We start from the raw sequence: 144,179 nt of genomic DNA on the forward strand, positions 1-144,179 counted from the left end.
TATCACATCAGTGTAAATCCAAAACACTGATGAAACAGGGACTTAGTCTTTTGAATCATATAATCACAATCACATTCTACTGTGTTGACAATACTGTAATTGTGAATAAATATATGTTTTGGACTTAATAGATTTTGTGCATATATATTAAACATATTAAACCATAAGCATGAAAAATTCATGCAAACACAAATCACTTCTAATTTCTTAGATTGATAACTAATCAGATTGTAATGAGTTTTATTTAGGGCACAAAAACCAACATATACTTGTAAAATTTAAAACTACAAAAATATATTTTTCTAGTAAAAATTACGAAAACAACTAAAAAAATAATGAAAAATTAATGTCACGATAACTTTATATAACTATAAATAAACTATAAAAATATATTTTTTTTAAGCAAAAATTAAGAAAATATTTAAAAAATAATGAGAAATTAATCTTATAAACTATAAAATAATAAAAAATAATTAAAAAAATAATTTTACGACAATTATAAATAAATTATAAAATAAACAGTTCAAAGTATAAAAATAATTTTTGTCTGTATTGATGTATTTTCATACATATTTTTTTTTTAATTTTTGTTTTATTATATAAATCTTTCTTTAAACAATGTAAAACAATAATATATAACTCATTCAATGTTGGTAAAACGATCCAAAAATATCCAAACCCCTTTTCTCTGAGAGTGAAAACCAAGAAGCCTGGTAAAGTATTCCATTATTAAGACAAATAGGAGAGGAGACAGGATCCCCTTGTCGAAGTCTTTTTTTCCCTTTAAAATTGCCTTGAATTCTACCATTCAGCATAAGGTGGTAGTTCATTCCCTTCAGACAGGTCATTATCCAATTAATAAACCGAGAAGGAAAGCATAGAAGCCTTAGCAAATCTTCCACAAACTACAAATTAACAATGTCAGAAGCCTTACTGAGGTCAATTTTCATGATGTATGTTGCAGAGATGTTCTTCCTTGTGTAACCCTTTAGGAGATCTTGAAAGATCGTGATATTGTGAGCAAGAAGCCTATTTTTGACAAAAGCACCTTGATTGCTTTAGACAATAGTAGGAAGCACTTCAGAGAGAGCCAAACCTTGGTTTTTAGTTACAATGAATTTGATATATTATTGTGAAAATTGATATGTATTATTCATACTAGATAGATTTTACGTGCCAAGTCACGTATGTTAATTTTATTTTAGTTTTTAGTTTTTTTTAATATCATAATTTTAAAATTAATAATATTCAATGTAGTGATAATCATTGAAATTTAAAAGCATAGTAGTGATTTAAATAAAAACAAAAATTACTATTATACTTTGTAATAGTAATTAAAAAAAAATATTATTCGTCCTAAATTTATCTTCGCAATTAATGAAAATGCTCATCTGGTTAAACTATCAAAACATTTAAATTTAATTTAAAATAATATTTAAAATTTAACTAATTCTAAATATCAAAATTTAAAAATAATTTTTAATAAAAAAATAAACAATATGAACAAATTTATTATTAATTGCAACACTTTAGATTAATTATATTTAGGTTTAACTATCTACATGATGTTGACCCTTTACGTGGCAACATCTAATCATTTGTTATTTATTTTTTATTTAAAAAAAATCACCCAATAATTTTTCATAAACCAAGAATTCTTTATATAGCATATTTTATATAGAATAAATATTAAATATATTTTATGATGACTGAAAGAAATGTTTGGATTTAAGATTATCTTCTTGTAGAGTAATTTTATTTTCACACTAATAATATTTCTAAATTTGAAGAAAAAAAATTATAGAACGTAAAAAGCTATTATTCAATACCCTAACATAAGATAGTCACATAAGGAGTATATTGAAGTGACAATGGCAAAATTAGTAAAGTATTTTAAAAAAGATAAAAATAATAGACTTTAAAAAAGATAGTAAAATAAAAGAGGACAATATTAAAAGGGCATAGAGTCTAATTTCTTATACCCAAATGCTCTATTAATATATTTTGGGGCTTTTATGGTATATCCCACAAAAATGAGTGAGCTCCAATAATGCTGAGTACCTTGTTAGCGATATTTTTTAATTTTTTTTTTTAAAAATTATACAAGACTCAATATTTAATTATACCAATATAATATCGAACATAGTGGTACACACTAATAATATATTTTTTAGTAATTTTGTATAATACAGTTCTTTAAAATATTTTGTAAATTTTCAAAAAATTAGAGAAGAAGATGAGATGTTTTTTCTTTGGAAAAGAACATGTTTTGTTGCTATTATTTTAAGAAAATAGAAAAGATTTTCTTTCCCCTTACCAACCACACTTTAAACTTAAATAATTAATTTCTTTTGCCACTACTACTCTTGTGGTCTTTCCCCATAATAAATTTACACCCAAACCCATTTTTTCTACCTAAACACTAAAACCCCTCTTTTCTCTTCTTTCTTTCTCCTTACAACCTCCGCCTCTTTCTTCAACAATGGCTTCTTCCGCCTTAGCTACATTCTCTTCTTCTTCCCTATTCCGTACCAATTCCATACCTTTCACCTCCTCAAAACCCCTTTCCTCTTCTCCCCACCTCCATTTTCCCATCCTAAAGCTCACTGCTTCTTCTTCTGTTCAATCCTCACCCCAAAACCCCATTGCCAAAACCCTCAAAAGCTTCGCCAAAGCTGCCATACTCATCGGAGCAACAGCTTCCATGTTCGGCTGCAAGTCTACGCATTTTCACGCCAGAGCAGAAACTCCGGCCACAGTCACCGAACAAACAGATGAATCGGATACTGTTCCGGAATCGTCTTCTCCGCTTTCTGAGTTTCTCGACTCTAATTTGGAAGCCATTGATGCTCTCAAGTCTCTTCTACAGGAGAAACTCGAGGCAGGTGAGGATGATGAGGCTTTGAGGATTTTGGAACGGTTGGTTTCGGCTCAGCCTGGGGAGAATGAGTGGAAGTTTTTGATGGCGAGGTTGCTTGGCGAAATGGGTAAAATTGATAGTGCCCGCCAAGTGTTCGAGGAAATTCTTGCTACGAATCCTTTGTCTTTTGAGGCATTGTTTGAGAATGCTCTGTTGATGGACAAAAATGGTGAAGGTGATGCGGTGATTAGGCGATTGGGGGAAGCTTTGAGGATTGCTGAGGAGGAGAACAAACCCAAGGAAGCGCGGGATGTGAAATTGATAATGGCGCAAATACAATTCTTGCAGAAGAAATTGGATGAAGCTTTGGAGCTTTACCAGGAATTGACTAACGAGGACCCTAATGATTTTAGGCCATATTTTTGCAGAGGCATGATTTACAGCTTGCTCGATAGGAATTCAGAGGCGAAAGAGCAATTCGCCAAGTACCGCGAACTTTCTCCAAAGAAATTCGAAGTGGAAGGCTACTTGAGGTCTCCATTGTCAAGGATGAAGCTATTTGGAACAGATGAGAATTAAGAGTTTGAAAATTTTCAGCAGAATAAGGTTCTTTTTGCCTAAAGCTCCTATTTTTTTATAGTTCTAAATGAATTGAACTCAAAAAATGTGGGGCAGCATTGTTTTTATCATATTGGTAATTAGATTACTAGAAATACAGAGGAATCACAGAAATTTTGTTCAATAAGATGAGAAATTTTGTCTAAGTTTATGTCAATAATTCTATGTGTAAGAGTTGCAGACTGCTGATATTCTTGTCTCTGTAATTTTCCTTACTCATAGACACATTATGTTATTTTTATGTTTTTTGGCTTTGGACTTGAATAGAAAGCAATTTACTGAAGCTCATTCACCAAAAGTTTAGTACTCTCCAGTTTCTAATTATGATTGATAAAAGGAATGAGGGAAGCTCCAATAGAAAAATATTGGAAGGAAAATGATTCCAGTTAGTAAGAGGGATCTTGAACTAAGAAATAGGTTTAGAAACAACTAAAAAAGGCCATCATGAGCAATTTCAATAATCGAGTTCATTCATATTCCTGGTAAAGTAGATGCTAATGCTATCACACATATACAATTCGATAATTTTGCAAGTGAGGGGTTGTTTTTTGGTTTTATCCTGCCATTAACAATTTAACTATTTTTAGAAATATAGGCCTACTTATGAAGTTTTATGAGACAACCTACTAATGCAGGAAGACCTAAAAAAAAAAGATCTTTTGTGTATCATCTTGCATAATCGCGAATGATATTAGTTCGGTACTTATTTTATAAATTATAGTTCATATAAACTACTCTTGACTTGTATCAGGGAATGTAGCAGCAAAACGATTCCTTAGGTGCTTCATTAGGTTCAGAAACTTTTGACTTACCTATTCCTAGAATTGTTAATTTTCGATGTTGTGGTGCTAAGAATGATGATGATCATTACCATCCTCAGAATTGGTTTGGTCTCTAGATTCAACAATCGCATTTAAGGACATTTGCCAAAATAGATAATTCAAGACACATTCCATTCTTGAATGTTGATAGTGATTGGATATTGAATGTTGTACAATTGAGATTGTTAAAGAAAGAAAAATGTATTTTTTTGTTTTTTTGTCTTTGTATAGCCAAAGGAGGCGATGTACTTGCACATATATTTTAACTTCATTTAACTAGAGGACAAATGCTCAACCTTTAAAATTATTTTGAGGAAATCACAGTTTATGATCTTAAAGATTGGAATTGTCACATAAGATTAAGAGATTTGAAGCACACTTGAGGATTACATAATAATTTGAAGGTTCATACATTTAATTTCTTAATTTATACAATCTCCACAACCAGATCAAAAAAAAGACAAAAGGTACTAATATCTTTTCATTATGTATGTTCCACTACTTGGATTCTGAGTTCTAAGTTAGCTTCAGCTGAGATTCAAAAAAAGATCAGCAAGACCCTCAAACTCTCTTCAAAAGAGAACCCCATCCACACAATTTATTTCCCATTTTGTTTAACCAAGTAGAGATATTACAAAAGTTCATATATATTTATAGATAGATACTCAACATGTATCATGCATCAGAGAATGTAACAACCTTCCTTTTCTTTTGCTTTGTTTTCCGGTGCCTTAATAGGTTCAGAAACCTCTGAAGTTGTACTAGCTTTAGAAATCAGTGACTCAACCTCATCCGAGTAGCTAATTTTCTCAGACGAGGCTTTACTGCGTTCTTCATCATCGCCCTGGTTCCCGGTTTTGACAGCACCCTGAAAGGTTGTGTTGCCAGAATCTGTGGTATGCTGGTGAAAAATCTGATTCAAGACGCCTTCCATTCTTGGTTTTCTTGATTGTATCCTCTTAGAAAATTCTTTCACTAGAAATTCCAACCTGAAGTAGAAATAACCCGACAAAGGAAATAATACATTACAGAAAATGAAAGCTTAACTAATTAGTGATCACAACCACAAATGTATGAATCAAAACTAACCTTGCGTCCAATGCAGCAGAAAGTCGCTTCAGTTCATACAACATGTAACCCATTTCGGTAGGTAAGATCTTTTCGACCTGGCCAAGAGGTTTCTTAAGAATTCTATTCACTGCTGTAATTAATAGGTGAATGTATTTGTCCAAATCCACCTGAAAATGATGGAAGAAAATAAGAAAGAAATATTGGTATTATCATTTAATAATTTTTCTACATGTTCATGTGAAAACTAGTGAAGGTTTTACCTTAATTGTTTGAGCATTTGATGTAAGCTTCCCTTGCTCTTCTCCATTTCCTTCAGAGTTAATGGCTTCAAATATTTCCCAAAAGCGTAAATTCTTTGGTGGGCTCGGCTCATCTTTGTTCTGGATGCTGTTGTTTTGCAACTTCTGCTCTCTCACCATGTTAAGCTCAGAACTCGTCCCTGCTGTGGAACCGCTTGTTGAAACTATTTCTGTCTTAGAATTACAGGCTTCTGTCGCAGAAGCTTGACTCCAACCTTTTGAAGCTTCTAAGCTTTTCGGAAACAATGCTCTTATTATGTCATTCTTGCAAGGATTATCTCTGAGATCCACAAGTATAGCATCCGGAAACAAAGGCTTTGAGACAATGGTACCAAAACTGACAATGACCAAAGAATTGTCAATCTGCTTAAATGCTTTAGCGAGCACATTGGGATTTAAACTAAGAAAATGTGACTGGAGAGTATCACAAAAATTTGATGGTAAGTGAGAAGTGATTCCAGGCCTTGCCAGCAAATCAAAGAGTAAATCTGAACACATCCCGAAATTCGCATGAAGCAAACAAATTATCAAAACCATCCTAGACACAAGTAATGAATAGGCCTTCTTCTCTCTTGAGGGAGATCTGTTGATCCAATCAATCATGTACTGTTCGTTGTAAAGGCATTCCTTAATAACATCGATCACAAATCGAAGTACTTCTAGAAGAGAGAGTTGAAAACCAACTGAGTTATCAGAACTTGACTTGGTGGCCTTGGGATGAATCTCTTCATAGCTGAGCCACTCAACAAATGCTGACTTTGTTGTATAGAAATAGCCCCTATACGAAGATGACCAAATCACAAGGCGGTCAACAAGATACAAGAAAAAACCAGGAGATATGGGGTCACATTCTTTTCTGATATTTGAGTATGCATCTACCAAAACTTTATGAAACCGACCGATAAGAGATGAGTTTGAAAAGTATGATCCTCTAGACCTATGCAGAAGCTCAAAGAATGCCTTCCATGGGAGGTTCTGCTCCATCCTTTTGATAATCTTCTCAAATAGTTCATCACTAAGCTTACTAGACCCGAGTATAAATACAGCTACAGCTCCAATTTGCTTGTAAGACAGATTATTCCTCGAGTTGCAATGCTCAGCAATCACTATTTTCAGAAAATTCTCACAAATGTCTGTTCCTCTGAATGAAACAAGGTCCTCTACCAATGATATCTTCCAATCTAAAGGGAAAATGTTTCCCGAAAAATCAGTTGATAGTCTTATCAATTTATTCAGATCATCTGAATTTTCACATGTTCTCTTACTCTTTAGATTTTTGGACTCCAAAAGAAATTGTGCAACATCATAGATAAGGGTAAGAGTCCTGCATTTCCTCGAAAGAGAATCGGGTTTATCAGTCACAAAGGTACAAATGGCTTCGAGTTTGTTCAGAACCTTAAAACCAACAGAGAGTACTTCTGAAGACCAATAAATCTCAGCAGCAGATACAAACTGCCCAACATCAACAGAAAGTACTAACTTTCCATTACTCTTTACATATATTTGCTCCACATTTTTAGCCCATTCAGCATCAGAGTGGAGCAATACATAGTTTGTGACCAAATTGTTAGACAGCCTCAAAACACCTAAATAGTCCAAACAGAATTCTCCATAACTCGTGAATTCATCGACGTCCTGTGTCTGCAGACGTCCAAGATATTCAAAAATTCTAAGAATTCTATCCTTCCAAAAATTCCAGAAATAAACTAGTGACTCAACTGAAACCTGAGTCTCAGAAATCATGTCTTCTGAATGCATCAGATGATCATGCACTATATGTCCTTCCCAGAAATAGTTTGTGACCTTTGAATCAAGATGAGCATCAAGAACTCTCCGAGCAGATAGGATTTCGCCCCTAACACTCTTATGTCTCTGAGAAGCAATCATTTGATTTTTTCTCATTGTCAAGTCACTCTTCATATTTGTCATAATATCAGCTTCTGTGCAAACAAAATCATAGAAGTCTTGAGTCTCATTCTTGGCAAATGATTTGGCTTTCGATAAAAGACAATCCTTTTGTTTAAACAACAGTAAAGGCCAGCCTTTTTTACCAGAAGACCAGAGTGAGTTGGAAAGAACATAGGAAAGAATAAGTGTTGCAGCTTCTTTAAATTTCCCAGCCTTTTCAAGAAGATCTATTACAATTAGTATATCTCCTCTTAGCTTTGCAATTTCTGAAGCCTCCACAAAATTTCCTGATTTTTCTTCCAACGACATAAGCTCGTCAAAACAACCCCATTGGCACAAAAACTTACGAATTGAACTCATGGAATTAAAAGCTTCAACAAATCTCATCATAGAGTTTTTGTTTTCAAGCTTATAATAATGTTGAGCACAACTCTCCAAGAATTCCTGGCCAAATTTTTCTATTTCTTTGCTTCTACTAGTCAAATCAGAATCTTGTTTAGCTTGCTGTTTCCAGGATTGTATGTATGCCAAACCCTTGTCAAATAAGAGTCCTTTGGCACATACATTCAGACACTCTGAGAACAAATTCCCTCTGGCATAGGCATCAGCAGCTTGCTTGTAATGACATCCCAGGGAGAAGCATTCCCCAGCTCTCTTCAACCTTGACTCACCAAATTTTTCCAAATAAATCATACCTGCAGCAATGATAGGTGATTTAGATAAATTGTTGGAGATGAAACATGTTGAACAATGTTTTGATATAGTGGAAAAGCTATACTCTTACATTTTCATGTAGAATAAGCATGGAAAGGAGATCACAATTTCGTACCTGCTTGTTCGTAGTCTCCCGAGTTTATAAAACAACTTGCTGCAGATTCAAACTTCCCCATAGTTTTGAAAATCTTGGCAGCTTCTCTATGGAAAGAATTGATTACTTCAGGATTGGAAGTATCCATTTGGTTAGCCATAGCTTGAATGCCAGCAACTTTAGATTTCCTTTGCCAAAGTGTGTCATGAGCTTTTTCAAAGCAAATTGTGGCCATTTCATAGTTGTGCACATGATAGAGCTGTTCAAAATCAAATTCAATTTTTCAATTTGAATGATAGATGATGATGGTGATGATATGATAAGAATAACAATCAAAGAGAAGCATATCATCAGAAACACAATTTAGCATCATTGTTCATTTTAGAATCTTCACCATCATTTTGGCATTGCGATACACACTTGTGCACAATTATTCTTGAAAGCAATGTAGTTTATTGATAAGAGCAAGAGTAGAAACAAAATCCCAAGTTATTCGAGAAACTTGGTAAACTCCATGAGTAATATTTTACTCTAACTATTTCACACGAAATTCCTCCCTTCTCACAAGACTAACTCTCAGTATTTATAGGCTTTGTTTACTTAGTTCATTGAAGTACTCTTTTATCTGATTATTATTCTATCATTATGATTTTCATACCAAGTTGTTTGATATTTTATTACTTGTATGTGATTGTGTATACTTGCACATCAAAGAAGATTCGCAAACACTATTCTTGATGTGTGACAATAAAAATGCAGGAAAGAAAAAAAAGAAATAAGAATGAAACAAACAAACAAACAAACCTCAACACCCCTCGATTTCCACTCTTGCGGACTGCTTGAGACTTGCATTGACTGAGCGAGTGAATCATCGAGTTGTTGAGTTTGCACAAGACACTTCTTCATCCAATAGTCAAACATAGGTTTGGAGAATTCAGTGTTATCACAAATCCACAACCTCTTCTTTGAACATCCAATGGCAACATATAATTCTTTCAGCTCAGCCAACAAAATCCCATGTTTGCACTCGTTGAAATGAGGAAATTGCAGTGATGTTGATTCAATCAGATCTTGCTCATTCATGTATTTATACATAAGCCTCCATTGCTTTCTCAAAGGGGAGGATCCAAAAAAGTTGTACAGCAATACATCCTACAAAACAACACATTAACAATTACATAAATTTAGACTAAAGCATCTCACAAGAAATTTCTGTTAGGGAATGCAGAAAAAACAAGAGAAAATAGTGCTGGAAAATCGAAACTTTTGAGAGATTATACACGGACATTATACATTGCAGTTACCTGAAACTCCAAGTCCTTGCACTCGAGTATAGTTATGATAAGAGCTTGCTTTCCAACAATGTCCTTTATACTTTGTCGGGTTTTTTCATCTCTTACCAAAATTACTTGCTCGGCACCAAAACCATTGGCGTTTCTGCTTGTGCTGTTACCCTTCCCAAAAAGTTTTATGATTGCATTTTCATTCGTCTCACACTGAAGTAAAATTGGAGCTTCACCAGGGACCATACAGGTTTCGGGTTCAATAATATCGATAGATTGAGGGAAGAAATGATAGATCAGTTCAATGATACTTTTGGATAATTTTAGAATACCAGCATTGGTACAAAAGTTTTCAGTCAAAGTGAACATGTTGGTGATATGTCCCCCTACTCCATTCTTGTTCTTCATAGGTTTCAGAACAAACTTCTTATCGAAAACAGATCGAATATCTTGGATCCTGCAATCAATGCCCCCAGCAGTTGGTTTCACAACATCTCCAGAGAAAATAAAACCCTCTTCCAAGTTGCTGCATACATGCTTAAACAATGCAACTTGACTCATTGTGAGGTCTTGCACCTCATCTACATACACAAAATTCATTTTGTCACCGAGATATCTTTCTTGTCTGAGTCGAAAATGAAGATCATTTACAAAGTCAGCCAAATCAAATGCATCATTTTCCAACTTCAGTTTTTCATAAGCCTGAAATATGTCATATATCATCTCTCTTTTCTTCCCCCTTAAAGTTGAGCCACATTCCTTTGACAGCATAACATAGTTCTTCCTTGTGAGTTTACCATCATTTGTTTCCAAAGCTTGTAGGCTGCCTTTGATGTGAGAAACTATCTGAGTAAAGACACAAGAAGGATCAAGCTTTTTCGTTAACTGGGAATCAAAACGAGGCCAATATTGTGAACAAAATCTCTTAAAATCAACTTCCTTGGTCCTTAAGAAGGAATGAAACATATGTGATCTTGAACTGGGCATTTGATTTTGGGAAACTTCATCCATACCAAGAAATCTTTGGAAATAAGATTTACTCAGTGTTCCATCAAGCATCATCAAGAACTTATGGAATGTTATGACAAGAGGGTATGAACTAACGGGAATGTCACGAAAAGAATCTGGAATGTTCTTAATTCCCGAATCTTCATCATCGATATTATCCTTATCAATCATATTGTCTTCAGCTGATTTACTACTACCACTGCAAGGAAATTTGTGGAAATGTTAAATGACTATGATTTTAATCATACAATTGGAGACATAGAAAAGTGATACTAGTTAGTTCATCATACCAAGATTTTGCATAAATTCATACTTCTTAGGCATGAGTCAAGACAAGGTTATGTAAATTGATAAGTTCATTCCCAATTAAAATTAGCTAATATTCTGCTTTTCAGGTAAATATGGATATCAATTTCATTTGGAGGCAAGTAACTACCTTACCACAAAGAATCAAAAGCCAACTTCTATTCCATTCACACAAATATAATACTAAAAACTAGCTTCTTCATGAATGTTTTTACACACCTTCTCAAGCATGAAATGCACTGCTTGACAGAATCGCATAGCTTAGGAGTTGCTGTTACAAAAAGCTGGCGTAAAGCCTTTCCTGGGGTCTTTCTTGAGTTCCTTGTAACAGCATTTCTTTTGTTAAATTTTCCATTCCCATTTCGGTTGGCTCCATAAAGTCCTTCTAAAGTCAAGTGGTGCACATACTCTTTTTGGAACAACTTAATGGATAAGACAGTAGTTTTTCCAGTACCCGACCGTCCCAATACAAATGTATTTCCATGGAAAAGGATGATCTCTCTTTCTCGTTCTGGTACTTCGAAAGGGAGATCGAGTTCTCTACCATCACGGTCAGACAACAAGTGATTCACTACACAGTTGGAAAGGGAGTAGAATTTCATCACCAATGAGCTCTCATTGATCCTTAAATTCTGAAAATGAGCTATAAAGTCATTCCCAGCTTGGTTCATGGAAAGATCCTCAAAACATGCAATGTTAGAAGAGAGTGGCCATTTCTTTGGTACTTCAAATTTTCTAGGGACAAAAAATCAGAATCATGTTAGGAAAGCTCTACAAGAGGTTGCCAAAATCATGCTTGTATATTTGAGCAAATTTAGACTATGGAAACTATTTACTTATACACAAAACAAACATTACCCTTCCAAGCATTTTTCATTGCAATTGTTGATGAATTCTTCTGTGCACTTCTCGAAAATAACATCAAGCTTGTTTTTGAACCTTGGAATTTCTTCATGAGGCAACAAATCCCAAATCCTCAAAACTTGTATGTATTCTTCATGCTCTTTTACTATGTCAACAGTGCAGATGACACAAAGACCTTCAACCATAAAACTCATAATTCGCAACGAGTTTTCACAAAGCAATACGCTAGTCTTCCTCGGTCTCCAGCCATCAGAAAGCTTAAGTAAAAGTTCAATAACTGGTCTCTTTGCTTCAACTATTTCAAGTTTCATTAATGACTTGAGAAAGTTTTCACTGAAAAAAACCTACAATATTTGGAGTACAAAAGAACCAGATTAGCAGTAAATATGATAACACACTAATGTCTAATCCTTAAAAATTTTCACTACTGAAAACTGTACCTTCCACTTAGAACGCTTGAAAAGTATACTATCTTTATCAATCATATCATCAAATTGACCAGACTCTTTCTTGACCTCTATGATAGCCTTGGCTAAATCTTCATCACTGTCAGCATTAGAGAAACATCTTCTATTTTTTGCATCAGTGATTATAGGATTCCAAACAGTTTGATCATTAACAAGAGTTCTTTCCTCACCCAAAATCCAAAGACAGTGCCTGAAGACATGAAAAAATAGTCAGTTGTTATTTTCCAAACTTAATGGAAACCATTGAAGAATTTACTCAACATAGTTTGATCATATTCATACCTAGCCCTTGTTAGAGCAACATTAATTCTTTGTGGTTTGGATATGAAATCCAGTGAATGGCGACTATTGCAGCGTACGGTGGACATTATTATTATGTCCTCTTCCCCACCCTGGAAGCCGTCGACTGTCTTCACCTTTACTTGGAAGCCATCATTTCCACTGTACTTGTTCCCAAGTTGGTCTTGAATTGCAACCACTTGAGCAGCATATGGAGACACAATACCAATACTGAGCTCACATTTCGACTTAACCCGGGCTGAATAATATACAAAGCAAACAAGTAATTATGTTCATTCCATGTACAGAAAACTAAAATTCACAGTGATTACAAAAAATGCATAATGAGTTTGCAGATACCTTTGTATAACTTCTGTAGTATTCTCATGATAACAGCTACTTCAACCATATTTTGTCGACTGCGTCCATCTCCATCCTTCTGCTCTCTTCCACCAATTATATTAATAAATGAATATGTACCAAACATTGGACCTGGAAGATACTTCTTTCTATAGCTGTTCATTTTCACAATGGCAGCATCCAGTAACTGATTACGATAGAATTGTGAATTCGGGAAAATGCTTATCGATGGATGCATCCTGTATTGCACATTAAGGAGATGTTTTGGATGATTTTGTGAACTCATCCTTTCAAACAAACTTCTTCCAAAGCCAGCATTCTCGGAAACCTATAAAACAGACAAAGAACAGTCCCAAGATTAACAACAGAAGACTAGGATTTGTGCAAGTGAAAAAATAGTTTCTTGACATACTTTGCTTTTGACAGTTGCTGGTAATTGCCACTCATCACCAACAAGAATAGCATGCTCTACACCCGGAAGTTGAAGAGGTATGGTTGATTCACACTCTTTAAGTTGTGCAGCTTCATCTATAATCAAAATGGTTGGCCTAATTTTCAATCTATGAAGCTTATAAGAAGTTGATACAGTACAAAGAATCAATGAAGCATTTTTCCAACAGAACTCCTTCATTGCTTCTTGGCTTTTAATCCAAGAAAAGTCAAGCATGTCAAGGGAATTGCGAAGGGATCTCATACTCGAAACACATTCCTTTCTCCTCAAATCGAGCCTCAAGGATACATCATCTACAAATGAATTAGAAAGATATTGATTTACTTCAGCACAAGAAAATATCCTTTCAAGTACTTCAGAAACCACATTCTTGTTGTTGCATAGCAATGACTTAAACGAAACAAGTGAGGCAGTAAGGGACACCATATCTTGAAATATTTTCCCCGAAATGAAACTTTTCGCTGTATGCATACAGATGATAGAGATGTATTCTCTAAGTTCTGAGAAAATCATGTTAAATTTCTCTCTGACATACTCAAGAAATGTTGGAAGTTTTTTCTTGCCAACTTTTCTCTTCTCTTGATTTTTACTTTTAGTACTGCTTGCTTCTTCTTCCTCTTTGGTTGACTCAATCTCCAGCATGTTTTTGTAATTAGAAACAGAATTTTCGAGAAGATCTATCATGGAATTTAAGCTATGTCTCCAACCATATGATCTGAAGCACTTTTCGAGCTGTTCAACTCGATCATCCAGATATATGTCTTTAAGATCTGCACCAATGTTGAGTCTCTCCTTAGTGCCAAAAAGAAGAATATTCCCCAATGGACAGACCGAACCATCATCACCATGTGAACCTAACACCATCTTCAGGACACGAGAAGCCACTTCAGTAATTGCAACATTCGTTGGAGCACAAACAAGAGTTTTATAGTTCATTCTCAACAGGGTGACAAGAAGAGTACTTGTAGTTTTTGTTTTTCCTGTTCCTGGAGGACCCCATATAAGTTCCAAAGAAGATTTTCTCTTGCATTCCATCATATGAAGACATGAAAGAACAGCTTTGGTCTGAGACACATTCAGTTCAGAAGACAAGTTCTTCACCGAATTTCCATCCCATATTCCATTACTTATTTTGAAACAGCCATCACACCATCTATCAACCTGTTATGATAAAGGGTATAGAAAATTCAGTCACAAAAGTATAATATTCTATCTCTAATGAAAAATATATTAAGGGGCTGTTCGGTATGATGTAATATTTCCATGGTAAATCCTCCACATTCCCTTGTTTGGTATACTCCATGGGAGGGAGCTCTTGAATCCTTTGAAAATGGTGAGTTTTAAACATTTCCTTCGATCATGATACAATGAATTTTTCATAACAATTTATCAGATTCTTGTGTTCAACCAAACAATGTAATTCAATTAACAATAATCTAACTAAATATTCGCATGCACAACCAAACACAGTTATATAAGTTTACAGACAATCATATTCACTGCTTTCCTAAATCTTACCTCAGAATCAATGCACAGAACTTTATTTAGAAACTCCAGATTGGATGACATATGCAATGCTTCCCATATTCTTCTGAGAGGGACTAAATTCGACAAGAAAACGATGAACAGCGACGTCTGTCCCTTCTGAAAGTCATGTTGAAGCTCCTTTGATGCCTTGACTGTGAAAGTAGTACCACCATCTCCAATGAGTTTAACAAGTGATAGAAAAGCCCAAGACCTGCCTACCCTTTGAAGATCATCAACCGATTCTGGTTTACCATTAGTCAAAATAAAAACATCTCCAGGCAAAGTTTTGTAAGGCTCCTTGCCACCTTTACTGTGTTTGTTTCTCCAATTATTAACTCGAAATCTATAGTTTCTTTTCCCATTCGGTTTAGCTTCTTCGAAAGTGGTTACCTCAGCAAAAGGCGCTCCATATAGGATCTCCATACTCGAGTTTAATTCAGCTCGAGTTTCTTCCAATAAAGGGTTGATATAAGACCCCAAATACTGCCCAGCTGATTGAAATGAGTTGGGAATCTTTTCAATCTACAAAAAATAAATACAACCAAAATGAAATAAATGTTTTATGAATCAAAAGGTTTATTGGAAGTGTATAACTATGATGATAAATCATACTAATCATATGGCAGATGAACACACAAAAATCAGAAAAAGGAGTTGACTGAACAAAAGTTTTGAAATGCAGTAGTGATATAACTTGGTTAAGAAATTACTCAAGAAAAATGAATAAAAGAAACAATGGCTTAATTTAATGGTAGTTTAAGCAAACACTTTTCTTTAAAGTGACTGAAAATTGCATACAAAAAAATATTTATACAAAAATACAAGAAAACATATAGATCATCATCACTTAGATAATAATAATCATAATCATGATCATAGAAATGCAAGTGATTAAAACAAGAAAAAGCAAAGTAATTACCTTGTTGATGAAAAGATTTTCATTTGTAACATCTTCAAGAGACCAAGAAAAGATAGTATGAGTAAAAAGATCAGCAACAGATGAATTCCTCCTCATCCTCATCATCAATATCAGAACTTTCTGAAACCTTAATTCTCCATCACATAATTTAATTCAACATATTCATTCATTGAGTTACCCACTAGAGTTGGTTTTCTTTTTAAAAGAAAGGAATAAAAGAAAAGAGAGAAGTTAAGAGGACATAACAACATAGATACATAGATAGTACAATAAAAGCTCTTGTTTGCATGCTTTTATATTAAAAATAACATATAGGCTTTGCTTTTTGGTGGAATAGGGAAATCAATAATCATAATAGTCAATTCAATTCAATTTCAATGTATATTATATTTCCAAGGAAGAAGTTAAAGGTCATAAGAGTAGTGTTATAGTAGTCAGTACAGCAAGTCTCGTGTGTACAAACAATACATCACATCAACCACTTCTTTGGACATCTTTTACAGTCCTTTCATTTACCCTAAACTAAGTGTATTGCTATATGTCGACTTTTGATCTACTAATAATATTTTTTAAAAATTATTATGATATTTAGTTAGACTAATAACAATATTAATATATAAAAAAGTGTTAAATACTACACGTATCTGTTAACATTTATTACTTGTATTATGATGTGGGATCAATATATATTAATTTAGAGACAATTTAATAATTATTATAAAAAATCGCTAATTATTTATAAGAGCAATCTCTAATAATGAGATATTTTAAAAGTGTTAAAAAAATTTATATCAATTAAAAATATAATTTTATATTTTATTTCTCTTTCATATTACAATTAGTATTTTTTATTGTAAAATATTATTACAGTAAATTCTTTTGAAAATAATTAAAATAATATCATATTATTATTTAATATATATATTAAATAATTATTTTTTTTAATTTATGACAAAAAAAATAAAACAAAAATAACAAGGATGTTATTTTTGAGCATTCTTACTTGATTTTTTAATTTGTTCCAATATAAGCATCTATATAAATATGTCAAAAATATTTTTATTGAAGATGCTTCAAAATAAGACCTCAGCTCACAATAATACTAATAACAAATACTAATAATTTGTTTAATATTTTTTCCACCAACTTTACTATTTGCTTTTAATTTTCTCATATTGTTAAAGAAAGACCAAAAAAGTTTGAGGACAAAAAACTGAGATTATTATATATATAATCCGTACTTAGGCATAGACTAGTTAGTTTTACTCATGTGTATGTATCAACTTGCTTCACATTTTATTTTACATATAGTACAAAGATATCTTAACACTTAAGCTCTCTATTTCCCACCTTTTCTTTTTGTCTTAATATTTAAGAAACTTTATTAAAATATTAAGTTAGAGAAATAACTAGGTACTAAACTGAGGAGACTCACTGTAGATCTAAAGAGCTCAAATTAAAGTCATGAAATAAAATAAGGGATCTGAATAGTTAAAGCCATGAAATAAATAACTAATAGAGTAATGCATATAAATAAATTATAGTAAAAAAAAATTGTATTTATTTTAGGAAAAATTATATTACACTTATTTTTGGTAGAATTTTTTACAATTTTAAGTTAATTTTTTTTCACATATTTTTACATTGTTCTATAAAAATACAAAAAAACTACATAATAGTAACAGAAAAATATTATATAAATAACAAAAATTTAACAATAAAATAATAAGAATGCAACATAATAATACATCAAAAAATTATATTTTTTTGTAAATAAAATCTTAAAAAAATTCAGTATAAGTGTACTTTATATTTTTTTTTTATTATTTTTGTGTATTTATGAAATTATCCATTTATGTAAGATGGTTGCTTTATTTTATAGCACCCCTCGTATATTTTGATTTTGATTATAGTTTTTCATTTAAAATTTCTTCTTATGTATTGGAAAATAAAATTAAAAAAAAATTGAGTAAAAAAAAAAGAAAGTTAAATGTAAGAGTTGATTATATCATCAAATATGTCATATGATGACGTAGGTTAAATATATAGTATTATATTGTGAAGTAATAATGGTAGTGTAGTGAGTAGTGACCACATACTATTGGTCCTAAGATTCTTTCTTATATGTGTTGTTATCATTTTAAAGCATTAATTAATAAATTAGATAAAGGAAAAGGAAAGCCTTCTTCCACAAACACACTTTCTCCCCTATTTCCCGTATCACTTTCTTCACTAATTAATTATTGAGCATTGCTATTAGGTACTAATGGTGATTAGTACTTTCTCGACATATCACATTGCGATTGGCTAGTGATACTTCTTAAAAACTATTATATTAAATTATATGGGATTTAATATTTAGTTAGACCAATAGTGATATTAACACATAAGAGAGTGCTAAGCACCACTAGTGCCCTTTAGCATTTCTCTTAATTATTTCATATTTTTATATAGTTTTTGCCAAGTATGTAGAAAAAAAAAATCCAAATATCATAAAAACAAGCGTTAGAATTTTTTGATAAAAAAAGTGTTAGAATATATTAAAAGAATAAAGAACAACCTTAACAGAATTTTTTTGATTTTTTTGTTGATAAAAGAATTTATACTCTTCCTCAATAATTACCTTTTTCTTTTTTTTAAAAAAAAAAATAGGATAATTGAAGCAATTGTTTACTATATTTAGGGGTGTATATCAATTGATTTGATAATGAATGATCTAATTAAAATTGATCACCGAACATTAAATATCCAATTGTGATCAAATTAGATTAGATATTATTTTTGAATATGCAATTAGATTGCGTTGAATATTAGATGGGGTGTCCAAAAATTTAAGTAGAAATTATACAATATATGAAAAAAATTATAAGAGTTAACTTTTTATGGTATAAATAAATAACACTTTAAGATTATAAGCTTTTTGGAGTAAGTTTTTGTTGGGTTTTATGCCCTAAATAAAACTCATTTCAATATAATCAGATTTACTTATTAATATAGATCAGAAATAACATTTAATGTTGCATGGTTCACATGATTTATTTCATGATTATATGTACATTATGTATGAATTCATCTGAAACCTTTTCACATACTTGATCCTGTTTATTGTGTTGTCAACACATTGGAAAGTAAACATAACTATGTGAATAAAGTTTCCTAGATTTATCAGACATAGGGTTTTACTGATATGATAATCTACAACAGAGTTTACTTGCATTTGGAGAAATGCTATGTTCTTTCCAGAGCATTAGTTAAAGTAAAGCTCAGGTTGGATGCATGGAGTATGCATCGGAAGGGACCGATATTGAACTTTGACTTAGATTTATTAAACTTACCGTAATATCTATTCAAGTCAATATCGCCTAGTTGATCCTAGATCAAATGATCTTAATCCTGTTATGATTAGGCTCAATCTCAAGAGGCTATTCGTGTTCTTTGATTTGTTAGTTAAGCCTACTTTTAGGTCAGGGTGATACGTACATTTTGGGAACACGGTAGTGCAATTGAGTGGGAGCGCTAACATAAACATGGAATCTATAGCTTCTATCTGGCGAATAGTAAGTAAAGGATGATCTCCTTCGAGCTTGACCAAACGAACATAAATGGTGGAGTACTCATTTCACATAAGCTGAAATATCATTTATACGGGATTAAGTGTTTTAAGGATTAAATATATTGTAGGGTGTAACGGTAATCTAATCCCTTTACAGTGTAGATCATTCATATAGAGAATCATTGATCAAATTAGGATTATAACAATGGATAACTAATGATGTGTCTATATGGTGGAACATATAGACCATTCTATATACTGAGAGTGCAATTCTAAGTTCTATGCGTGGATTCAACGAAGAATTAATAAGTTAGTGAATTTTAGTGATAAATTCTTGATCTACTTATTGGAAGCTCGGTTATATAGACCCATGTAGGGGTGTTCATTAGATCACATCCAATATTTTTAGACCTATCCAAATCCGATCCAATCATATATTGGATGTTAGATTTTACCATCCGATCCGATCCAATTAATTTCATCATCCAATCGATCCAACATCCATTGGATGTTGGATTGGATCGGTTCTATCCATTGGATGTATTTCATATATATTTATTTGTTTAATTTGGGTTAATCTAATATTTTAGACCTAGTATTTTTTGGATCGGATCAGATCCATCCAATATTTTAGATCCAGTATGTATTGGATTGGACTGGATCCATCCAATCCAAGAAAAAAAAGGTAAAACTTTAATGTTAATTTTCATATATACATATAGATTTGATGTATAACAATATAAAATCTAATTACTCATCCAAACTAAATGAAAATACTAATTAGTTCGATTGGATGTTGGATGTATTGGATTTTTAGACACCCCATCCACCATCCGATCCGATCCAATTGGATATTTAAAAATAACATCCAATTGGATATCCAATGTTTGGCGGTCGGTTGTAATTGGATCGGTCGGTTCTCATTGGATTGGATCGATTTATGCACACCCCTAGACCCATGGTCCCCGCACTAGTTGAGATAATATTGCTTGTAAGACTCATATAATTGGTTTTGATTAATCAAGTATAATTCTCAAATTAGACTATGTCTATTTGTGAATTTTTCACTAAGTAAGGGCGAAATTGTAAAGAAAGAGTTTTAGGGGCATATTTGTTAATTATGATACTTTGTATGGTTCAATTAATAAATATGATAAATGACAATATTATTTAATAATTATTTATAGTTATTAAATAGTTAGAATTGTCATTTAAATGGTTGAATTAGAAAATTGGCATTTTTGAGAAAATCAGATGCAGAAAAGATAAAACTGCAAAATTGTAAAAAGTGAGGCCCAAATCCACTATGCATGGCCGGCCACTTTTGTAGGGAATTTAAACTGATATTTTCATTATTTTAATGCCAAATAATTCAAACCTAACCCTAGTGGAATGCTATAAATAGATAGTGAAGGCTTCAGGAAATTTACACTAAATTTTCTACTTTTTCATTCAGAAAAAACAGAGCCTCTCTCTCTCCCTATCTTTGGCCGAACCCACACTCTCTCTCTCTTGTTCATTGAAATTTCGAAATTCTTAGTGTGAGAGTAGTGCCCGCACACAGCAAGTGATACCTGAATCATAGTGAGGAAGATCGTGAAGAAAGACTTTCAGCTAGAAGGAGTTTCAGCACTAAAGAATTAGAGAAAGAGATCCAGGTTCAGATATTGATAATGCTCTGCTACAGAAAGGAATCAAGGGCTAGATATTTGAACGGAAGAAGTCATTATATTCCGCTGCACCCAATGTAAGGTTTCCTAAACTTTATATGTGTTTATTTCATCGTTTTAGAAAGTTCATATTTAGGGTGTTAATCAACATACTTGTGAGTAGATTTAAGATCCTGGTAAAATAATTTCCAACAGTTTTTCCTTTAGTTCCTTTTATATTATACTAAATAAATTTAAAAATTTATAAAAAAGAAAAGAAGGTAGAAATTTGTTCTCTTTCTTTCTCTTTTCCTGTTATCTCTATTTGGGTTCTACTTGCGCAGCGCTAGAGTATAGACCGACGTCGAAGTACTAACAGATCTTGCAAAAGTGCATCTGAAGAAATTTCGAGAAGGAATGGTCTAATGGGTTTTCTGGGTAAAGCTTGAAGATTCTTCAAGCCATGGCTTGAGCGAAGAGAGTGGCTACTTTTCCCAACTTTCCTCCCTCAAGCTCGTGGTTCAATCCTAGTTTACATTTACAATGCATTCAATTGCCACGGTACTCGCCCCACCCATAGAGAGAGTTCACCATGCCTACTATCAGTGTAGGAAGGGATTGTCTATTTTTAGCTCTAGTGTAATGCCCTAATATTTAGGCACACTATAATGATTTTCTAATTACAGTGCACGTCTTTGCTAATCACATAGTTTTCTTGAAAACCGTGACAAATTTAAACTTTTGATCTAACATTACTTTTTATATATATACATATCCAAACAAAAAGTTAGGATCCCGCTTTTAAATCTTATATTTTTTTTTTCAAAATAAACATTGCAACATGTCGCACAGCAAGAACAAAATGAAGTCCAAGTCGTCCCGAGATTGAACTCTCCAAGTCACACTATCTTGACATGTTTTAGTTTTGAGTTTAGGTCCCCAAGAAGGATTTTAGCAAGTTATTTACCCATTTATATATTATAAGTCATTGATACAGACAAGTTCATCCAAGCGTAAAAATAATTATATTTTTAGTGTAAGATTATATGCTCAAATATAGGGCAACACTGAAAGTGTATCTTAATCACGAAGTAAAATAACTTTTCAGATCTAATGTAATATAAATAATGATCCTAACATTTCAAGCTATACTTATTTATTTATATAGTAACATCATCAATAATTGAAGACTAATACCAATTTTTATAATTTATTTCTCTGAAAAAGATTAAATATATTGAAAGTATTTTTAATAAATTGTCAACTAAGTGTTGGATACTGTTATAGTGAGATTTCTCTCACCTAGAAACTCGAGACCAGACTCCTCGTTAAAAGGACACGTGTATTCAAATTCCCAATGAAAGCTGAAATGTCCGTAAGAGCCTTCTCGAAGTTTAGACCTCGCCCAGGATAAAACCAGCGAGATATTGCGGGTGCGATCTAATTCACACCGCATAACCATAATCCTCATCATGCAGGGTAGACCCAACTCGCATATGTCAGAACATGTGCGAGTGTCTTCCTCTATACCTCCGCGACGAGTATGGAGACCGATGCCCTATGAGACAGTTTTGGTCCCAGCGACTCAACAGCCCTAACAGACCAATATAAGTTCGCATGTCCAGATGTTACCAGTTTTAACATGCGACGTCTATAACGGGCGATTACTTAAGGACGCAGACGTTCCAAACGTATGTGCGATCCTACGAGCTCAACAGACGGAACATGAACGGTCAACTCGCAGATGCGAAAGATGCATACGTTGATGAATTCAGTAACTGTCATACATTTATTAATGTTAACGTTGTTTGAGTTTAGTCATTGCAATTCAATGTGTAAATAATGGATTAACAATAAATGTGATCCTCATGTAACCGATTGGGCACCTGCTTTGTATATAAAGGGGTGATCCACCGTGAAAATGCACCTACGAATCCCTTGCTACAGTGGACTAAGCGTAACAAAATGCGGATCGAACCACTATAATTCACCGTCTCATTTATTTTTCCAGCTTTGTTGTTTTACTCTCGCATTCCTATTCGAGTACTCGCCATTCTAGGTTGAATACTCGCATTTGTCATCTCTCAAATAATTCTCTCTTTTACCAGTTAAATTGTACTTTTTGGTGTTGCGAAATATCAGTAACAACATTTGGCGCCGTCTGTGGGAATTTCGACTGTAAGATTCTATTCACCTCAAAGAACATCACTCAACATGGCTGGAAATCACGCTAACGGAGCTAACAATGAATCCATCAACATTGGAACGATGAGCGTACCATTGCCTGGAACCGGAGTGCCACCTGTAGACGTCATCAACGGCGGGGTAGGGAGGAGCAACATCAGACCACTCAACCTATTTCCAGAAACAACTGGTCCTCAAGTCGGAGGCACGTCCACACCACCAGCAACCATGCATTTTCCCCCGTCACCCGGCGGTCGTGTCCGAAGGAGTGGTCCGGCCTCACGGCGATCAATACGCCGCAATCCGGGATCGGTGCGAGCACTACAAGCCGAGGTGGATGGACAGAGCCGAGCTCGACGCCCTCCTCGGGTCCCTGCCGTTCGTAACGAAAACCCTCAGGTAACGGTTTCTCGACGTCAAACTAACCATGCACGCAGGGAACGAAGAACTGATCCTGAAATCTTGGACTTGAATCACCCGACGTCAAGAGACCAATACGCAAGGTTGCCTAACCAGAGCGCACAAACCGACGAGGATCCTGAGCGCCGCAACCCTCGCAGTCGTCACCCTCGAGATAACGACGCAGAGTCAGCCTCTTCATCCTCGCATGACCGTACTCCCAGCAGGTATACGAGGTCTGGCTCTGTGCAAACACAGCAAGGAGGACGCTACCGTGTACACCGAGGTGATCTGCGTGATCATCTCAATGCAGTCTTTAGGGCGCGCTCCCGCGGCCCGCATAACACGGAGACGCTCCATGATCCCCATACGGGCGATCAGGGTGTCAACACAGTTAACAACCCGCCCATCGCGCCGATCGCGACCACTGGGATTAATATCCCTTCGAACCTTGCCGCAGTGGCTGCGAGCCCCACTGTTGTAGCAACTCCACCTTCTGCGACAGGAGGAATCGACCAAAGTATGCTTCTGCAAGCTTTGAAGATGCTCGAGCGACGGCGTAAGCCCATATACAAGCTGCACGGCACCTCGCCTTTTACCGCAGAAGTGCGGCAGGCCCAACTTCCAAAGGGGTTCCGTTTATCCGAATCCCTCAAATATAAAGGTACTTCTAACCCGTTAGACTACCTAGAAAAATTTAACACCATAATGGAAGTGGACCAGGTGCCGCAACTCGCGAAGTGTCGCATTCTCGCGGCCACACTCGAGGAGAATGCCCATGATTGGTTCACCCAATTACCAGAGGCGTCGATATCGACATGGGAGAACTTCGTCGATCTATTTCTCACACATTTCCAGGCCACGATGACGTATAGGCCACCCTATACGACTTTGGCGAACATCAAGCAAGAACCTGGTGAGTCTTTGCAGAATTATTTCAAGCGTTTTAACGCTGAAGTAACAAAAGTTGAGAAGGCCCCCGAGTCTTCGCTTGTTTGCATGTTAATAACAGGTGTCTTGCCAAGAACCGACTTTTGGAAAGAGCTACAGGCCCGAAGGCCAGAATCCTTGGTAGAATTCTTCGCCATGGCCGAACCTCATAAGAGAATCGAGAACTCCTTGGCGGAATTGGAGAAGGGCAAGAACAAGCGGCGATCGCCCATAACGCGGTCGCGGTCCCGCAGTCCGCGAGGAAAGAATTCCAGGGGCCGAAGCCCCAGAAGACGCAGCCCACGCAAACCGCGGAGCCCGAAGTTGGCTAAGTCGCCTCCAAAAAAGGAGTCCTCACCCAAAAGAAAAGGAGGACTTCGCTTCGTCAACTATACCGAACTTGCCGTACCTCGAGACCACATCTATGCGGTTGAGGAAAGGAACGGCGTCTTTAAGAAGCCGCCCCCCATCAGGGGAAATCGCGACCGAAGAGACCCCAAAAAATTCTGTAAGTACCACAAGGATATCGGTCACACTACCCTTGAGTGTTGGGTCTTGCAGGACGAAATTGAAGAATTGATCAGAAGGGGAAAATTCGACAAGTATAAAAGGAGCGAGGAAAGTCACCCCCGAGCGGATGACAAAGGAGAAAACCAGAATGCGAGTGGCTCCAGAACACCTCGCAATATCCTGACTATAATCGGAGGACCACACATCGCAGGCGACTCTCGCAAATCACAAGAACGATATGCCAGAGAAGCCAAAGAGAAGCCGCTTACCAATGTGAACAATCTTGGTGAACGGCCAGAGAAGCTCTTCAAAAGAGAAAGCGAGGACATTGTCTTTATGGAGAGCGATGCGAGATGGGTCCACCACCCGCATTCTGACGCGCTTGTGATAGTCGCCAATATAGGTGGAGACAACGTCCATCGCATACTGGTCGACAATGGAAGTTCGGTGAATTTACTGAACTTCCAAGCCTTCAAGCAAATGGGGCTACAAGAAAAAGATTTGCGGCCAATGACATCGAGCATCTATGGTTTCACAGGAGATGTCATAGCTATCAAAGGGATGATCAAACTCCCAATCACTTTGGGAACTGCCCCAATAACTGCCAAGTCGATGGCCGACTTCGCAGTAATCGATCAATACTCAGCATATAACGCCGTAATTGGACGGCCAATTCTGAAGGAGATGAAGATCGTAACTTCGATCTATCATCTAACAATGAAGTTCCCTACTCCCTCTGGAGTAGGATCAGTGAGGGGAGTCCAATCTGACTCTCGAGAATGTTACAATGCGCCCGTCAAGCTCGCGAGAAAAAGGACAGTGAATGTTATCCACCTTTTGGACGCACCACCACCTCGCCAGGAGATCCTCAGGATCGAGGAGGTACCGCACATAGACAAACCAGACTTGGATCCGAGAATCCTTGATCACACCGCCGCAGCCCAAGCCGCGGAAGACACAATCGAGGTACCTATAGATCCTGTAGATAATAACAAGGTTTTAAAAATTGGCTCTAGATTAAACATACAGATGCGAGAACAATTAACAACTTTTCTGAAACAAAATCTTGATATCTTTGCCTGGAAACATTCAGATATGGTCGGGATATCTCCACAGGTCATGTGTCATCGCTTGAACATTGACCCCGAAGTGCGAGGTGTCCGACAAAAGCGCCGCAAAATGGACCCCGCGAGGTACCAAGCGAAGGAAGAAGTTGACCGCCTCCTTGCCTGCGGCTTTATACGGAGTCATTTTACCCCGGCCCAGTTAGCCAATCCGGTACTCGTGCCAAAGCCCAATGGCTCATGGCGTACATGCGTTGACTTTACAGATTTGAACAAAGCCTGTCCCAAAGACAGCTTTCCTCTTCCTAGCATCGACCAGCTTGTCGATGCCACTGCAGGACACGCACTTTTAAGCTTCATGGATGCATACTCGGGATACAATCAAATCCCGATGTACGAACTGGATCAGAACATACCTCGTTCATTACTGATCGAGGATTATACTGTTACAAGGTCATGCCTTTTGGTTTAATAAACGCAGGTGCGACTTACCAAAGGCTAGTGAATATGATGTTCGCAGACCTGATTGGAAAGACAATGGAGGTATATGTTGACGATATGCTCGTATAGTCGCAACATGCGGAGGATCATATCACACACTTGCAGGCCATGTTCGACATATTGCGACGATATAAGATGCGTCTAAACCCCTTAAAATGCGTCTTTGGGGTGGGTTCCGGAAAATTCCTCGGTTTTATGGTAAATCAGCGAGGAATAGAAGCCAATCCTGCGAAGATTAGAGCGTTGGTAGAAATGCCGTCTCCGACTAAGCCAAAGGAGGTTCAGAGCCTCACAGGCAAAGTCGCGGCCTTAAACCGCTTCATATCCAGATCCTCTGACAAGTGTAAAGAGTTTTTTCAGATCCTGAAGGGTAACAAGAGGTTTCAATGGGATGAGAAATGCGAACAGGCTTTTCAAGCGTTAAAAACGCATCTGGGGCAACCTCCAATTCTATCAAAACCGTTGCCCGGAGAGGTTTTGTCTATTTATTTAGCAGTCTCCGAGTATGCGATCAGTTCAGTACTTATTCGCGAGGACCAAGGACGTCAGCACCCGGTGTACTACGTCAGTAAGCGATTATTGGACGCCGAGACGCGTTACCCTCAGATGGAGAAACTAGCTTTTGCCTTGATAATATCCTCAAGAAAATTGCGACCTTATTTCCAGGCTCACAGCATTGAAGTTTTGACAAACTTCCCCTTAAGACAGGTTTTGGCAAAGCCAGAGGCATCGGGAAGATTATTAAAGTGGGCTATGGAGTTGAGTCAGTTCGACATCAAGTATAAACCAAGCTCCGCGATCAAGGGGCAAGCCCTAGCAGATTTTATACTAGAGTTCCCGAGCACAGAGGTAGCGGTTGTAGAGGGTGGAAATGACATCGCCATGATAGACAAAGAGGTATGGACATTGTATGTTGATGGGGCCTCAAATAATGAAGGTTACGCAAAGTGGGATATTGTTAATCGATCCCAATAATTTCAAGGTACACGCTGCTCTACGTTTCGAATTCTCTGCATCTAACAATGAAGCCGAATATGAGGCTTTAATCGCAGGTCTGAAATTGGCTCTCGAGATGAAAGTCGAATACCTACAAGCATTTAGCGACTCTCAAATTGTGGTATGTCAGGTAAGTGGAGAATACCTAGCGAGAGGCGGAAGATTGGTTAAATACTTAGCCATCGTTCGCGAAATCATGCAGAAGTTCAAACATGTAGTTGTGTCTCGAGTACCGCGTACTCAAAATGCCCATGCAGACGCCTTGGCCCGACTGGCCTCCACTAGAGAAGCCGAATTACTCGATGTAATTCCGGTAGACGTATTGTCTCATCCAACCATAGATCGAGAAACAATCATGGAGATCGATGACGTTCAGGAGATTACCTGGATGACTCCTATCCTCGCATACCTTGACAAGGGGCTCTTACCTAATGATAAAATAGAAGCAAGAAAATTGCGACAACGAGCAGCCCGCTATGTGATATATGACCAGAGCTTGTATCGCAGAAGTTTTAGTCAACCACTTCTCAAATGTATCAGTGGAGAAGACTGCGGTTACATACTGCGTGAAGTACACGAGGGAATTTGCGGCAATCATACTGGAGGTAATTCCCTTGCCTTAAAAATTATGCGGCAAGGGTATTACTGGCCAACATTGCGACAAGATGCCCTCGCATTTGCAAAAAGGTGTGACAGATGCCAGCGAATAGCCACTTACACACACCAGCCCCCGAGTAACCTCCATTTTATCACGAGTCCCTGGCCCTTTGCAATATGGGGAATTGATTTAATTGGCGAGTTACCCAAGGGAAAAGGCGGAGTCAAATATGCTGTAGTCGCGGTTGACTATTTCACAAAGTGGGCTGAAGCGAAAGCACTCGCGGCCATCACAGCAACGAAGTTGCGCGAGTTCGTCTACACTTCCATCATCTGTCGCTTTGGCATTCCGCACAAGCTCATTTCAGATAATGGGAAACAGTTGTTGTAAAGAGATGCGACGACTATGCGATGATTTAGGAATTAAAAAGCCTTTTCTGCGGTCGCTTACCGCAGAGCAATGGGCGGACGAAGCGATCAACAAAATAATTAAGCACACCATAAAGGGAAAATTAGAAGACCGCAAAGGGGCATGGCCAGATGAATTACCGCAAGTCCTATGGTCTTACAATACAACCCCTCGATCTACAACTGGCGAAACACCCTTCTCACTTTCTTATGGGTGCGAGGCCATGTTACCAGTAGAAGTTGGGGCAGGATCCTTGCGCAGAGATGCTTTCGATATCTCGCAGAACAGCGAGAATCAGTTGTTTTGCCTTGATCTTTTAGAAGAAAAGCGTGATAAAGCGCAACTACAAAACGCGGCTTATCAACAACGAACAGCAAGATACTTTAACTCGAAAGTAAAGATAAAACCTCTGCGAGTAGGAGACTTGGTCCTTAAAAAAGTAATGCCAAATACCAAAGTCCCAGCCCACGGAGTCTTTGGAGACAATTGGGAGGGACCATACAAAATCGCAGATCAAATTGGTGATGCCACTTATCGACTCGCAACACTCGATGGAACCGCGATTCCACGAGCATGGAATAGCGAGAGCTTGAAATTTTATTATCAGTAATATTCACGTTATTCAGTTATGATAATTCGAGTACTTATACTTAGATGTTTTTTGTTCAAAATACTTCCTAAGTATAGGGGCATGGTACCCGCATGTATCACTGATTGCTTGAATAAAATCACTTATTAAGTTTTTCGAGTAATTTAATTTACCGAGTTTTTCCTACTTTATTACACCAAGCTGTAATTAAAAGTCGCATATATATATATAATTGCATTCACACCAAGCTGTGATCAAAGTTAAATATATATAAAATCGCAAGTACCCGTGTACTGCGTAAATATTAAAATGCAAGCTATCCCTGCGAGGATAGAAATTTGTCCAAAAAGTAAGATAAATTTCTTTAAGTACAGAAATGCGAGTACCCGTGTACCGCAGATAAAAAAAAAAGTAAGATAGAAAATAATCAAGCAACAGGAGTAGTCTCATCAGGAGCAGCCTCGTCTGCAATCTTGCTCACGACTTCATTCTCGACCTCTTCAGCCTGTACTCCCTCGATTTCATCCGGAAGGTTACCTTGAGTCTGGGTAGGAGACATCGCGCGAAAGGCTTCAGCCATTTCAGCAGCTTCAGCTCCAAGCAGCGAGAAGTCGAAGTCAGGGACCTTGGAAAGAGTAGTGTAAATGTAGTCAGACACAGCCTGATCGTACTGTTTCTTCCCTGTCTCTTTCTCAGCCTCCAAGTCGCGAGCCATCTCAGCGATCGTGTCCTGCGACTTCTTGAGCTCGAGCTCCACCTGTTCTTTTGCCCTGTTGACTTCCTCGAGCTCCTTCTCCTTGGCCTTGTTAAGCTCCTCCATCCTCGCCACCTCCTGCTTCAGCTTCTTTATGTTCTCTTGAAAATGGACGTTCTGCCTCTTCAGCGAATCAGTTTCCTTCGAAGGAGTAGCCGCGGCTTTCATGAACAAAGCCATGGATTGCACGGCCAGTTCAGTAGATCGAGAAGCAAGATCCTCGTAAGGAATCTCAGCCAGTAATTTTTCCTGCATGGCCAGAAAGTCGCGAGCACGAACAGGAGAGTCGATGACGACTTTCTTCCCCTTGTCCTGAGTAGTTTTAGCCAACTTCTTGGAGGAATCTGCAGCAAGCGAAGTCATCACATCGCTCTTCCTCTTCTGGGCAACGACCGGCGAAGTCGCCGGTGTTCCACCCTTTTGCTTGATCTTCAGGACAGGGGCAGACTTCAAGAAAGTCATGTCTACAAACACAAAGAACAGATAAGTAAAAATCACAATCCTACCCGTCAATTTATAGCAAAAGGACGAGTTACCTGAAGTTTGTCGAGGAGTTTGCTTAGAAAGACGCTTATCTATCCGCTCCTGCTGTTTCTCAGATGGTTCTTTATATACTGGCTCCCGCTGAAGACTCGCGTTCTCAGGGATCAGTTTGTGTTCTCGTAATTTGGCAGTCGTACACAGTAATCGCCAGTCGCGATCTTGTACCGGAAGACTCCCAAGAATTTCAGCTACCCCCTTCTTATTCGCGTCAAGCGTTGGTCGAGCTGGTCTATCTGCGATGACAACAAAAAACGAGTTAGCAAAAGATCTCGAAAAAACGAAGTAACAGATTTTATCTAAGTCAACAAATATGCGACATACTGGGTCTGCGATTAAAGTCGGTCCTGATCCCAGGAACCTTAAAAACATAAAACCATTTCGACTTCCAGTCGCCCATGTTCGAGACCATCCCCTCAACACCGTTTATTTCAGAAGTCGCCCATTTACTAAAGCAAAAGAAGCCATTATGAAGACCCACGCTCTTTATGTCATAGAAGTAACTAAACTCCTCTACTGACGGAGCCCTATGGGCGTACTCCATGTACATCGCATAGAATGCTAGAACAGTGCGATAACTGTTGGGTGTTAGCTGAAAAGGCGATACGTCATAACGTCTGAGAATGGCTGCGACGAAAGGATGAAACGGGACCGATACACCACATCGAAGAATGGGTATTGAGATGACCACGTCTTCTGTAGGGATGATCGCAGGGTTGGTGAACGGAAGGTGCGCTCTCTGAGAGGGTTTGGGACTTTGAAACGCAAGTCGCAACAAATTCAACCTCACGAAGGTGGTGAAGTCAGATTTGACGACTCTCGAGACTAGGTCTTCGCATGAGAAAGGTTCGTTCAATTGGGAGTCGTCGACCGAGTCCGTCCCACTCCCTTCCGCTTCCTCTTCTTCCCCATCTGATTCGCGGACCGGAGTAGTCCATTCCTCCTCCACCTCCTCGACCTCGATGTCGGGAGCGTGTCTCGTATGGATGAGGTAGTCGCGCGCTGACACTGTGGATTCGCTATCTCGGATATCGATTGTCCCAGGTTCAGCGAGCTCCTGTACCATCCTCTCGATGTCTACGGAAGACATCGGACCTAACTCTATCTCCGCAGCCTCCATTTCGGAGATGTCCGTAGGAAGAAAACTGTCTCTCTCTTGTGACGACTCCCCGTCAAAAGCGCGACCTCCTGAGCCGAGCTGCTGGCTGTCCGATAGATCGCTCATCTGAAAGATAGAAGATCTTTTCAGCGTGATGGATGTGTGAAAAAATAAAGGTAAGTGATCTCACCCGCAGTAGAGTATAAAAGTCGCATTCGACAAGAAAGTCAGGCTCCATGCGAACACTGACCCTCCTATCAGCATGCGAGAAGAAATGTAACTATCTTTGGGCGAGTAATTCACGCATCCTCGGTTGTGCGGTATACCTCCAGAAACGGCTGGGCGTATCCCAGTGACTCAAGAAGTATGCATTTTCGAGCATAACCCTGAAGTTACTGGGAGACACCCACCGTTTCGAGACAACCTACCAACCAAAGAGTACGATCATTCGAGTATTAACGCACGTCAACAAATGGCTGGGTGTATCTCAGTATCTCAAGGGACATATATTCGCATATATAGCCATTAGAATACTGTGACACACCCACCATTTGGAATGGCAATTAATACTCTCACCACTCAGCCCGCGACATGTAAAGATCCTAAAAGGTCTAGTCAACAGTTAAGCGGAAATAAGTCTTGGAAATATGCGATTATTCAAGTTGTTCAACCGAATACCCGCGAACATTCAAATTGTTCATCCGAATGTCCGCGAGCATTCGAGACGTGGATCAGTGCCTATGAATTGTATACGGTTATGTCAGTTTACAGGTCCTACACTATGAATATTACCCAGTTTCATTGACCCAAAACACATAAATACCCACTAGCATACACTCCTAAAAGTTTTCAAAAACATCCAAACCCAGAAAACAAAGCACATTATCTCCAAAAACAGAAAGCGAAAATGCAGTGATTTAGAAGCTAACCTTTAGTTTTGATTCCTGCGGTTATTCTCGATCACTTCTGAGAATGAAAATGTTGTGGAAAGTGGCAGAAAATCTGGGAGTGGATTTTGTCTGAAGTGTATGCACTGGAGGGAAGTTAAGAGAAAAGAGGGAAAAATGGGAAATTTGATTCGTATCAAAGCGTTTAAATACCCATATCCCTTATTTATTGGGATCGTGACACGTGGCAGTCAGAATGCCTAAGGTCGCCCAATCTAACGGCCAATTATGGCCACGCCTACACGAAAACCGAAGGGTTTTGTGACGTGGCATCCTAGAGATAATGAAAATTAATCATTACAGCCGTCATTTTTCGAAACCCTCGATGGGACAACCAAAAGGTCACCTCCTCGTGACAACCTTTCACCTGTCTCTCGAGCAATAGTTTCCCTCAGTGACCGCTCTAGTCACGTCGCGAAACTAGGGGCATGTGTTATAGTGAGATTTCTCTCACCTAGAAACTCGAGACCAGACTCCTCGTTAAAAGGACACGTGTATTCAAATTCCCAATGAAAGCTGAAATGTCCGTAAGAGCCTTCTCGAAGTTTAGACCTCGCCCAGGATAAAACCAGCGAGATATTGCGGGTGCGATCTAATTCACACCGCATAACCATAATCCTCATCATGCAGGGTAGACCCAACTCGCATATGTCAGAACATGTGCGAGTGTCTTCCTCTATACCTCCGCGACGAGTATGGAGACCGATGCCCTATGAGACAGTTTTGGTCCCAGCGACTCAACAGCCCTAACAGACCAATATAAGTTCGCATGTCCAGATGTTACCAGTTTTAACATGCGACGTCTATAACGAGCGATTACTTAAGGACGCAGACGTTCCAAACGTATGTGCGATCCTACGAGCTCAACAGACGGAACATGAACGGTCAACTTGCAGATGCGAAAGACGCATACGTTGATGAATTCAGTAACTGTCATACATTTATTAATTTTAACGTTGTTTGAGTTTAGTCATTGCAATTCAATGTGTAAATAATGGATTAACAATAAATGTGATCCTCATGTAACCGATTGGGCACCTGCTTTGTATATAAAGGGGTGATCCACCGTGAAAATGCACCTACGAATCCCTTGCTACAGTGGACTAAGCAGAACAAAATCTGACTGAACCACTATAATTCACCGTCTCATTTATTTTTCCAGCTTTGTTGTTTTACTCTCGCATTCCTATTCGAGTACTCGCCATTCTAGGTTGAATACTCGCATTTGTCATCTCTCAAATAATTCTCTCTTTTACCAGTTAAATTGTACTTTTTGGTGTTGCGAAATATCAGTAACAATAGATACTACAAATTTATGTTGATCAAAAGAAGATGAAAGACTCAAAGATCTATATAAGAATTTTAATATATATTCTAGTGAAGAAACAAAACAAGAAGAAATTGCTAAATTTTTATCTTAAATTATAAATTACATATAATTAATATTTTAAAAATTATAATAAAAAATTTATCCTATGTAATATTTTTTAAATGGGTAAACATCTTATCTTCTAATTTTTTCAATAAAATTTAAATAATATTTCTATTATTAAATTAAATATTTTAGATAAAAAAATTACAAAAAAAAAAAAAAACTAAAAAGAAAATACAACGTGCCTTTGCACGTAGTTGCCGCCTAATATAATCATAGAAATATTTAAAATTTTGTACTAACGTATTTTTATATTTTTTTAATATTATTTTTGTGTGTTTTTTTTTTTAACAAATTATCTCATTTAAAAAAAAAAAATCCTAAAATGAAATTATAATATCTTTCTTTACAAAAATAAAATTATAATTTCTTTATTCTCCATATCCCATCGTCTCCGCCACTACGTTAACCCTTCTCACCTCACAAGATCAACTCCTTCGTCTCTTCCCTGTCCTCGCCGCCGCCGCCGTTGTGGATGCTCTAATCTCGACACTGTAACTGCTGACCTACTCACCTCTCATCTTGTCTTCTTTCCATCAACCTTAAGGTATTATCAATGAAACTTTGTTCTAAGAGCTAAATTTAAAGCATAGGGTGGTTTCCGACTCTGTATGTGTAACTAAGCCTCTTTAATATTAGATTTCTAGAATTATGAACTCAAAATGTCAAAATTATTCAATGTTTTTGTTCTATTTAAGAATGGCTACCATATGTTTGATAAAACACCTCAATGAGTTAATTATGCAAATAGATATCATGTTCTTTCTTATGCCAGATTTTTTGTTTTTATTTATGCCTTAAGATTAAGTAAAAAAAATTAATTATATCATGTTTATCACAACACATTAAAGTATTTGTACTCTGTTTCTCTTAAAGGACTTGAGATTCATTTGCATATTTTCAATTATGTTGCTTTGTTAATTAGAATTTTTGCCCGGATCTTAACATGTACTAAATTATACCTCCTGAATTTTTAAGGCTGTTAAAAATTCCCCCTAAACTATTGACATTGTTGGATTTAAAGAATTTTGTCTAATTTTGATAAGAAAATTCTAACAAGGATGAAAGTTGAGTGAATATGATTTGGTATATGTCAAAATTTGAGCAGCATGATTTATTACATAAACAATTACCGAATTAGTAAAATTGAATGAAATTAGACAAAAGTCCTTAAATTGGAGAAATTTTAACGGCTAGAAAAGTTTAAAAAACATAATTTAGTACATGTCAAAGTTTAGAGGGCAAAAAATTTAATCAGCCTTTTGTTTTGCAAGGTTGTGCTTTTGTATATTGAATTGTTCTTGGCTTGAGTCTTGTCATGAACATTGGACATTAGGTATTTGATAAAATGCCTCATGGAGTGAAATGAATTTATAATGTACATAAAATATTTTAATGATAATGGAGGTAATTGAAGTGGGATTATTGGATTGATTATTGTGCAGCATATAATGGAGGTTCAAGTCAAAGATACAGTTCTAACACCTGCACCTCTGGTTAAGGTTTCATTCTCACTTGGCTCGGAAATTTATTCTGCCAATGCAAATAATGGAACCCTTTCTGAGCAACTGGTTTCATTGAAAGAGGCAAGCATGAGCATATTGAAAGAATACATCACCAAACATAATGTTCCCAATGATGTCCCTGACGAACCGCTTGACGGGAGTTCATCGGAAAATGATGATGCGCTTGAGAAGCCGCCAGTCAAGTCTAAGAAAACAAAGATAAATTGATGCCACCATTTTCTTTATTTTTAATGAAAAGCTTATTTCTGGTGTTGGATTATGACTGCTTGAAGTTCTAACACCTGCACCTCTGGTATTGTGAAAGCTAAGTGTAGTTGGACCTAATAATTCTTGTGTTGTTGTATTTTTGTAGTTACAATTAATTTCTTGTCATCGGTGTTGGTTTAGTTTTTCTGAGATGAATGGCCATGAAAAGAAAAACAGAAAATAATATGAATAGATGAATCTCTTATTACAGCTTTTCCCATAATAATCATAAACTGGAGAAAAAAGATTTATAAATGAGGAATAAATGTTTTGAGTTCGTATGAAGGCCTGTTTGGAAAGCTAAAAGAGAATTAGAATTGAGTGTAATTAAAAGTAATTATACAGTTTTATAAATTTGTCTGATTACGTAATTAGATTGTATTTGTGTAATTGGAGATAATTTGAGAGGTTCAAACTACACTCTCAAATTTGTATACTCTCATAAGAATTATGTGTAATTATATTATATAATTACTAAAAAAAAATTTGTTTTAAATATTAAGTACGATTTTTTTTTTTTTTTAATAATTACTAATTATTTTATCTTATATCTAAATGTATTTTTTGTATTTTAAAATAGAGTGTAATTAGTATGTTTATTATATTTATCTAATTAATTTGACTTTAAATAAAGTAATGAATATTTTTATATTACTGCTAATAACAAAAATCATGGGAATCATTATTTGATTTTTTTTTTTACTACATTAGTTAAAAACAAAGAATAGAATCAAAATTTGATGTGTGACCTATTGATGTGTGTGTGAATGCAGAATATAAAAAGATCTAGATTTATTCACATAAAAAATATTTATAAAATAAGAAAATATCAAGAAAGAATGTGGAAAATTATGCACCATCATAAATTTGTGTGTAATAATTAGGTGTAATTAATATTAATAACTAGTTTTTATAGAATAAATTAGCAAAAATTTATTATTCACACCTTATATAGAATGATGAGAACTGGGTTTTCAGTATTTTGGAAAATAAATTACATGATTTGCACAATTTAATTTACAGGTATATTCTTTATAAATTTGCACCCTGTCCTATATAATTTACAACATTATTTTATATAATTTTTTTTCAAAAAAACTGCATCTCAAATTATAAATTATGTATAAAATTTTTGTGTATCTATTATAATCTATGTTTATATTTCAAAATTAAAGAAGTTTATTATTATAACTTATAAACATATATAGAAGAAGAAGAAAAGAATGAAATCTGTGGGATTTGGCCAAATCAACAAATACAGATAGAAAATAAAAGTATCAATAAATTACATACTAATAATTAGAATGAAACTTTATAAGGGAAATTAAGATACAAATCTCTTACTTCCATACATATATTTAACTTTAACACAACCTTTTTAAATTTTGTGAAGTATTATAGATAAATCTAGCCTTTCTCATCTAATTCTTCTTCCCAAATTCTATACTAGAAAAAAAAAGAACTCCATCTATGTTCTCTTATCATAGTGATTGAGCAACAAGATTTTACAAGTAAGTTCTGTTTTTTTTTAAAAAAAAATTATAATTAGATTTTTGATTGTTACTATGGTTTATGTGTTTTTTTTTTCTCTCTTCTTTATTGGATTATGGGATTTGGTTAAGTTCAAATTGACCCTATTCACTATTGGCTAAGAGATTGGAATTTTGTTTCCTAAAATTTAACTTTCTAGTTTAGTTTTTCTTAGATTGTGTCTATTTTTTTTTTTTTTTGTATTCTATCCCTTTGATTTATTCTTTTTATTTTGTCATTGGTAAGCTCATTGTTTGTTTTAGTTGCTCAGAAATAAAATAATTTAGTCGAGTTAAACTTGATTTAATATTTAGATAATATATTATTCTTTTTAGTTTGAAATTTTGTAGGTTTTTTTTTTTTTTTTTTTTTTTTTTTTTTTTTTCACATTCAATCTACTCTTTTATATATAAAAATGGAGAAACTATGTATACCATGGAATCATTGTGCTGATTTTGACTTGAAAATTTTTCAACCTTAGTTCCTCATTTTATTTTGACATGTGAAAGTGAAACATTGTAGTGAAATGTTAAACTATGAAAATAGTGTAGAAACTTATTAGCAATTTATTAGTAATGGTATGTGGTGTATAGAACTTATAAATATATAATTACATAGAGAACGCTAGATATGGAATGAGAAAATAAAACTTTAGTTTATTTCGAAAAATTTATCTTGTTTAGAAGATGACCCGTTAACTATCATTGGTACTTTCATTGAAAGTGATTTGAGTAATTTCAAGCACGAAAGATAAGGGACAGTTAGAATCTTCAAAATCATGGAGTCTCTTTTCACAAAAAGTGTAAATGGATTTTCACAATTTGAGAAATAAACTCTGGTTGTAGAATAAATTCAAATATTTTCAATCACTAATCTATATAATGGTAATGAAAATGATTAATGAAACATATATTAGTACATAATTGTCAAAACAACATTTAATTTAGGGGTGTTCTCCGAATTTTTAATTTTTTTCAAACCAAATCAATAATACTAGTTTTTAAAAATTCAAAACTGAATTAGATTAATTAATCTCAAACTAAATCATCCACTTATTGCATGTTTTTTTTTTTTTTTTTTTTTTTTTTGATTTAAGCGTTTTATATATTACATCATGTTTTACCTGGGACTCGAACCTAGACCTCCCACTTATTGCATGTTTACTTAAAGGGAATGAGAATGAATAATATAGTATTGATTCACATACAATTATTTACTAAATTTTAGAAAGGAAGAAATTAGTGGACCCACACAAATTAGGGAGAAAACAGGGAAAAGATTCTCCCCCATTTTTATAGGGAATGCATTTCCTTACTTAATTTATTTTAATTTTAATTTTATTAATTAAAAATAAGAAAGACAAATATATTCCTTAAAAATCTATAAACAGAAAATAATTACATGTTCTAATAATGACAATTTTGTCAAATTAAATTACCTTTCTTAGTTATGTAAACAAAATAATATGATTGTAGTTTTCTTTCTGGATAGTTTAGTAAACTTCATAATAAAATATTGTTTTCGATTATTTTTTATTTTAAACTAATACATTTCTCCCATTGATTATTCTGATTTTAATTACAGTTTAATAAACGCGCCATTAAAAAAGAATTGATTTGTTTCGAAGTTTTAGTTTGTATATTACTAAATGTTATATTTTTTTTACTGAATTCTTTTACTTTTTAAAGTTTATAAGATGTAATTAATAAATAACAATGAAAATAGTTATTCTTAAAATAATATTAAATTATTATTAATATTATGCTAAGATTGTTTTTAAATATTAATTTTTAATAAAAAAAAATTATATTAAGTTTATAGAAAAGATTAAGGAATTTGGTTTGGTTTGAACTTTGAACCACATGCGAGAATTTCAAAACCACCGAACCATAGAATTATAAATGGCACAAAGTGACTAAATTATTGACACCGAATTCATTTGGTCTCATTTTAAATGGTTTAGTCCAAATTAGTTAAGGTATAGTATTACATATTACAAATTATATGATGAACCTAATTTAATTGATTGGTTGGTATTTTAATATATTTATATATTAGCACATTTCCTCAAGTATTGTAGTTAGTCACAGCATTACTCCAATCAATTTGGAACACAAACATAAATATCTATATCTATTTGAAAAGAGTAGAAAATTAAAGGTAATTGATTGTGTATCAAATCAAATCTGATCATATATCTATATACATATATACATATATACATATATTTATAGAGTATATATATTTATAGAATATATACGTATATGGCAATATATATTTATAGAATATATATTAGTACCTTATATATAAACATATATTTGGAGGTCTTTTTTTTTCTTTCAAATAATCCAAGGATTTCCTCTCACTTTTTTTGCTTATTCTATTTTGATTCACACAAAAGGTTGTTCTACACAAGTTATATTGGTTAGTCATGTCTATTAACATTCATATATTATTTTTATATTAGTTTAATTCTTTCTTTCTCTTTTCTATTAAAACTTCAATTAGTTGGATTGTGCTCTTTTATGTTTTTGTTTTTTCTTGTGAACGAGGGATCTGAATTTTTGTTATGTATATTGCTAGTTTTGTAAAAATAATAAGAACGTTATCATTGACTTCTTTCTTTCTTGGTTCTAATTTTATTTTAGTAATTAAATGATTTAGGTGTTTTTAATATTTTGAGTCGATAATAGGATGATGATTGATAATGAAGGGTTACTTTGTTTTTATTTCTGTAGATTGTTTTGTCTATGAACTAAGAAGCTATTTTTTTCTTTTTTTTTTCTAAAAAAATCAATAAAAAAAAATATATTTTTAAAAGAAGAATATCACCTATATAGTGTTTTGGTATAATAAGTGAAAGAAGAAGTTTTTTTTTTTCTTTTCGTTTTGATATTCATTTCATAGGTTAATATATAAAATTAGTACCTATTAAAGTTAGTCCCACATTGCTAATTTGTGAAAATAAATTGTGATATATAAGATGAATGAGCTACTCCTCCTATTGCCAATTAATTTTTGGATGGAACCTCATTCATCTTATTCCTCAAATTCTAACACTACCTTTGATATTAATTGGTCTTTTTTCTTTTCTTTTCTAGTATCAATTCAAATCTCAACATATTATTGTGCAATGAAGTATTATAACTAATTAAAACACTATGTAAAATGTTTATACACATTTCTTTTCTTTGGTATATTTAGTGTGGTGTGTGTATATCACTTTTCAATGGCATGAATTACTGAATTTAGCTTATGACCTTCAATATTTTTAATGCTAATAATAATATTTTTAATAATTATTAATATCTTTTTTCTCAATTGCAATAACTTGAAGATCCCCATGATGAAGCTATCACCCATAGTAGTGCGGAGACTTTTTGTGGTCACACTATTGGTATATTTATTTCTAAACTTAATTATCAAGATAATATTATATTTATTGTATTTTTTTTCTTATTTATTTTAGTTTAGAGAATTATAATTAATGTATTGTCAAATAAATAAATAAATAAATGCAGGCAAGTGTATTGTTGGTACTTGTGGGTTTACTATTACCATGTTGGTATGAGATGGTTGAAGGTTTAAAAGATGATATAAATTCAAGTTCCAACAATTTACATTCAAGACTCAAATCCCAAATTGAGAGGATTACAAGGATTTTTAGTCAAACAACTTCTTCTACACCTAATTTGGCTACATTTCTCAATAACACACTCATTAAGTCTAATATCTCATTTTCGGACATTGAGAATAAGGTTAGTATTTATATATAAATTTTCATCTAATTCATACTTATTTTATTAAAAATAGTGATATGTACACTTAAAATATGCATCAAAACTTAATCTAGTGATATGACACTATTTTTTAAAACAACAGTTTCAATTTAAATAAATATAATTAGTTAAAATAATTGTTACATCGAATATAATATTTTGATACATATTTTGAATGCACATATCATTATAATTTATCGATTCGTAATTTCTTTTACAAAATATATAAATATTTAATTAAGTACTCAATTACAAACAGAATTGACCTAAGCTAAGGCGTGTTAGACCCGCGTTTAGGACCCACTCCTATTAGGGGTCCAAATAAATTTTTATTTATTAAATATACATATATTTTTTAATAATTTTTAAAAATACTATTTATTTTTATAAAAAAAGCCCCAAAAATTGTTTTTTCTAAAACTCAAATTAACTCAGAGCCAACCTTGATTACAATAGTTCCATTTTATTTTGCTATGTAAGATTTTTGTGTTTATATATATATATGTGTATATATATATTTTCAGGTGGCTCCAATTTTGTTTCAAACACTAGTGATGACCCCACACTTGAGTCAAATCTCATACATAGGATTGGAAGGTCAACTCATTTTCTCCTATGGCAAGGACCAACTCAACAATCAAACATTTGCATTGCACTCCAATTCTTCTTCTTCATCATCCAAGACTAATAATAATACTTGGTACAAACAAAGTGTGGATCATAGCACTGGAAAGCTACTTGGAGATGTAGTCAAATTCAACCCAAATATCACCACTAATGCAACTTGGTTTAGAGAATTAGCCTTCAAGAGCATGAATGGCTCTTATGCTTATTTGGGTACTAAATGGGACAATGGTCATGATCTCTTACTCCTTAAATCAGCCACTATTAATAATGTTAATAAAGGGGTTATCATTTTGGGATTTTTGGTGAAGGAATTGGTAGATGAGTACTATGATGAGGTTAATCTTGTTGGTGGGAGTTTGTATTTGACTACCAAAGATGGTCAAATGATTGTTAATGATGAAATTAAAGGGACTCAGTTGAAGTTTAATGTTGTTGTGGATGATCATGATGACAATACTGGTAATAGTAATGTTTTGGTTTCTTTTGAATTGGTTAAACCAAATACTCATATTGGAAATGTTACTTGTCATCCTTATATTGGTACTTCATCAACAACAAGAGCTACGGTTATCAACATTCAAGGAGCAAGTTACAACTTTTATTGTTCTTCACTTGATTTGATTGGGGTTCAATCTGTAAGTACAGTATTAATATTTTGATAGTACTTTATTGGTAATGAATGAAATTATAATCTTATGTTTTATTTTGATTCATTTTGGGATAAATGTACTAATAATCTAACTTTGATGTCTCTTTCTTAAATTTGATCAGGTTTATGTATTAGCACTCCCACAAAGTGGATTAATCAAGTTTATTCATAAACACATTAAGGGACAACTCATTCTCCTCATATCAATAATGGTTCTAACCATATTCCTCATTTTCTACTTTGTTTTGAAAAACTTTAGAGATGCCATAGTAGAGAACTATTTGAGAGCAACTCTTATAAAACAAATGGAGGCAACTAAACTAGCTCAAAAGAAGAATGAAGATCAAAATCTAGCTTTTGCTAGAGCTAGCCATGATATTCGAGCTCCGTTGGCTGGCATTAGTGGTCTCATAGATTTTTCTTATAAGGAAGTTGCTCCTGGTTCTGATCTCGAAACAAATTTAAGACACATTGATAAGTGTACTGATGATCTTATAGGTAAATGTATTCATTCATATCTTTATTTATCTATCTTTACTATCTATATGAGAGTAAACATAGTAGAATTTTATTTAGGCGGGCCGACCCTGAAAATTGATGGGTCTAAGGTAAATTTTGTTTATCTGCTTGGGTAAAGTCATAGGTAGGCAAGTTTGGATATTATTGGGCTTAATGGATAATATTTTTTTACTACAAATTGCATATATGTGTAAGATTTTTGAGTTCTGAGTTTGAGTAGGTCCTAAACACAGGTTTAGCTCGCCTTAGCTCAAGTTCAAGCCTAAATATACTCTACATATAGAGTATGAATAGCTTCATGTGTAAGGTATCTGATCATCGATGAATGGTTAGGACCGTACCCTACATGTAAGGTACCTTACCACAACTAATATAGGATGAAGCCCTTAAGAAACTTATCTCTTTGCATATTATAAACAATTTCATTCACATTTTGCATGTATTGTGTTGTAAAAATATTGTATTAAGTATTCTATTCATATTGTGAAAGAGTAAATTGTATCTTAATTCTGCATTTTATATACTAGCATTGGAGTAATTGGTAAAAATAGATTTTTATGTCTTTATATTACATTGCAAAAGAACATTTCACAAATGATTATAAATTATTGTGCAAAATGATTAAATGTTTCTTGTGTGACATTACCAACATTTTCTTATGCCTTTTTAGGTATAGTGAACACCATTCTTGACACAAGCAAAATTGAAGCTGGAATGATGCAGTTAGAAGAGGTTGAATTTCAAATGGCTCAACTTTTGGAAGAGGTAGTTGATCTTTACCACTCTTCTGGAGCTAAAAGAAAAGTTGATTTGATTTTGGATCCATGTGATGCTTCTGTGATCAAGTTTTCACATGTCAAAGGTGATAGAATAAAGCTTAAACAAATTCTAGGCAATTTCTACACTCTCAGCCAAATTGGGGTCCATTAGATTGGCTTGTGGCGCCATTATACACCATTGCCGAGCCAAATACCTGACCCCTTTGGCCGGAACCAAATTCTTTCCATTACCCATATCGAGATTGTATTTTACTGTCCCATCAAAATTGAAAATACCCCAGTGTCTCTCAAAGTTCCCTGGGTCGATACTCTTGGCATCTTCATCGATTAGAGCGAAGATATAGACATCAGGCAGAGTAGACCGTTTTGGGGTCCCCTGTCCTTGAACAATTCGCTTAATGAGACCTTGGTTGAATCGTTTAGCGTTTTCGTAATTCGCGTTTGGGTCACCGTCAGTGGGCCAACCCATTTCGCCGATTATGATTGGCATGGAGGGGAACCCATTTTTCTCTAGAGCTGTGACGAGGGTGTCGAAATTAGCTTCCATTACGTTGTTGTAAGTGATGGAACCGTCGACGATTGGGTTGGAAGTGCTGCCGAAGAAAGCGTACTCTTTGGGGAAGTGAGGGTCAGCTTGGACTCAGGAATGGGTAGATGTTGATGGTGAGAGGTCCGCCATTGTCGCTTAAACCACACACTTTAAACCACACACTTTCTCCCCTATTTCTCCTATCACTTTCTTCACTAATTAATTATTGAGCATTGCTATTACGTACTAACGGTGATTAGTACTTTCTCGACATATCACATTGCGATTGGCTAGCGATACTTTTTAAAAACTATTATATTAAATTATATGGGATCTAATATTTAGTTAGACCAATAGTGATATTAACACATAAGAGAGTGCTAAGCACCACTAGTGCCCTTTAGCATTTCTCTTAATTATTTCATATTTTTATGTAGTTTTTGCCAAGTATGTAGAAAAAAAAATCCAAATATCATAAAAACAAGCGTTAGAATTTTTTGATAAAAAAAGTGTTAGAATATATTAAAAGAATAAAGAACAACCTTAACAGAATTTTTTTGATTTTTTTGTTGATAAAAGAATTTATACTCTTCCTCAATAATTACCTTTTTCTTTTTTTTTAAAAAAAAATAGGATAATTGAAGCAATTGTTTACTATATTTAGGGGTGTATATAAATTGATTTGATAATGAATGATCTAATTAAAATTGATCACCGAACATTAAATATCCAATTGTGATCAAATTAGATTAGATATTATTTTTGAATATGCAATTAGATTGCATTGAATATTAGATGGGGTGTCCAAAAATTTAAGTAGAAATTATACAATATATGAAAAAAATTATAAGAGTTAACTTTTTATGGTATAAATAAATAACACTTTAAGATTATAAGCTTTTTGGAGTAAGTTTTTGTTGGGTTTTATGCCCTAAATAAAACTCATTTCAATATAATCAGATTTACTTATTAATATAGATCAGAAATAACATTTAATGTTGCATGGTTCACATGCTTTATTTCATGATTATATGTACATTATGTATGAATTTATCTGAAACCTTTTCACATACTTGATCCTGTTTATTGTGTTGTCAACACATTGGAAAGTAAACATGACTATGTGAATAAAGTTTCCTAGATTTATCAGACATAGGGTTTTACTGATATGATAATCTACAACAGAGTTTACTTGCATTTGGAGAAATGCTATGTTCTTTCCAGAGCATTGGTTAAAGTAAAGCTCAGGTTGGATGCATGGAGTATGCATCGGAAGGGACCGATATTGAACTTTGACTTAGATTTATTAAACTTACCGTAATATCTATTCAAGTCAATATCGCCTAGTTGATCCTAGATCAAATGATCTTAATCCTGTTATGATTAGGCTCAATCTCAAGAGGCTATTCGTGTTCTTTGATTTGTTAGTTAAGCCTACTTTTAGGTCAGGGTGATACGTACATTTTGGGAACACGGTAGTGCAGTTGAGTGGGAGCGCTAACATAAACATGGAATCTATAGCTTCTATCTGGCGAATAGTAAGTAAAGGATGATCTCCTTCGAGCTTGACCAAACGAACATAAATGGTGGAGTACTCATTTCACATAAGTTGAAATATCATTTATACGGGGTTAAGTGTTTTAAGGATTAAATACATTGTAGGGTGTAACGGTAATCTAATCCCTTTACAGTGTAGATCATTCATATAGAGAATCATTGATCAAATTAGGATTATAACAATGGATAACTAATGATGTGTCTATATGGTGGAACATATAGACCATTCTATATACTGAGAGTGCAATTCTAAGTTCTATGCGTGGATTCAACGAAGAATTAATAAGTTAGTGAATTTTAGTGATAAATTCTTGATCTACTTATTGGAAGCTCGGTTATATAGACCCATGGTCCCCGCACTAGTTGAGATAATATTGCTTGTAAGACTCATATAATTGGTTTTGATTAATCAATTATAATTCTCAAATTAGACTATGTCTATTTGTGAATTTTTCACTAATTAAGGGCGAAATTGTAAAGAAAGAGTTTTAGGGGCATATTTGTTAATTATGATACTTTGTATGATTCAATTAATAAATATGATAAATGACAATATTATTTAATAATTATTTATAGTTATTAAATAGTTAGAATTGTCATTTAAATGGTTGAATTAGAAAATTGGCGTTTTTGAGAAAATCAGATGCAGAAAAGATAAAACTGCAAAATTGTAAAAAGTGAGTCCCAAATCCACTATGCATGGCCGGCCACTTTTGTAGGGAATTTAAACTGATATTTTCATTATTTTAATGCCAAATAATTCAAACCTAACCCTAGTGGAATGCTATAAATAGATAGTGAAGGCTTCAGGAAATTTACACTAAATTTTCTACTTTTTCATTCAGAAAAAACAGAGCCTCTCTCTCTCCCTATCTTTGGCCGAACCCACTCTCTCTCTCTCTCTCTCTCTCTCTCTTGTTCATTGAAATTTCGAAATTCTTAGTGTGAGAGTAGTGCCCGCACACAGCAAGTGATACCTGAATCATAGTGAGGAAGATCGTGAAGAAAGACTTTCAGCTAGAAGGAGTTTCAGCACTAAAGAATTAGAGAAAGAGATCCAGGTTCAGATATTGATAATGCTCTGCTACATAAAGGAATCAAGGGCTAGATATCTGAACGGAAGAAGTCATTATATTCCGCTGCACCCAATGTAAGGTTTCCTAAACTTTATATGTGTTTATTTCATCGTTTTAGAAAGTTCATATTTAGGGTGTTAATCAACATACTTGTGAGTAGATCTAAGATCCTGGTAAAATAATTTCCAACAGTTTTTCCTTTAGTTCCTTTTATATTATACTAAATAAATTTAAAAATTTATAAAAAAGAAAAGAAGGTAGAAATTTGTTCTCTTTCTTTCTCTTTTCCTATTATCTCTATTTGGGTTCTACTTGCGCAGCGCCAGAGTATAGACCGACGTCGAAGTACTAACAGGTCTTGCAAAAGTGCATCTGAAGAAATTTCGAGAAGGAATGGTCTAATGGGTTTTCTGGGTAAAGCTTGAAGATTCTTCAAGCCATGGCTTGAGCGAAGAGAGTGGCTACTTTTCCCAACTTTCCTCCCTCAAGCTCGTGGTTCAATCCTAGTTTACATTTACAATGCATTCAATTGCCACGGTACTCGCCCCACCCATAGAGAGAGTTCACCATGCCTACTATCAGTGTAGGAAGGGATTGTCTATTTTTAGCTCTAGTGTAATGCCCTAATATTTAGGCACACTATAATGATTTTCTAATTACAGTGCACATCTTTGCTAATCACATAGTTTTCTTGAAAACCGTGACAAATTTAAACTTTTGATCTAACGTTACTTTATAAATATATACATATCCAAACAAAAAGTTAGGATCCCGCTTTTAAATCTCATATTTTTTTTTTTCAAAATAAACTTTGCAACATGTCGCACAGCAAGAACAAAATGAAGTCCAAGTCGTCCCGAGACTGAACTCTCCAAGTCACACTATCTTGACATGTTTTAGTTTTGAGTTTAGTCCCAAGAAGGATTTTAGCAAGTTATTTACCCATTTATATATTATAAGTCATTGATACAGACAAGTTCATCCAAGCGTAAAAATAATTATATTTTTAGTGTAAGATTATATGCTCAAATAAAGGGCAACACTGAAAGTGTATCTTAATCACGAAGTAAAATAACTTTTCAGATCTAATGTAATATAAATAATGATCCTAACATTTCAAGCTATACTTATTTATTTATATAGTAACATCATCAATAATTGAAGACTAATACCAATTTTTATAATTTATTTCTCTGAAAAGATTAAATATATTGAAAGTATTTTTAATAAATTGTCAACTAAGTGTTGGATACTACAAATTTATGTTGATCAAAAGAAGATGAAAGACTCAAAGATCTATATAAGAATTTTAATATATATTCTATTGAAGAGACAAAACAAGAAGAAATTGCTAAATTTTTATCTTAAATTATAAATTACATATAATTAATATTTTAAAAATTATAATAAAAAATTTATCCTATGTAATATTTTTTAAATGGGTAAACATCTTATCTTCTAATTTTTTTAATAAAATTTAAATAATATTTCTATTATTAAATTAAATATTTTACATAAAAAAATTATAAAAAAAAAACTAAAAAGAAAATACAACGTGCCTTACACGTAGTTGCCGCCTAATATAATCATAGAAATATTTAAAATTTTGTACTAACGTATTTTTATATTTTTTTAATATTATTTTTGTGTGTGTTTTTTTTTTTAACAAATTATCTCATGTAAAAAAAAAATCCTAAAATGAAATTATAATATCTTTCTTTACAAAAATAAAATTATAATTTCTTTATTCTCCATATCCCATCGTCTCCGCCACTACGGTAACCCTTCTCACCTCACAAGATCAACTCCTTCGTCTCTTCCCTGTCCTCGCCGCCGCCGCCGCCGTTGTGGATGCTCTAATCTCGACACTGTAACTGCTGACCTACTCACCTCTCATCTTGTCTTCTTTCCATCAACCTTAAGGTATTATCAATGAAACTTTGTTCTAAGAGCTAAATTTAAAGCATAGGGTGGTTTCCGACTCTGTATGTGTAACTAAGCCTCTTTAATGTTAGATTTCTAGTATTATGAACTAAAAATATCAAAATTATTCAATGTTTTTGTTCTATTTAAGAATGGCTACCATATGTTTGATAAAACACCTCAATGAGTTAATTATGCTATGAGTAATAGATATCATGTTCTTTCTTATGCCAGGTTTTTTGTTTTTATTTATGCCTTAAGATCAAGTTAAAAAAAATTAATTATATCATGTTTATCTCAACACATTAAAGTATTTGTACTCTGTTTCTCTTAAAGGACTTGAGATTCATTTGCATATTTTCAATTATGTTGCTTTGTTAATTAGAATTTTTGCCCGGATTTTAACATGTACTAAATTATACCTCCTGAATTTTTAAGGCTGTTAAAAATTCCCCCTAAACTATTGACATTGTTGGATTTAAAGAATTTTGTCTAATTTTGATAAGAAAATTCTAACAAGGATGAAAGTTGAGTGAATATGATTTGGTATATGTCAAAATTTGAGCAGCATGATTTATTACATAAACAATCTCCGAATTAGTAAAATTGAATGAAATTAGACAAAAGTCCTTAAATTGGAGAATTTTTAACGGCTAGAAAAGTTTAGAAAACATAATTTAGTACATGTCAAAGTTTAGAGGGCAAAAAATTTAATCAGCCTTTTGTTTTGCAAGGTTGTGGTTTTGTATATTGAATTGTTCTTGGCTTGAGTCTTGTCATGAACATTGGACATTAGGTATTTGATAAAATGCCTCATGGAGTGAAATGAATTTATAATGTACATAAAATATTTTAATGATAATGGAGGTAATTGAAGTGGGATTATTGGATTGATTATTGTGCAGCATATAATGGAGGTTCAAGTCAAAGATACAGTTCTAACACCTACACCTCTGGTTAAGGTTTCATTCTCACTTGGCTCAGAAACATATTCTGCCAATGCAAATAATGGAACCCTTTCTGAGCAACTGGTTTCATTGAAAGAGGCAAGCATGAGCATACTGAAAGAATACATCACCAAACATAATGTTCCCAATGATGTCCCCGACGAACCGCTTGACGGGAGTTCATCGGAAAATGATGATGTGCTTGAGAAGCTGCCAGTCAAGTCTAAGAAAACAAAGATAAATTGATGCCACCATTTTCTTTTCTTTTTTTTTTTTTAATGAAAAGCTTATTTCTAGTGTTGGATTATGACTGCTTGAAGTTGCGACAATATTTTGGCATAGGTGTTGTGAAAGTTAAGTGTAGTTGGACCTAATAATTCTTGTGTTGTTGTATTTTTGTAGTAACAATTAATTTCTTTAGTCATTGTTGTTGGTTTAGTTTTTCTGAGATGAATGGCCATGAAAAGAAAAACAGAAAATAATATGAATAGATGAATCTCTTATTACAGCTTTTCCCATAATAATCATAAACTGGAGAAAAAAGATTTATAAATGAGGAATAAATGTTTTGAGTTCGTATGAAGGCCTGTTTGGAAAGCTAAAAGAGAATTAGAATTGAGTGTAATTAAAAGTAATTATACAGTTTTATAAATTTGTCTAATTACGTAATTAGATTGTATCTGTGTAATTGGAGATAATTGAGAGGTTCAAACTACACTCTCAAATTTGTATACTCTCATAAGAATTATTTGTAATTATATTATATAATTACTAAAAAAAATTTTGTTTTAAATATTAAGTACGATTTTTTTTTTTTTTTAATAATTACTAATTATTTTATCTTATATCTAAATGTATTTTTTTATTTTAAAATAGAGTGTAATTAGTATGTTTATTATATTTATCTAATTAATTTGACTTTAAATAAAGTAATGAATATTTTTATATTACTGCTAATAACAAAAATCATGGGAATCATTATTTGATATTTTTTTTTACTACATTAGTGAAAAACAAAGAATAGAATCAAAATTTGATGTGTGACCTATTGATGTGTGTGTGAATGCAGAATATAAAAAGATCTAGATTTATTCACATAAAAAATATTTATAAAATAAGAAAATATCAAGAAAGAATGTGGAAAATTATGCACCATCATAAATTTGTGTGTAATAATTAGGTGTAATTAATATTAATAACTAGTTTTTATAGAATAAATTAGCAAAAATTTATTATTCACACCTTATATAGAATGATGAGAACTGGGTTTTCAGTATTTTGGAAAATAAATTACATGATTTGCACAATTTAATTTACAGGTATATTCATTATAAATTTGCACCCTGTCCTATATAATTTACAACATTATTTTATATAATTTTTTTTCAAAAAAACTGCATCTCAAATTATAAATTATGTATAAAATTTTTGTGTATCTATTATAATCTATGTTTATATTTCAAAATTAAAGAAGTTTATTATTATAACTTATAAACATATATAGAAGAAGAAGAAAAGAATGAAATCTGTGGGATTTGGCCAAATCAACAAATACAGATAGAAAATAAAAGTATCAATAAATTACATACTAATAATTAGAATGAAACTTTATAAGGGAAATTAAGATACAAATCTCTTACTTCCATACATATATTTAACTTTAACACAACCTTTTTAAATTTTGTGAAGTATTATAGATAAATCTAGCCTTTCTCATCTAATTCTTCTTCCCAAATTCTATACTAGAAAAAAAAAAGAACTCCATCTATGTTCTCTTATCATAGTGATTGAGCAACAAGATTTTACAAGTAAGTTCTGTTTTTTTTTTAAAAAAAATTATAATTAGATTTTTGATTGTTACTATGGTTTATGTGTTTTTTTTTTTCTCTCTTCTTTATTGGATTATGGGATTTGGTTAAGTTCAAATTGACCCTATTCACTATTGGCTAAGAGATTGGAATTTTGTTTCCTAAAATTTAACTTTCTAGTTTAGTTTTTCTTAGATTGTGTCTATTTTTTTTTTTTTTTGTATTCTATCCCTTTGATTTATTCTTTTTATTTTGTCATTGGTAAGCTGATTGTTTGTTTTAGTTGCTCAGAAATAAAATAATTTAGTCGAGTTAAACTTGATTTAATATTTAGATAATATATTATTCTTTTTAGTTTGAAATTTTGTAGGTTTTTATTTTTTTTTTTCACATTCAATCTACTCTTTTATATATAAAAATGGAGAAACTATGTATACCATGGAATCATTGTGCTGATTTTGACTTGAAAAATTTTCAACCTTAGTTCCTCATTTTATTTTGACATGTGAAAGTGAAACATTTTACTGAAATGTTAAACTATGAAAATAGTGTAGAAACTTATTAGCAATTTATTAGTAATGGTATGTGGTGTATAGAACTTATAAATATATAATTACATAGAGAACGCTAGATATGGAATGAGAAAATAAAACTTTAGTTTATTTCGAAAAATTTATCTTGTTTAGAAGATGACCCGTTAACTATCATTGGTACTTTCATTGAAAGTGATTTGAGTAATTTCAAGCATGAAAGATAAGGGACACTTGAAATCTTCAAAATCATGGAGTCTCTTTTCACAAAAAGTGTAAATGGATTTTCACAATTTGAGAAATAAACTCTGGTTGTAGAATAAATTCAAATATTTTCAATCACTAATCTATATAATGGTAATGAAAAATGATTAATGAAACATATATTAGTACATAATTGTCAAAACAACATTTAATTTAGGGGTGTTCTCCGAATTTTTAATTTTTTTCAAACCAAATCAATAATACTAGTTTTTAAAAATTCAAAACTGAATTAGATTAATTAATCTCAAACTAAATCATCCACTTATTGCATGTTTTTTTTTTTTTGATTTAAGCGTTTTATATATTACATCATGTTTTACCTGGGACTCGAACCCAGGACCTCCCACTTATTGCATGTTTACTTAAAGGGAATAGGAATGAATAATATAGTATTGATTCACATACAATTATTTACTAAATTTTGGAAAGGAAGAAATTAATGACCCACACAAATTAGGGAGAAAACAAGGGAAAAGATTCTCCCCCATTTTTATAGGGAATGCATTTCCTTACTTAATTTATTTTAATTTTAATTTTATTAATTAAAAATGAGAAAGACAAATATATTCCTTAAAAATCTATAAACAGAAAATAATTACATGTTTAAATAATGACAATTTTGTCAAATTAAATTACCTTTCCTAGTTATGTAAACAAAATAATATGATTGTAGTTTTCTTTTCGGATAGTTTAGTAAACTTCATAATAAAATGTTGTTTCCGATTATTTTCTATTTTAAATTAATACATTTCTCCCATTGATTATTCTGATTTTAATTACAGTTTAATAAACGCGCCATTAAAAAAGAATTGATTTGTTTCGAAGTTTTAGTTTGTATATTACTAAATGTTATATTTTTTTTACTGAATTCTTTTACTTTTTAAAGTTTATAAGATGTAATTAATAAATAACAATGAAAATAGTTATTTTTAAAATAATATTAAATTATTATTAATATTATGCTAAGATTGTTTTTAAATATTAATTTTTAATAAAAAAAAATTATATTAAGTTTATAGAAAAGATTAAGGAATTTGGTTTGGTTTGAACTTTGAACCACATGCGAGAATTTCAAAACCACAGAACCATAGAATTATAAATGGCACAGATTGACTAAATTATTGACACCGAATTCATTTGGTCTCATTTTAAATGGTTTAGTCCAAATTAGTTAAGGTATAGTATTACATATTACAAATTATATGATCAACCTAATTTAATTGATTGGTTGGTATTTTAATATATTTATATATTAGCACATTTCCTCAAGTATTGTAGTTAGTCACAGCATTACTCCAATCAATTTGGAACACAAACATAAATATCTATATCTATTTGAAAAGAGTAGAAAATTAAAGGTAATTGATTGTGTATCAAATCAAATCTGATCATATATCTATATACATATATACATATATTTATAGAGTATATATATTTATAGAATATATACGTATATGGCAATATATATTTATAGAATATATATTAGTACCTTATATATAAACATATATTTGGAGGTCTTTTTTTTTCTTTCAAATAATCCAAGGATTTCCTCTCACTTTTTTTGCTTATTCTATTTTGATTCACACAAAAGGTTGTTCTACACAAGTTATATTGGTTAGTCATGTCTATTAACATTCATATATTATTTTTATATTAGTTTAATTCTTTCTTTCTCTTTTCTATTAAAACTTCAATTAGTTGGATTGTGCTCTTTTATGTTTTTGTTTTTTCTTGTGAACGAGGGATCTGAATTTTTGTTATGTATATTGCTAGTTTTGTAAAAATAATAAGAACGTTATCATTGACTTCTTTCTTTCTTGGTTCTAATTTTATTTTAGTAATTAAATGATTTAGGTGTTTTTAATATTTTGAGTCGATAATAGGATGATGATTGATAATGAAGGGTTACTTTGTTTTTATTTCTGTAGATTGTTTTGTCTATGAACTAAGAAGCTATTTTTTTTTTTTTAAAAAAAAAATTAATAAAAAAAATATATATTTTTAAAAGAAGAATATCACCTATATAGTGTTTTGGTATAATAAGTGAAAGAAGAAGTTTTTTTTTTCTTTCCGTTTTGATATTCATTTCATAGGTTAATATATAAAATTAGTACCTATTAAAGTTAGTCCCACATTGCTAATTTATGAAAATAAATTGTGATATATAAGATGAATGAGCTACTCCTCCTATTGCCAATTGATTTTTGGATGGAACCTCATTCATCTTATTCCTCAAATTCTAACACTACCTTTGATATTAATTGGTCTTTTTTCTTTTCTTTTCTAGTATCAATTCAAATCTCAACATATTATTGTGCAATGAAGTATAACTAATTAAAACACTATGTAAAATGTTTATACACATTTCTTTTCTTTGGTATATTTAGTGTGGTGTGTGTATATCACTTTTCAATGGCATGAATTACTGAATTTAGCTTATGACCTTCAATATTTTTAATGCTAATAATAATATTTTTAATAATTATTAGTATCTTTGTTTCTCAATTGCAATAACTTGAAGATCCCCATGATGAAGCTATCACCCATAGTAGTGCGGAGACTTTTTGTGGTCACACTATTGGTATATTTATTTCTAAACTTAATTATCAAGATAATATTATATTTATTGTATTTTTTTTCTTATTTATTTTAGTTTAGAGAATTATAATTAATGTATTGTCAAATAAATAAATAAATAAATGCAGGCAAGTGTATTGTTGGTACTTGTGGGTTTACTATTACCATGTTGGTATGAGATGGTTGAAGGTTTAAAAGATGATATAAATTCAAGTTCCAACAATTTACATTCAAGACTCAAATCCCAAATTGAGAGGATTACAAGGATTTTTAGTCAAACAACTTCTTCTACACCTAATTTGGCTACATTTCTCAATAACACACTCATTAAGTCTAATATCTCATTTTCGGACATTGAGAATAAGGTTAGTATTTATATATAAATTTTCATCTAATTCATACTTATTTTATTAAGAATAGTGATATATACACTTAAAATATGCATCAAAACTTAATCTAGTGATATGACACTATTTTTAAAACAACAGTTTCAATTTAAATAAATATAATTGGTTAAAATAATTGTTACATCGAATATAATATTTCGATACATATTTTGAATGCACATATCATTATAATTTATCGATTCATAATTTCTTTTACAAAATATATAAATATTTAATTAGGTACTCAATTACTAACAGAATCGACCCTAGATTAAGGCGTGTTAGACCCGCGTTTAGGACTCACTCCTATTAGATGCCCAAATGAATTTTTTTTTTATTAAATACACATATTTTTTTTTAATAATTTCTAAAAATATTATTTATTATATAGAAAGGACCCCAAAAATTATTTTTTTTAGAACTGATCAAATTAACTCTTGATTACAAAAGTTTCATTTTATTTTGCTATGTAAGATTTTTGTGTTTTTTATATATATATATTTTCAGGTGGCTCCAATTTTGTTTCAAACACTAGTGATGACCCCACACTTGAGTCAAATCTCATACGTAGGATTGGAAGGTCAACTCATTTTCTCCTATGGCAAGGACCAACTCAACAATCAAACATTTGCATTGCACTCCAATTCTTCTTCATCATCCAAGACTAATAATAATAATACTTGGTACAGACAAAGTGTGGATCATAACACTGGAAAGCTACTTGGAGATGTAGTCAAATTCAACCCAAATATCACCACTAATGCAACTTGGTTTAGAGAATTAGCCTTCAAGAGCATGAATGGCTCTTATGCTTATTTGGGTAGCAAATGGGACAATGGTCATGATCTCTTACTCCTTAAATCAGCCACTATTAATAATGTTAATAAAGGGGTTATCATTTTGGGATTTTTGGTGAAGGAATTGGTTGATGAGTACTATGATGAGGTTAATCTTGTTGGTGGGAGTTTGTATTTGACTACCAAAGATGGTCAAATGATTGTTAATGATGAGATTAAAGGGACTCAGTTGAAGTTTAATGTTGTTGTGGATGATCATGATGACAATAATGGTAATAGTAATGTTTTGGTTTCTTTTGAATTGGTTAAACCAAATACTCATATTGGAAATGTTACTTGTCATCCTTATATTGGTATTTCATCAACAACAAGAGCTAATGTTATTAACATTCAAGGAGCAAGTTACAACTTTTATTGTTCTTCACTTGATTTGATTGGAGTTCAATCTGTAAGTACAGTATTAATATTTTGATAGTACTTTATTGGTAATGAATGAAATTATAATCTTATGTTCTATTTTGATTCGTTTTGGGATAAATGTACTAATAATCTAACTTTGATGTCTCTTTCTTAAATTTGATCAGGTTTATGTATTAGCACTCCCACAAAGTGGATTAATCAAGTTTATTCATAAACACATTAAGGGACAACTCATTCTCCTCATATCAATAATGGTTCTAACCATATTCCTCATTTTCTACTTTGTTTTGAAAAACTTTAGAGATGCCATAGTAGAGAACTATTTGAGAGCAACTCTTATAAAACAAATGGAGGCAACTAAACTAGCTCAAAAGAAGAATGAAGATCAAAATCTAGCTTTTGCTAGAGCTAGCCATGATATTCGAGCTCCGTTGGCTGGCATTAGTGGTCTCATAGATTTTTCTTATAAGGAAGTTGCTCCTGGTTCTGATCTCGAAACAAATTTAAGACACATTGATAAGTGTACTGATGATCTTATAGGTAAATGTATTCATTCACATCTTTATTTATCTATCTTTACTATCTATATGAGAGTAAACACAGTAGAATTTTATTTAGGCGGGCCGACCCTAAAAATTGATGGGTCTAAGGTAAATTTTGTTTATCTGCTTGGGTAAAGTCATAGGTAGGCAAGTTTGGATATTATTGGGCTTAATGGATAATATTTTTTTACTACAAATTGCATATATGTGTAAGATTTTTGAGTTCTGAGTTTGAGTAGGTCCTAAACACAGGTTTAGCTCGCCTTAGCTCAAGTTCAAGCCTAAATATACTCTACATATAGAGTATGAATAGCTTCATGTGTAAGGTATCTGATCATCGATGAATGGTTAGGACCGTACCCTACATGTAAGGTACCTTACCACAACTAATATAGGATGGGAAATTTGATTTTCTATGCTTAGAAAATCAAAAAATTTGATTTTTAAACCAAAAATTTAAAACCTAAAAAAACTATTCCTTTTTTTTCAAAACCCCAAAAATACCCCCCTCATTATTCTCAACCATCTCTCTCTCTTCCTCCTTTCTCTCTCAAAGCAATCCCACCCGAAACCCAACTAAGAAAGCACCAAATCCAACCGATCCACCTCCGGCGTTCCACCCAAAACGCCGATCGACCACCACCCACGGTGAACCACCGCACCCACGGTAGACCGCACCCACCCACCCTAGATCGCACCCACCCACTCTTGACCGCCCCCACCCACTTCCTGCGATTTTCTCTGAAACTTTTTTTTTTTTTCCTGCGATTTGAGAGAGGGAAGAAGACAAAGGTCCGATGGTCGGACCTTGGGGGTCCGATGGTCGGACCCATCGGACCCCCAAGGTCCGACCATCGGACCTTTGAATTTTTTTTTTTTTTTTTTTCTCGCGATTACCGGAGAGAGAGGAAGAAAGGGTCCGATGGTCGGACCTTCGGGTCCGATGGTCGGACCCATCGGACCGAAGGTCCGACCCGCTTTAATTTTTTTTTTTTTTTTTTTTTTTTTTTTTTTTTTGCGATTTGAGAGAGAGGGGAAGAGAGAGGTCCGAGGGGCGGACCTTGGGGTCCGATGGGTCCGATTGGTCGGACCCCATCGGACCCCATGGTCCGACCATCGGACCTGGGGTGTGGGATTATTGGGACCGGCTAGATAGAGAGAGAAAGAGAGATAGTTTTAGTTTGGGGGTATTTTTGGGGTTTTGAAAAAAAAGGTATAGTTTTTTTAGGGTTTTAATTATTGGTTTAAAAATCAAATTTTTTGATTTTCTAAGCATAGAAAATCAAATTTCCCTATAGGATGAAGCCCTTAAGAAACTTATCTCTTTGCATATTATAAACAATTTCATTCACATTTTGCATGTATTGTGTTGTAAAAATATTGTATTAAGTATTCTATTCATATTGTGAAAGAGTAAATTGTATCTTAATTCTGCATTTTATATACTAGCATTGGAGTAATTGGTAAAAATAGATTTTTATGTCTTTATATTACATTGCAAAAGAACATTTCACAAATGATTATAAATTATTGTGCAAAATGATTGAATGTTTCTTGTGTGACATTACCAACATTTTCTTATGCCTTTTTAGGTATAGTGAACACCATTCTTGACACAAGCAAAATTGAAGCTGGAATGATGCAGTTAGAAGAGGTTGAATTTCAAATGGCTCAACTTTTGGAAGAGGTAGTTGATCTTTACCACTCTTCTGGAGCTAAAAGAAAAGTTGATTTGATTTTGGATCCATGTGATGCTTCTGTGATAAAGTTTTCACATGTCAAAGGTGATAGAATAAAGCTTAAACAAATTCTAGGCAATTTGTTAAGCAATGCTATAAAATGTACCCCGGAACATGGACATGTAGTTCTTAGAGCTTGGGCTAAAAAACCAAGTTCAACAAGCTCAAGTACCATCAATTCCTCCTCCTCGAATCGACAAAGCCTAATCCGATTGTTGTCATGCTTGTCTTACAAGAACAAAGCCGACGAGGAAGAATTTGATCAAGTCATGGGCGATCCACATGTTATGGAGTTTGTGTTTGAAGTGGATGATACAGGGAAAGGAATTCCAAAGGAAAAACAAAAGGATCTTTTCGAAAACTATGTTCAAGACAAAGAAACTTATGTACTTAAAGAAGGCACTGGTTTAGGACTTGGCATTGTCAAGTCATTGGTAAGTTGGTTATTATAGAACAAAACCTTTTTGTCACAAGAATATTAGCAAATATGTTCTGAGTTTATATTCCTTTTCTGCATTCAGGTGCAGTTGATGCATGGAAAAATCAGTATTGTTGACAAGGACATTGGCGAAAAGGGAGCTTGTTTCAGGTTCAATATTCTTCTATCTGTTTGTGAAGATGTGTTTGACAGTAATAAGGATGAATTGGATAGTAATGAGTTGTTATCTATTGACATTCGAACTCCGAATTGTAGTCCTACTTTGAGTGTTCTTACTCATCAAACTCCCAAGGCAGATAGATCTTATGTTATACTAATGATTCATAACCATGAAAGAAGAAGAGTTTCACATAAGTTTATGAAGAGACTTGGGATAAAAGTTTTTGTAGTGGAAGAGTGGGATCAACTTCTTAGTACTCTTGAGAAAGTAAAGTGCATCAAGTATGGGAACAACATCAATTCTGATTCAAGCAATAACTCATCATCAACAAGCCAGAGTCCTTATCTTGGTGTTGAAGCAACAAATAAGGATGGAACAAACTACATACGCTCTCTCTTCAAAAAGACTAGTACTAATCCTCGTCTTCTTCAGCGCAAAACAGGCGGGTTGGTAGTGTTGGTTATGGATGTTACTACTGCTGGACCGATTTCTCAACTGTCTAAGATGGTTAGTAAGTTCAAAAACAGCGTTCGGGACACTTGTTGCTGCAGAGTTGTTTGGCTGGTAAATTCGGTGTCCAGTTACAAATCTTTCTTTGAACAAGATGATATTATCATGCACAAGCCTTTTCATGGGACTCGGTTGTATCAGGTGGTAAAACTTCTTCCCGAGTTTGGAGGTTCTTTGTCGTCGCCAAAAGCTAGTAGTAGTAGCAATGCTAGTACACCAAGTACTACTCATCAACAAGTCAGAAAAGTTTCAACTAAGGTTTCTTCTAGCAGCAATGTTGAATTTGGTAGTACAAGTAAAGGGTTGTCATCTTTTTTTAGATACAAGACTCAATTCCAAGGTGAAATACCAGAAGAAAAAAGAAAATTGACCAAGACTGGTAGCAGTAGCAGTAGTAGTAGTACTCCTAGTAAGAATCAACTGCTACCATTGAGTGAGAAGAGAATTTTGGTTGTTGATGACGATTTCGTTGCTCGAGCATTGGTGAGTCGGTTGATCATAATGCATGGTGGAACTACTAGTCTGTGTTCAGATGGAAAAGAAGCTTTTCAACTTATTTCCAATGAACTGGCCAATCCACTGAAACATGGAGATTCTATGATGACTTTGCCTTATGATTATATCCTAATGGATTGTGAGGTAATAACTATGCAGTAGTTTTCATCAAAATTTTGTTCTCATGAAAGTTATTTTAGTATACTAATAAATGTATATTGGGTTTTGTTGCAGATGCCTATAATGGATGGATTTGAAGCAACTAGGGAGATAAGAAAAGTGGAGAAATCTTATGGTGTTCATATACCAATTATAGGACTAACTGCTCATGATCCAAATTCTAAGGAAGCTAAGAAGACAAAACAAGTTGGAATGGATTATTGTCTAAGTAAACCCTTGAAGCATCATGATCTGTTAAAAGCCTTGGATTCCCTATGAACCATTAACAACAGTTTTGCTTATTTTCTCTAGCTTTCTTAGCCATTCAAGAACAAGGGAGGAGAAGTTTTGGTACAATTACAAACTCCCATTTTAGCAGTTTTTCCTAGTTAATGTTTTCTAATCTGTTCTCAATCTCATTTTATTCTTGTTATTTAAAAGAATTTCTAAAAAGAAACAGGGTCGTCTTATTATAGATATTTCAATGTTATAAATATTTTACATATTTCAGTTTCTGTAGATGAAATTTGTACAAACAATTTAGAGATAACAGATTTCATATACTCCTCAAAACCTATCACTGAATGTAACAACCACTTTGTTCTTTCTTTCCCTGTACTGGAGGAACCTTTGACTCACTAATTTTAAATCCAGTATTACTACTGCTACTACTAGCTTCAGAAACCTTGGATTCTCTACTGGTTTCTAAAACCTTGGACTCTGTACTACTGGTACTACTAGCTTCAGAAACCTTTAATTTACCCTTGTCAGCAATACCAATTTTCTCAGGCATGGTACCAATTTGTTCCTTTACATGATCTTGGTCATCAGAGTCTACATAAGCCTTCTTCAAAGCCATATTGTCAAGATCTGTGGTGGGTTGGGAATATAGCTGTGACAAGACAAGTTTCACTCTTGGTTTCTCTGATTGCAGCCTCTTAGAAAGCTTTTTCACAACATTTATATTCCTGTGAAGGTAATAAAATGAGGAAATGCTCAATGAAAATAAACAAAGAAAAGACAATATCAACATTGTGATTGTACCCCAATAAAAATTATTAAAACCAACCTCGAATCCAATGCAGCGGAGAATTGCTTCAGATCGTTTATCATGTCGGCCACAGATAAGCTTTTTTCCTCAAAGAGACAAGTGTTTTGAGCCAATATTGTTGCAGTTAAGAAGCGAATACATTTCTCCACATTGTCCTGAAACATTGGAAAGCAGTAAGAAAAGATCATTTCATTTCTCACTCAATAAATCAGTTTACACAACTTGTGTTGAAAAACAAAAAATAGTTTACCTTAATTGTTTGAGGATTCAATGTAAATTCCACTTCGCCTATTCCAGAAACATCGGAGTTAATCCTTTCAAATATCTCCCAAAAGCATACAACATCCATTGGTGGATTGCAGTCGGGTTTGTTCCAAGTGTGGCTGTCATGATCAGTTGCTAACTCAAAACTAGAATGTGAAAGCTCGGAACTCATCCCTGTGGTTGAACTGCTTGTAGAAACTGTTTCTGTGCAAGAGTCACAGGCTTCTGTTACAGAAGGCTGAGCTAGAGTTAAGTCTTCTGAAGTGTCAAAGGTTTTCGTAAACAATAATCTTATGATGTCGTTTTTGTGATGATAGGCCTCCATGTTGACGAGTACAGCATTTGGAAAGGAATACTTTGAGGATTTTTCCCTAAAGCTCACAATCACCAAATTATTGTCTATTTGCATAAAGGCTTTATCGAGATTTGAATTTTGAAAACTAGACTTGAGGGTTTCACAAAACTGCCTTGGTAGTTGTTCAGTGATGTAACTTCTTCCTCGTAAATCAAGAAGCAAGTCCAAGCATATTTCGAAATTCACATAAATCAAACAGATTATGGCAACCATCCTCTGAACAAGTAATGAGTAGGACTCATTCTCAACTAAGACAGATCTTTTGATCCATTCAGTCATAAATTCCTTGTTGTGAAGGCAATGCTTTATAGCATGGATAACAAACTGTAATAGCTCTAAACGGGGTTGTCGAAAACAAATCCACGTATTGGAACTTGACTTGTTCGTTGTATGAACATCTTGGTAGACGAGCCACTCAACAAATGATGACTTTGTAGCAATGAAGCAACTTTCAAAGGAAGATAACAAAGTCACAAAGCACTCAAGAAGATACAAGAAACATCCAATAGATATGCAGTCATATACTCCTCTGCAATGTGCATTGTATGTATCTTCCAAAGCTTCATGAAGCCTACAAATCAGAGACAGATTCGGATTGTATGAACCTTCACACGTGTGTAAAGTCTCGAAGAATTGCTTCCACGGACGATTCCACTCTACCCTTCTCAGAATCTTTTGAAACAGTTCATCATTGAGCTTGCCTGATACAAGAATAAACATGGCCACATTTCCAAGTTCTCTGTAAGACAAATTAGATGAGACGGCATGTTCAACTGTGAATTGCTTTAGAAAATTCTTACAAAAGTATGTTCCTCTGAAAGAAATATGGTTTTCCACCAACGATTTCCGCCAATCTAAGGGGAATATGTGAGCTAAAAAACTATCAGTAGATAGTCTCCTCAATTTCCGCAGATCCTGTAATTCATCATGTGTTCTCTTAAGAAACTTGGACTCTAAAAGAATTTGTACAACCTCATACATAAGAGAAAGAGTCCTGCATTTCCTGAAAACTGGATGAGATTTCTCGGTCACAAACTTATGGATGGCCTCTAGTTTGTGTAGAACCATAAAACCAACAGAGAGAACTTCTGAAGACCAGTAATTCTTAGCAGCAGAAACAAACTCGAAGACATCGATAGAAACCAACTTTCCATTACTGCAAACGGATCTTTTCTCTACATTTCTTGCCCAAGCAGCATCAGTGTTCAGCAAGACAAAATTCGTATGCTGATTCTGAGACTGTTTCAAAACACCTAAAAAGCTCAAACAGAATTCTCCATAACTTTTAAATACATCAACATTATGAGACTGTAGACATTCAAGATATTCAAAAATCCTGACAATCTTGTCCTTCCAAAAATTCCAGAAGTAGACTAATGACTCCACTGAAATCTGGTTTTTGGAAATCAAGTCTTCTGAATGCCTCATAAGATCATGTACTAAATCTTCTTCCCAGACATACTCTGCCAGCTTTGAAGAAGCAAGATGAGCATCAAGAATTTTCCGGGATGATAAGATCTCACCTCTAACACTCTCTTTACTCTGTGAAGCAATCATTTGATTTTTCTTCTTGGCTAAGTCAGTCTTCTCATTTGTCATAATCTCAGCTTCTGTGAGCACAAACTCATAAAAATCCGGTGTCACGTTCTTGGCAAATGACTTGGCTTTCGTTAAAAGATGATCCTTTTGTTTGAACAACTTTAAGGGCCAACCCTTTTTACCAGATGACCAGAGCGAATTCGCAAGAACATAGGAAAGAATAAGAGTTGCTGCTTCGTTAAATTTTCCAGCCTTCTCAAGAAGATCTATTGCAGCAAGTACATCTCCTTTCAGCTTTGCAATTTCAGCAGCCTCCATAAAATTTCCTGAATGTTCTTCCAACAACATAAGTTCATCATAGCAACCTAATGGCCGCAAAAAGTTACGAACTAAATTCATTGATTTAAAAGATTTGAGATAATTTATCATGGATCTATTATCTTTAACCTCATAACAATTGAGAGCACATCTCTCCAAAAGCTCCTGTTCAATTTTTTCTATTTCTTCAGCTTTAGTGTTCATATCACCTTCTTTCTTAGCATGTTGTTTCCAGCATTCTATGTACGCCAAACCCTTACTATATAGCTTTCCTTTGGTGCATATATCTATACACTTCGAGAACAAATTTCCTCTTGCATAGGCTTTAGCTGCAAGCTCATAGCATCCTGCAAGAGTAAAACATTCTCCAGCTCTTTGTAGCTCAGACTCGCCACAACTTTTAAAATATATATTACCTATGTCATGAGAGAAATTATATAAGTTAGGTAAAATCATATTTAGTATAAAGCTCTGCTAGAATATGAACTGTTAACATTATCAGATTAGTGAACCAGTCCTTGTCTTTAATTTAATCAGTTATTTTTGGAAAATAAAATGAAAAATTAGATCTCTTCTTTGAATAAGGACTATGGTCGGGATTGTGTAAACATGAGCTACGTAAAGAAGAAAATCTGCAGTAGTTTTCCAAGGAAAATTGATTAGTTCACATGAATTCCCTATGCTCGCTATGAGTTCAAAAACTGACCATGACATGAAGGAAAGAGAGATACACTGAGTGCAAGATTCATTTTAAAACTGGAATGGCACCTCATTATTCGAGTAAAAGAAAAACGTTTATAGAATCAAGTTGTTTAGAAAGGTTAGAAAATTATACCTGCTCTTTCATACTCCCCCAAATCACAAAAGCATCTAGCAGCAGAATCAGTCTCGTCTAAAGCTATGAATATCTCAGCAGCTTCCCTAAGCAAAGAACTAGCTTCTTGAGACTTGGAAGAACAGATACGATCAGCCATAGCCTTAAGACCAGAAGCTTTAGATTTTCTTTCCCAATCTATGTCAAAAGACTTTTCAAAGCAAATCGAGGCCATTTCGTAGTTGTGTTCATAATACAGCTGCAGGAAGACATTTAATTTGCTAAGTTTTCAAGTAGAAAAGGATGCAATAGCTTGTGGGAAGAGTGATGAAAGCATTTTATTTCCCCGAAACAGGAAACAGATAACATAGTGGTACATATAAATTCTAATCTTTATGATGATGACAAAAATATCAAAGAAAAATTTTAAAAAGGCATAGTAACAGCACAAAAACAGATGATAAGATTTTGTTTTCGAAATCTTCATTAACGTCTTAAATATCACTTCACTTGAAATCTGATCACACCATGTGTGAACAAATAGAATAGTTAAATAATAAGAAGCAAACCTTGATGCCTCGTGATTTCCACTCTTGTTTACTGCTTGGGACTTGCATTGAAAATACGAACGAATCATCCAGTTGTTTAACTTGAACAAGACACTTCTTAATCCAATAGTCAAACATAGGCTTTGATAGTTCTGTGCTATCACAAATCCACAATCTCTGCTTTGTACATGAAACAGCAATGTATAATAGCTTCAACTCATGCAACATAATGTAATGTTTGGATATGTCGAAGAGAGGAAAAGTAGGTGACGTGGAAACAGGAAATGATCCGAAAACAAGATTCATATCTTGTTCCTTAGTGTAGTTGCATATAACCTTCCATTGTTCTCCCAAAGGAGATGACCCGAAAAAGTTGTACAATAATACATCCTACAAAAGGAAATATTTATCGTTTCAGCATGGAAGGTAGCAAATAGTAGAAAAGTTCCGTACTGGAAGAAAATTGAGGAGTGTCCCTGATGTACAAAATCATATCCCTTCTTTAATCGAATAGAAAATATGGCAAGGCATTTCAATTTAATTATATATTAAACATAGAAAAAGTATTTATGTATGTATGTCACCTGAAACTTGTCCTTGCACTCTGGTATGGTTAGGATAAGAGCTTGTTTGCCAACATAGTCCTTAATTTCCTTTCGAGTATCTTCGTCTCTTACCAAAATCACCTGCTCGGCCCCAAAACCAATGTTAGCATTTCGGCTAGCATTTTTGCTTCTCCCAAACAGTGTTATGATAGCATTTTTGCTGCTCCCACATTCAAGCAAAACTGGAGCTCCACCATTTACTTTTGTGGTTTCATATTTGATCATTTCGGTAGAGAGAGGAAAGAAATGATAGCATAGTTCCAAAATGCTTTGTGATAGTTTCGAAATACCTGAGTCGGAACAATAGTTTCGAGTCAAATGGAAACTTTTTGTGATTTTTCCCTTGTCTTCTCTATCTTCACTTCTGCCAGTCGAATTGATGATAATTTTCTTGTCAAACAGAGATTGTATATCTTGGATCTTAAAATCCATACCATCTGTTGCTGAGCGTAAATCATCACCGGAGAAAACAAAACCCTCTTCAACATTACAACATACATGTTTAAACAAAGCAAGTTGACTCATTGTAAGGTCTTGCACGTCATCAATATACACAAAATGCATTTCATCACCTTTGTATCTTTCATCTCTGAGTTGGTTGTGAAGACCATTTACAAAATCAGCCAAATCAAATTCACCATTTTCCATCTTCTGTTTTTCATAAGACCAAAATATTTGATATATTGTTTGTCTCTTATTCCTACTTAAGCCAGAGGGACCTCCCTTTGCAAACTTAAGATAGTCCTCCCAAGTAAGTTTACCATCACTAGCTTTCATGGCTTGCAGGCTACCTTTAATACGACAAATTATTTCAGTAAAGACTGTGGAAGAGTCAAGCTTCTTTGTTAATTTGGAATCAAAATGAGGCCAGTATTGTGAACTAAACCTTTCATAGTTGACTTCCTTGGTCCTTATGAAGGACTCTATAATACGTGATCTCGAGCATGGCATGTGACTTAGTGAAAATTCTGTCATATCAATTAATCCTTCGAAATATGATTTACTCAGTGTTCCATCAAGCATCATCAAAAATTTGTGGAATGTTACAACAAGAGGATAGGAATCATGAGGAATGTCTTGGAAAGAATCTGGGATGTTCTTCAATCTTGATTCTTCCTTATCAATATCAACCATATCAATCAACGTTCTTTCAGCCGGATGGTGAGCACTACATGAACTGTTGAAAGTTTGAAAATAATAAATAAGGGAGCATAAATAGAAGAGTTTTTATGAACAAGTTTTTGAATCATAAATTTATAGTGTATAATATTATCACATACAAATAAAGAAGACTGAGAAAATTCAACTAGTGTTCACAAAAATACTTTTAAGGCTTACATGTCTTTTATGAAGTAAAAACACAGGAGATATAAGGCAGTGCATGGTCTCTGCTCTCCAGTCTCTATGTCTATATCACATTAATTAGACTTAATCTACAGACTTTATGGAGTTCTTTTTTGTTCTAGGCCTTATTATGGTTTTCATATTTTTCTTAATCATCATCATCATTTGATGTTCAACACGAAGAAAAACTTCAAGCATCTTAATATGATTTAAATATACCATAGATCGAATGATCAAGTTAAGTAAAAGCTAATATAAATTCCAAGATCCTATCCTAATCCAACAAAATAATTTAAGCCCCTGCATGAATATAACTTCCAGTTAATATTAACCATTGAACTTTCAATAATTCTTTTTTACGCACCTTCTCAAGTTGGAAATGTGTTGCTTGACAGATTTACAAAGATTAGGAGTTGCTGTCACAAAAAGCTGGCGTAAACCACTTCCCTGAGCTTCTGCTGAGTTATCCTGAGCCCCACAATTTCGATTGACAGGTCCAAATGCATTGGTTTTGACTCCATAAAATCCTTCCATAGTCATATGATGGAAGTATTCTTTCTGAAGTAACTTCATGGTTAAGACAGTAGTTTTCCCAGTACCTGACCGTCCCTGTACAAATGTACTTGTACTACAATTGATGATCTCCCTTTCTAGGTCTAGTACTTTGAAAGGGAGATCCAACTCTCTACCATCACGGTCAGATAGTATGTGATTCACTACACAACTTGACATAGAGTAGAATTTCATAGGCAGTGAACTCTCATTGACCTTGGAATTCTTATCATAACCTCTTTGATCAGAAACAGCTCCATCTAAATTACTTCCACCTTTTTCCATGGAAAGATCCTCAAAATGAACAATATCTAAATAGGATGGCCAACTATTCGGTACTTCTAATTTGCTGGGAACCAAAAACAACAATAGCAAAAGAACATAAGGACACATTTAATGTTTTAGACACACAAACTCAAAACTAATAAAACATAAAGCAACATACCCTTCAAAACGAATTTCATTGCAGAGGTTGATAAAATCTTTCTTGTACTTCACAAAAATACGGTCAATGAATTCTATCAGTCTTGGAGTATCATCATAAGGCAGCAAGTCCCAGATCTTCAAAACTTGCACGTAACCAAAATCCCCTTGTAGTATGTCAACAGTGGTGACAACACACAAACCTTCAACCTCGAAAATCTTTACTGGCAAAGAACTCTCACGAGCTACTACAATATGTTCCCTCGGTCTGCAGCCCTCAGAAAGCTTAACTAGAAGTTTCCTAACTGACTTATTTGTTCCGATTGCTGTTAATGACTTCAGAAAGTTATCACTGAAAAAGACCTACAATAGTTTGGACACAAAAGGAGGAAAACAAAGTTCTTGAGTATGTGGAAACTGTTAGATTTAACTATTTTTGTGTGCACTAATAACTGTACCTTCCACTTTGAATTCCTGAACAATACACTCTTAGCATTAAGCATATCATCAATTGGACTGAACTCTTTCTTGAATTGAATTAAAGCCTCAGCTAAATCCTCATCATCTTCAGCATTGAAAAAACATCCACGACTTTTCGCATTAATGAGTATAGGTTGCCAAACTAATTGATCATCAGCTAGACTTCTTTCATCACCCAAAATCCAGAGACAATTCCTGGAGACATGAATAGGCCCAGTAGTGAGTTGCTAGATGTGAAATTAATGCAAGAACATAAAACACGCAGTTTACATACCTAGCCCTTGTAAGAGCGACATTAATTCTCCGACGTTCAGATTTGAAATCCGATGAAGGATTATCACTACTACAACAGACAGTGGACATTATTATTATGTCCTCTTCCCCACCCTGGAATCCATCAACTGTCTTCACCTTTACATGAAAGCCATCGAATTTATCATACATACCCCGAAGATTTTCCTGAATTGCATCGATTTGAGCAGTGTAGGGACACACTACGCCAATGTTGAGTTTTTCTTTTGTCTCCACCCATGCTTAATATAGAAGAAAAAAAAAACTGTATGTATTAGCATAGTCTCTTTCATGCCTCTAAGTTTCAAGTTTGTTAGTTTTTATTTTTTATTTTTAAAGATTTAAGGAACTTGCTAGATCAGTAGTTGTTCTACATTTTCTGTGGATTTTTTTGCAGAATTTTCCTACATGCAAGAACTAACAAGATGATTTTACATTGAAAAGGAAAATTTACTGCCAATCTATAATCTTTGTCATTCTTCAGTAAAAGCAATATACAATTTCATATATATTAGGATACATAAACATGACCATTTCAAATTAAAGCTAAGTTTGATGGAAATATGAGAATGTGGATACCTTTGAACAGCTTCTGCAGTATTTTCAAGATAACAGCTACCTGGATCATATTTTTTTGTCTTTGTCCATCATCTTCCTTTTCCTCTCTTCCGACAGTTACATTTATAAAAGAATATGGACCAAACATTGGCCCCGGGAGAAAGTCCTGTCTTTCAACTCTATCTTCATTAATGATCTTGTCATTATAAAATTTTGAATTTGGGAAAGCGCTTATTGATCGATGCATTCTGTATTGCCTATTTAGGAGGTGCTTCTTCGAAAAATTGTTTAACAACAATCTCTTGAATAAACTTCTTCCAAAGTCAGCTTCCTCACAAACCTATAGGTGTTTAATGTAAAATCCAACAGAAAAATTAATCAGGATATAATCAGCAGAAGTTAAGGATATGCAAAAGTGAAAAAAGAAAAGATTTTCCAACATACTCGGCTTTTAACAGTCGCTGGTAATTGCCATTCATCACCAACAAGAATAGCATGCTTTAAACTTGGAAGTTGAAGAGGTATGAGTGACTCACACTCTTTCAATTGTGCAGCTTCATCAATAACCAAAATGGTTGGATTAACAGCTAATTTGTGCAGCCTTGATGAGTTCGATACAGTACAAAGAATTAACAATGCTCTTTCGAAACAGAAGTTCTTTATTGCATGTTTGTCCTTGAAACACGAAATGTCAAGTCTGTTAAGGGAATTATAAAGATCTCTCAGCAAAGATAGACACTCACTTCTTTCCTGAAAGAGAAATAAATATATTTCATCCGCATATGAATGAGATTCATATTGAGTTACTTCTGGATGAGAAAACAGCTCTTCCAGTACTTCAGATTCCACATTTTCTTGAAGCAATGATGATTCAAAAGTAACAAGTGAGCGAACAAGGGACACCATATCTTGGAATTTTTTTTCCGAAATGTAACTTTTCGCGGTATGCGTACATATGATAGAGATGTATCTCTTAAGTTCTGAAGAAGTAGAATCAAATGTTTCTCTCATATACTCAAGAAATGATTTAACTTTTCCCTTCTTTTCAACTCTAGTTACATTGCTTTCTCCTCTCTCTTCGGTTAACTCATTCTGCAAGAATGAATGGTACTGAGAAACAGAATTTTCCAGAAGATTTATCATGGAAGGGAACCATTTCTTCCAGCCAAATGATCCAAAGCACTCTCCAAGCTTTTGGACTCGATAGTCCAAATACATCTCTTGAATATGTGAACCACAGAGTTTCTCCGTAGTTCCAAAAAGAAGAATACCCCCCAATGAACAGAACAAATCATTACCCTCTGCATCTAACACCAACCTCAGCAGACAAGAAGCCACTTCAGAAATGGCAACATTTGTTGGAGTGCAGACGAGGGTTTTACAGTTCATTCTCAAGAGGTTCACGAGAACAGTACTGGTCGTTTTAGTTTTCCCTGTCCCTGGGGGACCCCCTATAAGTTGCACAGAAGATTTGTTTTTGCAGTCTATCATATGAAGACATGATAAAACTGCTATAGATTGAGACTCATTCAGTTCGGAACACAAATTATTCTCCTTCCATTTCTCATCCCAGAATCCATTACTCAGTTCAGAACAACCATCACATTGAATCTTAGCCTGTCATTATATAGGGTCAGGACTTTCAGTCAAAACATAAATATGTACTTATATAACAAATAAGGAAATTGGCAGAGAAAGAAACTTCAGTAATGAAAGTGGCTTAGCAATTGAGAATTAGAAAGAGTGAGTTAGAGAGTGTCTTTAGCAACAATTACACCTTTTCTTTAACTTAAATAAACTGTATCTAAATGAATGTTTACAATACATATGAAGAGTACATAAAAAGTCTTGAAAGCTTACCCCAGAATTGCATAAGACTTCATTAATCATCTTTAGATTGGGCGACATATGCAATGCTTCCCATATTCTTATCTGAGGCATTACATTCACTAAGAAAATGACATAGAGCGACGATGACTGCTGCTTCATGGTCTCATGCTTAAACCCTTTTGATGCCTTGACTTTGAACTGAGTGGTATTTACACCCCCTTGATGATCAACAAGAGATAGAAAAGTCCATGACATGCCTTCTCTTCGCAAATCTTTAACATTTTCGGGCTTACTATTTGCTAGAACAAAAATGTCACCAGGAATTGTCTTGTAAGATTCCCTGCCACCATTACTAGAAACGTTTCTCCAAGAACTAACTCGAACTTGGTATAGTTTTTTCCCATTTAGTAAAGCTTCTTCAAAAGAAATTACCTCAGCGAAAGGTGCTCGATGCATCATTTCCATACTCGAGTGCAATTCAGCTCGAGTTTCTTCAAATAAAGGGTTGACATAAGACTCCAAGTAATGCTCAACTGATCGAAATGATCCAGGAATCTTTTTCACCTAAAAGAAAAAATAAAGACTTTGTTTATGAACTCAACAACAGATTATAGCAAATCTATAACTAATGCTAGCACCAATTTTTCATTAGCTAAAAAATTAGTATTGCAAATAACACCAGAAGAAAAACAAACAACAAACAACAATGGAAAACTTAATTTATATAATTCTAAACTATAGTTATACAAACATTGTAAACTCTTATAATAAACATAATTAACGTTTAAACTGTATATATACACAAAATTAATTTAAAGTCACCCTTTTCATCTTCTCCATTCAAAAGACAGTATTTAGATGAAACCCTTTGTACGGACCAAGTCTAATCAACCAGTAAAGACAATTAGTCAAAGACCCATTTAACCAAAAGACTTAAAATCTCAATTCTCATCATAACTAATTGAAAGGCAATAGTTAAGAAAATAAAAATCAAACCTTGTTGGTGTAAAGGTCATGATTGAAAACATCATCAAAAGACCAAGAAAACACAGTATCAGTAAAACCATCATCAGAAGCAGCACTAGCTTTCTTCTTAACTTGAGTTGTTGAAGAAGAAGAAGAAACATAGTTAGTTTTCCTCCTATTCTGAAATGGTTGAGAAGAAGAAGAAAAAATCTTCTTTTTATTTGGAAATGGTGAAGAAGATTCTCCTTTCATCTTTAGTGTTACTTAGTTACATTGACTTGAGTCTTGATCATAATCCTTCTCTGTAACTCTACTAATAATACTATAAAGACTGTATCTTTACTTCAATTCAATTCATCAATGGTGGTGGGTTTCTTAACAACAAAGGTTTTAGTAATTGGAGAGAGAGAGAAGAGAATTGATTCTTTATTAAAAGAAAAAAGGAAGACTTTGTTGAGTGAGGGAATATACAGTACAACGACTTTGCATGTAATATTATTTTTATATTGTGTGTTCTTCTACAATTTGGCCTGTTGTTATTTGTTTATTTATTTATTTTTTTTTATGGAAGAATTTGAGCTTGTTGTCATTGGAAACAGAGAAGATATCAAATTTTGAAAATTATGTTATACTTTCTCAATCATTTCCGAGGAATGACATTCTCAAGTTTCTTCAGCCGTTGGATTGATTGGAAAGGGTGACTTCTATTAATCCAAGGGCTGGCAGTCGTTTTATGATGAGATAGCACTAGCACTTAGGGCTGTTCATCCGATCCAATCTGCACTTTTTTGGTCAAACAACATTCAATACGCACTAAGTGCGAATTTCATTTTTTGGATCCAATCCAATCCGCACAATAGGTCAAATCCAATCCAATCCGCAAAAGTACGGATTGGATCGGTTACTTTGGATTGGGTACTTTTTAATATTTATAATTTTTTTTTATTTCACATAACTAGCAACAAAATAAAACAAACTATAGTTATTTTATGTCTCCAACAACACATTAAATAAATAAAATAACAAATAACAAATTAAAAGGAAGAAAAAAATTGTATATATAAAAAAATATTTAATTTTATTTTAAATTGTATGTAAAAAAATATATAAGAATAGAATATACATTTTATTTATTAAGTTTTACAATATAATTATATTATATGTATTAGATTTTTAAATTACTATTTTCTTTACATTAAAATGTTATTTGTATATATAATTTTTTTAATTTTGTTATAAATATGTGTGGATTAGATTGGATCGGTTACTTTTACATGTCAATCAACATCCAATCCGCACAAGTGCGGATTTTGAATTTTCCAATCCAATCCGCACTTTGCGGATTGGATTGGATTGGATCGTGAGGATTGGATTGGATCGGCTATTTTATGAACACCCCTACTAGCACTCAGCTACAAAACTAAAATAGGCTAATAGCATTGCTATTAGGCACCAGTGGTGTCTAACACCTTCTCGACATGTCACGTTGCGATTGGCTAGCGATACTCCCTAAAATTTATTATATTAAATTATGTGGGACCCGATACTTAGTTGGACCAATAGCGATACTGACATATAGGAGGGTGCTAGGCACCACTGGTGCCACTTAGCATTTCTCAATAGGCTAATTAGGATTTTTTTTTTCCCCTGAACTTTGACATGTACCAAATCATGATCCCTGAACTTTTTTGGCCGTTAAAAATTCCCCCTGAACTATTGAGATAATTAGATTTAAGGACTTTTGTCTAATTTCATTCAATTTTACTGTTTCAATGATTATTTATGTACTAAATCATGCTCCCCAGACTTTGATATCTACCAAATCGTGTCCCTCAAACTTTGATATGTACTAAATCATGCCTCCTAACCTTTCATCCATGTTAGATTTTTTTTACTAAAATTAGATAAAAGTCCTTAAATCTAACAATCTCAATAGTTTAGGGAGAATTTTTAACGACCAAAAGAGTTCAGGGAGTATGTGGAAGAGGTGAATCATCCTTCTCCATAGGGGTACCAGAGTGATCCGACACACGAGATCCAGTATCTTCAATCAAAGCCAAACCAACGTCATTATTGGTGACAGAGTGGCCACCCGAAGGCAACCCAAGATCCATACAGATATCATTAGTCGCATTGGTTGGTCGGCTAGCCACCTCTTTGGAAATATTTTACCAGGATCTAGATTTACTACCAAGTATGTTTGATTAACATCCTAATATGAATTCTAAAACAATGAAATAAACACATAAGAGTTTAAGAAAACCTTACATTGGGTGCAGCGGAATATAATGACTCATTCCATTCAGATCTCTAGCCCTTGATTCCTTTCTGTAGCAGAGCATTATCAAGATCTGAATCTGGATCTCTTTCTCTCCTTCTTTGATGCTGATTTTCCACAGTCTTACATACTATGATTGAGGTACCACTTGATGTGTGTGGGCACTACTCATTCACTCAAGGGATTTTGAAATTTAGAGAAGAAAAGAGAGAGGAAAGTGGCGCTCAGGAATTCTCTCTGAAAAGAATGAGATGCAATTGTGTGTAGTTTCCTGAAGCCATTACTTTCTATTTATAGAAAGCCCTCTAGGTTTAGGTTAGAATTGTGTGGCATTAAAATAATAGAAAAATAAAATGGTAAAAGCCTATGCATAGTGGGCGGCCCATATAAGGAAATTTGACCTCACTTTGCAACTTTCCCATTTTGTTATTTTCCATTCCCATTTTCTCAAAAATGCCAATTTTCTAATTTAACCATTCAAATGCCAATTCTAATTATTTAATAACTTAAAAATAATTATTAAATAATATTGTCATTTAATGTATTTATTAATTTAGACATATAAAGTATCTTAATTAATAAATAAACCTAAAATCTCTTTTCTTTACAATTTCGCCCTTGCTTAGTGAAAATTCATAAAGTAGACATAGTCTAACTTTAGAATTATAATTGATTAATTAAAATCAATTAACTGAGTCTTACAAGCAGTATGGTCTCAACTAGTATGGGGACCATGGGTCTATATAACCGAGCTTCCAATAAGTCGAACCGAATTTACCAAGTAAATTCCCTAATTTATTAATTCCTTATTGAATCCACTCTTAGAACTTGGAATTGCACTCTCAGTCATATAGAACGATCTATATGTTCCACGATATAGATACGTCATTAGTTATCCATTGTTATTAATTTGATCAATGATCCTCTATATAGATGATTTACACTTGTAAAAGGATTAAATTACCGTAACACCCTACAATGTATTTTATCCTTAAAACACTTAACCCTGTATAAATGATATTTCAGTTAAGTGAAATGAGTACTCCACCATTTATTTTCGTTTGGTTAAGCTCGAAGGAAATCATCCTTTACTTTCTATTCGCCAGATAGAAGCTATAGATTCCATATTTATGTTAGCGCTCCCACTCAATTGCACTACCGTGTTCCCAAAATGTACGTATCACCCTGACCCAAAAGTAGGCTTAACTAACAAATCAAAGAACACGAATAACACTCTTAAGATTGAACCTAATCATATCAGGATTAAGATCATTTGATCTAGGATCAACAAGTGATATTGAATTGAATAGATATTACGGTAAATTCTAATATATCTAATCAAAGTTCAATATCGGTCCCTTCCGATGTATACTCCATACATCCGATACTGGTAAACTTTGCCAATGTCCTGGAAAGGACATAACACTTTTCCAAGGTGTAAGAATACCTATCGCTGATTATACCATGTCAGTCTAAATCCAGTGTTCTGACAAATCAGGGAATAAACTTTCGAACATATAATTAAGATTATATTCCACTGTGTTGACAACACTATAATCATTAACAAATTCATATGTTCTGGACTTAAATGGAATTCATACATTATATATAATCATGAAATAAATCATGTGAACCATGTAACATAAAATGTTATTTCTGATCTTTATTAATAAATAAATCTGATTATATTAAAATGGGTTTTATTTAGGGCACAAAACCCAACACTCTTCCACTTGGTTCAGCCCAACATTATGTTAGGGTTTATGCTCTAAAAAGCCTGTAAAAATATTTATGATTATTAAATAAAGAGTTAAACATTTGATATATGTGTGAATGTTAAATTGTTAATATTTATTATTGGATAATTTATATTAAATATCGAAAAAATCTTTATTCATATATGAGGTTGTGGCTTGTAGCTGTACAGAGAACTAAGATCACTTAGTTATGAATAAACGGTCAACAACACATTAAAGTTATGGAATCTTTAATCAATGGTTGCTATTACGGTTCACTGATGCCCGTTCTTCGTTGCAAGTAATCTCAGTTTGAATTACGGATGTAGTGAGACATCGAAGTGAAGGTGTTGTATATAATAGAGATTATATATGACAAAGACCGATATGAATAAAGTTATCTTTATGATACATGTCGTTTACTATAAAGACCTAATTCATATCAAAACGATGATCAACTGTAGATCGGCCTAAATTTTGAGTTACCATGAACTACTGTTCATGTTATTAGTTTCTTTGATTCACTCGTTAAAATTTCTCAAAGAAGATGATTCTTACAACTTCTGTTTTGGGAATCTAATAATATGGATGGATGGGAACATGATGTACAATTATAGAATCCTGACTTTCCTAACAGATCAAATGTTGGGGCCTTTTAAGTGTTAATTCTGGAACTAGAATGTTGTGCATAAATTCAAGACGGGATCTTGAATTATACTTCCACTAGTGAATTAATAGAACTAAATGATGAAGAAGTAATTAGAAGGGTAAAATATGATTCTTACAACTTCTGTTTTGGAAATCTAATAATATGGATGGATGGGAAAATGATGTACAATTATAGAATCCTAACTTTCCTAACGGATCAAATGTTGGGTCCCTTTAAGTGTTAATTCTGGAACTGGAATATTTTGCATAAATTCAGGATGGGATCTTGAATTATCTTCCACTAGTGAATTAATAGAACTAAATGATGAAGAAGTAATTAGAAGGGTAAAATAGTATTTTGACCAAAACTAATTACGAACCAACACATGGAGGGCTAATCACTTAAATTGATTATATCAATGGACATTGCAGTCAAACTTAGTAAATATAATTCTATAATTACTAAGAGTTTAATTCCATATTTATAGTGGAGTAATCATGGAATTAATAAATAAGGGATTATTTGATTGATGAGACTCAATAAATAATCTAATTTATTGGAGCTTAGAATTATAGGTCAATGGTTCCTGAATCGCCACCTTGAAACACTGTCAAGGGTCGGGATAAAGATTTGTATAAAGATGTTCGAAAAAATCTATTTTGAATTGGCAAAATAGTAATTATTTATTTTTGTAATAAATAAATAATTTTTCAAATTAATTAAATAGGGAGAAGACAAAAATTGTTAAGACAAAATTTGTCGAGACAAGATTTGTCAAGACAAAAGACACCAACTTTATCCTGAAGACAATGGTAGGCGCCTATGGCATTCCTTATGGAGTTTGTCTTTTTGGGTTAATTAATTCAATTAGGTAAATATATAATTTGAAAAGTGGTTATAGATATTTCAAGGTTGTTAAGATATTCTCTCAAGTGGTTGAGATATTTCCTCATAAATATCAGTTGCCGAATTCAGTTATAGATATTTATTTATTTAAGCAATTAAATAATGATCTGATTGAAGGGATTTAACTACTATAAATAGAAGCCTGATTTGAGAAATCAGTAGACTTTCTTTACACTACAAATTTCAAAATCCATAGAGAGAAAAAGAGATTTGGCTCGATAGTGTCCATGAGTATTCCAACTCATGGAGACAAATGTGTCCCCTTGTGGTCCTCATATGCCCGCCCTACTAGTCCCACTGACTAGTAGTAGCTCACTTAGCACCAAGGTGTCAGGGGGTGGTGGAGAGTTGACACCAGGTCCACCCTTAAAGAGAATTTTAAATTTTTAGCCTTTTACCAGGAACATATATGATTTTTTCTTTATAGACATATGATCATCACTGTTGGGTTTTATGCCCTAAATAAAACTCATTTCAATATAATCAGATTTACTTATTAATATAGATCAGAAATAACATTTAGTGTTGCATGGTTCACATGATTTATTTCATGATTATATGTACATAATGTATAAATTCATCTGAAACCCTTTTCACATACTTGATCCTGTTTATTGTGCCGTCAACACATTGGAAAGTAAACATGACTATGTGAATAAAGTTTCCTAGATTTATCAGACATAGGATTTTACTGATATGATAATCTACAACAGAGTTTACTTTCATTTGGAGAAGTGCTATGTTCTTTCCAGAGCATTGGTTAAAGTAAAGCTCAGGTTGGATGCATGGAGTATGCATCCGAAAGGACCGATATTGAACTTTGACTTAGATTTATTAAACTTACCGTAATATCTATTCAAGTCAATATCGCCTAGTTGATCCTAGATTAAATGTTCTTAATCCTGTTATGATTAGGCTTGTTTAACGCCCAAATGTGACTTCCACTAGCGGTGGTTGTAGTATAGATCGGGCGGTCGATTCCATAGGAAGGTGATTATGGACAAAAGCGTTAGTAGAAAAATAAAAACAAAAGGTTAATAATAAGTGATAATAGTAACCAATGATTTTGTGATTTTTAATTTGATAATAAATATTAAAAGAAAGCAAATAGATGTGTAATCAATAGTAAAAGAGAGAAAGGCTTCAAGAATCATCCATATGCTTGTTTAGCTATTTTGTACCTTTGATTCACTAAGTTGACACAAATGATGTAACATTAAAGTTCATTATATTTTGAGTATACAAGTTCTTAAAAATAAAAGAAATAATTTAATCTTATGTAGAACTTAGAAATGACATTATACATCAAGCAATAATGCAATAAAAGATTAAATATAAAACTAAACATCAATATTATTTTTACTAAATAGTAACACATAGAAAGTGTTGGGTTTTATGCCCTAAATAAAACTCATTTCAATATAATCAGATTTACTTATTAATATAGATCAGAAATAACATTTAATGTTGCATGGTTCACATGATTTATTTCATGATTATATGTACATAATGTATGAATTCATCTGAAACCCTTTTCACATACTTGATCCTGTTTATTGTGCCGTCAACACATTGGAAAGTAAACATGACTATGTGAATAAAGTTTCCTAGATTTATCAGACATAGGGTTTTACTGATATGATAATCTACAACAGAGTTTACTTGCATTTGGAGAAGTGCTATGTTCTTTCCAGAGCATTGGTTAAAGTAAAGCTCAGGTTGGATGCATGGAGTATGCATCGGAAGGGACCGATAGTGAACTTTGACTTAGATTTATTAAATTTACCATAATATCTATTCAAGTCAATATCGCCTAGTTGATCCTAGATCAAATGATCTTACATCCTGATATGATTAGGCTCAATCTTGAAAGGCTATTCGTGTTCTTTGATTTGTTAGTTAAGCCTACTTTTAGGTCAGGGTGATACGTACATTTTGGGAACACGGTAGTGCAATTGAGTGGGAGCGCTATCATAAACATGGAATCTATAGCTTCTATCTGGCGAATAGTAAGCAAAGGATGATCTCCTTCGAGCTTGACCAAACGAACATAAATGGTGGAGTACTCATTTCACATAAGCTGAAATATCATTTATACGGGGTCAAGTGTTTTAAGGAATAAATACATTGTAGGGTGTAACGGTAATTTAATCCCTTTACAGTGTAGATCATTCATATAGAGGATCATCGATCACATTAGGATTATAACAATGGATAACTGATGATGTGTCTATATGGTGGAACATATAGAGCATTCTATATAACTAAGAGTGCAATTCTAAGTTCTATGCGTGAATTCAACGAAGAATTAATGAGTTAGTGAATTTTAGTAATAAATTCTTGATGTAATTATTGGAAGCTCGGTTATGTAGACCCATGGTCCCTCACTAGTTGAGATAATATTGCTTGTAAGACTCATATAATTGGTTTTGATTAATCAATTATAATTCTCAAATTAGTCTATGTCTATTTGTGAATTTTTTCACTAAGTAAGGGCGAAATTGTAAAGAAAGAGTTTATAGGGGCATATTTGTTAATTATGATACTTTGTATGGTTCAATTAATAAATATGATAAATGACAATATTATTTAATAATTATTTATAGTTATTAAATAGTTAGAATTGGCATTTAAATGGTTGAATTAGAAAATTGGCGTTTTTGAGAAAATCAGATGCAGAAAAGATAAAACTGCAAAATTACAAAAAATGAGGCCCAAATCCACTTGTATAGGGCCAGCCACTTTTGTAGGAAATTTAAACTGATTTTTTCATTATTTTAATGCCAAATAATTCAAACCTAACCCTAGTGGAGTGCTATAAATAGATAGTGAAGGCTTCAGGAAAATTACACTTTTTCCTGACACTTTTTGAATCAGAAAAACCTGAGCCTTCTCTCTCCCTATCTTTGGCCGAACCCACTCTCTCTTTCTTCTTCCTTCAATTTCGAAATCCTTAGTGTATGAGTAGTGCCCACACACAGCAAGTGATACCTCAATCATAGTGAGGAAGATCGTGAAGAAAGACATTCAGCAAAAGGAGTTTCAGCATCAAAGATTCAGAGAAAGAGATCCAGGTTCAGATATTGATAATGCTCTGCTACAGAAAGGAATCAAGGGCTAGATATCTGAACGGAAGGAGTCATTATATTCCGCTGCACCTAATGTAAGGTTTCCTAAACTTTATATGTGTTTATTTCATCGTTTTAGAAAGTTCATATTTAGGGTGTTAAACAACATACTTGTGAGTAGATCTAAGATCCTGGTAAAATAATTTCCAACAACTGGCCTCAGAGCCATGGTAATTAATTTACCTGCAAGAAATTTGGACTTTAAAACGATTGTTTGTATGTTTTTTTGGATGGTATCATGTTGTATTGAGTGTTATTTGATGATTGATTGATGTTTGTAAATTTTCATGGAAAATAATTGCGATTCTGTTTTGGCATTATTTTTATGGGATAGTATAGAAAAAATTAAGCAAGTTAGCCTTTTACAGAACTCAATTTCGATTTTATTTGAATTAGTTATGAATTTTTGAAGATTTGAAAAAATCGGAGTTCTGCTGAAATTTTCCTGCGATCGCGAAAACTGTCCGTACAGCTCACAATTTTTTCGTTTTTCTTCGATTTTTCATGCTTTTTCATGGAATTAACTTCCGATTTTTTGTATAGTTTTGTATATATACTATTACTATTCCTAATTCAATTCTAATTATCATTTTGAATTAATTTAATATTTTTTAAATTTAATTCAAGATATTAGTGTAATTTGAATTTGAATAGAATTAGTATCTATCTTCTTGCTTAAAAATCTATCTTATTTTTAAATTTGATTATATCTTATCTTATTTTTAAATTTAAGGTCAGATTTTATATATATTTTTTTAAATTAAATCTTTTTTAGATAATTTGACCTTATTTAAATTTAAAATAAGATAATTATAATCATGTAATTTTAAATAGATGTAAGATATTTTGCTAACTTTTAAATTTTGTTATTTTATTTATTTAAATTAAATTTAAAATCTGAAAAAGATATTTAACTTATCTTTTCTAATTTTTATTTATAAAATAACATTTAAATTTTAAAAGTAGTTAGCAAATTTTGAAATGATATTTAGGTTGGTTGAAACCTAATTTTTCAAAATTGTAGGTTTAATTTTAAATTTAATTTTTTTTTAAACTTTCGAATTTTTGAAATATTTTTTTTTTTCGAAAATTATTATTTATTTAATTAATTAATTCGAAATTAAATATTTAATTTAAAATTAAATAAATCCTACATCCAACTATCCAACTAACCTTGTTGCAGGAGTATGTGTTTTAGCTTGTGTGTAAGTTTTCAAAACCTATTATTACTTGATTGCAAATAGGCATGGTTACCTTTTGCCAGATCTAATGATCTGATGGCTCCCTTGGTTAAGTTAATAATTTGTAACAGGTATATTTACAATCTTCTTTCATCTGTGTATGACCTAGCAACATGATAGGACCCATCCAAAGTGTGCCTGTGTGAGCCTATGTGTTTAATTTTATTATAGATGCATATAGGTTGCTGTTGCTAAAATAAATTATCATAGTTCTTGATAGAATTTATTTAGGCCCATTTAGTTTTTGGGCCTATTCAATTAATAACTGTTGTTCTTATTAAAGTTAAATTCCTCTCTTTTGGGCCTTGTGTGAGAGTTGGGAGCCATAGAAGTGGGTACGACATACTGAACCCAGCACCCCCTCACATGAACCACCCCAATTGTGAAGGCCCATTTGCCTGATTTGAATAACTGTACTAGGTTAATTACACTAGTTTAACCTAATAAAATTAATTAGCAACATAATTAATTTCATTTATTTTGAAATTAATTTAAGAAAATTATAGTTTAAAGAATTTTTTATTCTAAGCTAAACTATATGTATTTTCTTGTATTTAATTAAATATAGAATTATAACCATCTAGATTCTTTCTGGAGCTTAATTTAAATTTTTCATTAAATATTCCTATTTAAGTTGATATTTAGTTATCTACAACTAACCAACTTAAATCTGAATATCTTTTGAATTTCAAATTTCAAAATTAAGTTGAGGAATTTTAGGCATTGGTTATTAAGATTCTTTAGATATTTTTTAAGTTAATATCTTTTTGAATATTAACTTAAAATGGAATATTTTAGATATTTTTTAAGTTAATATCTTTTCGAATATTAACTTAAAATGGAATATTTTTGAATTAAGTGGTTACAACTTAATTTTTGATATTTAATTAAATTTAAATTTGAAAATATTTAAGTTCTAGATTTTTTCTAATACAATTTAAATTAGATATTTTTTCAAATTTTGTGGAAAGATACTTCGTCAAATAAGATATTTTCTAGATAGTTATTTCTAGACTACTTATTATTTCTAATATTAAATAGGAAAATATTATACATTGTGAAATTAATTATTTATATAATTAATTTTGGTACAATTTATTTTAAGTATATTTTTCCTAGTATTAAACTAGAGACTAATAATTAAGCCTTCTCTACACTTAATTATTTATTTCTTGAATTTAATACATTTCATTAATTTGAAAATTAAATATCTAAGTTGATTTTCATCATCATACTTAAATATTTCTTTTTCATGACACTTAATTAAATAGAAAATTATTTTTTAGTTGAAATTTATTTTTTCAACTAAATTTAAATAATTTTCAAAATATATTTTTTTCTTTATTTTATTAATCAAATTTCGAAATTGCATTTCTTAAATGCTGGAATTTCAAATTTTATTTGAAAAATAGATTAAGTTGTAAATTAATTATTTATTTTAATTAATTCTTGGATCAACTTAAATCAATTATTTTTTCATTTATTGATTAATTTAAAATAAATTAAATTAAAGTATATTATTAGAAATTGAATTAATTAGTCAAAGGAAAATCTAGATAGATGATATTTTTGCTTGAAGTATTTTTTTAGTGTATTTAATTAAATAGAAAATTAATATTTAAGTTGATTTTCATCATCATACTTAAATATTTGAAATTTTTCTTATATATATTTAATTAAATAGGAAAATTATATTTTTTGTTGTAAATTAATTTTATTAATTAATTTTGGGCCAACATTAAATTAGAATAATTTTTCCAGGATTTATTTTTTATTTTAACATGCATTTTTCGAAAATTGTATTCTTAAATACTTTAATTTTTTCGAAATGCAATATATATATTTATAGAAAATAAAATTTGAGTTGTAAATTAATTTAAATTAATTTTGTAACAACTTAAATTGAATATTTTTCTAAATATTTATTGGAAATTATTACTAAGATGGAAATAATTCATGTTATTTTCATAACCATCTAAGTAAAATTTATAAATATTAAATTAAAATTTATATTTAGAATTTTTCATTCTAAATTGGAAATTTTAATTAAATAAATATATATAATTAAAATAAATAGAATAAATAAAGAGAATCAAAGAAAATACAACTCTCTTTAAATAATGAGCTTTATTATTAAGACATTCGATCTCCATTGTGGGTTTTACACCGCGTTTGTTTTAGTGAGTAATCCTCCCTAATGGAGGAACGTTCATTAGCAATTTCGCACCGTTTAACCTCGCATGATAAGTAGTTTGTAAGTGTTTTGTATGGTATGGATCACCCTAATGGTGGCGACCATACTTGACTTGCAAATTATGAAACAATGGTGGAAGCTCATAAGATAGAATTGCCTTGACTCTCGCCTAAACGGGACAACGCTGAATTCCAATCTTGATCGAATAAAAGGTTGCTAGAATGTTTAACATTTTAGACGAGCTGACAACTCTATTCAATGAATGGTAGCTTTGACTCTCGCCTAAACGGGACACTGATATCAGTTTGTTGAAAACCTTAGAAATTATTTAGGATTGTATGTTTTAGTATTTTCACTTGTCATTCCTACTTGCTATATGCTTATAATTTCTGAATTGTGTATGAATTTATATTGAACCATGTTATTTTCTGTTATTAAGTTATAGTTTAATTTCGAATCTTCATTGTTGGTCTAACTTGGCTTGTTTATCTAATGAGATAAATCCCTAGTGGATTTTCACCATTAGACATACATAATAGTGTTAGATCTCGAAAGATAAATATTGTATATGCGACATCTAGCTGTTCATCAATTGATGACGCCTTAGACTAGTATTTTTACGATATGAAACAAGAAGATTGTATAAATAAGATTACTTTGACTTTCGCTCATCGAAGCATCGTTGGATTCTTATTTTAAACGAAATTATCCTAATTCCTCTTAGCTTATTCATTTCGAATTAGCTATAAAAACATATCATTGGATGAATGGTCTATAAATCATTTCATGTCATTTTATATGACGCATATGATTATAATCCCGAAATTCTATTCCCAATTGATATAAATCCTCAATCTTAGAAATCTCCTACTTGTATGGGCAAATCTGACTTAGAGTTTGTATTAGTAAGGGTGGTCCAAGATAGAATTACTCATTATATTTGGTTGAATTTAAGTCTTTGACTTTAATTTTAGAATCTAAAAAGAAATTTTCTTATATTTCTAATTCCAGATACAATACAGTTACACTTTCTCAAGTGTTTAATATCCATCTTTTATTAATGGATTCAAATTGTATGGAATATGAGTTAGGTATTCTGTGACCAGGATCCACTTGCACTATTCTAAGAATTCTTTTATAAACCTATGTCATCAAAAGACACTACCACATTTTTTTCAATCTATGACATTTGTATCTTGTTCATAGTGGATTTGACAAGATCCATCTCTGCAAAGAGTTAATATGCCTATATCCACTGAAAGTAGTTCATCTCATTCGCATATGGATGTACATTCAGGGGTGGATATGAGTTTTTCGTTGTATTCTTAAAATGATCACTCTAGATTATACCTTATGCAAAGAAATTTGAAATGTTTGAAAAATTTTATTAATTTCTAGCAATGGTTAAAACCATTAAGGTAAGTGGTTAAAGATCTTGCGAACTGATAGGGGTGGAGAAATAGTTAGTAGATATGCAGTTCAAAGATCATTAATTTGATTTTTGAATTATATCCAAACTTACCTCCCCAGAAATTTCGAGTTGCATGTTGATGATTAGTTACTAGTCATTGCCTAATTCCTTCTATGGTAATACAATTTCAGAATGATGTAATGGTTGTATACTTAATGTAAATCATTACTAGATTCATGGATAACCTAATCAAATCTTAAGAAAGGCTAGAACTGTTAACCATGGTTTGTTAGCTATTCTAAGTGATTAGGGGCGGACCATCCCATAGTCAATAGATAAGAAAGTGTTTGTTCAAACAAATACTACTTTTCTAAGATAATGACTAAGTCTGAAAACAAGTAGCAAATAAAGGAGATATTTTTCTTGATTCCAAAAGTGTTCTATCATCTTATATAACATATGATGATCCCACTGCCTCTGTTGTCTTGTCACAACCAAAGAGGTTAATACCATTTAGTTTTCTTCGACATAATTCACGGTACCTTGTCGTAGTGGGAGAGTTTCTAGGAACTCACCTTCTTATGACTTGGGAGACACTAGTGATTAAAATCCATTGTGAGTTTAAACAAGTAATGGATTGTCAAGATAAGAAACTAAGAAGAAAGCCAATAGAACTATGGTTTAATCCATTCACATGGAGTAACCTAAAGTTTTCTATTACAAGGACATAAAAGGAAATTTTCGTTTATAAGTCTATTCAATGGACTTAACAAACTTCCTGTTCCTAGTATTATAGGTTTGAGTTTATCTAAACCTATAGCTTGTGGTATACCTGGTAATTACTTACTCTAATGCAAGCAACTTACTTTAGTAAGATGCTGAAACATTTTCTTTCTAATGGCAATCTATAGAAGCTTCACAACTTCTTAGGTATAGATTTTATTTATCTAAGGAAAAGTCTCAACTATTCCAGAAAAGATAAAGCCATGAAAGAATTTCTTATATCAACAGTGAGAGGTCTTAGATATGCTTTTGTATGCCTTAGACCAGACACCTGCTGTTGAGTGGGAGTAATGAGTAGGTATCAGATTAATCCAGGAGAAGAACATTGGAAGACAATCAAGTAAATCTTAAGATAAAGAAGAGGAACTATATGTTAGTCTATAAGGGTGTGTTTAAAACTCTTAGACTACACCATATCAGATTTCGAAATTTGTCTTTGTGCTAGTAAATCTTTCTGATAAGATGGTGGTTACTCTGGGGGTGGAATAGTGATTTTGGAGAAGTGGAAAAACCTATCTGAATTCTTTAGGTCTACCAGATAGGGACTGAATGTTAAAGCTGCAGGAAAGGTACTTATTCAGTCTAAGGAAAGTTCTATACATCTTTGGCACCATTCCAAATTGCCTTAAACTACTAGTGTTAATTTCCTGATTAACCAAATGTAGTTGCCAAAGGTATAGGATCCAGTATCCCAAGAGAGTAGACATATAGAGAGGAATTTCACATTATCAATGATTTTGTGATTAAGGAAGAGTAATGGTGGAGAAAAGGTTGTGTTTAATTCAACCTTTCCGATCCTATTACGAGGAGTTTACTACTACTACACTTGATTTGTATATCAAGGTGTTGAGATTATTTGAAACGCACTCTTTGGCCGAACCCACTCTCTCTTTCTTCTTCCTTCAATTTCGAAATCCTTAGTGTATGAGTAGTGCCCACACACAGCAAGTGATACCTCAATCATAGTGAGGAAGATCGTGAAGAAAGACATTCAGCAAAAGGAGTTTCAGCATCAAAGATTCAGAGAAAGAGATCCAGGTTCAGATATTGATAATGCTCTGCTACAGAAAGGAATCAAGGGCTAGATATCTAAACGGAAGGAGTCATTATATTCCGCTACACCCAATGTAAGGTTTTCTAAACTTTATATGTGTTTATTTCATCGTTTTAGAAAGTTCATATTTAGGGTGTTAAACAACATACTTGTGAGTAGATCTAAGATCCTGGTAAAATAATTTCCAACAGAAAGAGCATGACTAATCCTATATATTTTTAGTAAGAATAATGACAAAGAGATAGAGATGGAGATGGAGGTGATAGTGAAGGAAATGAACATTAATATTACTTTTATTAATTTTTAGACACATAGGGAGAGCATGACTAAACCTATATATCATTTAACAAAAAGTAAATAAAAATGAACATAAAAGATAGAAATGAGCAATACTACCATTACTATAATCACTAAATAAAAATATATAGAAAGAGCATGACTAAGTCTATATATATATTTGGTATAATAGCATAGATAGTATAGATGGAAGAAGAACATAAAAATAAAAGTGGAATATGAACTTGCATTACTCAAATAAACATTACAACAAAAAGTGAATCAAAGATACAAAATAACCTCACTTTGCATATGGAATCATCCCTAACCTTCCAAGGAAGATTAGGCCATTATGCTAACCATTCTCATAAAATTTCTAAAGAGAAAAGATGAGAAGAAAAGTTGAGAGAATTTTGCTATAGTTTTTCTACACTAAAAATTACACACCAAAAATTACTAAAATGAGCTCCTATTTATAGAGCCATAAAAGGACTAAAAATAAATAAATAAAAATTTGGGATTATAAAATAAATATTAAGATTAAATTTGACATTTCAAATCAAAAATAAAATTAATATTATTTTTGTTATCATTGTGATTTTGACTTCTACTCTTAGGATGAAGGTTGAGTGTGGAAGAGGAAAATAGGGTTGATGATGACCTAGACTTATCATCATTGCATCACATGCTTTGGAAGAGACAAAATTGATGATGAGCTTCATGGGCTAGGCTTAACCTTTTTGGGTTGGGTTGCTTTGGACTTCAACAAAAATGCCATTTTTTTCTTCATTTCTTTTCAACTTTGCTCCTTTCTCTTTCTTTCAACAAAAATACACTTTAATTCCTACAAGAAAGACATAAATTGAATCAAAATCAAATATTTTCATTTATAAAATATATTACAATAATTTTATGAAAATATCAATTAAAACTCAATTTATTTTATCATTTAAAATAAATAAAAGTGTATTTTTAACTACTAATCAAGGCTCAATCTTGAGAGGCTATTCGTGTTCTTTGATTTGTTAGTTAAGCCTACTTTTAGGTCAGGGTGATACATACATTTTGGGAACACGGTAGTGCAATTGAGTGGGAGCGCTAACATAAACAAGGAATCTATAGCTTCTATCTGGCGAATAGTAAGCAAAGGATGATCTCCTTCGAGCTTGACCAAACGAACATAAATGGTGGAGTACTCATTTCACATAAGCTGAAATATCATTTATACGGGGTCAAGTGTTTTAAGGATAAAATACATAGTAGGGTGTTACGGTAATCTAATCCCTTTACAGTGTAGATCATTCATATAGAGGATCATTGATCAAATTAGGATTATAACAATGGATAAATAATGATGCGTCTATATGGTGGAACATATAGAGCATTCTATATAACTGAGAGTGCAATTCTAAGTTCTATGCGTGGATTCAACGAAGAATTAATGAGTTAGTGAATTTTAGTAATAAATTCTTGATCTACTTATTGGAAGCTCGGTTATGTAGACCCATGGTCCCTCACTAGTTGAGATAATATTGCTTGTAAGACTCATATAATTGGTTTTGATTAATCAATTATAATTCTCAAATTAGACTATGTCTATTTGTGAATTTTTTCACTAAGTAAGGGCGAAATTGTAAAGAAAGAGTTTATAGGGGCATATTTGTTAATTATGATACTTTGTATGGTTCAATTAATAAATATGATAAATGACAATATTATTTAATAATTATTTATAGTTATTAAATAGTTAGGATTGACATTTAAATGGTTGAATTTGAAAATTGGCGTTTTTGAGAAAATCAGATGCAGAAAAGGTAAAACTGCAAAATTGCAAAAAGTGAGGCCCAAATCCACTAAGCATGGCCAGCCACTTTTATAGGCAATTTAAACTGATATTTTCATTATTTTAATGCCAAATAATTCAAACCTAACCCTAGTGGAATGCTATAAATAGATAGTGAAGGCTTCAGGAAATTTACACTTAAATTTTCTACTTTTTCATTCAGAAAAAACTGAGCCTTCTCTCTCCCTATCTTTGGCCGAACCCACTCTCTCTCTCTTCCTCATTGAGATTTCGAAATTCTTAGTGTAAGAGTAGTGCCCACACACAGCAAGTGATACCTCAATCATAGTGAGGAAGATCGTGAAGAAAGACATTCAGCAAGAAGGAGTTTCAGCATCAAAGATTCAGAGAAAGAGATCCAGGTTCAGATATTGATGATGCTCTGCTACAGAAAGGAATCAAGGGGTAGATATCTGAACGGAATGAGTCATTATATTCTGTTGCACCCAATGTAAGGTTTCCTAAACTTTATATGTGTTTATTTCATCGTTTTAGAAAGTTCATATTTAGGGTGTTAATCAACATACTTGTGAGTAAATCTAAGATCCTGGTAAAATAAATTCCAACAACTGGCCTCAGAGCCATGGTAATTGATTTACTTGCAAGAAATTTGGACTTTAAAACGATTGTTTGTTTGTTTTTGGATGGTATCATGTTGTATTGAGTGTTATTTGATGATTGATTGGTGTTTGTGAATTTTCGTAAAAAATAATTGAATATCTGTCTCTGGAATTGTTTTTATTGGATAGTATGGAAAAAATTAAGCAAGTTACTTTTTTACAGAACTTAATTTCGATTTTATTTGAATTAGTTATGATTTTTTGAAGATTAAAAAAAAAAAAGGGAGTTGTGCTGAAATTCTCATGCGCGCGCGAAAACTGTCCGTACTACTCACAATTTTTTTCGTTTTTCTTCGTTTTTTCATGCTTTTTCATGGAATTAACTTCCGATTTTTTGTGTAGTTCTGTATTTATACTATTACTATTCCTAATTCAATTCTAATTATCATTATGAATTAATTTAATATTTTTTAAATTTAATTCAAGATATTAGTGTAATTTGAATTTAAAAATAGTTAGTATCTATCTTTTTTTGCTTAATAATCTATCTTATATTTAAATTTGATTATATCTTATCTTATTTTTAAATTTAAGGTCAGATTTTAAAATTTTAAATTAAATCTTTTTTTTAAATAATTTGACCTTATTTAAATTTAAAATAAGATAACTATAATCATGTAATTTTAAATAGATGTAAGATATTTTGCTAACTTTTAAATTTTATTATTTTATTTATTTAAATTACATTTAAAATCTGAAAAAGATATTCATTTATCTTTTTTCATTTTTTATTTAATTTTTATTTATAAAATAACATTTAAATTTTAAAAGTAGTTAGCAAATTTTGAAATGATATTTAGGTTGGTTGAAACCTAATTTTTCAAAATTGTAGGTTTAATTTTTTTAAAAAAAAATTTCGATTTTTTTTTATTTTTTTTAAATTTTTGAAAAATAAATATTTTATTTATTTAATTAATTATTTCGAAATTATTTATTTAATTTAAAGTTAAATAAATCCTACATCCAACTATGCAGCTAACCTTGTTGCAGGAGTTTGTGTTTTAGCTTATGTGTAAGTTTTCAAAACCTATTATTGCTTGATTGCAAATAGCCATGGTTAACTTGTTGACAGATCCAATGATCTGATTTTAACTCATGGCTCCCTTGGTCAAGTAAATAATTTGTAACAGGTAATTTTCACAATCTTCTTTCATCTGTGTATGACCTAGCAACATGATAGGACCCATCCAAAGTGTGCCTGTGTGAGCCTATGTGCAACGCCCTAATGCTAAGGCACGCTACAGTGCTTTTTCAATTATAGTGCAGTCTTTGCTAATCAAAGAATTTTCTCGAAAAACGTGTCAAATTAAAACTTTTATATTAATTATTAAACTTTGAAACGTAATAAAATATTTACATATATCGGGATCCCGTTTTTAAACTTTTAAAAGTTAACATTCCAAAATATATAATTATTACAGGTCGCACAGCGACTATCAAAATAAGATCCCCAGATGTCCCGAGACCGAACACTCCAGGTCGCGCTGCTTTGACATGTACAATCTCATCTGAGCTCAGGTTCACTCCTGTTCAGCCTTCGCCTTTCCTTTACCTGCACATGGAAGCAGAACTGTGAGTCGACAGACTCAGTAAGAAATGCATATAACATATCACATAAATTCTGACCTGTAAATAGGCGTCCATACACCTATCTACAGGGCTTAACAGATGAGCAAGAACATTCTAACTGCTTGTGTTACTGACCATGATATCACTCCTACCAGTACTATAATCGTGTTGTAGGACCGGCACTATGTTCGTGCCACTATGATAGCATCAATAGCATCCAAAAGTATGATTGGCCATGATATCACTCTTAACCAGTACGATGCCTGGACTGCTGAACCGACACAATGGTTGTGTCGCTATGATAGTACCAAATCATACTTTCCAGGGTGAATAACATTCTTAACCAGTACGATGCATGTACTACTGAACCGACACAATGGTTGTGTCGCTATGATATCACCCAAACATATACAAGGATACACACTTCATGCATATATATATCATACATATACATACACCCAGATATTTATGTCACACGTTATATTCAGTTCTTACCTGTTTTCCGAATTCAAACGTGCTGGCCGACCTGAACGGAAATCTTGTGCTAGATGGATGCCCTAATCACATTTTGAAACCGGGTAAGTCACATGATTAAAACCCTAATCTCGAGAAACCCAAAACCAAAACCCTAGGTTCTGCTATGTTCTTAATGGGTTATTCTAACTCTGGAAATGGGGAAACACCCAACCGAGGCATCGAAAAGGCAAAAATTGAGAAAATGAAAGGCCCGGGGAACCCTGCCAAAACTGGCTAGCCGGTTTTTGTGGCACTGCAAACCGGCTAGCCGGTTTGCACCAGTATTCCCCAAACTTTTCATTTGTTGCTCAATTCTTCACCAATTTCCATGAAACCTTCCAGAGCTCCTATTCAATGTACAAACAATAAAACCCAGCCAGTATTTCACAGAATAAACCAATCAAAATCAATTTGCCATTAAAGCTCAAAGCTTTGAACTCCGTGTTCAAAGTTACGCAAAACCAACCAAATAAACTCAAAACCAGCTGCTATGGGCTAAATTCAACTCAACCTAACCCTAGAATTCAAACCAAACCAACATCAAACTCTAACAGCTCCTATAACACAATTTCACCATTTCAAACTAAGCAAGACTTAAAAAAACTAAAGAGGGGTTCACTAGGGCTTACCTTAACTTGAATCTCCCAAAGTTTCCTTTCTGAAATCACCAAGAATCAGCAACCCCTTCCCTTGTTCTTGCTGCCTTCGAAGAGAGAGAGAGAGAAGAAAGAGCTTCTCTTTCAAAATGACATTTTTTTTTTCTAATTTTTCCTTTCTTTCTTTGATTTTCTAAATTGGGAAAAAGGATTAATTAAACCCTTTGCTGAAAGTTAAATGCTAGGTGTCAAATACCTAGGGCAGCCACCTATCTCTCATTTACCCAAATGATAAAAATGCCCTTAAAGTTATAACTTGGGTATTTCTAAAGCTAGGGGTAAAATGGTCAATTTCCATAACCCCGCTCAATACCAATAATTTATTTCCTCAAGAATATTTCCCACTAAGAAATAAGGTTCTAAACTTACCCATGTGATCAACCTAGCCATCCATCGCATTTTCCGTTGTCGTCGAGCAAAAATCACAAAAATAACATATTTTACATATAAGCTAAATAATACCCCTAGAGTTTAATAAAATCTCCAGAATTGAGATATTATAACTCTAATATTTATTTCTAAATATTGGGATCCATAATTAAATAAATTCACAAATAATAATAAAATAATAAAAATTATTGCTAATTGCCTTTACTAATCCAAATTACTAAAGCGGTCATTACACTATGTGTTTAATTTCATTATAGATGCATATAGGTTGTTGTTGCTAAATAAAATATCATAGTTCTTGATAGATTTTATTTAGGTCTATTTGGTTTTTGGGCCTATTCAATTAATAACAGTTGTTCATTTTAAGGTTAAATTCCTCTCTTTTGGGCCTTGTGTGAGAGTTGGGAGCCATAAAAGTGGGTACGACATACTGAACCCAGCACCCCCTCACATGAACCACACCAATTGTGAAGGCCCATTTGCCTGATTTGAATAACTGTATTAGGTTAATTAAACTAGTTTAACCTAATAAAATTAATTAGCAACATAATTAATTTTATTTATTTTGAAATTAATTTAAGAAAATCATAGTTTAAAGAATTTTTTATTCTAAGCTAAACTATATGTATTTTCTTGTATTTAATTAAATAAAGAATTATAACCATCTAGATTCTTTCTGAAGCTTAAGTTAAATTTTTCATTAAATATTCCTATTTAAGTTGATATTCAGTTATCTACAACTAACCAACTTAAATCTGAATATCTTTTGGATTTAAAATTTCAAAATTAAGTTGAGGAATTTTAGGCATTGGTTATTAAGATTCTTTAGATATTTTTTAAGTTAATATCTTTTCGAATATTAACTTAAAATGGAATATTTTTAAATTAAGTGGTTACAACTTAATTTTTGATATTTAATTAAATTTAAATTTGATAATTTTTAAGGTCTAGATTTTTTCTAATACAACTTAAATTAGATATTTTTTCAAATTTTGTGGAAAATATACTTAGTCAAATAAGATATTTTCTAGATAGTTATTTCTAGACTACTTATTATTTCTAATATTAAATAGGAAAATATTATGAAATTAATTATTTAAATAATTAATTTTGGTACAATTTTATTTTAAGTATATTTTTTCCTAGTATTAAACTAGAGATCAATAATTAAGCATTCTCTACACTTAATTATTTATTTCTTGAATTTAATACATTTAATTAATTTGAAAATTAAATATCTAAGTTGATTTTCATCATGATACTTAAATATTTCTTTTTCATGACACTTAATTAAATAGAAAATTATTTTTAGTTGAAATTTATTTTTTCAACTAAATTTAAATAATTTTCAAAATATATTTTTTCTTTATTTTATTAATCAAATTTCGAAATTACATTTCTTAAATGCTGGAATTTCGAATTTTATTTGAAAAATAGATTAAAGTTGTAAATTATTTATTTTAATTTTGGACCAACTTAAATCAATGATTTTTTCATTTAATGATTAATTAAAATAAATAAAGTAAAATATATTTTTTATTTATTTTATTAATCAATTTTCGAAATTGTATTTCATAATGCAAGATGATTTTGAATTTATCTTGAAAAATAGATTAAGTTGTAAATTAATTATTTATTTTAATTAATTCTTTGATCAACTTAAATCAATGATTTTTTTATTAATTGATTAATTTAAAATACATGAATTAAAATATATTATTAGAAATTGAATTAATTAGTCAAAGGAAAATCTAGATAGGTGATATTTTTGCTTGAAGTATTTTTCTAGTGTATTTAATTAAATAGAAAATTAATATTTAAGTTGATTTTCATCATCGTACTTAAATATTTGAAATTTTTCTTATATATTTAATTAAATAGGAAAATTATATTTTTTGTTGTAAATTAATTTTATTAATTAATTTTGGGCCAACATTAAATTAGAATAATTTTTCCAGGATTAATTTTTTATTTTAACATGCATTTTCGAAAATTGTACCCTTGAATACTTAAATTTTTCGAAATGCAATATATATTTATAGAAAATTAAATTTGAGTTGTAAATTAATTTAAATTAATTTTGTAACAACTTAAATTGAATATTTTTCTAAATATTTATTGGAAATTATTACTAAGATGGAAATAATTCATGTTATTTTCATATCCATCTAAGTAAAATTTATAAATATTAAATTAAAATTTATATTTAGAATTTTTCATTCTTAATTGGAAATTTTAATTAAATAAATATATATTTAAAATAAATAGATTAAATAAAGAGAATCAAAGAAAATACAACTCTCTTTAAATAATGAGCTTTATTATTAAGATATTCGATCTCCATTGTGGGTTTTACACCGCGTTTGTTATAGTGAGTAATCATCCCGAATGGAGGAACGTTCATTAGCAATTTCGCACCGTTTAATCTCGAATGATAAGTAGTTTGTAAGTGTTTTGTATGGTATGGATCACCCTAATGGTGGCGACCATACTTGACTTGCAAATTATGAAACAATGGTGGAAGCTCATAAGATAGAATTGCCTTGACTCTCGCCTAAACTGGACAACGCTGAATTCCAATCTTGATCGAATAAAAGGTTGCTAGAATGGTTATCATTTTAGATGAGCTGACAACTCTATTCAATGGATGATGCTTTGACTTTCGCCTAAACGGGACACTGTATCAGTTTGTTGAAAAACCTTGGAAATTATTTAGGATTGTAAGTTTTAGTATTTTCACTTGTCATTCTTACTTGCTATATGTTTATAATTTCTGAGTTATGTATGAATTTATATTGAACCATGTTATTTTCTGTTATTAAGTTGTAGTTTAATTTCGAATCTTCATTGTTGGTCTAACTTGGCTTGTTTATCTAATGAGATAAATCCCTAGTGGATTTTCACCATTAGACATACATAATAGTGTTAGATCTCAAAAGATAAATATTGTATATGCGACATCTAGCTGTTCATCAGTTGATGACACCTTAGACTAGTATTTTTACGATATGAAACAAGAAGATTGTATAAATAAAATTACTTTGACATTCGCTAATCGAAGCATCGTTGGATTCTCATTTATAAACGAAATTATTGGATGAATGGTCTATAAATCATTTCATGTCATTCTATATTTTCTCTTAAGAAATTTAAATGACGCATATGATTATAATCCCGAAATTCTATTCCCAATTGATATAAAACCTCAATCTTAGAAATCTCCTACTTGTATAAGCAAATCAGACTTAGAGTTCTATTAATAGTGGTGGTCCAAGATAGAATTACTCATTATATTTGGTATAAATTTTAAGTCTTTGACTTTAATTTTAGATTCCAAATAGAAATTTTCTTATATTTCTAATTCCAGCTACAATACAGTTACACTTTCTCAAGTGTTTAATATCCATCTTTTATTAATGGATTCAAACTGTATGGAATATGAGTTAGGTATTCTGTGACCAGGATCCACTTGCACTATTCTAAGAATTCTTTTATAAACCTAAGTCATCAAAAGACACTACCACATTTTTTTTTAATCTATGGCATTTGTATCTTGTTCATAGTGGATTTGACAAGATCAATCTCTGCAAAGAGTTAATATGCCTATATCCACTGAAAGTAGTTCATCTCGTTCGCAGATGGATGTACATTCAGGGGTGGATATGAGTTTTTCGTTGTATTCTTAAAACGATAACTCTAGATATACCTTTTAGCAAGAAATTTGAAATGTTTGAAAATTTTCATTAATTTCTAGCAATGGTTAAAACCATTAAGGTAAGTGGTTAAAGATCTTGCGAACTGATAGGGGTGGATAAATAGTTAGTAGATATGCAGTTGAAAGATCATTAAATTGATTTTTGAATTATATCCAAACTTACCTCCCCAGAAATTTCGAGTTGCATGTTGATGATTAGTTACTAGTCGTTGCCTAATTCCTTCTATGGTAATACAATTTCAGAATGATGTAATGGTTGTATACTTAATGTAAATCATTACTAGATTCATGGATGACCTAATCAAAATCTTAAGAAAAGCTAGAACTATTAACCATGGTTTGTTAGCTATTCTAAGTGATTAGGGGTGGACCATCCCATTGTCAATAGATAAGAAAGTGTTTGTTCAAACAAATACTACTTTTCTAAGATAATGACTAAGTCTGAAAACAAGTATCAAATAAAGGAGATATTTTTCTTGATTCCAAAAGTGTTCTATCATCTTATATAACATATGATGATCCCACTGCCTCTGTTGTCTTGTCACAATCGAAGAGATCAATACCATTTAGTTTTCTTAGACATAATTCACGGTACCTTGTCGTAGTGGGAGAGTTTCTAGGAACTCACCTTCTCATGACTTGGGAGACACTAGTGATTAAAATCCATTCTGAGTTTAAACAAGTAATGGATTGTCAAGATAAGAAACTAAGAAGAAAGCCAAAGAAAACTATAGTTTGATCCATTCACATGGAGTAACCTAAAGTTTTCTATTACAAGAACATAAAAGGAAATTTTAGTTAATAAGTCTATTCTATGGACTTAACAAACTTCCTGTTCCTAGTACTATAGGTTTGAGTTTATCTAAACCTATGGCTTGTGGTATACCTGGTAATTACTTACTCTAATGCAAGCAACTTACATTAGTAAGATGCTGAAGCATTTTCTTTCTAATGGCAATCTATAGAAGCTTCACAACTTCTTAGACATAGATTTTATTTATCTAAGGAAAAGTCTCAACTATTCCAGAAAAGATAAAGCCATGAAAGAATTTCTTAAATCAACAGTGAGAGGTCTTAGATATGCTTTTGTATGCCTTAGACCAGACACCTGCTGTTGAGTGGGAGTAATGAGTAGGTATCAGATTAATCCAGGAGAAGAACATTGGAAGACAATCAAGTAAATCCTAAGATTAAGAAGAGGAACTATATGTTAGTCTATAAGAGTGTGTTTAAAACTCTTAGACTACACCATATCAGATTTCGAAATTTGCCTTTGTGCTAGAAAATCTTTCTGATAAGATGGTGGTTACTCTGGGGGTGGAATAGTGATTTTGGAGAAGTGTAAAAACCTATCTGAAGTCTCTAGGTCTACTAGAGAGGGACTGGATGTTAAAGTTGCAGGAAAGGTACTTATTCAGTCTAAGGAAAGTTCTATACATTTTTGGCATCATTCCAAATTGCCTTAACTACTAGTGTTAATTTCCTAATTAACCAAAAGTAGTTGCCAAAGATATAGAATCCAGTATCCCAAGAGAGTAGACATATAGAGAGGAATTTCACATTATCAATGATTTTGTGATTAAGGAAGAGTAATGGTGGAGACAAGGTTGTTGTTAATTCAACCTTTCAGATCCTATTACGAGGAGTTTACTACTACTACACTTGATTTGTATATCAAGGTGTTGAGATTATTTGAAACGCACTTTTTGTTTTATATTAGTGCAAGTGGGAGTTTGTTGGGTTTTATGCCCTAAATAAAACTCATTTCAATATAATCAGATTTACTTATTAATATAGATCAGAAATAGCATTTAATGTTGCATGGTTCACATGATTTATTTCATGATTATATGTACATAATGTATGAATTCATCTGAAACCCTTTTCACATACTTGATCCTGTTTATTGTGCCGTCAACACATTGGAAAGTAAACATGACTATGTGAATAAAGTTTCCTAGATTTATCAGACATAGGGTTTTACTAATATGATAATCTACAACAGAGTTTACTTGCATTTGGAGAAGTGCTATGTTCTTTCCAGAGCATTGGTTAAAGTAAAGCTCAGGTTGGATGCATGGAGTATGCATCGGAAGGGACCGATATTGAACTTTGACTTAGATTTATTAAATTTACCGTAATATCTATTCAAGTCAATATCGCCTAGTTGATCCTAGATCAAATGATCTTAATCCTGATATGATTAGGCTCAATCTTGAAAGGCTATTCGTGTTCTTTGATTTGTTAGTTAAGCCTACTTTTAGGTCAGGGTGATACGTACATTTTGGGAACACGGTAGTGCAATTGAGTGGGAGCGCTAGCATAAACATGGAATCTATAGCTTCTATCTGGCGAATAGTAAGCAAAGGATGATCTCCTTCGAGCTTGACCAAACGAACATAAATGGTGGAGTACTCATTTCACATAAGCTGAAATATCATTTATACGGGGTTAAGTATTTTAAGGAATAAATACATTGTAGGGTGTAACGGTAATCTAATCCCTTTACAATGTAGATCATTCATATAGAGGATCAGTGATCAAATTAGTATTATAACAATGGATAACTGATGATGTGTCTATATGGTGGAACATATAGAGCATTCTATATAACTAAGAGTGCAATTCTAAGTTCTATGCGTGGATTCAACGAAGAATTAATAAGTTAGTGAATTTTAGTAATAAATTCTTGATCTACTTATTGGAAGCTCGGTTATGTAGACTCATGGTCCCCGCACTAGTTGAGATAATATTGCTTGTAAGACTCATATAATTGGTTTTGATTAAGCAATTATAATTCTCAAATTAGACTATGTCTATTTGTGAATTTTTCACTAAGGGAAAAATTGTAAAGAAAGAGTTTTAGGGGCATATTTGTTAATTATGATACTTTGTATGGTTCAATTAATAAATATGATAAATGACAATATTATTTAATAATTATTTATAGTTATTAAATAGTTAGAATTGGCATTTAAATGGTTGAATTAGAAAATTGGGGTTTTTGAGAAAATCAGATGCAGAAAAGATAAAACTGCAAAATTGCAAAAAGTGAGGCCCAAATCCACATGTATAGGGCCGGCCACTTTTGTAGGGTTTTACCTCTGATATTTTCATTATTTTAATGCCAAATAATTCAAACCTAACCCTAGTGGAATGCTATAAATAGATAGTGAAGGCTTCAGGAAATTTACACTTAAATTTTCTACTTTTTCATTCAGAAAAAAACTGAGCCTTCTCTCTCCCTATCTTTGGCCGAACCCACTCTCTCTCTCTTCCTCATTGAGATTTCGAAATTCTTAGTGTAAGAGTAGTGCCCACACACAGCAAGTGATAACTCAATCATCGTGAGGAAGATCGTGAAGAAAGATCATTAGAGAAGGAGTTTCAGCATCAAAGATTCAGAGAAAGAGATCCAGGTTCAGATATTGATAATGCTCTGCTACAGAAAGGAATCAAGGGCTAGATATCTTAACGGAAGGAGTCATTATATTCCGCTGCACCTAATGTAAGGTTTCCTAAACTTTATATGTGCTTATTTCATCGTTTTAGAAAGTTCATATTTAGGGTGTTAATCAACATACTTGTGAGTAGATCTAAGATTCTGGTAAAATAAATTCCAACAATCACCATATACCAAATCACACAGTTTCTCAAATCAGATTGCACTATTGTATTCGTAGACCCAAATATAAAGCGAATACCAAGTCCCGTCCCGATCTGGACAATTGAAGATATTTACGAAAATATTACTACCGTACAAACTAAGCATCAGCATGCACACCAACATGTGCCACCACTTGGCTACCTTGTGGGCATCACTTAGCTTGTATCGTGCCATCTTGAATCGCACGCTACATCTGGCACTTTTTCCTCTTGAGGTTTCTCCCACTAGGTTTACTCTTGAAGTTTTAATGTGACCATTTTTTTTCAAAAATAAAAAAAAAACAACATTATTGTTGTCAATTAATTGCAAAAGAAAAAAAAAACTTTCCATTAATAAAAGTAAATTATGAAATTCATTTTTTTTTCTCAGATTAAAAGAAAGGCTTTTTTCAGTTTTAATTAAAAAAAAAGTAATAATACTTCCAGTTGGCCAAACAAACAAATATACAACCCAAATAAAAAAAAAATACACAAATACCACTTACACACACATTCAACCCAAGATCTATGCTTTCTGGGCAACTATCGCGCAACCATTGCGCAACCACGCAACAACCCAACACAACCGAAACAAAAGTTCAACCAGAAAGAGAACCATCATTAATTCCGGCGACTTCACCTGAGAAGACAATTAGAATCAATCAAAACAAGGGCTGATTCGAATTCATGAAGAAAAAAAGTGTAGAAAAATTACTACGAAACTAAAGTTTAACTGGAAATCCATTTTAATTTGCATAAAACTAATGTTCTGACTTCAATTTTCAAATCCATGAAAGGCATATCTCAAAAAGTTGAACTGGAGTTCCCAAACAATCCAACTCAAGTATAATCCAAAAAAAAAAAATTACGTCAATACTATAGTAAAATATTTATCCTGGTGTATTTTCGTTGTTTTTCAAATTTTTAATGGTGAATTTGTTCATATTAAATCATAAAAAGACACGTAGATAGAGTTATACGTACGTGAAAATATTGTTCTGATTTTTAATGTATCACAATAGTTGTATTACAGTTGCATAAATATTTTGCTAACAGTTATTTCGTCTGATGCAACCTTCGGCCAACTACCCAGCAATTTTCATCTCATTAAAACTTTTGTCTGATGCAACCTTTGGCCAACTACCCTGCAACTATCGTCTGATTGAAACCTTCGTCTGATGCAACCACCGCGCAACCACGCAGCAACTACCCTGCAACCATCGTCTGATTGTGTAAGTAATAGCGTAAGTGGTATTTTGATAATTAAAATTACATAAAAAATATAAATGTTGTCCACACTTTATGAAAATATTTTTATAAATAAACTGTCAATTCATATTTATTATGTAATAAGAAAAACTTAAAATAACACTAAAAATCTAAGTCTTTTCACTAATTGCTTAAAAAAAAAATAACTTCCTTTTCTACAATTTTCTAAAAAGTTTCGGACCTAACTCATTCTCTAAGTTTTCTCAACCCAAAACATATATTAATAAATCTATTAAAAGACTTAAAATTTAATCTAAAATGCTAATCAACTGTTATAATGAAAATCTACTTTTCATCCAAGTTATGTATGAGATTGCATACAAATATAGTTTATATAATTAATTTAATTTGTTTGTCTATGTGTTAGCTATTGTGTCATGTATTTGGGACTTCATATTCTTTTATGAAACATTTGGGATAGACTTTTGATACTCATCAAGTTGATGTATTAGTGGAACTATACATCAACTTTATTATTCATGATTCTCTTTCAATGTGCTTTTTTTATAAATATACTTAAAACCAAATCATATCAATATCTAGAGAATTGAGATAGTAACAAAATCTACACAAATTGTTTCAAGACAATAATATTATTCATATTCATAAAGTATGCGGTAATACATAAAAATAATACATTTAAGTTTAATCATAAGAGTTAATAAGAACTACCAAATTCATTATTGAATGCTTAACTAAGCCTATTTCTTCTTTCTTCCTGATTTGCTCTTTTTGCTTCTCTTAGACTGCTTACTTCCCTTGTTTTGTACTTCACTAGCTTGGCAAGCCTCGGACAAGGATGGCGCCTCGTCCTTAGAAGCATTGGACAACGGTAAGTCACCCTCAGAACTAGCATCCACAGCACTTCCAACTCCAACTGAGCTCATTGAACCATCAACCTTATCTGGAAACAACACTCCCAAAATTTCATTTTTGGAGGGCTTGGAACTCATACTTACATACATAGCATCAGGACATGACTTGAACGGACAACATCCCCATAAGTTCACGATCACCATAGGATTGTCGATTTTCTTAAGAGCTTCAGCAATCAAATTCACATTGAGCTCTTGACTGTTGTCTCTTCTCCTTACTCTCTTGAGCACTACACAAAACAAGTGTGGTAGTTGTTCGGTTATGTACATCTTCTTCAACAAATTGACGAGTAATTCAGTACTCGAGCCAAAGTTGACACAAACTAAACATGTCAGCACCACAAGTCTCGTAACAAGAAGAGAGTAGTGTTCCATCACTGCTGTGGTAGATTTTCCTATCCAGTCAAGTGTATCTATCTTGTTGTTAAGAAATTCTTGGACTACATTGCATAAGAATGCAAGTATGGGTTCTGCATTAAATTCAAATGATCTTGTTTGACCTGCGAGGCAGATGAGCCTCTCATGGTACATAAGACATTCGACAAATGTGGATCTGGTGGATAAAAAATAACCATTGAAGCAACACAACCAGCTCAGAAGGTACTCGATAAGATACAAGAAACAACTAGGCGATATGTAGTCGTTAACTGTCCTCCAATTGGTGTTGTACGTATTTTCTAAAGCATCTTTGAAAATACTAATAAGATACTTCTCCCAAACTCCTATCTCAGATGCGTTCGCAGGGCGATCTTGTGTTGATTTTTCTCCTTTGTTGGGAGATACAGGGTTGTCTGGAAAATCTGATCCCCTAACATTGCCTAGAACTTCAAAGAATACCTTCCACGGTTTCCACTTTTCATCGCGGTTCAATTTTGTTATAATCTTCCCACAGTGTTCTCTATTCACCTTCCCAGATCCAAGAATAATCATGGCAATTCTTCCAATTCGTCCGTAAGTGGGGTTTTTACTTAGACTGTCAGACTCAGCTATGACTCGATTCAGCATACTCTTAGTAGTGTCTGTTCCTCTGAGTAAAATCAAGTTTTCGCTTGATGGTTTAGGCCATTCAGGGAATATGTAATCAACTATGTTTTCAGTAGAAAATCTGATGTACTTCAACAGATTCTCAGACTCATGATGCCTCAGCTTCAGAATTTTTGCATCCAGAAGAAATGTTGCAACCTCATAGATCAGGGTAAGAACCCTGCTTTTGAAGAAAATATTATCACAATTCTGGATCGGAAAGTTGAAAAGAACTTTGAGCCTGTCCAAAACCATGACACCAACAGAAAGCATCTCAGAACACCAATATCTTTGAGCAGCAGAAACAAGTTGGTGTAAATCAATAGATACCAACTTTCCACTATTTGATCGTTTAGCCAAATCTCTTGCCCAATCAGCCTCAGGGTTTAGAAGAAAAAATACTGGATTCAAACTATTGAACTCCCTCCAAACACCTAAAAAATTAAAACAGAACTCTCCATAATATCTAAACTCATTAACTTCTTGGGTCTCAAGACATGTAAGATATTCAAGAACGCCAACAATCTTGCCCTTCCAAAAATTCCAAAAGTAGACCAGTGACTCTATTGATACCTGGTTTTTAGATATCATGTCTTTTGAATGCTTCATACTATCAGTCACCAGTTCCTCTTGCCAATAGTACTTGGTGGGTTTTAATGAAAGGTGCACGTCGAGAATTTTTCTAGCAGATAGAACCTCACCGCTAACACACTTGTGCCTCTGCGAAGTAATCATCTGACTCATTATTGTTACCATATCACTCTGTTCATTGCAAATGATATCAGCCTCATTGCAAACAATCTCATAAAAGCTGTCTGTATCATTCCTTGCAAATGTTTTGGCTTTTATTAAGAGATCACCCTTTCCTTTGAACTGCTTTAAGGGCCAGCCCTTGTTACCTGGTGACCAAAGGGAGTTGACAAGCACATAGAACAGAATAAGATTAGCTGAGTCTTTAAATTTTCCGGCTTGTTCCAGTAGATCAACCCTGCGTAATGTATCACCAATTAGCTTGGCAATATTTGCAGCTTCCATGAAATTCTCCTTTTCTTCTTCCAACAACAAAAGTTCATCCAAGCAGCACAATGAAGTCAAGAAGTTCCGAATTGAATCCATTGAATTAAACTCCTTAACAAATTCCATCATGGAACTCTTATCTTTGATCTCAAAATAATGTAAAGCACATCTTTCCAAAAACATCTGTTCAATCTTTTTCATTTCATTGCTTCTCTCTGCAGTACTGCACTCATTTGCTGTATTTTGTTTCCAGCATTTAATGTAATCCAAGGCCATCTCAAATAATCTTCCTTTGGTGCAAGCAGTAAGACATTCTGAGAAGAAATTTTCTCTCGCATAAACATTAGCAGCAAGCTCATGACACCCCGCCAGAGAAAAGCATTCTGCAGCTTTTCGAAGCTCACCACACTTATCCAAATAAATACAACCTGGCAACAGAAAACCAATTCATAAGAAACTATTAAGGCTGCTGCTTTCAGGCTTTCGTGGCCTTTTCTTTTTGAAATAACATGAACTTGATCCTTTTTTTTTGTATTCTGTTCTAATAATTAAATACACAGTTTTTGTTTCAGTATAGTATATAAAAATAAAAATAAATCGCAAAATTATAATCTATTGATTTGAAGTTCATTTATACCTGCTCGTTCATACTCTCCCAGATCAGAGAAACATCTGGCAGCAGAGTCAACCTTGCCAATAGCTTCAAATATTTCAGCAGCTTCCCTGAAGATGGAATTAGCTTCATCAGGATTTGCAATGCGCGTCCGATCAGCCATAGCCTTGAGTCCAGAAGCTTTAGACAATCTCTCCCAATATGTATCGCCAGCTCTTTCAAAGCACATCGTCGCCATTTCATAGTTGTGCTCATGAAAGAGCTGTTTAGAAAGAGAATAAAAATGATTTAAGGATACAAATAATAAGCAATTTCAACTTTCTATGCCACTATTCACAACAAAAAAAACAAAACCTTAATGCCCCTTGATCATCCCCACATTGAAGCAGCAATGGAGATTCCCCATATATCAAACTGGTTTCTGGTTTCAAGGGATCAATAGACTGCGGAAAGAAATGATAAATGAGTTCAATGATGCTTTGTGACAGTTTCAGAATACCAGCATGGGTACGAAAGTTTTGAGACAAGTGGAAAACATCAGATATCAATCCTTTCTCTTTTCTCTTTTCATTTTCATTCTTGGATTCCAATACAAACTTCTTGTAAAATAGATGGCGTATGTCTTGGAACCTAAAATCAACTCCCCTTGCAATGGTCTGTGCAGTGTCACCGGAAAAAACAAACCCCTCTTCAACATTTCCACACATATGCTTAAACAAAGTGATTTGACTCATTGTAAGATCTTGAACCTCATCAATATAAACAAAGTTCATTTTGTCCGCCTTATATCTTTCATGCTTGAGTCTAGAGTGAAGATCATTAACAAAATCAGCAAGATCAAATTCACCATATTCCATTTTCTTTTTTTCATAGATCTGAAATATATCATATATTCTCTCTCTTTTCCTGAGTTAAATTGGAGGAACGCCCCTCTGACATTTTAAGATAATCCTCACGGCTTAGCTTACTGTCGCTTGCATCAATGGATTGCAGACCACCTTTGATATGAGAAATTATCTCAATGAAGACTCGAGAAGGATCAAGCCTCTTCGTTGAATCGGAATTAAAATGAGGCCAATATAAAGCACTAAACTTCTCATAGTTGACTTCCTTGTTCCTTAAGAAGTTCTGAAGCAACACTGATCTTGAAATTCTAACTTGATCAGATGAAAGTTCTTCCACAGTAAGGAATCTTTCAAAATAAGAGTTACCCAATGTTCCATCTAGCATCATTAAGAACTTGTGAAATGTTATGACCAATGGGTAGTTATTAGCAGGGATGTCATAAAAAGAGTCTGGGATATTTTTGAACTGTTCTTCTTCATCACCTATATCATCAATATCAGTCAAACTACTTTCATCTAGATTGCGACCACCACAAGCAAACCTGTCCAAGTAACAAAAACATCATGATATATGATTAAAAAGTTCTTACAATTAACATACAATCTTAGTTTAGCACTGAATCAACATATAACCACCATGGTGAAACACATTTACACACCTTTTCAAGTCAGAAACATGTTGCTTGACGGCATTGCACAACTTAGGACTAACTGTAACGAAAAGCTGACGCAAAACTTCATTCCTCTTCTCCAACAGCTGATCAGGTTCCATACTATTTTGACTAGTTTTCATTCCATAGAAAACATCCATAGCAAAATGGTGCAATTGCTCTCTTTGGAATAGTTTCATCGTCAAAACAGTAGTTTTTCCAGTCCCCGACCTTCCAAGTATAAAGCTGCTTTTATTAAACAGAATGGTCTCCATTTGTTCATCCGTTACTTCATACGGAAGATCAATTTCCCTACCATCACGATCAGATAACAAGTGGTTTACTACACCATGAGACAAGGAGTAGAATTTCATCAGGAGCAAACTCTCGCTGACCTTCGAATTCTCCACATAACTTCTTCCATCAGAAGATGAACAAATTAATTCACTCTCAGATTCTTTGTTTGAGAGATCCTTTAGCCGAACAAAATCCAAAGAGGGTGGCCAATCCTTTGGTAGTTCCAGGTTTCTAGAAACAGAATAAAAACATATCAAAAACACAATATGATAGGAGTTGTTCAAATGCAAAAATACCTACCCGTTGACAAGTCTTTCGTTGCAGAGGTTGACATAATCATCTGTGTACTTTCCAAAAATACTGTCAAGGCGTTTTATCAGTTTTGGTACATCATCTGGAGGCAAAACATCCCATATCTTCAATACTTGCATGTATTTGATATCCTTAGTGTTGGGAAAACCTATTGCAATTAACCACAATATTTTCCCTCTTTGTATGTCAAAAGTGGGATACTTATCAAACACCACAACAAGCAATTATTAAATATAAACCAAAGCACCACAAGCAATATAAAATACACAAATCAAGAGTAAAAGTGAGACACCAAGATTTTACGTGGAAACCCAATGCGGGAAAAACCACGGGACCGTAGTCCGCTCAAATCATCCACTATCACCAAAGTTTAATAATGGGGCTACAAAGTTCTTCTCTAGTAAACTAGAGACTCACAACAACATCAAGATTAAACAATCTTGGATCAATACAACTTTACTCATCATCTCAAAAAATGGATACACAAGTAGAAAAAGTTTGGGTCTCACCAAGTGGGTATTGTAGAAGAGCACCTTAGAGAGGACAATCGCCAAATCGGAACCGGTAGATGGGTAGAGCGTCTTGCAAGGATTCACCACCCAAAATTTGAGCTAAAATGGATAAGAATCCACCACTTGATCTTCAATGCAAAATGGCAAAACCCCTTTCTCTCTCTAGCTTTCTTTCTCTTCTTTCCCCCTCTTTTTCTTTCTTCTCTCTTTTTCTTTCTTGCTGCTCACGAAGCACTCATGCTTCTTTTCTTCTTTTTTTTTTTTCTTTAATTGATTCAAATAAAATGGGCCTAAGCCCTTATTGGTCCAGCCCACCAATAAAGGGGCGGACCCAACAAATCTCCCCCTCCGCCTCAGTTGGTGGGCTCTACTAAGCCCGCTCTTCGCCTACAAGCTTTGAGCTTCTCTTTAGGCAAAGCCTTTGTCAACATATCGGAACCATTCTCACTGGTATGCACCTTTTCTAAGTGCAATTCTTTCATCTCAAGCACATCACGAATCCAATGATATCTAACATCAATATGCTTGGATCTTGAATGGAATGTTGAATTCTTGGAGAGGTGAATGGTACTCTGACTCACAATAGAAAATGTATCTTTCTTCTTGCTGCAAGCCCAACTCTTGTAGGAACTTTTTCATCCATAAAGCTTCTTTACAAGCTTCAGTTACAGCTATGTATTCAGCTTCTGTAGTAGACAAAGCAACACACTTCTGTAACCTCGATTGCCATGAAACAGCTCCCCCTGCAAATGTCATCAAGAATCCTGAAGTGGATTTCCTAGAATCACAATCACCAGCCATGTCTGCATCTGTGTACCCATCAAGCATAGGTTCACCACTACCAAAGCATAAGCACAACCTGGAAGTACCTCGTAGATATCTCAATATCCATTTCACTGCTTCCCAATGATCTTTACCAGGATTAGAAAGGAATCGGCTAACAACTCCAACTGCATGAGCAATATCTGGCCTCGTACAAACCATAGCATACATCAAGCTGCCAACTGCAGATGAGTAAGGTATTGAAGCCATTTCTTGTTTATCCTTCTCACTTGTAGGACATTGTTTGGAGCTTAGCTTGAAATGGGCTGCAAGTGGAGAACTAACTGCTTTAGCTTTGCTCATGTTAAATCTTTCAAGAACTTTTTCAACATAAGCTTCTTGAGATAACCAAAGTTTCCCATTCTTCCTGTCACGAGAAATCCTCATTCCAAGTATCTGTTTCGCCGATCCTAAGTCTTTCATAGCAAAAGACTTGCTCAACTCTTCCTTTAGCTTCTCAATCTTTTTGACATCATGGCCAACAATCAACATATCATCAACATACAGCAGGAGAATAATGAAATCATCATCAGAAAACTTCTTTGTAAACACACAATGATCAGAAGTAGTTCTGGTATATCCATGGCTCGACATGAAGGAATCAAACTTCTTGTACCACTGTCTAGGTGCCTGTTTGAGTCCATATAAGCTTTTTCTAAGCTTGCACACAAGATTCTCTTTTCCCTTGACTTTGAAACCCTCTGGCTGCTCCATGTAAATTTCTTCTTCCAAGTCACCATGAAGAAATGCAGTTTTCACATCAAGTTGTTCTACTTCTAAATTCAAGCGAGCAGCTAAACCAAGAACAACTCTAATAGAGGACATTTTCACAACAGGAGAAAATATTTCTTCAAAGTCAATACCTTTCTTCTGACTGAACCCTTTCACAACCAATCGTGCCTTGTACCGTTGTGAGCCATTGTTTTCTGTCTTATGCCTGTAAACCCATTTGTTCTTAAGAGCTTTCTTCCCTTTAGGCAACTTCACCAAGTCATATGTGTGATTCTCATGCAGGGATCCCATCTCATCTTGCATGGCTCCATCCCACTCATTCTTGTGCTTATGTAGAATGGCTTCTTGGTAAGTTTCTGGCTCTCCCCCATCAGTGAGCATTACATACTCATGAGGATTGTATCTTGAAGTTGGTTTACGCTCTCTTGTGGATCTTCTTACTGGAGTCTCAACTGGTGGTGGTGGAGGTGCTTCTTGATCCTGTTCAGTTGGCTCACCATCATCATGAACATCATAATCAATATTCTCACCACGATCTTCTTGTTCATCTGCTTCTTCATTGACATGCTCTTCATGGTTTTCTTGTTCATCTCCCCCATGATCATCATGCACTAGGGGTGAAGGAACTGAGCTAGTACTCATAGGAACATCAGGATGGAACTTTTGCTTCTGAACTTTGTCACTGTCTTCAAACATTTGATCTTCAAGAAACACCACATCCCTGCTTCTGATAATCTTCTTGTTCACTGGATCCCATAATCTGTACCCAAACTCTTCATGACCGTACCCCAAGAAAATACATGGTTTTGCCTTATCATCAAGCTTGGATCTCTCATCTTTAGGAATATGAACAAATGCTCTGCACCCAAAGACTCTCAAATGACCATATGAGACATCTTTCCCTCTCCATACTTTCTCAGGTACATCACCGTTCAGAGGAACTGAAGGAGAAAGGTTAATCAAATCAACTGCAGTTCTCATAGCCTCCCCCCAAAAGGACTTAGGTAGCTTGGCATGGGAAAGCATACACCTAATCCTTTCTTCAATTGTTCTGTTCATTCTTTCTGCCACACCATTATGTTGAGGAGTTTTTGGAACTGACTTCTCAAGCTTGATTCCATGGAGTCTACAATAGTATTCAAATGGACCCCTGTACTCACCACCATTATCTGCTCGAACACACTTCAACTTTCTTCCAGTTTCTCTTTCAATCTTGGCATGAAGTTCTTTGAAAGCATCGAGCACCTGGTCTTTAGATTTCAAAGCAAAAACCCAAACTTTTCTAGAATGGTCATCAATAAAAGTAACAAAATAAAGTGCACCTCCAAGAGTTCTAGTTTGCATAGTACAGACATCAGTGTGAATCAGATCAATAACATTAGGTCTTCTAGATGGTGGACGTGTATGAAAAGAAACTCTATGTGTTTTTCCAGCTAAGCAATGATCACAAGTTTTAAGAGGCATACCTTGCAGATTCGGTAAGAATTGCTTTCTAGCAAGAGTTTGAAGTCCTTTCTCGCTGATATGACCGAGCCTCTGGTGCCAAAGATCAATGTTTGCATCTTTTTGAACTGCATTAATCTCTCCTTTGTGTAGCTTAGCTTCCATGACATAAAGAGTATTCACTTTCTTTCCTCTCGCCACTACAAGAGAACCATTGGTGAGCTTCCATTTACTTTCACCAAACCAGTTTATGAACCCCTCATCATCAAGTCTTCCAGTAGATATCAAGTTAAGGCGAATGTCTGGAACATGCCTAACATCTTTGAGAATCAATTTGCTACCAACACTGGTTTCCAAGCAAATATCTCCAATACCCACAATCTTTGATGCACCATTGTTTCCCATTCTGACAGTGCCAAAATCACCAGTAGTGTAAGAAGTGAAGAAATCACTACGAGCAGTAACATGGAATGAAGCGCCAGAATCAATCACCCAATTACAATCTTGGGTAGCAAGACTAACACACCCATCATCACATACAATGACAACATCACCTTCAGTGGAAACTGTATTAGTCACTTTCTCATTTTTCTTTCCTTGATTCTGCTCTCTTTTCAATATTCTGCAATCCCTTATTAAGTGACCTGGCTTGTTACAATGATAACACTTGATATCTTTTCGAGACTTGGATCTTCTTCTAGAACCATGCTGATTTTTAGTCTGACTTCGTCCCCGCCTGTCATGCTTTTCAGTAACAAGAACCCCAGAGGAAGAAGAAGATTCACCTTGTGCTTTCCTTCTGGCCTCTTCATTAAGCAAACTATCTTTGACCAAATCCATAGTCAAAGTCCCTTCTGGCGTGGAATTAGAAACCGTTATCACCAACGTTTCCCAACTGTCAGGTAAAGAACTGAGGAGTAATGATGCTTGCATCTCATCATCCATATTCATCTTCATGGCAACTAACTGGTTTGCAAGACTCTGAAATTGACTTGTATGCTCAACCATACTACCACCATCCTTGTACTTCAAATTTACAAGTCTTCTAAGTAGAGAAATCTTATTGCCAGCCGTTCTCTTCGCAAAGAGATTTTCTAGCTTTTTCCAAACAACATCAGCTCTGGTTTCATTAGAGATGTGCTCATGAAGATTTATATCCATCCATCGTCTAATATAGGCAATGGCTTTTCTATGTTGAACTTCCCATTCCTCATCATCTAACTTAGACGGCTTCTCACTACCTTTAATAGGTTTGTACAAATCTTTACAATAGAGCAAATCTTCCATCAATTGCTTCCAAGCAGAATAATTTGATAAGTTCAATTTCATCATTCCATCCGACTCATCCATTTTTCAACACACAAGAATTCAACACCAATCAACCTTTGCTCTGATACCACTTGTTGGGAAAACCTATTGCAATTAACCACAATATTTTCCCTCTTTGTATGTCAAAAGTGGGATACTTATCAAACACCACAACAAGCAATTATTAAATATAAACCAAAGCACCACAAGCAATATAAAATACACAAATCAAGAGTAAAAGTGAGACACCAAGATTTTACGTGGAAACCCAATGCGGGAAAAACCACGGGACCGTAGTCCGCTCAAATCATCCACTATCACCAAAGTTTAATAATGGGGCTACAAAGTTCTTCTCTAGTAAACTAGAGACTCACAACAACATCAAGATTAAACAATCTTGGATCAATACAACTTTACTCATCATCTCAAAAAATGGATACACAAGTAGAAAAAGTTTGGGTCTCACCAAGTGGGTATTGTAGAAGAGCACCTTAGAGAGGACAATCGCCAAATCGGAACCGGTAGATGGGTAGAGCGTCTTGCAAGGATTCACCACCCAAAATTTGAGCTAAAATGGATAAGAATCCACCACTTGATCTTCAATGCAAAATGGCAAAACCCCTTTCTCTCTCTAGCTTTCTTTCTCTTCTTTCCCCCTCTTTTTCTTTCTTCTCTCTTTTTCTTTCTTGCTGCTCACGAAGCACTCATGCTTCTTTTCTTCTTTTTTTTTTTTCTTTAATTGATTCAAATAAAATGGGCCTAAGCCCTTATTGGTCCAGCCCACCAATAAAGGGGCGGACCCAACACTTAGTGATGTCCACAGTAATGATTACAATCATGCCTTCGGCCTTAATTCTCATTATCTGCAAAGAACTTCCTGATTCTATATGCGGTCTCTTAGGCCTCCACCCACTGGATAGCTTAAGAAGAAGGTTTAAAATTGACTTTCTTTTTCGAATTGATGTCAGTTTTTTAAATGACTTCAAAAAATTATCACTGAATAGAACCTAAACTTTGGAGTGTCACAAGGATGGAAAAATATATTAGAATGTAAATGTCAGACAGAAACTCAAAGCCACCAATTATAATCAACAAGTGTATGACATTAGTAAAGAGCAATTGAGCACTAAAAACCATACCTTCCACTTTGCATTTCTGAAAAGCACACTATCAGCATTAAGAAGATCATCGAATTGATCAAGCTCTTTCTTGATCTCTATCATAGCCTTAGCCAAACTGACATCCTCATCAGCATTGTAGAAAGAGTGACGCTTTTTTGCATCAATGACGAGCATCTCCCAAATAGATTGACAATTAGCAAGGGTTCTTTCATCACCTAGTATCCACAAGGAATGCCTGGAGAGATCAATAGAACAAGCAGATTTTACTCACACTTGATAAAAACCATGCAACAACATACTTAAGAGGAGAAAAACAAATAGTGCCATACCTAGCTCTAGTGAGAGCAACATTGACTCTCTGAGGTTTGGATATGAAATCCAATGACTGGCCTATATCAGATCTTACAGTAGACAATACTATAATGTCTTCCTCCCCGCCCTGGAACCCATCAATTGTTTCCACCTTCACACGAAAGCCATCAAATTTTTCATACTTCTTCCCAAGTTTTTCTTGTATTGCTACCACTTGGGCAGAGTAAGGAGACACCACACCAATACTAAGTTCAATTTTGGTCTCACGCCAAGCTGTGTAAAAACCAAATGTGACGAAATCACAATTAAACAATTGAAAATGTATGGTTTACGCTCTTCTTATTCAGAGAAAATAAGAAGAATAAAAGAAAAAACTGTTGTAAATTTTTTTTTCTCTAAATAGTAAAATTCTGGTATTCTCAGTTTATCATCAATACGTAATGAAAAAACACACAGCAAAATTGATTTACAACTTCCTTGCAAATTGGACTTAGTAAAAATAAAACTGAATAACAAAAACTAGTTTTGACAATTTAAATCAAGATTGAGATAAACTAACACCTTTGTAGATCATAAATTCATAACTAAGTTACTAACATCATAAATTCACATTTAATACCTTTGTAGAGATTGTGCAGTATTTTGATGACTAGAGCAGCCTCAACCATATTTTTACGACTACGGCCATCATCATCTTTCTCTTCTCTTCCACCAACAACATTTATGAAAGAATAAGTACCAAACATTGACCCTGGAAGATAATGCTTTTCATAGCTTTCCCTTTTAACATTAGGAGCATCCAGAATCTGGTTATGATAGAAGTTTGCATTCGGGAAAGAACAGATTGATGGATGCATTCTGTACTGAGTATTTAGGAGATGTCTTGAATGGTTCAGTGAGCTCAACCTTTGAAACAAACTTCTTCCAAAACTAGCTTCCTCAGAAATCTGTTGAAGAAAAAAAAAAGCAATGTAGATAAGGAATGATGCATTCAAAGTAAGGATGAAAGAAAAAAAAAAGAGAGAGAAGTAACAATTGAAAGTGTATACATACTTTGCTTGTAACAGTAGCTGGTAACTGCCACTCGTCACCGAAAAGAACTGCATGCTTTATACCTGGAATTTGAAGAGGTATGGTTGACTCACACTCTTTCAGTTGTGCAGCTTCATCAATGACCAAGACGGCCAATGGCTTGATATTCATACGGTGAAGCTTATAAGAACTCGATGCAGTGGAAAATATCAATGAAGCTCTTTGAAAACAGAAGTCTGTTATTGCTTCTTCACATCTAAAATTTGGAAATTTAAGCATTTTAAGGGAACCATGAAGGTTTCTCAAGATAGAAAGGCATTCATTTCTGACCGAGGACAAGGAAGAGATATTGACAAATGAATCAGTATGATCATCAATTACTTCACCATGAGAAAAGGTCTTTTCTAGTTCTTCAGAAACCACGGTATCTTCAAACAGAAGTGTTTCAAAACGATCAAGTAATTCAGTAAGGGCTATCATGTTTAGAAAATTTTGATCCATGATGTAACTTTGAGGTAAATGTGTACATAAGATCCAAATGCATTTTCTCAACTGCTCAACAATGGAAACAAATCTTTTTCTCACATAGTCAAGAAATGATTCTAACTTCTCTGTGCTCCCTTCCTCTTTAATTTTACTTTCAGAGCTTTGTTCTTGTTCTCTTATCAATTCATTTTCCAGGGAAACATGGTACTGAGAAACACAATTTTCAAGAAAGTTAATCATGGAAGTGAAGCAATTGTTCCAACCAAGTGATCCTAAACACTCAGTGAGCCTTTGAACTCGATGTTCCAAAAATACATCTTCAATATCTGACCCAACTTTGAGTCTCTCCTTATTGCCAAACAGAAGAATATCTCCTAATGAACAGAACATGAGTTTAGATTCTGTAACTATCTTCAGTACTCGAGAAGCCACTTCAGTTATCGCAACATTTGTTGGTGCACAAACAAGAGTTCTATAGTTCATCTTCAAGAGAGAAACAAGAAGGGTAGCATTGGTTTTCGTCTTCCCAGTCCCAGGCAGACCCCATATAAGCTCAAAAGCATCTCTGTTCTCGCAATGCATCATGTGAAGACAGGCAAGAACTGCACCAATCTGAGACTCATTCATATTAGGAGATAGACTCTTCACCAACTTCTCATCAGATTTGCTACAGTTCTCCTCGGAACAGGCATCACAGTTTCCCCTAACCTGTTAAAATGAAATGAAAAACCAATCATCGTCAATGATATTAACTGAGCAAAATTTGCAAATTTAAAAACTTACCAAAGAACGGTTACTTAGAACGTAATCAAGCATCCTCAGATTGTTTGACATGTGCAATGATCTCCAAACTCTTTTGTTGGTAGTTAAATTCCCCAAGTAAACAACAAACAACTTTGTCTCCATATGCAAATCTAGCTCAAACTTTTTTGAAGACATGACTTTGAAATAAGTAATAGAAGTACTATCATCCCTGCTCTCATCTTCTGTGGTAGAAGAACTACTATTATCCCTGTTCTCATTCTCTGTGATATAAGAGACTGATAAAAAGGACCATGATCTGCCTGTCCTCTCTAAGTCAGAAAACGTTTCTGGTATAGCATTGACTAAAATCAACATGTCTCCAGGCAAAGTTTTGTAAGACTCCTTGCTCCTATCACTGAATCTGTTCTTCCAGTTATCAACTCTAACTTGATACATGTTTTGTCGGTATGGCTTCGTTTCATTGAAAGCAACTACCTCAGCAAAAGGTAATCTATACAGTTCCTCCATACTTGGGTATAACTGCGCTCGAGTTTCTTCCAATAGAGGGTAGACAAACGATCCCAAATAATGCTGAATTGATTGGAATGATTCGGGAATCGTTTCCACCTGGAAAAAAATGAAGGTTTGGTTAGGTAAGGAAACTTGCACCTTCTATACAAACTGAATGGAAAAGCTCAACTGGTTTGTGTTTAAACTTTAAACCAAAGTGTTATGGTCAATACTCAATTTCCACCAAAAATATAGTTACACTCAAATGATATGCTATTTGACTATGAATACGAAGAAATAAGACTAATTCCACTGAGAAATAACAATATAGAATGAAAAGCTTCTTTATCATTGTTATAATCTGATACTTGGATCAAAAGTATGCCCACAATATTTGGATCATTGTTACTAAAATGGGTTTCCCCTGTGATCTCATGCTCAAATATTTCAGGCAAGAACTTTGTCATAATGGTTCAAGTATCCAAAAAACTGAACAATGATTCTGTAAAAACCCAACTAATAAACAGAGAAGATATATAAATAAAAAAAGAAAAAAAGAACCACTTGACAAAATCCAAAGTAAAATATGAAGATTGATGAACAAAGTTATATGTATAGGCTAAAAACCTTATCTTTATAGAGATTTTCATTGGAAATGTCATGAAGAGTCCAAGAAAACACAGTTTGAGTGAACTGATCATCAGTAGAGTCTTTCTCTCCCCTATCTGAAGTTTCCATCATCATCATAATCTCCTTTACCTTTTTCCACAGGAACTTATTTTCTCTGCATTAAAAAACTTAGAGCAACTATTCTACAACAAACATTTTCCACCACAACCCATTTTAGAGTAAAGAAAAAACAGAAAACAAAATTATGGGTCTAATTTTCAGTTCCAAGAAAATATAGTTCAATTACAGGGATGAAAACGAAGCGTCAAAGGAAAAAACTAATTACTTTTTTTACATTGGAAGTTGTTTAAAAATATTTGTTGTATAAAGTAATAGCATTGTTATGCTACCGGTGGTGCCTAACACCTTTAAGTCGTGTCGTTTTATGATTGGCTAGCGATACTTTTAAAAAATTATTATATTAAATTATATATAACCCGATATTTAATTAGACCAACAAAAATATTGATATTAATATGTAGGAAGACTGATCCCTTTTAGCATTTCTAAAGTACTATACCACCATTAATCTATTATCTATGTGTAGAGACTAGAGATAGACTGTAAAATAAAGGAAACACACGTCAATCCAATCCAAGTACAGTGATGATCACCATTTCTATCACTTTCCAGTGTCCTTGCCAGGCACCACCTACACCTACAACTACCAGTTACAACACTACTTTCTATGGGCCATGTTAGCAACGCGGTGATATTTTATAATTGATTAATTATTTTCTATAATATATATAAGGGATATTGGCAGCTAAATCACATGAATTTTACGGTTTGTAACACTTAACTACAAAAATTAAATTTTTGACGGCTAAACTACTTAAACTCTGATTCCGTTTTGGTCTGCACACATCTGTCCAAAAATCACAGTTAAATGTCACGGTAAACTGTCCACGTGTACACACTTGTACACGTGGCAAATTTTTAGTGGTCCACGTAATATTAGTTTTAAAAAATAATTATAAATATTTTAAAAAATTAAAAAATCAGAAAAAAAAAATTTAAAATATTTTTTTTTCTTTTTCTTTTTTTCTTTTTTTATTTTCTTTTTCTTTTTTTCTTTTTCCTATTCTTCTTCTTTTTCAATACCCTAAAATTAATTATTATTCTTAAATTTTTTTTCTTCTTCCTTCTTCAACCTTATCACTGTAATCATTATCACCTTAACCACCACATCACCACCATTAACACCACCACCGTCACACCACAGCCACCACTACCACCACACTACCAATACCACCACCATTATCACTGCCACTCTATCATACCACCACCATTAACCTTTTCCCTAATTAAAAAAAGCCCACAGATCCAAATCTTTAAAATAGAGAAAGTGGTGCTAATCGTTTGGGTTTTAAGAACCATTTTAATACATCAATACTAATACTATAATCACAACAACCCTTTTCCTAAACTACAAAGAACCATTTTAAGAAAGTGGTGCTAATCGTTTGGCGCCTCTATTGCAACGACAGAGACACCATAAAAAGATCTTTTGCTCTGTTCTGATCTCGGTGAAGACGCTATCAACCTAGTGGAGATCGATGTTATTCTTTCGTCCTCAACGACGAGTTCAATGCCCACCGGCTTCAACGATTGAAGGGCTGAGATGGGGCCTTTTGGCTCGATTCCCTTTTCCATCAGAGAGAGAGAGAGAGACGAGAGAGGAGAGAACCGAGAGAGGAAGATAGATGTCTAGGTTTTGGGTTTGTAAGGTGGTCGGATGCGACCTTGCTGGTGCTGGGCAAAAAGGAGAAACGAAGAGAGAGAGAGAGAGAGAGAGAGAGAGAGAGAGAGAGAGAGAGAGAGAGAGAGAGAGAGAGAGAGAGAGAGTGCGGCTGGGGAAATTAGGGTTTCAACTGGGAAAAAAAGAAAAGAAAGAGAATAAAAGAAAAAGAAAAATGAAAAAAAAATTATTTTTAATTTTTTTTTTCTGAATTTTTATTTTTTTTAAATATTTATAATTATTTTTTAAAAATAATATTACGTGGACCACTAAAAATTTACCACGTGTACAAGTGTGTACACGTGGACAGTCCACCGTGGCATTTAACTGTGATTTTTGGACGGAGGTGTGCAGACCAAAACGGAACCAGAGTTTAGGTAGTTTAGCCGCGAAAAATTCAGTTTTTGTGGTTAAGTGTTACAAACCGTAAAGTTCAGGTGGTTTAGCCGCCAATATCCCTATTTATAATTACAGTAAAATATGTATAATTTGATATTAAATTACACGATATTAGATATCATATGGGTGTTAAGTATCATGTCCTTTATCATTTTTCAAGTTAAATTGTATGTTTAGCATGAATTGATTAATAAATAATGAGTAAGGGTAATGAAATAAGAGCACTTACAACCGAAAAGCTTTAAAAATTTTAAAAAATTGTACTAAAAAATATGTTAAATAGATGTTCTAAACTCTTTTTTTATTTTAAAGTTTCTTAAAAATACACTTTTCATGTCTTACATTTATAAAATATTATTCATTACTCTAAATATATTTTATTAATTATTTTAGATTTTAATAATTATTTTTTACGAGAATGTGTGTATATATTAATATTGTATATTTAAAATGAATAAAATATAATAAAATTTAAAAAAGTAGGATTTTGATAATGTATTTTAAAAAAATTGATGTATGGTGTAATATAAAAATGTTGTAAAATAGAAAAAGTAGAGTTTTGATTATGTATTTTAAATAATAGAATAGAGAAGTTGTTGGGAGTGCTTTAAGTATAGTAAGGAGAAAGAGAAAGAGAATTGATAACCTTGTTTGGTTTATTGTTACAACGAATATTACAATTAAAATTATTGTGTTTGATTTAGTGTGGGAGTGTAATAAAATAAAATATAAATTATTAGTGTGGGAGTGTAATAAAATAAAATATAAATTATTAAAAATATTCCTCCTCTAATTTAGTAAACTAGATAGGATGCTTCCTTGCATATTCTTAGTATAATTGACATATTTACCTATATAATGATAGTTCCAAATTATACATTATGATTAGTACAGTTTCAGCCCCAGCATTTTAGTGGTTCCCGAATACCCAGTTTGGAATGTTGTTGTGTTATGATTGGTATTGAGAGTTAGGGGTTTAGTGAATGATGGTGTGATATGCATTTGAAGCTTGATTTTGTGATTAATTGTGGTCTATCTATTTTGTTTGTACATTTTGATAATAGTGATGAGATGTTTTATTTTTAAAAGCTAACCATACAGAATTTTTTATTAAACCAAGGGTCATTTGATATTAGTTGTTTTCCTACTGGGCTCTATGAACTCACCCCTTATTTTTTCCTATACCAAGAACTCAATTTGATACTAGTAGATGAGGATGGTACGTTAAGGAAGGAAGTCACTATTAGTTTAGTCTTATTCTATTTATTAAACCTTTTATTGAAAATTGATTTTGTATTTAAGCTTGAATGGATGAGTTGTATGACTTAAAATAGTTACGTGCTAGTTAGAAATGAGGAGTGGTGAATGTTAGATATTATTATTGTGTTTATTGACTTATTAATCTATCTACTCTGTGACTACATAACTGAAGGGATATTATTGTTCTTTTATATTAATGAGTCGTCCTAATTTTGTTACTAATGTTTACTTTATAAATATAGGAGCTATTTCATTATTTTTAAATATGTATTTTACAATATAAATTAAAGAATCATTTATAAGTAATATTTTTCTACAATACAAAGGTCAAAGTGTGACATTTGACCACCCAAGTTATGGATATTACATATTTACCACGGTCTAGGGTTCAGGTCGTGACAAAACTCTTATATAATGTATTCTTTTTATGCTTAGTAAGAGCATTATAGATTTATGGAGAATGTTTCAATGATTACATCAAATATGTAATTACCATGGTTACATTTATTTTTAACGATTGAATTACTATTAAATGGTTGTGATTAATTTATAAATTAAAAATAAAAAATAATAATTAACTTGTAACCTGATAGTAATTTGATATTTTATTTTCTTATAAAATCTTAATTAAAAATAATTATATTTACAATTAAATTACTAATAATTATTAATTAACTTTTTACAATTTGTTACTAAGTAAGGATCTTTTAGTAATTTATTTTTTTACACTTAATTATTGAAATATTTTTAACAAAACTCTTCATAATTTAAAATCATTACACACATAACATTAATTAATAAAAAAAATAGTAAGAATAACATCTAATTAAAGGTAATTCTACACTCAATCTTATTTTCAATACTTTAAGTGCCAAAAGAGTATGTTAGTTCTAGATTGGTTCAAATCATTTAGTTGTTTTTTTTTTTTAATTTGAAAATTAAATAAAACTAGTTTAAAATCTAATAATAATTATAAAATTAAAGATAAGTTGATTTTTTTTTTTTTCCTTCCTCATCGTCTTCAAAAAACTATTTGAAATAATGGGAAAAAATTACATAGTGAAACGATCACTGAAACATAACATTGATTGAGGAGGTAGAATCTGTCTCGACACTCTCTACCATGAACTTGGTATTTTAATTTTTCTTTGGTATGAAATTTTTGAGATTAGCAAGAAAGAAAAGAAAAAGAAAAGAATACAAGTATTATATATGAACGACATAACGATCATACTAGAAATGTCATTTAAAAACTAGTGGAACTAAAAACGACATCATGTGAATATAAAAAAAAAAGTATGTGGAAAAGAATTTAAAAAAACTAGTACAAGACAAAATAATGTTTTGTTGTCAATTAATTTATGAACAATGTGCAAAATCATTGGGTCTGGCCATGCAGTACCATTGGGTCTGGCCATGTAGTATCATTGGGTTTGGTCGTGCAGTATCATTGGGTTTGGCCGTGCGGCAGGACGACTGAGAACCATAAAGAAAGGAAAAGAATGTGATATAGCTGATGGATTGGAGGAATAAGTTTGTGGCAAAGATGTATGCGATTGCATCGAAGTAGAAAATCACATGATGTTAGATTGGGACACACTGAAATTCTAATTTTTGATATTGGGGATTTTTTTTTTGATAAAGAAGGAAGATGGTTCAAACGATTTTGCAAAAAAAAAAAAAAAAATTAAATGTCATTTGTAAAAACTAATTAATTATTCAAAAGTTTATTTTAGAAGGGATGAAAGTCTAATATTTGTAAAAAAAAATTATGTTTTATTATAAATATTATAATTAAATGGTTTGATTTTTAAGAAAATTATAATATGAATTTAAATATAAAAACAAAATATTTATAAATATTAATTTCTAAAAAGGATTTTTCTTAATATTTAAATTAAAAATAAATTATTTTAAGAAAATAATTCATTTTAATTAATTTAATTTTAAAAAAGAAAATTTTACCTATTAGTAACTTACTATTATAGGTTAAAATAAATGTAACCATCATAGTTATAATAAAAATGTAACAATTAAATAGTTACTCATAATTTCTTTATATATATATATATTTATAGATAAGAGTGCTCTAAGATATATGTGTTTGTAGTGGCAGACACATGATTGAATTTTATGGTGGGCTTAGTTATACATTTAATATAATCCAAAACAATAAATAACTAGCTAAATTGAAGTGGAATGATGGTGTTCTTTTCCCGGCTGGTGCATTTCCCTTGGAGAGTGTGAAAGCTGAGTTTGCTGCGAGATGAGAGTGAGAGAGAGAGAGTCTGTGAGTTAAGTTGAGAGTGCTCTGAAATGAGAGTGAAAGTGTGAGAGTGTCGGTTCATGGTGATGGTTCAGCTATGTTTTGACTTTTGTGATGGGTCTTCTTCTACTCGCTCCGTCTCCCTGTGACCCTTGTCACTCCGTTTTCTTGTGAGATCTGGTGAGTGGCTTATTAACTTTCTATTCATTTTTCTTGACCCCCCGTGCCCCCTGTTGTCTTGGTTCACCGTGGTTGATGTGTGAGTAGTTTTACTACTATGGAGTTGGTAAAACATTCCAAGCTTGTGGTTGGTTTTTGGCTCCAATATAAATATGAAAAACTTAAAAAACTTGGAGCTTTTTGCTATCATTGTGGATGCTTCAATCATCTCCGTACGCCCCCTTCTTGTCGTCCGATTGGAACGAGCACGGCAGTGGCTTGGCTACTACGGCGACGGCGATGGTGACAGCGGGAAGGCGTACAGGGTCTCGTTCTTACTTTGGCGAGGAGAAACGGGCCATTTGGTCCCCCGAGATACCCATTGGCACGCCCGCTGCCATGGTTGCCTCTTCTGGTATGTTGACTAATGATGACTCGTCTGTGATGGTGAAAGAAGGTCCTGCTATTTCTCATTTTAACAAGGAAAGTTTGAATTTTAAAATTCCATGTGCCAATGAAGATACCTCACGTGCCAAAGTTAATGAGATTATTAAGGAAAAAAACAAGGCCTTGGTTAGCAATAGTGGGTTGTGTATGACCATTGGGCCTAGACAGCTTTTAAATTCTTCTTTAGCTTGTGGGACCGCCCCTTCTATGTTGAACAAGTTGAGAGAGCAAGGAAAATGTCAGGTTGTGAGCCCATTTCTTTCTATTGGGTCGTTAGCCAAGGAAAAGGGGCTAGTTATTTGTGACAATAATAATGGGATTTTTGGTGATGGACCACCCAAGACTCTTTTTAATGAGAGCTCTATTTGTGGGCAAGAGGTTAATTTTCACCATGATGAAAATTTAGCTTTGTCTAATTTCTTTCAAGCTCAGAATACTCTTTTGCAAGAGCTTAAGAATTTTGGAAGCTTGGACCTATATGAGATTAAAGCCATTGGTGGAAACATTGGAGTTCCAACCACTTCTGAGACTAATGCAAGAACTACTCCGTTCAAAAAGTGAAAGTTTGATGGGGCTTCCACTTCCCTCTGCCCACGGCCTTGGAAGCTTCTTCGGCCCCATCCTTGGGCTATTCGTGATTTTCCTTGGAACACGGAGAAAAGTAATAATGCTACAAATGTTATGGAGGACGAGCCCTCAGAGGATATCTCTTTATCCAATAGCGAATCCATCGGCCCGGAAAATTGGTGTACTAAAGGAAAGAATGTGATCACATCAAGGCCAATGGAGGGCACTTTCGTGGTGGAGGACTCTGGTTCTTTTGGGTCGGCCCATTCTCATACCCCTGTGGAGGAGGTTTCTACTCCTCCACAGGAGCCATGAGAGGTATTGCTTGGAACTGTAGAGGGTTAGGGCAGACCTCTACAGTTCGTGAGTTGAAGTCCCTGATTCGGTCGTGATCCCCTAATTTCATCTTTCTAACCGAGCTTAAAGTCGATGCTACGGCTTTGGTACGTACTCTTCACTCTATCCATTTTCATTTTCATATTATTGTTCCGGCTGTGGGTACTGCGGGAGGTATTATTTTGGCTTGGAAAATCGGTTTTGAGTTTGAATGTATTGCTTACTCCCAAAACCACATATCTGGTATTGTGTATTCGGATCCTCCTTCGCATCCTTGGCTTCTTTCTTGTGTCTATGGTCCCCCGTACTTTCATGCTAAGAGAACTTTCTGGGAAACTTTAATGGAAACTGGGTTTGGAGGCCCGTGGCTTATCTTAGGTGACACAAACTTTATTCTAAGCGATTCTGAGCGTGAAGGGTCTAAAGGCAGAGATCAGTTTGTCCCGGTTATCTCATGTTTGGTTAATGCCAGGGGTCTCATTAATATGCCTATCCAGGGTGAGAGGTTGACTTAGGACAACCATCGTTCTGGGTCCAACCATGTTAAGTCTACGTTAGACAAGGGTCTAATCAATGGTGATTGGATGCGTCTTTTTCCGAAGGCTGTTCTCTGCTCCTTCCAAACATCCAACTCGGGTCACCAACCGTTGTGTCTGTTCTCTGATGGTCTGAGGGAGAAGACCCGAAGAAGCTTTAAGTTTGAGGAAGCCTGGACTAGGGATGAGCGTAGCAAATTGGTGGTTGATTCTGCGTGGAAATCGGTTGATTTCCCTTGGGCCCCTGCTAGGGTCTTCAAGAAAATTGGGGCTACTCGGGTCGCTCTTATGCATTGGAATAGGTCCCAGTTTGGTAAACTGGATACCCTCATTCGTGATCTGGAAAGAAGGCTTGATCTCATTCAGAGTTTGCCAGTGGGATCTCGACAGTGGGAGACTGAAAGGAATTTGCGCGCTACCGTTAATGAAGCCCGTGTGAGGAAAGAGGTGTATTGGAAACAAAGATCCAGGGTCTCTTGGCTGAAGGAAGGGGACAAATGTTCAAAAATTTTCTTCCTCTCAGCTGCCATAAAAGGTAGGAGGAATGCCATTGAGAGCATCCTCAATAAAGACAATGTGTGGATTTCCAAAAGGGAGCTTATTGGGAATGAATTCATGGAGTTCTTCCAAGGCATCTTCACTGGAACGGACAATGGCATTGCCCTTAATTGCAACGATTTAGTCCGGGACTGTTTGTCTTCGGAAGACCAAGCCGATCTTATTAGAAGACCCTCTCATGAGGAAATTCGAACTACTCTGTTTGCTATGAGTAGTAACAAGGCCCCGGGTCCTGATGGTATGTCTGTTCTTTTCTTTAAACACTACTGGGCTTCTATTGGGTCTGACTTCTGCGAAGCGGTTGTGGATTTTTTTCAAACAGGGCGTATGCATAAAGGAGTCAATACTACTAACATTGTCCTGATCCCCAAAGTTCAAAATCCGAAGAGACCTAATCATTTTCGCCCAATATCTCTCTGCAATGTGGTGTATAAGGTTATTTCTAAGATCATTGCCAATCGGATCAAACCACTATTACCGAAGATTATCTGCCCTACCCAAGCTGCGTTCGTTCCTGGAAGGAATATTCAGGATAATAACGTGATTGCTCAGGAAATAATCCACTCGTTCAATAGGAAAAAAGGCAGAGAGGGATTGTTTGCTATAAAGATTGATCTAATGAAAGCTTATGATAGGTTGAGTTGGGGCTTCCTAGATCATGTGTTGTCCTGTTTTAGTGTTCCCCACGAGTTTCGGAATTGGGTCTCTCAGTGTATTACTACTACCTCCCTCAATATTTGTCTTAATGGGGGACCTATTGGTAAGATTTTTCCCTCCTGCGGCCTCCGGCAAGGTGACCCCTTATCTCCCTATCTTTTTATCTGGGCGGCAGAAATACTATCTAGGATTCTAGAAAACGCCCAAAATTTGGGGATCATTAAGGGGATCAGGCTGAGTAGGGGGGGCCCCTCTTCTTTCTCATATTTTCTTTGCCGATGATCTCATTCTAGTCAGGAAAGCTAACGCGGAGGAGGCCAAGGGTTACTGGGATTGTTTGGAGAAATTCTGTTCTTGGTCGGGACAAAAAGTGAATAAAATGAAGACCTCAATTTTGTTTAGTAAGAATACTCCCAATAATATGAAGCAGAGGATAATGGAGATGTTGGGTTTAGGATCGCCAGAGGGTAATGTTAATTATTTAGGGCTTCCTCTTTTCAAATCAAAACAAAAGGATGCAGATTTTAACTTTATTGTGGATAACCTGACGACTAAATTGCATGGTTGGAAAGCAAAAACTCTATCTAAAGCGGGGCGTGCAACTCTTATCAAGTCTGTGGGTTTAGCTCTTCCTCTGTATGTTATGCAAACTACCAAACTTTCTAATAGACTTGCCAGGAAGATTGATGGATTGGTGCGCGATTTCTGGTGGGGTTCTGAGAAGGGTAACAAAGGAATTCACCTAAAAGCCTGGGAGAAACTCTGCCTCCCCAAATCCCTAGGGGGTTTGGGCTTCCGAAAATCCAAAGAAATGAACCAAGCTTTCCTCGCTAAGTGGGGGTGGAATCTTCTGACAGGGAACCAGTCTTTATGCTGCCGTATCCTTGAGGCCAAATACCTTAAAGGAAAGTCCTTTCTAGATTGTGGTCTGAAAGCCTCGGACTCGTGGTTTTGGAAGAATGTAACTAAATCAAGAGACGTCATTCGTAAAGGGGCTTGTAAGCGTGTGGCCGATGGCCAGGATACCAACATTTGGTTGGACCCTTGGATTGCGCATCTAAAGGGATTCACTCCCCATTCTAGTGGGCGGGTAGTGAGTAGAGAGACCAAGGTAGCCGAGCTCCTGTTACAGAATGGTGGATGGAATATCCAAAAGCTCCACAGTTTGTTTAATCAAGAAACGATCTCTGCTATCCTGAGTGAGGGTATTCCTGCTGGACGAGGCAAGGATAGCTGGTTCTGGACCTTGGAAAGTAATGGTCGATTCTCCTGCAAATCAGCCTATTTGGCCCAGACTGTGGATAGTTCGAGCCCTAGAGAGGTTGCTCCCTCTATGTGGAACAAGCTTTGGAATAGTAAAATTCCAGAGAGACTCAAGGTCCTTTGGTGGTGTATTCTGTCCAAGGCTCTCCCAGTTCGATCGGTGTTAGGTAGAAGGTTTCCTATTGAGGATGAGAGTTGCCCCCTGTGCGGAACAGAAAGTGAAACTATGGAGCATTTATTTCTCTCTTGTAATGTTGCCTTTCACCTATGGCGGTCATCTCCTTGGGGTATCTTCCCTATCTGTGACGCTGGTATAAGAATGTGAGATTGGGTTAAGTTCTTATGGGATCTCAAAAACAAAGGAATTAATGAGCAGGAGACCTTTTTATATGCTTCGCTCATCATTGACACAATCTGGCGGACCCGGAATGAAAAGGTACATAATAATAGTCCGGTGGATATCTTTAAATGTATAGACTCTGTTCGTTTTTTTTTTGCAGATCATCATGCTTACTTGCTCCCTTGTCCAACCCGGTGCTTGACGGAATCTTGGTGTCCACCCCCACATGATTGGTTGAAGCTCAACTGCGACGTTAGAGTGGGGATAGATAGCATGTGCGCTGCAGTGGTTACAAGGGATCACGTCGGCAAGGTGATCTGGGTTTCTACAAAAAGACTGGATTTTTCTAATGCTCTCTGTGGGGAAGCGGCGGCTTGCTGTTTGGCTATAGAGGAGGCTAAAGCTCGTGGTATTGAGTTCCTTATTATGGAGAGTGACTCGAGGGTGGTGATCAACGTTCTCAATGGGAAGGAGTCCTGTTGGGAGCTTGATAACTATGTCTCTTTTTGTAAAAATACCTCCACCTCTTTTATTGGTTGTACTTTTCAATTTGTTCGTAGATAGTGTAATTTTATGGCCCATAATGTGGCTAACTGGGCATTTTCCCATCAGAGGTTTGGCTCTGTGCCAATTTCCTCTATGCCTGATATTATATTTTGTAATGACCGCGAGGTCTAACAGTTTCTAATCTAATATAAGTACGCTTTTCTTCAAAAAAAAAAGAAGTGGAATGATGGTTTAGAAACATCTTCCTATTATAGTGGTCATAAGTTTGAACCTAATTTGAACCTTGTACTTCATTTATTTTTTTTAATAAATAAAAAGTAGATACACATAAAAAAAAAAAAAGAGGCAATGGGATTCCAAACATGATCTCCCATTTAAATTTAAAGCATCTTAACCAATTATTCTATTTGACTACTATGTATATATGAAAACAAAAATTGTATATTAATATATTTTCAAATCTCAGGGTGGGCTTCAACCCTCCCTCAACACCCCTAAGTCTAACTATGTGTGTTTGCATAAATATATCAAGGCTGAAGAGGGATGTTGTCAAACAAGAACATTAGAGGCATACAAATGAAAACAAAAAGGGAGCAAAAAAAAAAAAAAAATTGATTCCTTAAGTAATAATCTTTTAAGGAAAATTTACAAAATTTAACTAAAATGTTGTTTTTTAATTTGTAAACCACCCAATATATTTATTGAGCGGTTTGGATTTTCATTGTATTAATTCAGATTGTATTTTTTGTCAATTTATTCAGTTTGGTTTGGACGGTTTATTCGAATTGGGGGGTTTGTGAATTTTGTTGAACACCTTTACTTTTTACATAGAATAACTCTGGTTATTTTTACTTTTCTAATTGGATAATTTTCATATAAATTTATATTTACGAAAAATAAAAAATAGTTTAATACAAATTTCTTACTTTAATGACATCATTTAATGTAATTATCTTTTACTTTTCTATTTTTTTTGGAATGTGATATTTTACCTTTCTAATTATCTTATAGTTTAATGCCCATTTATGATTAGGTATTCAAAAAGAATCCTTTTATAATCTACATTATCATTTTTTTTTAAAAAAATATATTGTAATACTTAAATTTCCAAAATTTATTTCTCTAAGAGCATCTTCAATGGTAACATTTTTTTAAGAATGCTATATATCTTCACATTATTTAAAAATATAATATTTTATTTTATCTTTCTTCCACATCATTTTTAGCACATTTACTTCTAAAAACATTTTAATGGTACAATATCTTTTAAAAATGCTATAATTATAATTTAATACATTATTATATATATAATTTTTTTTATTAAACTATTATATATATATTGCACATTTAATTTTTTATTGTAAAAAAAAAAACATAGCATTAATGCCATAGTGTGACATCAATACAAATTTCAAGAATAACATTTTTTTATCTCCCATGGTACAACATTCTTATATTTTGTCACATAAGCTTTCCACCTCATCAAGCATTCTCCAAAATATTACCATTAGAGATGCTCTAAGTATTGGGTGGTAAACTGATAATACTTTTGTGTTGTTTTTGTTTTTGTTTTTCTTTTTTCAAAAAATGCCTTTCAAAACCTTTTAGTTTTCAAGTTTTAAAAATAAAAAATAAAAACATGTTTAGTAAATTTTATTTTTATTTAAGTGAGCACTGAGAAATTAAGTTGAGGGGGCGAATTGTGAACAAATATATTTTGGGGGAGGGACTAATTACCAATAACTATATATTTGAGAAATTTCGTTTAACATGCTTAAATGTAAAACTTGATCTTTTAATATACTACGCGATTAGAAATAGAGTATGGGGAGTTATATTTGTACCCCTTAAACTTATAAATAATTTTTAAAAATTACTCTTAATATTTTTTTAAAATTTTTTCTTCACATTATTTTATGTTAATTTTAATACTTATTTTGATTTTATTTTCATAATTTTTTCTAACTCATGTGTATATTTTTTTTTTTTCTTAAAAAATTTCACATAATTTTTTATTTTAATTTTTTTATCATAATATTTAAAATACACTTTATTTTTGTTTGATAGGTATATTTTTTAAGAATATGAATTGAAAGAAAAAAGTTAAAAAAAATTAGTACAATTAAAAATATAAATTTTATATAAAATAAAAATTATCAAAATGGGGCGTCTTTAGAACTTTTTGGGGTGTAAATAAAATTTCCCATAGAGTATTTATACTTTTAATATATTTTTATTCCAAAAATATCCTTACATTTAAGAAAAAAAAAAACCTATCTCTTTAACTCTCTCACTCTCCGACATTGAATCTCAACCCAGAACCACTGCTGTCGAACCAGACTCAAAAATCCAGTCACAAGCCTCCACGGTCGTCTTCTCTGACGATCTCTCTCTCTTTAAGTCTCAATGTCTCTAGAAAAAATTATTAAAAGTATAAATATTTTATTTTTAATTAGATGGTATATTAAAAGACCATACTTTATATTTAATAATACTATGCTAAATTTTCTTGTTGGGAGGGCTACAGTCCCTATCTTTTCATGTGGCTCCATCAGTGGGCGGGTCATAAATTGGTAGAGAATGCAACCAAAGGACCTTAGTAGTAAATGCAATTGGTCAAAATTCATCTTTGGTGGAAGAACGTCCTATACTTTTTTGTTTCTTTGAATTCCAAGACAGTAGATTTCGATCAAGATAAATATTATAACCAGTGGTTATAGTTATCCTAATCTCCAACCCACACTATGCATGTAACTAAATATTTTTAAATTAGAAAATGTTGGGTCCGCCCCTTTATTGGTGGGCTGGACCAATAAGGGCTTAGGCCCATTTTATTTGAATCAATTAAAGAAAAAAAAAAAAGAAGAAAAGAAGCATGAGTGCTTCGTGAGCAGCAAGAAAGAAAAAGAGAGAAGAAAGAAAAAGAGGGGGAAAGAAGAGAAAGAAAGCTAGAGAGAGAAAGGGGTTTTGCCATTTTGCATTGAAGATCAAGTGGTGGATTCTTATCCATTTTAGCTCAAATTTTGGGTGGTGAATCCTTGCAAGACGCTCTACCCATCTACCGGTTCCGATTTGGCGATTGTCCTCTCTAAGGTGCTCTTCTACAATACCCACTTGGTGAGACCCAAACTTTTTCTACTTGTGTATCCATCTTTTGAGATGATGAGTAAAGTTGTATTGATCCAAGATTGTTTAATCTTGATGTTGTTGTGAGTCTCTAGTTTACTAGAGAAGAACTTTGTAGCCCCATTATTAAACTTTGGTGATAGTGGATGATTTGAGCGGACTACGGTCCCGTGGTTTTTCCCGCATTGGGTTTCCACGTAAAATCTTGGTGTCTCACTTTTACTCTTGATTTGTGTATTTTATATTGCTTGTGGTGCTTTGGTTTATATTTAATAATTGCTTGTTGTGGTGTTTGATAAGTATCCCACTTTTGACATACAAAGAGGGAAAATATTGTGGTTAATTGCAATAGGTTTTCCCAACAAGTGGTATCAGAGCAAAGGTTGATTGGTGTTGAATTCTTGTGTGTTGAAAAATGGATGAGTCGGATGGAATGATGAAATTGAACTTATCAAATTATTCTGCTTGGAAGCAATTGATGGAAGATTTGCTCTATTGTAAAGATTTGTACAAACCTATTAAAGGTAGTGAGAAGCCGTCTAAGTTAGATGATGAGGAATGGGAAGTTCAACATAGAAAAGCCATTGCCTATATTAGACGATGGATGGATATAAATCTTCATGAGCACATCTCTAATGAAACCAGAGCTGATGTTGTTTGGAAAAAGCTAGAAAATCTCTTTGCGAAGAGAACGGCTGGCAATAAGATTTCTCTACTTAGAAGACTTGTAAATTTGAAGTACAAGGATGGTGGTAGTATGGTTGAGCATACAAGTCAATTTCAGAGTCTTGCAAACCAGTTAGTTGCCATGAAGATGAATATGGATGATGAGATGCAAGCATCATTACTCCTCAGTTCTTTACCTGACAGTTGGGAAACGTTGGTGATAACGGTTTCTAATTCCACGCCAGAAGGGACTTTGACTATGGATTTGGTCAAAGATAGTTTGCTTAATGAAGAGGCCAGAAGGAAAGCACAAGGTGAATCTTCTTCTTCCTCTGGGGTTCTTGTTACTGAAAAGCATGACAGGCGGGGACGAAGTCAGACTAAAAATCAGCATGGTTCTAGAAGAAGATCCAAGTCTCGAAAAGATATCAAGTGTTATCATTGTAACAAGCCAGGTCACTTAATAAGGGATTGCAGAATATTGAAAAGAGAGCAGAATCAAGGAAAGAAAAATGAGAAAGTGACTAATACAGTTTCCACTGAAGGTGATGTTGTCATTGTATGTGATGATGGGTGTGTTAGTCTTGCTACCCAAGATTGTAATTGGGTGATTGATTCTGGCGCTTCATTCCATGTTACTGCTCGTAGTGATTTCTTCACTTCTTACACTACTGGTGATTTTGGCACTGTCAGAATGGGAAACAATGGTGCATCAAAGATTGTGGGTATTGGAGATATTTGCTTGGAAACCAGTGTTGGTAGCAAATTGATTCTCAAAGATGTTAGGCATGTTCCAGACATTCGCCTTAACTTGATATCTACTGGAAGACTTGATGATGAGGGGTTCATAAACTGGTTTGGTGAAAGTAAATGGAAGCTCACCAATGGTTCTCTTGTAGTGGCGAGAGGAAAGAAAGTGAATACTCTTTATGTCATGGAAGCTAAGCTACACAAAGGAGAGATTAATGCAGTTCAAAAAGATGCAAACATTGATCTTTGGCACCAGAGGCTCGGTCATATCAGCGAGAAAGGACTTCAAACTCTTGCTAGAAAGCAATTCTTACCGAATCTGCAAGGTATGCCTCTTAAAACTTGTGATCATTGCTTAGCTGGAAAAACACATAGAGTTTCTTTTCATACACGTCCACCATCTAGAAGACCTAATGTTATTGATCTGATTCACACTGATGTCTGTACTATGCAAACTAGAACTCTTGGAGGTGCACTTTATTTTGTTACTTTTATTGATGACCATTCTAGAAAAGTTTGGGTTTTTGCTTTGAAATCTAAAGACCAGGTGCTCGATGCTTTCAAAGAACTTCATGCCAAGATTGAAAGAGAAACTGGAAGAAAGTTGAAGTGTGTTCGAGCAGATAATGGTGGTGAGTACAGGGGTCCATTTGAATACTATTGTAGACTCCATGGAATCAAGCTTGAGAAGTCAGTTCCAAAAACTCCTCAACATAATGGTGTGGCAGAAAGAATGAACAGAACAATTGAAGAAAGGATTAGGTGTATGCTTTCCCATGCCAAGCTACCTAAGTCCTTTTGGGGGGAGGCTATGAGAACTCAGTTGATTTGATTAACCTTTCTCCTTCAGTTCCTCTGAACGGTGATGTACCTGAGAAAGTATGGAGAGGGAAAGATGTCTCATATGGTCATTTGAGAGTCTTTGGGTGCAGAGCATTTGTTCATATTCCTAAAGATGAGAGATCCAAGCTTGATGATAAGGCAAAACCATGTATTTTCTTGGGGTACGGTCATGAAGAGTTTGGGTACAGATTATGGGATCCAGTGAACAAGAAGATTATCAGAAGCAGGGATGTGGTGTTTCTTGAAGATCAAATGTTTGAAGACAGTGACAAAGTTCAGAAGCAAAAGTTCCATCCTGATGTTCCTATGAGTACTAGCTCAGTTCCTTCACCCCTAGTGCATGATGATCATGGGGGAGATGAACAAGAAAACCATGAAGAGCATGTCAATGAAGAAGCAGATGAACAAGAAGATCGTGGTGAGAATATTGATTATGATGTTCATGATGATGGTGAGCCAACTGAACAGGATCAAGAAGCACCTCCACCACCACCAGTTGAGACTCCAGTAAGAAGATCCACAAGAGAGCGTAAACCAACTTCAAGATACAATCCTCATGAGTATGTAATGCTCACTGATGGGGGAGAGCCAGAAACTTACCAAGAAGCCATTCTACATAAGCACAAGAATGAGTGGGATGGAGCCATGCAAGATGAGATGGGATCCCTGCATGAGAATCACACATATGACTTGGTGAAGTTGCCTAAAGGGAAGAAAGCTCTTAAGAACAAATGGGTTTACAGGCATAAGACAGAAAACAATGGCTCACAACGGTACAAGGCACGATTGGTTGTGAAAGGGTTCAGTCAGAAGAAAGGTATTGACTTTGAAGAAATATTTTCTCCTGTTGTGAAAATGTCCTCTATTAGAGTTGTTCTTGGTTTAGCTGCTCGCTTGAATTTAGAAGTAGAACAACTTGATGTGAAAACTGCATTTCTTCATGGTGACTTGGAAGAAGAAATTTACATGGAGCAGCCAGAGGGTTTCAAAGTCAAGGGAAAAGAGAATCTTGTGTGCAAGCTTAGAAAAAGCTTATATGGACTCAAACAGGCACCTAGACAGTGGTACAAGAAGTTTGATTCCTTCATGTCGAGCCATGGATATACCAGAACTACTTCTGATCATTGTGTGTTTACAAAGAAGTTTTCTGATGATGATTTCATTATTCTCCTGCTGTATGTTGATGATATGTTGATTGTTGGCCATGATGTCAAAAAGATTGAGAAGCTAAAGGAAGAGTTGAGCAAGTCTTTTGCTATGAAAGACTTAGGATCGGCGAAACAGATACTTGGAATGAGGATTTCTCGTGACAGGAAGAATGGGAAACTTTGGTTATCTCAAGAAGCTTATGTTGAAAAAGTTCTTGAAAGATTTAACATGAGCAAAGCTAAAGCAGTTAGTTCTCCACTTGCAGCCCATTTCAAGCTAAGCTCCAAACAATGTCCTACAAGTGAGAAGGATAAACAAGAAATGGCTTCAATACCTTACTCATCTGCAGTTGGCAGCGTGATGTATGCTATGGTTTGTACGAGGCCAGATATTGCTCATGCAGTTGGAGTTGTTAGCCGATTCCTTTCTAATCCTGGTAAAGATCATTGGGAAGCAGTGAAATGGATATTGAGATATCTACGAGGTACTTCCAGGTTGTGCTTATGCTTTGGTAGTGGTGAACCTATGCTTGATGGGTACACAGATGCAGACATGGCTGGTGATTGTGATTCTAGGAAATCCACTTCAGGATTCTTGATGACATTTGCAGGGGGAGCTGTTTCATGGCAATCGAGGTTACAGAAGTGTGTTGCTTTGTCTACTACAGAAGCTGAATACATAGCTGTAACTGAAGCTTGTAAAGAAGCTTTATGGATGAAAAAGTTCCTACAAGAGTTGGGCTTGCAGCAAGAAAGATACATTGTCTACTGTGACAGTCAGAGTGCCATTCACCTCTCCAAGAATTCAACATTCCATTCAAGATCCAAGCATATTGATGTTAGATATCATTGGATTCGTGATGTGCTTGAGATGAAAGAATTGCACTTAGAAAAGGTGCATACCAGTGAGAATGGTTCCGATATGTTGACAAAGGCTTTGCCTAAAGAGAAGCTCAAAGCTTGTAGGCGAAGAGCGGGCTTAGTAGAGCCCACCAACTGAGGCGGAGGGGGAGATTTGTTGGGTCCGCCCCTTTATTGGTGGGCTGGACCAATAAGGGCTTAGGCCCATTTTATTTGAATCAATTAAAGAAAAAAAAAAAAAAGAAGAAAGGAAGCATGAGTGCTTCGTGAGCAGCAAGAAAGAAAAAGAGAGAAGAAAGAAAAAGAGGGGGAAAGAAGAGAAAGAAAGCTAGAGAGAGAAAGGGGTTTTGCCATTTTGCATTGAAGATCAAGTGGTGGATTCTTATCCATTTTAGCTCAAATTTTGGGTGGTGAATCCTTGCAAGACGCTCTACCCATCTACCGGTTCCGATTTGGCGATTGTCCTCTCTAAGGTGCTCTTCTACAATACCCACTTGGTGAGACCCAAACTTTTTCTACTTGTGTATCCATCTTTTGAGATGATGAGTAAAGTTGTATTGATCCAAGATTGTTTAATCTTGATGTTGTTGTGAGTCTCTAGTTTACTAGAGAAGAACTTTGTAGCCCCATTATTAAACTTTGGTGATAGTGGATGATTTGAGCGGACTACGGTCCCGTGGTTTTTCCCGCATTGGGTTTCCACGTAAAATCTTGGTGTCTCACTTTTACTCTTGATTTGTGTATTTTATATTGCTTGTGGTGCTTTGGTTTATATTTAATAATTGCTTGTTGTGGTGTTTGATAAGTATCCCACTTTTGACATACAAAGAGGGAAAATATTGTGGTTAATTGCAATAGGTTTTCCCAACAGAAAAAGTAAAAATTAGCTAGAGCACTTTTTATTTTTTAAATAAAGTTTAAGGTAATTTTATACTATTAGTTCGGTATACTCTTATTTATTTCGATATTGATGAGGGATTTTTAATTTTTTCATAATTATAATTATTTAAGATTATTTATGATTTTTTACTTTTTTAAATAATTTATACTTTGAAGAATGAAATTTAAATAATTATTTACTATGCGTATAAATAAATATTTAATCAAATATTTAAATTTTACTTTTAGTAATGTACACTATTTATATTTTTTAAAATTAAAATAACAATGAATATAAGAAAAATAAATAAATGTGGTGTACAAAAATACTCGTTTAAGGTGGTGTAGTAGTATAAATGTTTCCGAAAGTTTAGGGAAACTTACAAAAATACTGGAATTTAGGTTAACTTTTACAAAAATACTGTCACAAGGAAATCTTTACAAAAATATTGTGTTTTTATAAAACACCAGTAAAACACAAAGCAGAACAACTCAAAACAACAGTAGAACACCAATAAAACACCGGTAGAACACCAGTGAAAACTTAACACAGTATATTACAGTATGAAACTTATAAAAAAAACACGGTAAAAAAGTAAAAAATACCGCCTGGCAGTATTTTTGTAAAAAAATGACAAAAGTTAGTATACCATGTAAATTTCCCAAAGTTTATTACATTCATTCATATGTCATTTCACTACATATTTTCTTTGGATCCATTTTATAAATTTTAACCAGTTAAATTAACCACTTGAGTCTAGCTCAAGTGGCCATAGGTGAGTGTGTGTGTGTTGGAAGTCCTGAGTTCGTGTCCCAGGTAAAACATGAATGTAATATATAAACGCTTAAATAAAAAAAAAAAAAAACCACCAGTTAAATTACATTTTTATTTTTGGCCAATTACTCAAATTATTCATTTAATTTTAATCTGCTCAGGTAATTAGGTTGAGTGGCTAAATGTGTCCAAATAAGTAACTTTCTTAAGATAATAACAAACTCTATCTCACACTAAGAACCGCACATAAATTGTTTCACAACAGTTGTATTCATAATATAACCAAAATATATTCAAGTTCTCTCTTAAGACTTAAATAACTACCAATTCAAACTAACTATCACTAAGCCTATTTCTTCTTTCTTCCAGATTTGCCCTTTTGGTTTTTCTTGGACTTTTACTTTCCATCACATTTTGACTGCTACTTGATGCTCCTTCAGTAGTAGCAATGCTACCTCCACAAGCCTCAGACGACGGTAAGTCAACCTCGAAACTAGCTTCCACCGCAGCCGAGCTCATTGAACCCTCATCTTTATCTGGAAACAATGTTCTTAAGATTTCATCATTGGGGGGATCAGAACTCATACTTACACACAGCATCTGAACACGATGATATGAACGGACACTTTCTCCATAAAGTCACGATCACCATAGGATTGTCGATTTTCTTGAGAGCTTTGGCAATCAACTTCACATTGAGAGCTTCACTGTTGTTTGTCCTTAATCTCTGGAGGATAACACAGAATGTGGGTGGTAGTTGTTCAGTTATGTAGCTCTTCCTCAACACATCGATAAGTAAATCAGTACACGAACCAAAGTTAATGGAGAGCAAGCATGTCAGCACAACAAGTCTAGTAACAAACACAGAGTAGTGCTCCATCACTGCTGTGGTAGATTTTCTTATCCACTGAAGTGCATCTGTCCTATTGCTAAGGAATTCTTGGACTACTGCAGTTAAGGTTCGAAGTAAGGGTTCTGAAATGAATCGAAGCTTGTGGGATGTTTGAGCGAGTTTAAGGAACTTTGCACGGTATATAAGACATTCAACAAACGTAGACTTGGTGGATAAGAAATAACCGTGGAAGGAAGACAACAAAAGCAGAAAGTATTCGATAAGATACAAGAAACAACTTGGAGATATGTAGTCGTTAACTGTCCTCCAATTGGCTTCGAATGTACTATTTAAAGCTTCTTCGGACCTAAGAAAAACAGACATCTCCCAAGCTTGCACCGCAGTTGATTCAATAGGGCCCCTAACATTACCAAGAACTTCAAAGAATCCCTTCCATTTACACATTTCCTCACTGTTTAATGTTGATATGATCTTCACACAGAGTTCTTTATTGACCTTCCCAGATCCAAGAATAATCATGGTAATCCTTCCAATTTGTCTAAAAGAGAGCTTATTACTTAGATTGATAGATTCAGCTATCACAAGATTCAACATACTTTCAGTAGTGCCTGTTCCTCTGAGAACAATCATGTTTTTACTCAATGGTTTCCACAACTCCGGGAATATGTAACCAACTATGTTCTCAGTAGAAAATCTAATTGTACTTTAACAGACTCTCAGACTCATGATGCCTCAACTTCAGAATTTTTTCATCCAAAAGAAATGTTGCAACCTCATAGATCAGAGTAAGAGCCCTGCTTTTGTAGAAAATTACATCACAATTCTGGATTGGAAAGTCATAAAGACCTTGGAGTCTGTCCAAAACCATGACTCCAACCGAAACCATCTCTGAACACCAATATCTCTGAGCCGCAGAAACAAGCTGGTGCAATTCAATAGATGCCAACTTGCCACTATTTGATCTTCTTCTACTTTTTCTGTCAGGATCACTATATGATCTTTTATCAATATTCTTCGCCCACTCAGCCTCAGGGTATAGGAGACCAAATATCGGATTCGAATTACTGAAATCCCTCCAATTCCAAACACCTAAATAGTTCAAGCAGAACTCTCCATAATTTCTGAACTTATTGACTTTTGGGGTCTCAAGACATCTAAGAGATTCAAATACACCAACAATCTTGTCCTTCCAAATATTCCAAACGTACACAAGTGATTCTATTGACACGTTCTTAAAAATCATGTCTTCTGAATGCTTCATAACATCAGTAACCAGTTCCTCTTTCCAATAGTACTTGGTTCTTAAAGAAAGGTGCATGTCCAGAACTTTTCTAGCCGATAGAATCTCGCCGGTAACACTATTGTGCCTCTCAGAAGTAATCATCTGATTCACGACGGTTATCAATTCACTCTCTTCATTTGCAATGATATCAGCCTCAGTGCAAACAATCTCATAAAAACTGTAAGTATCATTCCTGGCAAGTGATTTTGCTTTTCTTAAGAGATCGCCCTTTTCTTTGAACTGCTTTAAGGGCCAGCCATTGTTACCTGGTGACCAGAGGGACTTAGCAAGCACATGAAAAAGTAAAAGATTAGCTGAGTCTTTAAATTTTCCGGCTTTTCCCAATAGATCCACCCTGCGTAATGTATCACCTCTAAGCTTGGCAATATTTGCAGCTTCTATGAAATATTCCTTTTCTTCTTCCAACAGCAAAAGTTCATCCAAGCAGCACAATGGATTCAAGAAATTCCGAATTGAATCCATAGAATTAAATTCTTTAACAAATTTCATCATGGACCTCTTATCTTTGATCTCAAAATAATATAAAGCACATTTCTCCAAAAACATTTGTTCAATTTTGTCGATTTCATCGCTTCTCTCTGCAGTACTGCACTCATTTGTTGTATTTTGTTTCCAACATTTAATGTAATTCAAACCCATCTCAAATAATTTTCCTTTGGAACAAGCAGTAAGACATTCTGAGATGTAATTCCCTTTTGCATAAACATCAGCAGCAAGCTCATGGCACCCTGCCAGAGAAAAGCATTCCCCAGCCTTTCGAAGCTCAGATTCACCACACTTCTCTAAATAAATACGACCTGGCCAAAGAAACCAAATCATAAGAAACTACTATAAATGCAAAATTGCCAAAGAAAACCAAACTATTAGTATACTGATTTGATATTTTTATTTATATCTGCTTTTTCATACTCTCCAAGATCAAATAAACATCTGGCAGCAGACTCAGCCTTACCAATAGCTTCAAATATCTCAGCAGCTTCCTTGAGGATAGAATTAGCTTCATCAGGATTTGAAATGCGCAAACGATAAGCTGTAGCCTTGAGTCCAGAAGCTTTAGATAATCCCTCCCAATATGAATCACCAGCTCTTTCAAAGCACATTGTAGCCATTTCATAGTTGTGTTCATGAAAAAGCTGTGGATAAAAAAAAAAGGATTAAAGATACAATCAATAAGCATTTTCAACTTTCTCCAAGGGGCCAGAGACTGATAGAATCAATAAACAAAAAACTATAAATAGGTATTCATTATTTCATTAAAAATAAGCCAAAACCTTAATGCCCCTTGATCTCCACTCCTCAGGACTGCTTGTGACTTGCATGGTCTGTGCAAGCGAATCATCAAGCGGTTTAGATTGCACAAGAAACTTCTTTCTCCAATAGTCAAAGATAGGTTCAGCAATTTCCGAGCTTTCACATATCCACAACCTTTGCCTTGTACGTGTGACAGCAACATATAACTGTTTGAGTTCAGAGCATAGAATATTATGTTTGGACTCGGAAAACTTTGGGAAGTTAGGTACGGTGTTGTCAAACAAATCTTGCTCTTTCATGTATTCATATATGACCCTCCACTGATTCTTTAGAGGAGAGGAGCCAAAAAAGTTGTACAGTAATACATCCTACAGAAGCACAAGAAATAACATTATATTGGAATGTAATTGCACTATGCAAGTTATCACAAACACAAGCTAATCTAGAAATCTAAAACAGTTAAATTGTGTATTGTGTGATTACCTGAAACTCAAGTCCCTTACACTCCAATACAGTAAGTAGAAGAGCTTTCTTCCCAACATAACCAGCAATTTCCTTTCAAGCGTTGTCATCTCTTACTAAAATAACCTGCTCTGCGCCAAAGCCAACAATATTTCCACTTGTCTCTCCACTGTTGCCAAAAATCTTTATGATTGCATTTTCATCATCCCCACATTGAAGCAGCAATGGAGATTCCCCATATACCAAACTGGTTTCTGGTTTCAAGGGATCAATAGAAAGTGGAAAGAAATGATAAAGAAGTTCAATTATGCTTTGTGACAATTTCAGAATGCCAGCATGGGTACGAAAGTTTTGAGACAATTGGAAAATATCAGAGATCAACCCTTTCTCTTTCCTCTCTCCATTTTCACTCTTGTGTTCCAATACAAACTTCTTGTAGAATAGATGTCGTATATCTTCAAACCTAAAATCAACTCCCCTGGCAATGGTCTGTGCAGTGTCACCAGAAAAAACAAATCCCTCTTCAACATTTCCACATATATGCTTAAACAAAGTGATTTGACTCATTGTAAGATCTTGCACCTCATCAATATAAACAAAATTCATTTCATCCGCCTTATATCTTTCATGCTTGATTCGAGAGTGAAGGTCATTAACAAAATCAGCAAGATCGAATTCACCATTTTCCATTTTCATTTTTTCATAGATCTTAAATATATCGTATATTCTCTCTCTCCTTTCCTGACTTAAATTGGAGGAACGTCTCTCTGACATTTTAAGATAATCCTCACGACTTAGCTTACTATCAATTGCTTCAATGGATTGCAGACCACCTTTGATATGAGAAATTATCTCAGTGAAGACTCGAGAAGGATCAAGCTTCTTTGTTAACTTGGAATTAAAACGAGGCCAATATAAAGCACTAAACTTATCGTAGTTGACTTCCTTGTTCCTTATCAATGTCTGAAGCAACACTGATCTTGAAATTCTTCCTTGATCATAAGAAAGATCTTCCACATTAAAGAATCTTTCAAAATAAGATTTACTCAATGTTCCATCCAGCATCATTAAGAACTTGTGGAATGTTATGACCAAAGGGTAGCAATTAGGAGGAATGTCATAAAAAGAGTCTGGGATGTTTTTGAACTGTGCTTCTTCATCATCTATATCATCAATATCAGTCAAACTACTACACCATGAGACAAGGAGTAGAACTTCATCAGCAGCAAACTTTCACTGACCTTCGAATTCTCAACATAACTTACTCCATCAGAGGAAGGACCAATTGATTCACTCTCAGATTTGTTGTTGGAGAGATCCTTAAGCCTAACAAAATTTAAAGAGGGTGGCCACTCCTTTGGTATTTCCAAGCATATCAATAACACAATATGATGGGAGAGTATAGAGCAAAGTTTAATTAGCAATGTTAGCTAGGAATTATTCAAACGCAAAACTACCTACCCATTGAAAAGTCTTTCATTGCACAGGTTGACAAAATCATCTGTGTAGTTACCAAAAATGTTATCAAGGCGTTTTATCAGTTTTGGTACATCATCCGGAGACAAGACATCCCATATCTTTAGTACTTGGAAGTAGTTCGAATTCTTTGCGATGTCCACTGTACTAATAACAATTTGGCCATCAACCTTAAATCTCATTATCTCCAAAGAACTTCTACTTCCCGATTCTTTTTAGAAATCTTTTAGGCCGCCAACCACCGGAAATCTTAAGAAGATGGTTTAAAATTGACTTTTTTTTCCGAATAGGTGTTAACTTTCTAAAGGACTTCAAAAAGTTATCACTGAAAAGAACCTGAAATTTGGAATGGCAAGGACAGAAATAAAAAAATTAGAATAGAAATGTCATATATGTATGTCTGACAAGAGCAACTGAGCACTAAAAATTACCTTCCACTTCGAATTTCTGAAAAGCATGCTATCAGCATTAAGAAGATCATCGAATTGATCAAGCTCTTTCTTTATCTCTAACATAGCCTTCACCAAACTCACATCTTCATCAGCATTATAGAAACAGAGACGCTTTTTTGCATCAATGACTAGAGCTTCCCAAATAGATTGACTATTAGCAAGGGTTCTTTCATTACCAAGTATCCACAAGCAATGCCTGGACAGATCAATAGAACAGACATTTTTTACTCACGCTTATGAAAACCAGGCAACAACATGCTTGGGGAAAAACATCAGTGGCATACCTAGCTCTAGTGAGAGCAACATTCGTTCTCTGAGGTTTGGATATGAAATCCAATGTCTGGCCTATATCAGATCTTACGGTTGACATTAGTATAATGTCTTCGTCCCCACCCTGGAACCCGTCAATTGTTTTCAATTTCACTCGAAAGCCATTAATATAGTCATACTTCTTTCCAACCTTCTCTTTGAATTGCAACAACTTGAGCAGAATAGGGAGACACCACACCAATACTAAGTTTAGCTTTGGTCTCATGCCATGATGTGTAAAAAACCAAATGGTTCAGTGCGCTCAACCTCTGAAACAAACTTCTTCCAAAACTAGCTTCCTCAGAAATCTGTTCAGAAAAAAGCATTGTAGATA

At 33.8% G+C, this 144,179-nt stretch overlaps 7 protein-coding genes, 1 long non-coding RNA gene and 3 pseudogenes across 9 annotated transcripts; 5 read left to right on the plus strand and 6 right to left on the minus strand.

Moving 5' to 3' along the window:
- Positions 1-1,583: 1,583 nt before the first annotated feature.
- On the plus strand, positions 1,584-3,761 carry LOC115722979 (protein SLOW GREEN 1, chloroplastic). The gene has a single exon (XM_030652371.2). It carries the CDS (start codon positions 2,483-2,485, stop codon positions 3,437-3,439), a length of 957 nt encoding a protein of 318 aa, XP_030508231.2. The 5' UTR covers positions 1,584-2,482; the 3' UTR covers positions 3,440-3,761.
- A 1,109-nt stretch (positions 3,762-4,870) lies between these two features.
- Positions 4,871-16,126, minus strand: LOC115722878 (uncharacterized). Its single transcript, XM_030652229.2, has 14 exons — positions 15,850-16,126; positions 14,922-15,452; positions 13,365-14,564; positions 12,953-13,280; positions 12,596-12,851; positions 12,287-12,503; positions 11,841-12,190; positions 11,202-11,717; positions 9,690-10,875; positions 9,190-9,537; positions 8,407-8,644; positions 5,631-8,272; positions 5,389-5,537; positions 4,871-5,288 (listed from the first exon to the last, which is right to left on the minus strand). The coding sequence occupies exons 1-14, from the start codon at positions 15,952-15,954 to the stop codon at positions 4,982-4,984; spliced, it is 8,373 nt and encodes a 2,790-aa protein (XP_030508089.2). The 5' UTR covers positions 15,955-16,126; the 3' UTR covers positions 4,871-4,981.
- An 18,224-nt stretch (positions 16,127-34,350) lies between these two features.
- LOC115721910 (uncharacterized) lies at positions 34,351-35,900 on the plus strand. The gene is made up of 2 exons (XM_030651013.2): positions 34,351-34,549; positions 35,448-35,900. Exon 2 carries the CDS (start codon positions 35,454-35,456, stop codon positions 35,733-35,735), a length of 282 nt encoding a protein of 93 aa, XP_030506873.2. The 5' UTR covers positions 34,351-34,549; positions 35,448-35,453; the 3' UTR covers positions 35,736-35,900.
- A 4,976-nt stretch (positions 35,901-40,876) lies between these two features.
- LOC133031477 (histidine kinase CKI1-like) lies at positions 40,877-43,752 on the plus strand. Its single transcript, XM_061104984.1, has 5 exons — positions 40,877-41,062; positions 41,608-42,345; positions 42,482-42,857; positions 43,549-43,643; positions 43,741-43,752. The coding sequence occupies exons 1-5, from the start codon at positions 40,877-40,879 to the stop codon at positions 43,750-43,752; spliced, it is 1,407 nt and encodes a 468-aa protein (XP_060960967.1).
- Positions 43,753-48,391: 4,639 nt separating this feature from the next.
- On the plus strand, positions 48,392-50,197 carry LOC133030992 (uncharacterized). Its single transcript, XR_009684543.1, has 2 exons — positions 48,392-48,742; positions 49,648-50,197. It is a non-coding gene; the product is annotated as an uncharacterized LOC133030992 (long non-coding RNA).
- A 4,850-nt stretch (positions 50,198-55,047) lies between these two features.
- On the plus strand, positions 55,048-60,893 carry LOC115723124 (histidine kinase CKI1). Its single transcript, XM_061104985.1, has 6 exons — positions 55,048-55,233; positions 55,762-56,514; positions 56,627-57,011; positions 58,606-59,186; positions 59,274-60,500; positions 60,591-60,893. Exons 1-6 carry the CDS (start codon positions 55,048-55,050, stop codon positions 60,792-60,794), a joined length of 3,336 nt encoding a protein of 1,111 aa, XP_060960968.1. The 3' UTR covers positions 60,795-60,893.
- Positions 60,894-60,958: 65 nt separating this feature from the next.
- On the minus strand, positions 60,959-73,118 carry LOC115722924 (uncharacterized). 2 transcript variants are annotated; one of them, XM_061104167.1, is made up of 15 exons: positions 72,484-73,118; positions 71,518-72,051; positions 70,102-71,274; positions 69,679-69,997; positions 69,083-69,341; positions 68,858-69,003; positions 68,787-68,803; positions 68,351-68,691; positions 67,718-68,254; positions 65,989-67,186; positions 65,426-65,794; positions 64,878-65,115; positions 61,817-64,458; positions 61,585-61,721; positions 60,959-61,483 (listed from the first exon to the last, which is right to left on the minus strand). In XM_061104167.1, the coding sequence occupies exons 1-15, from the start codon at positions 72,703-72,705 to the stop codon at positions 61,093-61,095; spliced, it is 8,523 nt and encodes a 2,840-aa protein (XP_060960150.1). In that variant the 5' UTR covers positions 72,706-73,118; the 3' UTR covers positions 60,959-61,092. The 2 variants fall into 2 exon arrangements, with proteins under 2 accessions (XP_060960150.1, XP_030508162.2); XM_030652302.2 differs by having other exon boundaries at positions 68,787-69,003; positions 72,484-73,117.
- A 29,586-nt stretch (positions 73,119-102,704) lies between these two features.
- LOC115721927 (uncharacterized) lies at positions 102,705-117,837 on the minus strand (annotated as a pseudogene).
- Positions 117,838-139,286: 21,449 nt separating this feature from the next.
- LOC133031478 (uncharacterized) lies at positions 139,287-140,714 on the minus strand. The gene has a single exon (XM_061104986.1). It carries the CDS (start codon positions 140,712-140,714, stop codon positions 139,287-139,289), a length of 1,428 nt encoding a protein of 475 aa, XP_060960969.1.
- A 44-nt stretch (positions 140,715-140,758) lies between these two features.
- LOC133031479 (uncharacterized) lies at positions 140,759-142,841 on the minus strand (annotated as a pseudogene).
- LOC133031001 (uncharacterized) lies at positions 142,731-144,149 on the minus strand (annotated as a pseudogene).
- Between the last annotated feature and the right edge of the window lie 30 nt (positions 144,150-144,179).

The sequence above is a fragment of the Cannabis sativa genome, chromosome 9 (assembly GCF_029168945.1).
Source record: "Cannabis sativa cultivar Pink pepper isolate KNU-18-1 chromosome 9, ASM2916894v1, whole genome shotgun sequence".
In the NCBI taxonomy this organism is placed as follows: domain Eukaryota; kingdom Viridiplantae; phylum Streptophyta; class Magnoliopsida; order Rosales; family Cannabaceae; genus Cannabis; species Cannabis sativa.

What these genes read in the sequence shown, in the direction of transcription:
- LOC115722924 (XM_030652302.2), bottom strand. Translation starts at nt 72,705, where the DNA reads ATGAAAGGAGAATCTTCTTCACCATTTCCAAATAAAAAGAAGATTTTT. An exon ending in CAGCGACTGTTAAAAGCCGA is followed by an intron (nt 69,998 to 70,101) that starts GTATGTTGGAAA and finishes AAACACCTATAG; the next exon opens with GTTTGTGAGGAAGCTGACTT. An exon ending in GGAAATCACGAGGCATCAAG is followed by an intron (nt 65,116 to 65,425) that starts GTTTGCTTCTTA and finishes GTCTTCCTGCAG; the next exon opens with CTGTATTATGAACACAACTA.
- LOC133031477 (XM_061104984.1), top strand. Translation starts at nt 40,877, where the DNA reads ATGGTTGAAGGTTTAAAAGATGATATAAATTCAAGTTCCAACAATTTA. An exon ending in ATTTGATTGGGGTTCAATCT is followed by an intron (nt 42,346 to 42,481) that starts GTAAGTACAGTA and finishes AAATTTGATCAG; the next exon opens with GTTTATGTATTAGCACTCCC. An exon ending in GTGTACTGATGATCTTATAG is followed by an intron (nt 42,858 to 43,548) that starts GTAAATGTATTC and finishes ATGCCTTTTTAG; the next exon opens with GTATAGTGAACACCATTCTT.
- LOC115721910 (XM_030651013.2), top strand. Translation starts at nt 35,454, where the DNA reads ATGGAGGTTCAAGTCAAAGATACAGTTCTAACACCTGCACCTCTGGTT.
- LOC133031478 (XM_061104986.1), bottom strand. Translation starts at nt 140,714, where the DNA reads ATGATTTGGTTTCTTTGGCCAGGTCGTATTTATTTAGAGAAGTGTGGT.
- LOC115722878 (XM_030652229.2), bottom strand. Translation starts at nt 15,954, where the DNA reads ATGATGAGGATGAGGAGGAATTCATCTGTTGCTGATCTTTTTACTCAT. An exon ending in TCAAGCGTTCTAAGTGGAAG is followed by an intron (nt 12,191 to 12,286) that starts GTACAGTTTTCA and finishes CAAATATTGTAG; the next exon opens with GTTTTTTTCAGTGAAAACTT. An exon ending in AATGAAAAATGCTTGGAAGG is followed by an intron (nt 11,718 to 11,840) that starts GTAATGTTTGTT and finishes TTTTGTCCCTAG; the next exon opens with AAAATTTGAAGTACCAAAGA.
- LOC115722979 (XM_030652371.2), top strand. Translation starts at nt 2,483, where the DNA reads ATGGCTTCTTCCGCCTTAGCTACATTCTCTTCTTCTTCCCTATTCCGT.
- LOC115723124 (XM_061104985.1), top strand. Translation starts at nt 55,048, where the DNA reads ATGGTTGAAGGTTTAAAAGATGATATAAATTCAAGTTCCAACAATTTA. An exon ending in AATCTGTAAGTACAGTATTA is followed by an intron (nt 56,515 to 56,626) that starts ATATTTTGATAG and finishes CTCTTTCTTAAA; the next exon opens with TTTGATCAGGTTTATGTATT. An exon ending in TTGGCATTGTCAAGTCATTG is followed by an intron (nt 59,187 to 59,273) that starts GTAAGTTGGTTA and finishes TTCTGCATTCAG; the next exon opens with GTGCAGTTGATGCATGGAAA.